Source organism: Amphiura filiformis, chromosome 15, assembly GCF_039555335.1.
Source record: "Amphiura filiformis chromosome 15, Afil_fr2py, whole genome shotgun sequence".
NCBI lineage: Eukaryota > Metazoa > Echinodermata > Ophiuroidea > Amphilepidida > Amphiuridae > Amphiura > Amphiura filiformis.
In genome coordinates, this window is record NC_092642.1 from 37,488,974 (window position 1) to 37,614,210 (window position 125,237).

A 125,237-nucleotide genomic window follows, 5' to 3' on the forward strand; every position below is an offset into this window, starting at 1 on the left:
GATTTCCGGCCCTGTTTAGTGCATGTAAAATCTGGAAATCCATGGAGGGTATAGAGGGTTTTAAAATTGTCAAAAAAAGTTGGAATTTTCAATTGACTTACCAAAAAAATCTGAATTCCATCGCCCTCTATAGAGGGTTTCTAAAAATACTCAAATAAAAAGTTGGAATTTTTCAATTGACTAGCAAAAAAGTCTGGAATTCCTTGGAGGGGTATAGAGGGTTTTTAAAAATTATCAAAAAAAAGTTGGAATTTTCAATTGACTTAACAAAAAAAATCTGGAATTCCATCGCCCTCTATAGAGGGTATCTAAAATTACACAAATAAGTTGGAATTTTCAATTGACTTAACACCAAAAAAAATCTGGAATTCCATCGCCCTCTATAGAGGGTATCTAAAATAACACAAATAAGTTGGAATTTTTCAATTGACTACCAAAAAGTCTGGAATTCCATGTTAGGGTTTTTAGAGTTGTGTTAGGCTTGTATAGGTGTTTATTGTTCTAAAGGTTTCAATATATTTGCTTTATCTGCATTTATTCCAAGTCATCTATGATGTTTTACATGTATAATATAGGCCCACCACCAAGGCGTGTGTTTGGCAGTAACGTACGCAGGTTTTCAAAGTCTGGTTCAGGGCTCGATTCTCTGACTGTTTTAAAATTTAATAACTAATTCCCCAGTTTCCCCCGATTGGGTGCATTATTTCCCCGAACTTTTTGACAAAAAAAGGGGGGAAGGGCACATCCCCCTGTCCCCTTTGCGCATGTCACTGGTGTTGGTATCCTAGGTAACCACTAAAATTAAGCATCTCTTTTGTGAAGGGTTGCTGTTCTCCTTACGGGTTTCAATAACAATATGTGGTATGTAGGCCTACTAGTTTCTATATTAGGCCTAAAAATGTTTGATTAGCGTAACATAATTTTAACATTCTTCTTAAATCGGGTCTTTAGGTCCATGAACTGAACCACACAAAGGGACGCATACTCTGTCGGCAGCACACATTTCGAACTATAAAAGGATTGTATTGTGAAACTCAGTTTCTTGCTTCAGCTCTTTGTAAAAATTCATTAGGGCAAAATTCTTTCTTTATGTCCTTAATTATTCTTTATTTATTCCTGTTCTTTCTTTCTTGAGGCCTAGATCTTTTTTCCCTACTTTACAACTCGAATATTGTTGTATTGTCAATGGATATACCGTAGAACGTTCGCCTAATGGCGCTATGGGCCCCTTTGATATAACTGGTATTTTAGACACAAACTTAAAGTGCCCTCCTACAAAAATCCCACCAGCAAATAAGAGCATGAGCATACCCTTAATTATTGTTGTGATTTTATAGGAGGTAGCTCTCTCTTTGTACATGAAATTTACCGCAAGGCAAAGGAGTCCATGTGCGCCATTAGGCGAACGTTTACGGTACATAAGAATTCAAACTTTCTTACTTTGGTTTGAGCTGAGACTAAAATACCTAAAGCCTCAAATGTTGTTTTTATATTAAATACATACCTGTATTTGAATGAAATAGATATATTTATAATAGGCTACATGGTAAATACATGAAGCCACAGCAAGTAGAATGAGTGCGACCTTGTCGAGTCGCGCCTATGGTGCCTAATTGCTGCAGTACCTTGTACTACGTAGGTGCTCCTTTGTTAAACGGGAATTCCCTGATTGGGGAGTGGACATTAAAGAGCTCATATCTAAATTCGTTGGGGACTGTTACTTTTTAAAGTTTCAACGTCCGTATACATACGACATGTATGAATAAAATACGACATGAATAAAGTAATGATAAAGAGCACATCTTCCAAATCTATACATGTTGCATGGATCGAATGGTGCAATTAATAATACCTTGTCTGTGTCATGTGCTCATTTCTTCGATAAAACAAAACAAATAACCACTCGTATCATACTGATGTCTGAGTGAGGGATTATTATTTGAAAAGAAAATAAGTTCACGACTGCACTTTCAGACCACAAATTGACCCCACTAACCCTAGTAAAAATCAAAATGCAAGTTTAAGAACTTGCAAGTTTTGGATTGGGAAACTTGCATGTTTTTACTGCACTTGACTCACAAATGCTAGTGTTTCGAACGCAATGCAACTTCTCTTCTAAAATTGGCAAGTTTCTTGAGTTTTCTTGAGTAAACACGACCAAGCTGAGTTGTCCACACTTGCGTTTTACTTGACTTTGTTTATGTAAATATATTCAAGGTTTTTATAATTGACACCTGTCTATTTCTTTCCTTGCCCTGTTACATGTATAGCTATTATTATAAGATGAGCTCAAAGTGTATATTTCTACATTTTGAGCTCAAAATATTTAATCAATGATAATAGGGATATCATATGTCTATACTATTTTGTGTGGGGGTGTGGGCTGTGGGAGTGAGTGTGATGCTGTTTTAAACAAATAGGCCTATAAAAACAAAATCTTCGCACAAGCTAGAATGAAGAGTGAAGACCCAAGTCGGGCTGGGGATCACCATTGCAGGGGATGAACCTATAGACCCACACCACTCTTCGTCATACATGAAATTAAAATTAAAAAAAAGGAAATTTAGTTCGGCAGAGGTGGGGCTCGAACCCATGCTGCACCGCTATCATGTATACAGTATCGTATCGGCATATTACCAGCGCCTTTACCATGTTTACCGCTCGGCCAACTGAACTGACTTGTTGGAGCCATCTTGAAAATTTGAACATATAATCACAACTTATTTTGGAATTTTATCTGCTTAAAAACATTAATGTGTAGAGCTACCATTATTAATATTGTTGAATTCTCAGGCGCATACAAACAATACGAGGGGCCTATGATACATACACAATTGATTTCGTGCATGCACATGCTCTGCAAGGTAGGGAGCCTAGTCAGCCTACCATTTTTCTTGTAAGACAGTCTGGATTCGTAGTCCACGTAGGTCCCCAAAGTTCTTTCAGATATTAAAAGATTAAATTCCCATAAAGACGAAACAGTAATCTTTAGTGGGGACCTACGTAAATTTTACATAAAATTTCCGCCATCAATTCCGTGTTAATTTTTATTATTCAGAAAATATTTTGGCGTATATAAAATTGAAATAAAATTCTCTGCTTCCTAAACCACTGAAGCATGATTTGGGTATCACGAATCGTTAAATATGATGTACAGTTAATATTCAAATATTCTTTTACACATATGATGCTTCAGTTTTTACACAATCAAGAATTTGCACTTATTCGACAATAAATAAGTGATATGAGGCTTAATAATGATACATGTGTCTTGACTCTGAAAAACAATATTTTTTAAATTGTTTAAGTTTTTTTATAGTTTTTAAGCCACCTCGGAAGCCACCTACAGGATCTCATTTTGCATTTAGGGTTTTTATTGCGTTGCAAAGTAGCAAAACTTTCTTTATATATGGCCAATTCGTGCCTGGAAAAGGCTATCCCCTCTTACAACCTATCAACAGGTCTGATTTCTATAATGAGGTGTCACCGGGTTTCATGAGATAATAATACCAAATTTAAACACCATGAAATTCAATACATCACGACCAAGCTCACATTGGGCACCCCATTCCTTTTTTAAAGGATTTTTTATTAAGCCACCTACAGGAAACAAATTTGGCTATAAACTACGAAGAGTCTAATAAATAAATAAAATAAATAAAATAAAATGAAAATTGTACATGTATGCAAGATGCCTTATCACTGAAGTAAACAATTTACCCAGCCATTTGCTCTTGCTATAGCTTTTGTCAGGGTCGGGGATATTTGTCTCATAGTCCTGCTTTTATGAACACCAATATTATACAGGTTTATAGGCCTACACATGGGTTATTACAAGAGTCAATAAACATTTGACCAATTAACTATAGATAATGGACTTAAATACAATATTTCATCTTGACAAAACCAATTTGTTTTACTGACCTGACAGTTTCGACCATTTAGGACGATGGTCATCTTCAGAGTGATGTTTTTTTAATGGACTTAGTTTTATGCAATGTAGTTATATTGAATTTTTTCTGAAGTAAGTCGCCTGCTGCATAGTTTTCTATACAGATGATATGTTTACTTTGTGATTAGGCCTGACCATGACCTGCTAGTTTGATTAACCAATCAGTTATGTGTATTGTCAGCATGTGATGGCTATAAGCCAATTGCAAACATATTTATAAAAAAAGGATAAAAAATTCCTACACTGAGCAGACTCTTTGCTGGGTTTAAGGGCTAAATAGTAAGTTGTCATGTTGGGCAAGATTAGATAAAGGCATACAAACTAGGGTATGAGATATTAGGAATTATTTCCTAGCCTCTTAACCACAGGGTTGTGCTATATAGCTATTCAAGACACAGGATATGTAAGGGATAAACTGTGCATATGAGATGTGGGGGCAAATGGCATCATTTCACTGACGTGAAAAAATATTTCATTGAAAACCCTCCCACTCAGCTATTTTAAAAAGGTAATCAGGCTTCCTCAGCATATCACATGTGTTATGGTATTATTTTGCGAATTGCCCCTTGGTACTTTATGGAGGGGAGACTTTTATTTAAATATAAAGGACGAGTGGCCAGTATTCGGTAGGGTCTATTTACAAATTCAGAGTCTTGCAATTATGATTTTAGAGCCAAAGGGGTAACTATATATTATAAAATTATAAAAGGTTAGAAAGTCAGTATTAAAAGCAAGTCAGTAAAATACACCTCTACACTACAGGCTCCATAGTAGGCCCACAGCTAAAAACTACACTGACAGAAAAAAAAAACTTTAAAAAGAGGAGAACTTTTTATTTTTATTTTTTCTACAATGCAAAATTGATCATTAAGAGGAGGAAGCAAATTATATTGCCAATATGTTAACTTTAATTTTCCACTTTTATGCAAGAAATAAAAGAAGAAGATAAAAATTCCCTAAAAGGGGAAGCCAGCTTCAGTGCAGAAGAGGTCTTGTAATTAGTTTGGGTGGAAGGCATTTTTAGGATCACTCTTTTTTATGATCCATCATGCTCCATGACAGCCCACCAATAATGGGATTATTTTGAAAATTTAAAACGCTTGAAATTTCACAAACAAATAGGCCTATATGTTAATAAATAATATAAATACAAGCTAAAACCATGGAGGTATATAAATAAATGGAGAATGATCCAGCCAAGCCTCTTTTGTACTACGTTGGTTATGACCAATTATTGTTGAATAGGCAATTTCAGGTTTATATTGATTATGCTAAGCTGATTACATTGTGAAGTCTGTTTCACTGGCCATTGATTTCAATGGGGTAAAATGAAGTTTATACTTATTGGAAAGTGCTCATGTTTCATAAAATTTTGATAGGCCTATCAAAATCTCATTTTCGCCAAAAATTGAGTGCTTAAATTGGATCAAGAAATCAGTCTTTTTGAAAAAAGAAACATCTTATCTGTTGTCATCTTGTGACTCCCTACATTTTGGTCATGAAAAATTGAATTATGACTTTTTTTTTTTTTTTTTTATGACCCCCCGTATATTTGGAACCCTCCCTCCAAAGAAAATGATAGCCTCCTAATAATATTAATAATCATTTAGGCCTAAATACTGATAATTATTTATTATACAATGAGAAGTTTAATGATGATGATTTAGGCGGCCTATACGATTTCATGACAATACAGAATTAAAAGTTTAAAAACAATAACATGACATATCCGTCATGGCACTCAATCAATTTGACCCGAAGCTTCAACCAAAATCACGGTTATCATACACTAAACTATGAGAAACTGTTTAAACAAAGTATGTATAGGGCCTATACATTCCGTATATCAATTTCTCTCTAGAAAAGATTGTCTGATCATTACTTTTGCTTGAATTCCGAAGTACTTCCGGTAAATTTTGCTCGCTCGTAACTCAAATGGCCCAAATTGGCCCAACATAATTTTTTCACAATCGGAAGGTAAAAACGTTTTGCTTTCATTTGCACTATATTTGAACTCCCTCAGACCCCCTTAAAAGCTTAATATATGAACATGAAAACTAAGTATATTTGTCAAGTTACGGCACAACTAGTGTAGAAAACAGTTTCATAACTAGAGAACAGAACGTCCGAATTTCTTCGGGTTTTCGCACGATCATACATTGAAACTATAAGCTATCAAAACTGGTGACTTTGAACTAGCTGATTGACTAGCTGACGTCATTATACAGTCTCTTTTACAAGGCTTCCGGTACGGGTCAATGTAGGGTCAATTCCTATGAGGAAATTTTGGGAGTGACAATCAATGAACCATGGTAGAGGCTCATAACCATCGTGGAGATCAATAGCTTGGCTGAAGTGGCTGGTCAATTCAAGTTTGGTGACTCATTGAATAGAGGTAACGGGATAATCTCCACTTAGGAGATTAGAATTCTGGCGATCATTCTCCATTTATTTATATACCTCCATGCTAAAACCATGGGGGTTCGATAATGACCGAGTATTTGGAAAATGCCATACGGCCGGGCGGTTTCACAAGCTGCCGGCTCTATCATGCCATTCGCCCCCTGCACCAAACCATAAATGTCCGGCATCAATGATAAGAACATGCACACAGAAAAACCAAACATTAACTCCTATAACTTCCTGTCAACTCTTTAATTAATTACTCCAAATTGTTCTGTCTTTTTGTCTTTTCTGCCTTTAGCTCATTATTAATATAAAGAAATCACACTGCAGTTTTTAGTTAATTGGCTAAAAACTGCCATCTTACTTAACTTGCCTTATACATGCACATTAGTTTTATATCAATTTATATATTAATTCGCAATTTATACATAGCACATTATAAAATGTACAAAGACTGATATTGTTCAATAGGCCTACATGTATATGAATTGTACCCATATCAAAAATAGGCCCTGAAATTACATCTAATTTTTCCTGTTGAAAAGACAAAACTGATGTTTAAGATATCAATTATTTCAAAATGACATTTTAAGTCATTTTATCCATAAAACGATACAGGATATAGGATAGTTTTACTTTGACTTTTACGTCCATAAAGGTTTTAATCATGTTATCAATACACTCACATCTCATGCTGTGCTGATCTCCAGGAGGTCTGCAAATGTAAATCTAAGAATGCCTGATAACAAGGATACTATCATTTTCTTTCGTTGATATGCTGTGGAAACTATTATAGGCCTGGCATATTTTAATGTTATATTTCCTTCAAACCATAACTTTTGAAATTCTCACTCGTTTTCATTCGTTGAAACGGCAAAACATACTTTCTTTTTCTTACAAATCGAATAACAGGTCTTACATTATATTTTCACCATAAAAAGTTCCGCTAAGTAATTCAAACCAATTCTAGTACCCCGTAATCTCTTTAGCAAACAAAGACGATCTCTGAATTAGAAAGCCAGCTCTTAGCTGGCGAAAATCAGAATCCCTCAAAGGGGCAGGGGCAATCAAGTGTTTGTTTGTTGTTGTTGTTTTGGCCAAATAATTATTTTATTGTTTTGATTACGTTCGATAAATTTGGTTTTACGATAGACCACTTATCTTTCCTATTTTGGAGATTGATGATAAAAGAATAATGTATGATTTTGGTAAAATTTTCTTCTTCTTCGGTTTTGTCAAAAATTACTATGATTACATAATATTACTACTACTAGTATTAGTAACACTTTATCTGTCAAGGGGGTCTTCTGATCATTTTAACCTGAGACTAGTAAACCAATAGTCTCAGTTTTAACTAAGCGAAAATAATGTGGTAAAAAGTAAAAAACCGACTTAGCCGCTTAACTGTGGAGCTTTAGGGGATCCCAGTTTTATTATAAAAACTCTAAATTTTACTTTGGCATGGTATTTCAGATAGCATTGGGCAATTACAATCCCCGGGTAACAATCATGTAAGAAGTGCAAATTTGAGCAAAATATGCAGCAAATGATAGCTTTACTGTAATACCAGAAGATGGGAGAAATATCTCTTCTGCTGATCAAGCAGACCCCCCGATCCAAAACAGCCTGGAGTGCCCGGGGGGGCCACTGCAATGATGAAGGGGGGTATCAGGCGCGTCCGTAAATTCACGTAAAAAGGGTATTTTTTCAGACTAGGGTACGTTACGTGCGTAACGTGAATAGGGTATCAAATTCATGTAAAATTGGTGTAAAAGGGTATGTTTTTGGAGCTCTTACGTACTTAGGGTAGTTTTGCCAAGTTTGGGATTTTGTGCTTTCTCCTTCATTCATGAAAAGTGAAAGGAAAGTGTCTTCTTCCTACACCCCAAAAGCAGTTAAAAGCCATCTTTCAGCTGTCATAGATGACAGATCCCTATACTGGCCCAGCTAGCATACTAAACACGAGGTCCCCGGACGAGGTCACAACTTGTTTAGAATATACAACCAATCAGCATGCTTTTTCTTAACTGTGGAGTCAATAAATTATGAGGAAAAATATAAGAGGATTTTCGATTGGCCGAACCTCTTTAAACTCATCAATATTCATAGTCTTGGTGGCTTCCAGCCCAGAAAATTTGGTCGATCAGAACATGGTCTAAAGGAGCAACAAAGCAACCACGAACTTCTAGGTTTGTAAACAAGCTGTGTCAATGAACTTTTGACATGTGTGAAATTTTACCGGGTATTTACAAACACAACGATTGAATAATTTGGAACTATTTTGGCTTTCTTAAAATATAAATCAATGAGTTTCAGGATTTTGGTTGGGTTTACCACTAAATCCAGTATGATAATTAATGCTCTAGCATGTTTTAAATCGAGCCGAAACTAGGAAATAAACCAAGCTAAACTGGCCGTGTTTGCCGTCTTCTTCCAACTTCAATGTCAATGTGTGGTTTGCAATCGCCATGATCGTAATTTACGTTGGACTTGCAGTTCAAAATTCTCTTGGATATGTGGAGAAATGGGTACATCCCAATCCCAAAGAATAAATTCTACAATATTTCAATAAAAAGGGTTGGACCTGTGATCCAAAAAGGGGAAATTATTGGCCCAAAAATCTTGAAAATATTGGACATAGGCCTACTGCATGACCTTTGAGGTAAGCTTTATATTTAGCACCACGTAAACTTGTATGGCTAAAAATTCAGACGGCTTGCCACAAATTGCCAGCCCTATCATGCCACTCGCCGCCTGGGTTCTGTGCGTTTACTTGTTTAGGGTAATAATTGCATCAATTACTTGTTTAGGGTTGGGGAAAGACAACTACTTGTTTAGGGTAGCAAATCGTGCAACTTATACTTGTTTAGGGGGGAAAATTTCAGTCTCGGAAATACTTGTTTAGGGTGCTTTTTGAGAGTCCTCGGACGCGCCTGATACCCCCTCTTGACACTATAGTGGCCCCCCCGGGCTGGAGTGACTGCGAAGACTGCATGTATTATAAACTCAAGTGTGTATAACTTTGTTTGCCAAGTCATGGAACCTTTAATGTGTTTGAAGAGCATAATTATCTTTATCCATGGTTAAACAAACAACCATGAACAAGATCTTGTTCTGTTACATGTTGTAGGCCTACTGCTCTGTGGTTAAAGTTGTGCAAATTACCAGTTTAGTTTGATTTTGTTTACGTTTTTTTAATCTCCATGTTTTATTCAACCTTTTTATGTTCACTCAGCATGCAGGAGAATTTTAGAACATTGTAGGCTTTAATACAAAAGCAAAACTTTAATGATAATTTTAATTAGTTAAATTAAATAAAGCCTAGTAGAAACGAGATGCAAGGTATCTTAATATTTTAATGACATTATCAATCAAAGTTTGTTTCCTCCATCCCCTACACAAAACCCAATGGCATATAAATATTTAAATTCCTCATCAAATTTATAATATGCTAATTAATCAGGGTCGGTACAATTTGTGACCCTACTTCTCATACCCGATTTTTCATACCCCACCTGAACCGACTTATTTTTTAAGTTTTGTGACATATTCGCAACAAATTCAGTAGGTAATTTTAATTTAAAAATATTAAATAGTAGGGTCACAAATTGTACCAACCCCTACGCCACTGCTAGTACATGTTTTGAAAGAAGATGTGAGTGACTTGTTGCATAGGCCTACATTACTACAATGCAACCCACAGGTATTACTATATATACTATACACCTATCCGACTTCGCCATTACTGCGGTGTCCCCGATGTAAAACTGCGGTGTCCCGAGGTCGGGGGTTCCATCCATTATTTATTGTGTGCTATACAGAATTGTACCCGGGAATTGTACACAACATTCAATACACAATCATGAGTATTGAATTACGAATTAAATCTCCCGCTCTGGTACATCTGTGTTGCCGTCAATAGAGGGCCAAATACAGTAAACGCTTCTCGGATTGGTGTATATTGGATAGAACTCATCAACAGAAGTATGAAAATCGGACAAAAACTTTTCGAATTATGAATTTTCAAAGTGTCCCATTCTGACGGTCATTGGAACTGAATAAAATAACAAAGTCCAAAATTACCAATTTAGGAGCAAAATTAACACAAGTAGGCCTACATAGTTACCTTTTTATACATGCATTGTGAAAGTGTCAAATAAAAGGGGTTTCTTATGAAATGGCACTTTATAAGTCAATTATCAATTATTTTTTTCAAACAGAGGCACTGAAATCATGCTTTTAGAATTTGGCAAAAATCATGGCCGACATGGCACAAGATCAACAGTCCAGGTGATTTTTTTTTCACACCCAAGAGTTTAAATGTTATTGGGTTTAATATGCGTCAAATAGTAAAATGAACAAAAAAGTTTTGAGGATTTTTTATTTCTGCAGTCATGGGTCAGAATTCTGAAATTTTAAGGACAAAATCACCAAAATCCATACAAGCTGAAACTTGATCAATAATTTATATTTAGTTCTATAAATATTATTTTGTGTATATGTTCCAGTCTCCATAATATTTTTCACAAGTACCAGCATATAAAATATCCCATAATTTATCATAATTCAAATACCAAGGGTGTAGAATTAAGCAACCTTGTCAGCAAAAATAACCAATTTCTCAAACCAGCAAATTATTGTGACTAAATTCAGTGAATTGATTATGTGCATTGTGCATACACTGCAAAAACAAGTGTTTATATTTAAACACCATATTGTGTTTATCAGAGCAACACTTAATAAACACATAATTCATGTTAATGGTCTAACACTAATGTTCATAAATTAACACTTGGTGTTATATTACAAACACTAATGTTTGTAATATAACACGTTAACATTAGTGTTAGACCATTAACATGAATTGTGTGTTTATTAAGTGTTGCTCTGATAAACACAATATGGTGTTTAAATATAAACACTTGTTTTTGCAGTGTAGTAAGCCTGTGTACATATGCAATCTTAGTGTTAATTAACTAAAATAATTTGGGACCTATATCAATTATCATTTATAGTGACATGACAAATATATATTTGTTGAGTAGGCCTAGTCTTATTTGCATCACTTGAAAGTAAAAATCACTCATCATTCATCATTTATTATTTTAAAAAAAACGATTAAAATAAATTAACATAATTGTACACTCTTAAAAATACTCAACCTTGAGTAAAATCTCTTTTGGATGGTAAAAAGCTAGGGCACAACCCTTCTAGCATGATCAATTTTTGGTCTAAAATGTGATTTTTGGTCAATAATTTGATTTTGGTCAAGAATGTGATGTTTGGTATGGAAAGGGTTTTGGTCAAAATGTGATTTGTTTTTTCTTGTAGGCCTATGTATGTTTTGTTTTCCTTCTAAAATATAACTTGTTTTGAAATTGGGAAACAGATGAATGATGTGATATTTATTTATTTCATATACACTGCCCACCCAAAAAATCCGGACAAGCCTATTTTACATAACATCAGAGAAGATGAGCTCATCTTCACATGTATTTTGATTGCATTTTGTTCCATTCAAAGAATTAGCTAGTATGTTATCAACTCAGAGTCAGACAATCCATAGAGATGAATTCGTCTGACATTTGGTTTGTAATGGAACATTTTCCAAATGCAAAACATGTAAAAAAACTCAATGTCCGGATTTTTTAGGCGAGGAACATCATTTAAATATAAATTATTTTTAATAATAATAATAATATGCACTTCTTGATTTATGGTTTTGGATTTTTAAATGTATATTTAGAGTCCCTCTTTCAAATTTTATATTTATGTGTAATCTCGCTATATCATATGCTGATACTTTGGTCAAAATTTACATGATCAGAAAAAACTATTAAAGTTGTCAAAATTTCTGTTTTTGGTGTCATGTTATTTATTAATCTAAAAGTATTTTGGCGACAAAAAGACTAAAAACCCACTATTATACGGGCGGACCTTTCAACTTCAAGTAGGGTTGGGTGTTTTTGTACTTGTTTTTCCAGAGAGAGCTATCTTGAAATTACACTAAAATATCACTGGTGAATTTTTCACAAACATATTTTCTATGATTTAAGGGAACTGGAATGAGCGTTTTGACAGTATTTTTGTGGGACATGAGAGCACATCAGACATATCGAATTGCAGTCTGAATACGAAGAATGTCTTTCTGATATCAAATAATTTTCATTTTATGAAAATTACGATATAATACAAATTTTATGACAAATTAATAAAATTTGATATTTTTTACATTTTGAGATATAACAGTCCTCGAAGTAAATTTTATAAATTTAATGATATATTCTTAAAGTGTATGTAGCTGGGAGGAAAAGCCGACGATCAGTTGAAAAAGGACCTAATTTTTTTTTGGTGTTTTTCGAAAAAAAAATCCATATCTTCAAATACGAAAGGTCAAAATTTTCAATTGATCGTCGGCTTTTCATCCCACCTACATACACTTCAAATATAAATCATCAGATTTATAAAGTTTATATCAATTTTGAACGATTTGCCATAAAATGTGTATTGCATTGCGAATTTCACAAAATCAAAATTATTTGATATCAGAAGGACATTCTTCGTATTCAAAATGCAATTCGATATGTCTGATGTGCTCTAATGTCCCACAATAAATACTGTCCAAACGTTAATACCCCTTCTCCTAAATAAACGGGGTTTTTTTAATTCAGTCAAAAACACAAATTCCGGGTCGGTTGGGCCCATAGAGAAGGGTTTTTTCGTAGCCTTTGATACTATTTAATAGTTATTTTTTTAATTTATTAATTTTGCAACATTTTATAAAACTTAACTAAATATTAACAAAAACTGATGCTAAACTTAAAATTTGTATCTAAAGTCCATCATTGAAAATCAATCAATCCCTGAAATTAAACCTGTTATTAAAACCCCAAGCAACGATGGGTTGATTTGTCTTTAATACACAGAATAATATTTTCCCTCAGCTACGGTAGCACCCAAATCTGCTATCCTAAAATATTCTAAAAGCACAGAGTAAATTTGTAAACAGATAACACAGGGCTACATTTTGTACTGCATGGATGGAAGCGAGGTTTATGACCAATCCATGTGTGTGTGTGCACTATCTGTGTGTGCAATGTATCATGAACAAACAATTACGTAATAGTATTGACTTTTGTTGAACCTCATCACTCCAACCAGAGAGTTTCTCTGCTCCTGGTAATTACTGTTTATAAGTGGTAATTTTCGCGTACAGTTATTTTCGCGATTTGGAGTTACAGAGACATTTTTGCAATTGTTATTTTTGCGATGCTATGTCTTGCAATACATTATTATATATATACGCGAGGTGTTAATTTCGTGGATGGAACTCCATTTGCGAAATCAGCGAAAATAAAACCCTCGCGAAGTGCGCTTGCTTTCTGTGAACTTGTTTTCATTAAGGTAGTGCACTTGCTTTAAGCTGTTTAAACTTTCATTGAGTAAAGAAACAGCTTATTTTCAGGGCAACCGTTTTTTTGGGGGTGGGGGGGTTGACTTCATTTGAAATCTACACCCCCTGTGTGAGAGAATATAGTAATGTATTCCATACAGGGTGTATGCCTTTCAACTGGAATAGCCTAAAATGTGAATTATCATATCATGACCTGGTATATGGCCGGATTTACCTTTAGATGGTCCTGTGGGCAAGGCAACATGATTGTCACTCGAATGGCTTCAGTGGCGTAGCCAGCACTTTTTCAGTGGGGGAGGGGCAAGACAAATTTTAAGGGGGCACCTTTTGGCGACAAAATCAGTTAATGTTACAAATGCGTGTGAAGCGCGCGAAAACTTTTGGCATATTGAAGCTAAACATGGTTTCCGAGAGTGTGTGGTTCCCAGTAGTTTCTCTCCCTATGAATAATATAGGTACACGGTCTGTAACACAGACTAACTCAACAAGAAAGTTGGTTGTCATGGTCATCACTTGGGCTGTCAATCATGATGATTATAACTAGTACCCACCACCAACTTGTGGGGGATGGGAGACCCCCCAACATACATATGCGTATACATAATGACAAATTGCATTGAACTGGAAGAGAATGGAATTCCTGATTGCACAAAAGGCTGGAAATCCCGACAAATTATCAATAAAACGATCTGGAATTCCAGCACCTCAATGGACAAAAATGTGGAGTATTTTGTTGACCAGAGGCAAAAAAGTCTGGAAATCCAACCAAGGATAAACACAATAAACCTGGAATTCCAAAACCCTCTATGCCTTCAGACTAACAAAATGGTGGAAAAATCTGGAAATTTTGTTGACCAGAGGCAAAAAAGTCTGGAAATCCAACCAAGGATAAACACAATAAACCTGGAATTCCAAAACCCTCTATGCCTTCAGACTAACAAAACGGTGGAAAAATCTGGAAATTTTGCGCCAAGCATAGGCAAAATAGGCTGGAATTTGGAACAGCATAAGTAGAATAGGCTGGAATTCCGAGCCCCAAAGACCACCAAAAAATCTGGATTTCCGTTGCCCTCTATAGGGGGGGTGCATGTTTTATCTGGAATAGCCCAATAGCCAGGAAATATTAAAACATAACATTAAACACTGTTTGCAGTGTTAAATCAATATCAGAAGTCCCAGTTTCAACAAAATTATGTTGTTTATACACTGAAAATGACCAACATAACTATGTCAGCATGGCGGGACACCATAATTTCAAATGCCCATCAGCAACATTTTCTGAGTTCAGTAGACATGATATCATCAATCAAAAGGTACTTATTTCTGATCCAATAAATTGCACTTACTGTGTACGTTTCGATAACCACTCGGTTATCTTTATCAACACTGAATGAAGACTGCTACTGTGAACTGTAGGCCTATACCACACCACTCCACGCCATACATAAATTCTCCCAGTCACATTTCCCCAATATGAAATTTTTAAAAAGTAAATTTTAATTTCACTTTTTTTAAAGTTTGGCAGAGGCGGGGTTCGAACTCACTGCCCAACGCTTTGGCTATCACGTATACCATACGACCAGCGCCTTATACCGCTCGACCACGAAGGACTTGATAGTGTCATCGTGAAAATTTAAACATATAATATTAATAAATCGCAACTTCATTACTACATCATATTTTGGAATTTTATCTGCTTAAAACATTAATGTGTATTTATAATAAAGCTACCATTATTTATATTGTTGAATTCTCAAGCGCATAGAGATAATTAATACGAGGGTCCTATGAATAGGTCTACATACACAATACATAAAATCGATTTTGATATCGGCCACGTGCTCTGCTGTGCATGTGCTTTCCCGTAGTGGCGGAAGTTGTATTACGAAGTGCATCCGAACTCCATTTTGAAGCAAATGCTTTTGACAAGGCATTGGATTGTTCCAGTTTGCATCCTAAATCCACATTAGACCCCTAATTTTATTTACGAAATCAAAAGATTAGATTATCATAACAACAAAACGGTAATCTTTTGTCGGGTCTAATGTGAAAATTACATTAAAAAATACAATTTTTACAAAATTAATTTTCACTTAATTCCAAAAAAAAAATGGCGAATATAAGATTGAAACAATGAGGTAGAAAGGATAGAGTACCCTGCTCGCCGAATCTGTGAAGCAGGTTTGGGTCCCGGTTTGGGTGCTGTATAGATCACAAAGTTGAACAAATCATGTATTAAAACGCATTAAATTTCCCAGTATACCATTGTCTTTATCACAAAATTGCTGAATTATAAAGGCAAACACGCCTGAATCTGGTATTTCATCAGTGTTGCCACGCTAAACAACTCTACCACTTTACGAAATTTCGCCTTCAGTCGCCGTTCCTGTAGCGCTGCATGGCAACGGGCGAATGAACTAGATTTAGGAGCGTGCTTGCCTTTATTATTCAGCAATTTTTTGATAAAAAAATTGTACACAGTAAAGTTGAATATGCTAAAACAAGTAATTTATTTATTTTTATTAATCCATACATGCTAGAGTAAATTCAGTTTCCATTTTAGTTATATTTGATGCTGATTTTGTTAGGTCCCTTCATTTCATAATGGCTTATTCAGTGTGTGATTGTCAATGAAACGGCAACGTACCAGCTCGAGCTCAGCGATCTATGTTTTTCTACGTCATTGGATTGAAATAAATTCTCTACCTTCTATACTAGATCAATTGTGACGCAAGTTGTTATCAAAAATTGTTGTGATAGATGTACAGTTAATATTCATATATTCCATTACCTATCTGATGGTACAGTTTTTACACAGAAAATATTTATTTGAAAAACCTGTCACTCGGCTTTTTCCGGAAAGGTCACAGGGTCGCCGTGACCTGCGCAATAATTACAATTAAAAATTTTCTTATTCTAACAGCAAGCGTTTCTAAAATGCAATATGGCGAAATGTGGTGTAGGCCTATACTGGTCATCCAATCACCTATCGATTTCTTGGTGATTGACTTGTTGACTGTGTTGCCAGTTGATTTTTTCCCTGTTGGATGTTTTGATGGATTTTTCACAGGATGTAGCAGTACATCAAAAATGTGAGAAAGCTGATATTGACCTTCATCTCTGTTCATGGTGGCGCCCCTTCTCTTCCTGATCTCTATAGCCTCCTTGACCCAACGTTTATATCTGTCTTGCTCCGTGCCTATGACCTCTGCCTCCCCCAACCGATATGTGCGGAAGAATTTGTATTGGCTACCGAGTTGGCATGTAAACACCTACATCAGGATGATAGAATCCAACTAAGAGCAAAAGTAGCGAGCACGTTGAAGTCTTCAAAACCCGGCTTCAAAAGTACCAGAGCAAAATGTTACCAAAGAAGAAAGGAAGGTCATAAAAGAACTGAAACAAGCGGAAGATATTATAATCTTGCCGGCGGACAAGGGAAAATCCACTGTCGTGTTAGACAAGGATAAATATGACGAGCAAGTAACATCCATGTTAAGCGATAAGAAAACAAATGAAGAGCTACCAGATGACCCGACGCCAAAATACAAACGCAAACTTGTGTCCATCCTTTCCGATTTGAAGATGGAAGGTAAGATCACAGAAAGAAAATATAAAGATCTTTACCCGACGGCCGAGAATGTGCCTAGGTTGTATTGTACCCCAAAATACATAAGCCTAACACCCCGCTGCGTCCTATTGTGGATTATACGGCGACCATTGGGTACAGCACTTCTAGATGGCTGGCTGATATCTTGGGTGGTTTGGTTGGAAATACACAGCATCATGTTAAAAATTCTAAACATAGAAGAACTGGCTGAGTTGGTCATTGAAGAAGACGAGATACTCAATTCACATGATGTTAAAAAAAGTGGGTAATGGTGAATCCAACGGACGAGGACACAAAACACATCAAGGATCAATAAATGATACAAGAGGATACCTTGAATATAAACAACAGAAAGGAAAACGAGCAAGGTACACCAACTTGATGTGGGGAAACAAGTAAAATACAGACTAGACAATATGCAGTTTAGGGGCAAAACCAGCAAATGTAGTTTTCATAGGAAGTAACAAAGTTCGATGGCTCTGAATTACCAATTCAAGGCTCACAACTTTGCTAAACCTGCAAAAACAACAAGGATCAATGGTAATACAAAACTGCATATGAACATGTGATTTTCATCACTGTTCTATAAGCAGTTTTGTAAACCAAACATCCTTGTTGTTTTTTGCACAAAATAAGCAAAGTTCGATGAGCCTTGAACTGGTAATTCCAGAGCCCACGAACTTGTCAGCTTACTTCATGTACATTTGGGTGATGAAAATCACTATTGTACTAGTCTGTCATTTTACTTGTTTCCCAAACAAACAACGTTGGTTGTACCTTTGCCGTTTTCCTTTCACATGATGTTGTCAGTTTGTTTACAAACACTCCTATATTGATCAGGTCCTAGACATAGTGAAACACAGACTGGAAAAAGAAAGCTTGTTGAGAGTATACAACAAAGAAACAGGTTTCAACTTGACTAGTGAGGATGTGGTGAAACTTCTGGATTTTATTCTGACCACCACCTATTTCACCTTCAGAGGGAAGATTTACCGACAGTTGTTTGGACCGCGATGGGAAGCCCAGTATCACCGATTGCGGCTAATATCTTTATGGAAGCTCTAGAACAACAAGCTATTACTACGGCTCCCCTGGATTGCAAGCCAAAATTGTGGCTAAGATTATGTGGATGACATCCTCGGGGTGGGGTAGAGAAACACGGTACAACAGCTAACAGACCACATCAACAAAACTGATAAATCAGACTCCATAAAGTTCACCTATGAGGAAGAGTCGGAAGGAACCATCCCATTTCTGGATACCCTCATAGTCAGAAAGGAAGACGGTACGGTCAAGCTCGTTTACCGCAAGCCAACCCATAATGACCAGTACCTGAGTTTCCAGTCCCACCACCCACTGCACCAAAACAATGGGTGTCATAAGAACGCATTATAACCGAAGAGGGAGATAAGAGCGCAGAAGAAGAGAAGGTCCAGGAAGCGCTGAAAGTGTGTGGTTATCCTGATTGGACATTTAAACAGGTGAAAGACCAGATGCAGGCAGTCAAACCCAAGAAATCCACCAAGAGTACAGAAGAACAGACAAAGAGCAAATTTAGGGATGGTTGTCCTGCCATATGTCAAAGGCGTCCGTGAAAGAGTGTCGAGAGTTATGAAATCCTACAACATCTCCACTGCTATGCGGCCACACAGCACCCTTAGGAAACAGCTGGTGCATCCGAAGGATAAACGCGATCCGCTTAATACTACTCAAGCCATATACAACATTCCTTGCTTGAACTGCGATCTCTCATAAGGCTCTCATACGTGGGAGAGACGGGAAGGAAATTTGGTACTCGACTAGATGAGCACCGCACGGAAGCAGAAAAAGAACTTGGAAAAACAGTCACCAGAGCAAGCAGGAAAGAATCGCTAATTACAACCATCCATAAAAGCTCATAAATCGGCAATCACAGATCACGTTGCAGAGAGGAATCATGTCATCGGTTGGGGGGAGGCAGAGGTCATAGGCACGGAGCAAGACAGATATAAACGTTGGGTCAAGGAGGCTATAGAGATCAGGAAGAGAAGGGGCGCCACCATGAACAGAGATGAAGATCAATATCAGCTTCGGAATAGCGAGAGGACCCCCGTAAAACGAACATCAATTATTTGCTGATATTCAATACAAAGTTGCCCGACTCGAAATACTGGGATAAAATTGACCAAAAGTGGTAAGGTGCAACTTCCTTCGGTGTAGACCACAATTATTATCCTCATTTTGGTCCATTTTGGCATTTTATTCTATCTAGGCATGATAGGTCAGGGAAGATGACAACAATGTGATGATTGAGAGGAAGATCGAGAGGATGAAATATTGTTGTAGATATCTAGAGCAAGATCATGCTGCTTGCAAAAGCCGTCTATTATTCCCGATGATTGTTATGTAGGATTATGAAAAGATAAAAACGTTATTATCGGTTAAATATTTTCTGTCCTTGTATCACGGTCATGGTTTTAGCAACAATAACTCGAAATGACCATGATGACCAGTGAGTTGTTACTTTACGTTCATTTTACACAACCATAGCCTATTCAATTTTGCATAAAATAGGAACAAAAGTTTGAACGATTTTGTTAAGTTAATTATTAAATAATATTTGCTGAATTACATGTATCAATATCATCCAAACACCGTCATAATAATGACCGATGGCGAGACCGATTGTTTGCTTTCCCATCTTTTATTAAGTTTTAAAAATCGACCTCCAGAACTTTTGTCCGTATTCACTTCTCTGCCCTGTCCTTGTTAATTGTTTCATTGTAATTGGTTTTAGAAACAATAACATAACAAGACAGGTGAGATATTGCCCTGACGCGTTCATTTTAATACACGCATGACCTTAGCCTGTTCAATTTTGTGTTAATGAATATATGCATGGAATTTATAGATTTGGTAGAAATTTTCAACATCCTCCGATATATATATAATATGACACCAAATCTCAAAATGAGTAATTTTAAACCACGGAAAAAGCCTGCTGATACCATGCATTGACTTTTGCGTGGTCAATTCGTAATTTTGTCATTTTTTAAATTTTTAGTCAACGCTCCGAGTCATTACACTTCCCTTAAATAAATCAATAAATTTAAAAAAAACATGCAAACGGAAAATCGCAAGCTACCTGCTATCCATGTCACATATATATAGAGGTCGTTGGTCACAGTCTGCGTGTTCCATGACGTAAACCAGTTTACTTGAATTTGAACATGATCCATTGTTGCTTAATTTGACATAGCACACCGACATCGCCTGGCTAATAATTATTTGGTGCAGCATCAGCAGAGACACTAAAATGAATACACGGGATCGATACCAGAGGTTGTTTAAATGTATGCCCAGAATATATTGCAGCCACTATGACAGCATGTTTGAGAAACACATGGTTATTTTCCGAAAATATCACACTGGGCTCCTGCTGTGCATGGTCAAGGTTGTTATGCAACAAGATAAGCTATATGTGTCTGCATGCATGCATGTGCAAGAAAACTTGGCTGGTTCCATCTTCTTTTCCCAAGCATTTAAAATAGCTAAAATTGTTTTAAAAACACACGACTTTTTAACTTTCTTGGTAGTAATGTATCCACAAACATTACCCGTACCCAATCATCAATTCAAAACATAAAAGTCTCGATGAATATTCCATCAAAACTACTGGTTCTTATTTTGTACATAAATTTGAATGTGAAATGGTGTTGAAATGGCTCCTTTATTACATTGTACATAATAACATACTGCATGCTGGGATTACATTGAATCAACCTCTGGATCGATACACGTGAATTGCTCTGTGCGATTTTGATATCAGACGAAAATCTTCGGATACCGGGTTAGAAAATGATGAATATCTCCCGTAAATGATTTCGTCTCAAGAAACCAGATCTGGTCTCATGACTTGAAAATATGTGTTGAACAGATATGATAGTCGTTAGTTTGCGCTTTGAGAAAAGGCCGTGAGTCTTGAACTCAAAATCTGACCAAAATTCTTATTTTATATTGCGTTGGTCCTGCATATGGACTACAGCGCGCAGGCTATAATCTGCACTCACTACGCCTCACACCGACACCGCCTGGCTAATAATTATTTGGTGCAGAAGGGACACTAAAATGAATACACGGGATCGATACACGTGAATTGCTATGCACGATTTTGATATCAGACGAAAATCTTCTGATACCGGGTTAGAAAATGATGAATATCTCCCGTCATGATTTTTTTCTCAAGAAACCAGATTTGGTCTCATAAACTTGGAAATACGTGTTGAACAGATATGATAGTCGCTAGAATGCGCTTTGAAAATTGGCCGTGCGCTTTGAACTCAAAATTTGACCATTTTATATTGCGTTGGTCCTGTTATGGACTACAGCGTGCAGCGTGTAGTACAGCTGCACTCACTGTAGGCAGTATAAAAGTCGATGACCATTGACCTCAATGGGGTATACAAGCTTAATCACGCACAACCAAGATCGATTACCCGGCTATTGTGAGTAGCCTTAGTTATGTCCCTCGACTAATTATTAGTTTAAAAGAGCTTTAAAGGTTTGAACCAAATGGCTAATCGTGGCTGTGGATTTAACCTACCATGGCGATTCCTGCCATGAAGATATAGGGTCGAAGACACTGTGCGCCTGTGGAGGCAGTATGACCATTGACCGCAATGTCGTATACAAGCTTATTGTCAGTAGCCTTAGTCAGGTCACTTTGCTAATTATATGCGTCGGAATAAAATGACCTTTCGTGGCTGTGGATTCAACCTACCATGGCGATTTCTACCATGGAGATATCGGGGCGATAGTTGGATACACTGTGCATACTCGATTATAGGCCTATATCTTTCAGCGTGTTTATAGTGAATATACCTCGGGTCATACAGACTTACAGTAATATGTACTGAATATCACCATGAAAAACTCTGCCAAGTTGTTACCTCTGGTCATCTGTATTGAGATCATTTCCATTATCTCTATGAAATTACTCTTGTATCGATGTTTACATGATGAGACAAGTCTTCCAGCAATCAACGAACCAGACTACAAATTTGGCCGACCGCTCTTCAGTTGGAAAATGAACAAGAACTATGTGAGTAGGCCTAAACCACAAAAATGCCGTGCCAAGAGAGCTTTACTCAAGAACTCTATAATCCAGGACAAAATGTGTTGGATCACCCAAGGTGTTTTTGAAGCTTTAAATGGTCTCACAGGAACCATGGAATTCACTTATGAATATCATGGTGATTTGTAACGTAGAGCTTAAACCAATACATACTGCAGTTACTGTCCGTTTTCCTATACACAATATATTTATATTATATTTCAGGTATATTTATTAAATGTCATAGCAGTAAAAAAACTGAATTGCGACACAATTTACAATTTATAAACATCAAAATTTACACATTAATTAATACAACATAAATATATATATATATACAGTGAACTTGTAAAGAAGCCGTAACGTCACGCCTAAGCTTTCGGACATAAGCTGTCCTTTTTCAGAGGCATAGAGAAACCACTAACAAAATGAAATGCATATAAAATCAAAATATACATACCACAGTGTCAGACCTAATGAAAGAGCACAGTAAGCAAAAAATGGTGTCAAAAAGACAAAATGCATTGAAAAGAATCTTAGTCAACTGGGGGGATATTCAGACCACTGGGTTGATTACTCCTCAAAACGTTAATCCAAAAGCGTTCTCTGTGTAAACGGCGGAATTTTGATTGGGTGTTAAGAGCTCTTGCACATAATTTTTTAGAAGTGGCTCTATACCTCAAAAAATAGATTTTTCTGATATTTTGTGCAATGATGCATGTTAGGGTGTTGACTACTTGTGTGACTAAAAAAAATTCAAAAATCGGCTCGTTGCCATGGAAACGGCCAAAACCCAGATTCTGTCATTTTGGGCCAAATTGGCAGTGAAATTAGTGAAAAAACATGTTATTTCAAGTGTTCGCTGTATCTAAGCCATATATTGCTGGTACATCACATTCAGATCTTGTGAAAGGTCATCTATTCATCTGATGATCAGCATATTTAGAGGTCAATAAGTTATTCTTAAGGGTACGTGCAGGGCCCATCTGTCAGGTGTATTTTCACTTTTCATAAAATGTCATTTTAGCACCTAAAATATCATCATGAAAATCAACAACCCGGTGTTCCCAGGATTTTGTCCATTCTAGTGTGGGTAGTACAAGCTAGGTACTTTACATTTTAATAAAAATCAGCTTGGGCAAATGTTACTTCTAAATACAGTGTTGCCAGAAAAACCGGTATTTTTGCAAATTGACATTTTGTCAAATTACGCCTTTTGTCACAATTTTGTGCATTTTGACAAATATTTTCCTTCAAGGTGAATCCAAACAACACTTTTTCGTCTTTGTAAATATCTAAACACTGAAAATTCAAAATTAGTGTTGCTAGAATTCTTGATAAAACACCCAATATTAGCATTTTAGTGATTTTGTGTTGATGGTTTGGTTAGGAAATGCTTATTTCTAATTTTCATACATCGAATGTACATAGTATAGATTGTTATATGAATGTTTAAACACCTGAGCACAAAGTAAGTGTTGCCAGAATTCTTGATAAAACACCCAAAATCAAAACTATTAATATCGATATAAATAATAATCAAAAGTATTAACATCAATTTGGTTTACTATCATCAATAATATTAATAATATCAAATATATTAACATCATTATCAACAATCATCAAAAATATTAACATTAACCCTAGAACTACTGAGCCATTTTTTGTAACACGGACTACGAAGGGGGGTTGCAACCCCCTAATTTTCAATTATAAACGTCATATACCGTTATATTTGGAATCAATGTATAGCTATGGGTCTCCTCTACCCCAGTGATACCAATAAATACAAACATTCCTCTCATATAATGTCGCTGTGACGTCATAATGTGAGGGCGCCCATGCAAATTTGGAAAATTTCAGCTATTTACAAAAGTATTGGCAAAATTGATTTTCGGCTAAAATTCTACAAAAATGCAATTTGACCGAATTTTCTCCTCAAACTAACAAGTAAAAAGTCAATAGCTTATAATAATTTTACATGAGCGAAATGAAAATAATTTATTTTACTGTAGAAACCATTGGTGGCCCCACCAACACCCCCTCTATGGTCATCTTTGACAGCCAGTCCTACCCCCAGGTAAGGTGCTGGTAAACATTTTTACACTAAAATGAGCGCAAGGATGGATCTATGATTAGTTTAGGTCGGGGCGTAAATGCGCGCATTTTTTATGACGGATAAGAAATCTTGGGGTGGTACTTCGTAGTTCTAGGGTTAATATCAATAATAATCAAAAATATTCACATCAATATATCAATAATATTTAAAAATATTAATACAAATATCAATAACACTAATAAACAAAACTATCAATATCAATAATAATCAAAAATATTAACATCAATATCAATAACAATCACAAATATTTATATCAATATCAATAATAAGCAAAATATTAATATTAATATCAATAATAAGCAAAATATTAATATCAATAATAATCAAAAATATTAATATCAATATCAACAATATCAAAATCTTAATATTTTAAAATTGATATTAGTATTACTATTGTTGATTATTATTGATATTGATATTAATATTTTTGATTATTATTCATATTCATATTAATATTTTTGATTATTGATATCGATATTAATATTTTTTATTTTTATTGATATTGATGTTAATATATTTGATCATTATTGATTTTGATATTAATATTTCTCATTATTATTGATATAGATATTAATATTTTGATTATTATTGATATGGATATTAATATTTTTGATTATTATTGATATTGATATTAATATTCTTGATTATTATTGATATTATTGATGTCAATGTTTTTGTTTATTTTTGATATTGATGATAATATTTTCGTTTATTATTGATAACGATATATATATATATTTTTTTAATTATTACTGAAATTGATATCATTATTTTTGATTATAATTGATATTGATATTAATATTTATATTTTTTTAATTATTACTGAAATTGATATCAATATTTTTGATTATTATTGATATTGATTTATATTTTTGATAATTATTCATATTAATAGTTTTGATTATCATTCATATTCATATTAATATTTTTGATTATTATTGATATTGATATCGATATTAATAGTTTTGATATTTTTTGATTATTATTGATATTGATATTAATATTCTTGATTATTCTTGAAATTGATATTTATATTTTTGATTATTTTTGATATTAATATTTTTGATTATATTGATATTAATATTAATATTTTTGATAATTATTGATATTGATGTTAATATTTTTGATTATTATTGATATTATTGATGTTAATATTTTTGATATTGATGATAATATTTTTGTTTATTATTGATAACGATATTTATATATTTTTAATTATTGCTGAAATTGATATCAATATTTTTGATTATTATTGATCCAGTCCAGTAAGGTTTGAGTGACCAGTTCAAAATTCAATAGAAAACAAAGAACAAAATTAATACCCATAATTACCCTGACTATAATTTTGTACTAGATAATACTAGAACCGTGGGTTTTTAAAATTTGAATACGCTTTTAGGACAAGCTATTGATGATAGTAAACCAAATTTTGACGTTGTCAACTTTAGCGTGAGAGGACTGGATCATGGCATTATGATTTTGGGTGTTTTATCAAGAATTCTGGCAACACTTACTTTGTGCTCAGGTGTTTAAACATTCATATAACAATCTATACTATGTAAATTCGATGTATGAAAATTAGAAATAAGCATTTCCCAATCAAACCATCAACAACAAATCATACTATCAGTAAAATACTAATATTGGGTGTTTTATCAAGAACTCTGGCAACACTAATTTTGAATTTTCAGTATTTAGATATTTATAAAGACGAAAAAGTGTTGTTTGGATTCACCTTGAAGGAAAATATTTGTCAAAATGCACAAAATTGTGACAAAAAGGCGTAATTTGACAAAATGTCAATTTGCAAAAATACCGGTTTTTCTGGCAACACTGTATTTAGAAGTAACATTTGCCCAAGCTGATTTTTACTAAAATGTAAAGTACCTAGCTTGTACTACCCACACTAGAATGGACAAAATCCTGGCAACACCGGGTTGTTGATTTTCATGATGATATTTTAGGTGCTAAAATGACATTTTATGAAAAAGTGAAAATACACCTGGCAGATGGGCTCTGCACGTACCCTTAAGAATAACTTATTGACCTCTAAATATGCTGATCATCAGATGAATAGATGTCCTTTCACAAGAACTTAATGTAATGTACCAGCATTATATGACTTAGTTGCAGCGAACACTTGAAATAACATGTTTTTTAACTAATTTCACTGCCAATTTGGCCCAAAATGACAGAATCTGGGTTTTGGCCGTTTCCATGGCAACGAGCCGATTTTTGAATTTTTTTTAGTCACACAAGTAGTCAACACCCTAACATGCTTCATTGCACAAAATATCAGAAAAATCTATTTTTTGAGGTATAGAGCCACTTCTAAAAAATTATGTTCAAGAGCTCTTAAGACATTCAATAACAGTTAATTTAAGACTATTGATATGTTGAGAAAAATGCACAGCAACTGGTTTATCAGTATGCTTGTCATGATGTTTGATGGTAGACCTGTGATTTCTCATCCTTTCACGCGCATCGTTACCGGTCTCGCCAACATATTGGATACCACAATAGGCACATTCAATAAGGTAAACCACATTAGTAGATGTACAATCAACAGATTGGCGGATCGAATAGGTCTTTTTTGTGATGTTACTGGTGAATGTTTCAGTGGTCTGAATATCCTTGCAGAGTTTACACCTGGGTCTACCACATGGTTTACACCCAAAATTCTCCTCAATGACAACTCTAGAACCACGCTTCTTGTTAACCTCGGCATGAACCAAAATGTCCTTTAGATTTGGGGGTCTTTTGAAAGACAAAACCGGAGGTTCAGGGAAGATATTTCTAAGTCTATAATGGGATTCAATGATTGACCAATGTTTACGCACGATGGTTTGCAGTGGTGGCAGCTCAGGATGGAAAGTAGTGACAAGAGGGACACGAGAGGATCTCTGGTTCTTCCTGGAATACTTCAAGGCTTCAGAATATCCAGTGAAAAGTATGCAATCACAAAGGTAGAGAGTGCTCAATGTCCGAAAACAGAGCTAATAATATTCCATAACATTACACTACAGTTCTGTTTCGTATGACAGACATTAAAACTCTGCCACACTCATCAGGTGCATTTGTATGACTGGCAAAGGCCCTAGATGAGAGAAACAACGCTTTGGGTTTGTTGACATGATCCAAACAACGCTTTGGGTTTGTTGACATGATCAGCTGATTTCACAGTCTTAATATGAATTAGATTACTCGAACAGGCATTTCTCGTCGATGTATGTACAATTTCAAAGTAATAAGCTGTAATATACTATACATCAAAAAACATATTTAAAAGAAAATAGGATTATAAAAACACAATTTAATTCAAATTCAAAAAAAGTCAAAGAGGTACGAGTAGTGCGCTGGTAGGGAGCTCAATTATTGCACAAAAACATTTTATATTAATTGAAATGATACCTGAATATTGCACACTGATTTGGTGAAAGATTTTCACTGAGCATATACAAGCTAAACTTTAATAAAAGTTAAAAAGACACTGATGAAAATCATGCAAACAGCTAGCACAACAAAATTGAGTGATTAAAGAAGTATAGGAGGGTAGTTCATTTAAAAGACTGGTAAGATAGGGCAGTGGGCTGTTCTTGAATCGGTCAGTTTTGAATCGGTATGGTTTGAATTTTGCTTGTTTCCGGAGTTGCATACTTGATCTGAACTTAGAGCAGGGGAACCACCTTGAGAATCTTTCAGAGCTGCTAGCTTTGATAGCAAATTCCTTGCAGATATGAATTATGCGGTCCACAAGAGATTGAAGGTTGAGGACTTCCAATGCATCAGAGTAGGTTGTATAATCTGATGAAAGGATGCAACGGTATACGCGCTTCTGAATCTTCTCAAGGTGGCTCACCTGCTGCTGAGTGAGGCCAGCATACTCTAGACATGGGCGGACATAACCTTTGTAAACGGTAAGAAGGCTCCTTTCAGTTTTCTGAGCATGAACATTGAACAGCTTTCTGTTGGCCTTACTGTACATTGTATTTGCCTGACCCTCCCACTTCAAATCCTTATCAATGATAACTCCAAGTAGCTTGACCTTATCAACAACCACAAGATTCTGACTAGAAATACAGACTTCCACGTTGGGAGCAGGTCTTCTACCAAAATGGACTTGCATGACCTGACATTTTGAAGGATTGAGCATCATCTGATTATCAACAGTCCATTGGTGCAACGAGTCCAGGCTTTTCTGGATCTTACTAGGTTTCCCATGCATGGCCCCTGGTTTCACCTATGGTCAGGTCGTCGACATATTTCCATACGTGGATGTCCGATTTCTTGTCATTCTCTTGGGCACTGTTGATAATACTTAAAAATATTATTGGGACCAAGATTGTACCTTTTGGAACCCCTCCCAATACACAGTGCTCTCACCATTGACGCGTGACCTCTACAAATAGTGTATGTTAGAAGTATAGGCCATTGCCTAGTTAACGTCACTGTGTGAAAAATAACCGGCCAATATTTAAAGTACTCTTCTGAAATTATAGAAAATATAGTTTTGTAACATGTCCTAAATTTTTAGCTAATTTAGGCGTTTGGAAATATTCGCACTTTGGTGTTTTAGGAAGGATATGCAAACGACAGATAACACCAAAAAAATATGAAGAAATTATTTCCAAACCGTGTTACGGTCTACAACCATTATGTTTCTCATTGTCAAGAATGCTGGTTAACAATATGCACACTATTGTCTCATTTCGTAAACAAAGGCTCGCACAGTATTGCGTTTTTGCTTTATAATCGGTTACCCAACTGAAACTATAATACCAGCTCATCACAACATCGCACAGGTAAAACAGAAACATGTGTAGTGTGGATTTAACCAGAGAAGATCTGATGTAACATAGTTGAGCTGTATTCAATGAGTGTTATCTTGGTTTAATAGCTTTTAATGGGGTTTAAGTCCTGCAAAGGTCATGGTGAATTCTACTGTAAACATGACTGCATCATGACCTATTCCCCAATCCCTCCTTCCTTTCCCCAGTCAACAATGTAGGGTACTTCCACAACATCAGAGGATTAAACATTGATTAAGGGGGAAGGTGTATCAATTACAAAGCACATGCTATAAGTGATCCAACAATTGAATATATGAATACAAAAGCCACCTAAGTCCATACTTTGGCCAAATTGAGTTCAGCATGGGAAAGTGTTGCTATACATAGGCCTGTCATATGTATGAAAGAACAACTCAAATTCATCCTCTGTGTCTATTGAGCATGTGAAAAATAGCATGTATGAAAGAATCAACCCAAGTCCATGATTTGAGTCTTGTAAAACATTGATTGAAATCCAGTATGTATAAAAGTCCAATGTAACATCTTCATTGCTGGAGAGTGAAAAAAAAAAAAAAAATAGGTTTAATCAAGGAAAGTGTGTGGTTTATATTACATGGCAGAATGCTTATCAACGTTATACATAACTGGGTGCTTTATTTTGTATTATCTTACTAGTGGTAATCTCATTCCAACATTATTGTCTTTGTATATGATTCAAAAAACCACCCAAGTCCAGAATTTAAAATGAACCCCACGAAGTCCCTGAAATGCTAATCGTCACACCTAATACAGTTTAACCCACCCATTTGCACGTACAACTTACCATATTGACCAGGTAAATCTAACTGAAGGAATTAAAATGATACACAGGTTTTGTCTCAAAATCACTTCCCATGGACTTGGGTGGGTTTTGGATTCATGTATTCAATTGTGTCCTGGATTGAAGCTTCGAATTTGTGACTCGTCATTGCTCGTTAAGGGATCGGATATCAACGTTTACAGTATTTTTGTGGCACATGAATGAACATCAGACATATCGAATTGCATTCTGAATACGAGGAATATCCTTCTGTTATCAAGTAATTTTGATTTTTTTAATTGGCGATATAAAATCTTTTTATGACAAATTATTAAAAATTTATATATTTTCTTATATACTCGAAGTACAATTTATAAATGTACTGAAAGTGTATGTATAGCTGGGAGGAAATGGCGACGAACAATTGAAAATTTTGACCTTTTGTATTAGGATAAACAAAAAATGTTTATCTTTATACAAAAAAACTATCATCAACTGAAATGTTTGACCTTTCATATTGAATACATTTTCACCCAAAAGACCTATTTTTTGGTGTTTTGGGGAAAAATCCATATCTTCAATACGAAAGGTCAATTTTCAATTGATCGCCGGCTTTTCATCCCAGTTACATACACTAGTACATTATCATTAGATTTATAGTTTACTTGGAGGATTGTTAAATATCAAAAACAAAATTGTAATCATTTGCCATAAAATGTGTATTATATCGCAAAGTAAAAAAATCAAAATGTTTTGATATTAGAAAGACATTCTTGACATTGCCTGATGCGCTCTCATGCCCCACAAAAATACTGTCCAAACGTTTCTACCAGAGCTCTTCAAGTGTTTTTTTTTATTTCCCCCATATGTAGATAACTTGACATGTGACGTCATTGCCCGGCAATGTGCGTGCGAATTAGGACAATTTCCATTGTTCTTTGCCCGGCATTATGCGTACGCATCGTAGTTTGCTCAGGGCACGTGCATTTAAATCGCCCACCACATTTCATACAGTACAAGAAAGCCATTGAGCAATGTAGCGGTTCGTGCAAGCATATCGATAGACGGGCCCCTCGCCTTTGTTGATTAACAATGATGTCAAGTGGTCTATAATATCGGCCGTTCCCCGAAAAAGGTAATTACCGGCGTTGGCAATGATAATAGTTTAAAACACGTCATATTCTAAACAAGAAATGCGCGATTTCGCAAATTACAACAATTCGGCGGCGGTATTTGAATATTTTTCTGTACATCATGCTTTCTATGAAAAATATAAATTGTGATGCCGTATGAATGTTCTGATATTGGTGGGGAGTAAAATGAATGTAGATATTTATACCGCTGTCATTAGAATAAACCGGAACCACGTTTGCAGCCTAAACATGGTGCAGGGTTCATCAGTAACGACTGTGACTACCCCTAACAGCTTCCTATTGCACCTGGGTGGTGTGAGGCAAGCGAAGCAAAGCACCTTGCCCAAGGACGCAACACGGTGGTGGGACGGGACTCGAACCCACGCACGCCGTATATTTGCCGATCATTTGTTTATACAATGCATCAACTTTGACATCTTTTCAGTGAATAATTAATTAAGGCCTGGAGTATGGTAACTTAAAGTAAAGGTAACTGGAGAGGGGAAGCGACGAGTCACTCCAAATCACAGCGGCAGGTAGTGACTGGGCCGCCCGGAGTGCGAATATGTATTTATTTTGGAAGGTTCATGTTTGTTTTAAATTTGTGAAGTTATCGGTGAGCATGGTGAGCAAATTCGAAGCTAGGCTTTTCGAGCAAAATGCTACCCACGAATTCGTTCGACAAAGTCATCCAGCAAACATAGATGGAGAGATGATTCATCTTCATATTTTGTTGCGAAGCAATGTTTTCAAACATGTAAACGAGTATTGCAACACTTTTAGAAAAAAGGATTCTTGGCTTTCCTGTATGTAGAACCCTCAAGAGAAAAGGGTTCTTGAAAATTTAGAGAACCCCAAAATGGCCAGAACTCTTTTAAGGTCTAAAATGGTTCTTTCTAACCTTGCTAGAACCCTTTTCTGTTCTTTGTAGAACCATTCAAGGTTCCACATACATGACATACAGGACAGCTCAAGAATAATTTTAGGTTCTATATACTGTTTTTTCTCAGAGTGAATATTATAGTGTATAATAATTATTATAAAGGTTATCTTGAGTACCCCGGAGTGTGGCCAAATTTCGGCTAAATCAGTGTAAATATTGCCACATTTCGCGGGGAGGGGAAATTTCCCCTGAAACACCCTCCTGTATCGCGTATCTATCCCTTCTCTCACCTACTGTCGGATGTTCTGCCGGTCATATCGGGGGAGAAAGGTGGGCATTGGAGCCGATAAATATCGTAGATATAGACAGGAGAAATTGTATAGTCAGTTGGGGCACAAAGAGTCTGCTTCCCCTCATGAAACCAGGAACTCAGCCAGGAAGGGTGAGAGTGAGGGGATTTCTTGACCGTAGAATGGGGAGGGTAAAACAAATGACCAAGGCTAATTTTGTTTGTCTGTTTGTTTGTTTTTTAAGCCTACAAGTTACAGTATTATCAGTCATCGTCTTGGATATAAGATCAGACAGGCAAATGGAACGTTTTTTCAATGTAACGAGACGGCAAACACTGGGCGCCGACCCGACTATTGGTGTAGACTTTACAGATACTTTGTTCACTACCGAATCAGTAACTTTGAAGATGCGGATATCAAGGTAAGCACACGGGCCGATATGTTGTCAGACCGTTATAGCGAAAGGCTGCGCTGCGTTTCCTCTGAGGAATTTCCGCGGCTTTTTCTTAGCTTCTTTTTCGGGGGACACTCACAAATATGGGTGTGTGGCGCGGAGCGCGGCCGTGCTTTGGGAATTAAGAACTAATTCTAGGGCAAAATAGCAGCTTGAACTGAAATTGCAACATTTTCGGGGTCTAGTGAACTAAATTTGGACCCAATTATATGCTGTGGAGCTAAAACTAATCAAAATTGTCCAAATTTGAGCTAAAAAGCTACAATTATAGTCAAAGTTTGAGGCTCAAAAAACTGGAGTATGATCCAAATGTGGGTGAGGCTCTACCGGAGAGCCTGAAATGGGGACCCTTGACCGCTGCACATAGGCCGGCCCTGCCTGTACCACCTTTAGGGGCGCACCATTTGATACTCAGGGGGTAGGAAGTTGGGGTCGGGGAAGAAATTTTTTCGCCGCCGAAGGCGGCTGAAGTTTTTTTTTTCACCGCCGAAGGCGGAAGGTTTTTTTTTTAATTTCATGCATTATACACAGTTAGGTGGGGAAGGGTTTTTTTTTTTTTAGTGTTGGTGGGGAAATTTTTTTTTTTTGCTCATGTAGTGGGTGAAGTTTTTTTTTTTTGAAAAACTTCCTACCCCCACCCTGAGAATCTAATGGTGCGTCCCTTACATGTGAGTGCCCCTGGTCTCGTACGACCAAGTCTTCTTATGAAGAAATGGTTTCATTGATATGTTAATATGAATCTACCCCCCCAAATTATCAACCTAAAACATTTCCAGAAGTGTTATGTATCTTTAATGTGCCGTTGTGATATTAATTTGTAAGCATTCTGGGATGACCATAAAGGTTATTTTCTTGTTCGTGCATGGTAAGCCAATATCCTATTATATTATACTAGATTTCGCGGTTCTCGGTCGGGCGCTTCTCGTGATAGGCCTATTTCTAATTACCCAAACCCGTTACCCATATACCTGCCCTGACTCTCTAAACTACTATGAACTGCTCCTCTCAATGACCAAGACACAACTTTAATCAACTCTGTTTGTTTTCGCCAGCGCATAGGGCGCTGGTACCTAATCTGAGATGGGGTTTGTGTACACTAAAGATTAGCTAAGATTATAGCCTTCTTCTATTGGTATGAATTATTTTTTTTACTTCTCGTGGTGGAAATGTTTTTGATGTCTGCTAATTCGATTTGCAAGGAAAAGAAAGTATGTTTTGTCGTTTCAACGAACGAAAACGATTGAGTATTACCAAAGTTATGTTTGAATTAATTATGACTTAAAAAGTTATCATAGGTTAGGCCTACACATATAAACATAAACTTGTTCAGCAATCAGCATCTTACTATAATTCACCAGAATCTGTACATCTGTCCGTCTGTTTGTCTGCTTGTCTGTCTGTCCGCCTCTTTTCTCGGAGACTGGGGTTGCGCGTTCCTCAAACTTGGTGGGTGGGTGCAGCTTGGTATGAGGAAGAACGAGTTTATATTGGTTAGTGGGTCAAGGTCACCCAAGGTCATCCAGGGGTCAAATTAGTAAAAACTGTTTTTCTCGGAGACTGGGGGTCGCACGTTCCTCAAACTTGACGGGTGGGTGCATCTTGACCCGGGACAGAACAAGTTTGTATTGGTTAGTGGGTCAAGGTCACCAGAGGTCATCTAGGGGTCAAATTAGTAAAAACTGTCATATGGGCATGAAACTTGGTGGGTAGGTGCATCTTGACCTAGGACAGAACAAGTTTGTATTGATTAGTGGGTCAAGGTCACCCAGGGGTCATCTGAGGTCAAATTAGTAAAAACTGTTTTCCGCCTATTTTCTCGGAGACTAGGGGTCGCACGTTCTTCAAACTTGGTGGATGGGTGCATCTGGACCTCAGACAGAACAAGTTTGTTTCAGTTAGTGGGCCAAGATCACCCAAGGTCATCCAGGGGTCATCTCAGGTCAAATTAGTAAAAACTTCAAATTAGTAAAACTGTTTTCCGCCTATTTTCTCGGAGACTAGGGGTCGCACGTTCTTCAAACTTGGTGGATGGGTGCATCTGGACCTCAGACAGAACAAGTTTGTTTCAGTTAGTGGGCCAAGATCACCCAAGGTCATCCAGGGGTCATCTCAGGTCAAATTAGTAAAAACTGTCATATGGGCATGAAACTTGGTGGGTACAGTCAACTTTTAGAGTCAAATTTTGGACGGTCATTTTGGGGTCATCCGAGTCATCCAGGAGTCATCTGAGGTCAAATTAGTAAAAAATGTCATATGGGCATGAAAGTTGGTGGGTACAGTCAACTTTTAGAGTCAAATTTTTGGACGGTCATTTTGAGGTCATCCAAGGTCAAATTACTAAAAACTGTCGTATGGGCATGAAACGTGGTGGGTACAGTCAACATTTATAGCCAAATTTTGGAAGATCATTTCGAGGTCACAAGGGGTCATCTGAGGTCAAATTAGTAAAAACTGTCCTATGGGCATAAAAGTTGGTGAGTACAGTCACCATCAGCCAGGTAATCGCGACAGCCGAGAACCGCCAAATACGGGTAACCGCCTAGTATCAAAAAAAAATGACATGGTCAAAGCGGGGAATGATCACGAGGTCATATCAGTGGACTACTGATGTTTGGTTGCCTGTGAGTGCATAATTGATATGTTGATAACAGATCTAATAATGTTGTGGAATCAAAATCTTCATTATATGGACCACTTTGAAGTCAAAGTAATTATCTATCCTAGCCTGTATCGTTTTATGGATAAAATTGACTCAAAATGTTATTGATGATATTATTGCTATCTTTAACATCAGTTTTGTCTTTTCAACGGGAAAAATCCGATTGAAAATAAAGTTTTTAGGGGCTAGCTATAATATTGAACAATATATCCCATATTTTGACATGTACTTATAGAAAATAAATAAATTATTGTCTTACTTTATAAATGATAAATACTGTAAAATGACACATAACTAAAGTGAGGCCAATTTCTATCTTTTTATTTGATTCATAAAATTACATTCAACAAAATGATTGAAGACTGAGAAAACACACAATGCAGACTACAGAATGGAGTAGCCATGTCCATAGCTTTGCAGGAGTTTCGGACTAACAATCAACACATTAAAAAATACAGTTTAAAAGTGAAGATTGTAGTGAATGATCAGTCCTTTATCATGTGCTTGCCACTATCTACTTTATAGTAAACTATACATTGGGAAATAATATAAAATTATTTTAAAATAAAATGTGCATGTAAGTTGAGTTAACATAGCGAATTAACTAACAACTGCAGTGTACTTCTTGATTTTATAATAAGCATGGGTAAAAAGCAGTAAAGACAAAAATACAGAACAATTTGGAGTAATGAATTAAAGAGTTGACAGGAGTTATAGGAGTTAATGTGTTTTGCTGTTTCAGTGTGCATGTTCTCACCATTGATGGTTTGGTGAACTGTCATGTAACATGGATGTAAGCGTGATCCTAAAAATGCCTTTCACGGTGACCCAAACTATTTACAAGACCTCTTCTGCATTGACGCTGGCCTTCCCTTTTAAAGGGAATTTTTATATAGGTGTGATGCTTAGTTCGGTAGGCCTACCCATAATCTGGAAACCCATCATCATGATCATTCGCCTCTTCCAAGTAACCCTGTTACCACATTTAGCATGTTTAGAGAAACCGAAATTAGTATCACGTGGATATAGGCCGTTACTAAAGTATAATGAAATCAATCGCGAGAAACGTGAACGCAAAAACGGTTATAGGCCTTACCACAACGGATAATTTTATGTTAACCATTCTGGAGGATTCCGGAAATAGTCATGTTCTGCTGAAATAGGCCTATATGCACGCGTAAGGCCTATAATTATTGGTCCGATGAGATGCACCTGTTAGTCACACTGTAATGCTTTTGATAATTTCATGATTGATGACTAAATTAAGGAGGCTGTGTACTCTCAGACATGCATGTAGTAAAAGTGCAATAACTTTGTAATTATTCGCGCAAGACATATAAAAGTATACATTTTTATGAAGGCAAGACATCAATAAATCTTAATATAAATACAGATTTGGGGTAAAAACAAAAATTATGAAGAAAATCACAAAAAAGTGAGTTTTTGGCAATATTTGTTAGCTACATCATAACAAAAAAACACTCTTTCCAAAATATTTTATTTTGTTTTTAGCTCAATCTTGAGGCTCCATTCCGAAAACAGTTTTTTTTTTATATTGGCCTTTTTTTTGAGATATTGACCATATATGGCATCAAATTGAACTTTTTAAAATTCACAAACGCCTATTTGCACAAAATGATGCCTGAAATCGGAAGTAGACCAAAATATAAAAAAAATGAGAAAACCGTTTCTTGAGTCGATCATGCTTTTTACGATGATCATATTTGCTTACCTATAGATGCTGTTTATTGAGTTATCGTGTACCTAAATCGTCATTTTACCAAGAAAATGAACATTGAAATAATGGCCGTTGAAGTTTAAAGTGGTCACATTTTGCACTTTCATCGAATCTCGCAGGAGAACGCGACAGTTTTATTTTTCTAACTTACATTACATAAACATCAGGTAAATCCACGGCCCCTTGAGAAGTTTGAGCGAAATCCATTCATAACTTGATATTTAAATCGGGAAAGAACTTGAAAAAACCCACATTTTATCAGCTAAAACGGAGCCATTTGACCACTAGGTTTTTGTGCTTCCGTGGTGTTTCCATAAGATGCGCCGCGCATGCAGATAAGCGTCGCGTATGCGTAGCGTATTGTGCGTTAACAAATTGCGCGATACGCAACGCGATGCGTTGTTGCGCGCGTGTACCCTGCTGGTACAACAAAGATTTTCTTTCCTTTTCAATTTCAAACACGAGTGGAATAGTGAAATAAAAGGAGTTTACAAATGGATTTTCATTCCTTGTATTTATAAAAACATAACAAAGTACAAACATATCAAAAAAACCTCAATTTTGCAAAAGAAAGAATGTCTAGAGTACACAGCTGCCTTAAACGAAAAACAAGCAATGGATGTGATGCTATTGTTAAAACGTTATATCTTGTTGGAATGTTGCTGTATTGTGTTGAAAATAAAATAAAAACACCGATTTGCGGTTGATGTTCAAAATGGGACCAAGTATCAATAAAAATTCCCTTTAAAAGGGAAAGCCAGCCTCAATGTAGAAGAGGTCTTGTAATTAGTTTTGGTCAATGTGAAAGGCATTTTTAGGATCACGCTTACATCTACATGACAGTCCACCAAACCATCAACGATGAGAACATGCACACTGAAACAGCAGAAAACATTAATTCCTAATCTCATGTCAACTCTTTTAATTCATTACTCCAAATTGTTCTGGACTGGTTTTTTTGTTTTTTTTGTTTTTTTTTTTTTGTTGTTGTTGTTTTGTTGTTGTTTTTTTGTCTTTTCAGCTTTTTACCCACGATATCTCAATTTCCAATTTTGTAATACCAGAACTTACAAACTCAATATCTTCGCTTAGGAATGTCCGATTTCACTGCTTTCGATATACCACTTCACAAATACACTGCCGGTTTGAGTTAACTTACATGTACATTTTATTTTAAAATAACTTAATTAATTCGCAATGTATAGTTTAAGCCTACTATATTATAATAGATAGTGGCCAGCACATTTATAAAGGACTGGTTACTCACTACAATCTTCACTCTTAAACTGTGTTTTTCTGAATGTGCTGATCATGTTGATTGCTAGTCGGAAACTCCTGCGAAGCTATGGACATGGCATCTTACATACTCCATTCTATAACAGTCTGCCTATAGTGCCTTGTGTGTTTTCTCTTCAATCATTTTGTTGAATGTAATTTTATGAATCAAATAATTATGTGTCATTTTATTTATAATCAAGAAGTTATTAAATTAATAAAGTAAGACAATTTATTTATCTATAAGTGCATGTCAAATGGGGTACATTGTTCAATACTATAGGCCTACATGCATAAATTATGCCCATATTATAGCTAGGCCCTAAAAACTTTATTTTGCATCGGATTTTTCCCGTTGAAAAGACAAAACTGATGTTTATGATAGCAACCATTTCATCAATAACATTTTGAGTCATTTTATCCATAAAACGACACAGGATATGATAGATAACTACTTTCACATCAATATGGTCCATATGATCACAGATTGTTGAGAATCTGTGATATGATCCGGGATATGATGAAGATTTTGATTCTATAGATCTGTTATCAACATGATATCACGCTGTTCAGTGGTCAAGGAGTAAGGACCCCGGTCAAGGACACTGATATGACATCATAGGTGATGTCAGATTTTCTTCTGCTGACCATATGATGCTATATATTAACTAAATTATTGTTACATTTAGGCCTCATACCTAGAACTTTTAAAGTCATAATTAGTTCAAACATAACTTTGGTAATACTCACTCGTTTTCGTTCGTTGAAACGGCAAAACATACTTACTTTTCCTTACAAATCGAATTAAAATATTTTTAAAAAATTCAACCACAAAAGTTTTAAACAAAAGTCATTCCAATACCAATAAAAAATAATCTCGTGAGCAAACTGACCCCATCCCAGAAATAGGTACCAGCCCGATGGGCTGGTGAAAAGGGAGCCGAGGTAAATGCTGAATAGTGTCCATAAGCAAAACACTTTGACAGCTGTTTAATGCAACGAAATAGAAATGACGTAAAATGACGTTGCACGAACTGCTGTCATCCGTCAAAACAGACAATTCATACCGCATCGACATCACTTGACCTTGGAATAGTCAAATATTCATAAAGATGTCAAAACATGTTTTTTAAAACCTGTATGATGAGATATTCACTGAAATACATCAATGACATGAATCGGTATGTTCATATTTGGCAAAAATGGTGCCATTTGCATCATTTAAAGGTGTCAGAACGTGTTTTTAAATGATTTTTAACCTGTACAGTAAAAATGACAGCCATTTTGAATATATCAAGATAATGATAAAGAGGTCAACATATGTTTTTTGAATATTTCAAGGTCAAGTGATAAGACATTGACTTCATTATGCAGCATCCGACAAAAATGATAAAGACAAATGACATCAATCTTCAATACTTAATGTGTTATAGTTTACAGATAACATACCTGGAATATACGAGCACGTGGCACATAAAGCAAACTTGGTATCGCGGGGCGGAAAATACATACCAAAAGGATTCTATTTACCGGGACAGAAAAGGGAGTTCTTGAAATATGTAAGTAATATTTTACTATTTTTTCTCTCATTTAATACTACTATACGAGGGGCAGTCAGTATGTTTTAAGAGTTGACTCGTGACGTCATATGTGGATTGTTTTCATGGCATTTCTCAATGATTACATAAACACTGTACCTTTGTCTTTCAAACAACACATGTAAAAATTATATCATACACATGATTACGTAACAGCATTAGCATAAAATCAATAGACTAGGGACACTGCCAAATCACGCAAAAAGGCGGGCCTTTTAAATTACAGCAAAGACACGCGTTTAAAATGTCAGAGAACAGCAACAGTACAAGGTGCATATGGCTAGTTTTGGGCAGGAATAAACACTAGGTCCTCAGTTTGCATTTGGTAAAATATGAGACTTGCCATTAAACTTTGGTGGAAATGGGACGTCTGGAAACTTCAACAACTTTAGGGCTTGAATGGAAGCAAAATTATTCTGCAAAAGTGGCGAAAATGAAAAAGCAGTTATTACAAATGACATTAATTATCTCCAAAATGAAACAGATTAAAATATAATGACTGGTCACGTGTGAGAGCTGGTAATCAGTGCGGTGATAACTGGTGCAAATAAAACAACTATCTGCGCATGCGTAGGTAGGATGACCGATACAACATGCTGGAAATGCACGAAAATGGCAAAATTCCATGTAAATAGGGCCTAAAATATTACAAAATGCTATGAAAATTAGAATTTAAATATTCATATGAATTTTTATGGATGATCTTAACCTGAAATTAACAGAAAAGTTTTAAAAATAACTTTCTCATTCAAACGATGGCCTCTCTCTCCACTACTTTTGGTATAAATGTAACAATGGTAGAATAACAGTTATATTTTAAACATGGGTTCAAATATTTTCTAGGGAGACTCCCGTTTTAATGTTTGGAGATTAGTCAACAGAACTGGCAAAAAAACTTAAATTTTCACGTTTGCTATTTTTGGCAATATCAAGATTTTTATAGAAAGAAAAGCCTTGTTTTTGTCAAAAATAAGACAAATTTGACCACGCATTTTAAATCAACTAAAACCTTTACAGCCCAATAAACATGGTTTTATGAACTGGTAGTTTGTGTTCTATTACTGTTCCAAAAGGCAGCATTCTCCACACTTTAATTCCCGAGAAAATATTGAAAATACAACAATACCTCATTTCAGCCTCTTATTTCCCTTAACAAAAACGACTCAATTTCACCAGGTAACTCTAGACCATTGATTTTATGCTAATGCTGTTACGTAATCATGTGTGTGATATAATTTTTACATGTGTTGTTTGAAAGACAAAGGTACAGTCAGTGTTTATGTAATCATTGAGAAATGCCATGAAAACAATCCACATAAAGTATGACGTCACGAGTCAACTCTTAAAACATACTGACTGCCCCTCGTACATAGATTAAAGCCGGGGGAACTCCCGCTTGTATTTGAAGTTGTATGTCACCCGCGTCCAAAAAAGTAAAAGGGTCTTCTTTTTCACGGGCCGGGCGCGATGCACGAGAACGTGAAGAAAAAGGTTCTTTAAATCGTGCCTTAAGCATGCGCGTATATTGTGGGATGGGGCTTTTTTTTTTTTTGGGGGGGTTGCTGCAGCAAACATAAAAGGGCGGCAGAAGAACAGGCGGCAAAAAGTATTTAATATTTAAAAAAGGGCGGAAAAATTGTATTTGTGTTTAGGTTGATAACGCCTATTATCCTTTTTTCCCAAAACCATCAAAAATATTGGATCAACATTTTCGGGCTGTTGCAGGGGGCGACAAAATGCACCTTTTATCCATCCCCTGGATACTAAATACTTGCTTAGGGTAGGAAAGCTTTCAAAGCAACCGCATGGTACTTGCTTTGAGTCCATTTTAATACACTTAGCTTTAGTGCGATGGAGTAAAGCCAGATTTTGTCACTTTTTTGTCCTATTTCTAGTTACACTTTACTATTTGTCGCCCCATTTTATCCCTAAATTATTTCGCGGGGGGGGGGGGAGGCGGTTCATCGCTCCAGCTTGCTTTGTGTAAAGCTCTTGAATACAAGTGGCCCAGTCAATTTCTAGACCTTTGATGACAGATGTGCAAATTTGAATTAGGTATCATTTACTCTTTGGGGTTGTGCATTCATTATGAGCCCCGGGGATGGTAAAAACACGCAAGTAGTAAACTAGTCTGTAGGGACGTTTAATCAACAAATCAGAAATCGATCGATAAATCAATAAGGTCATAGGTTACTCCATGTACGAATTTAATATATCTGCATATTAAGGGGACGCGGCAAATAATATATCTGCATATTCATGAAGGGTGCATGACGAATTAACATATGGTCGCATGTCAAAAGGTGATGGGTACTAAAAAATGGTGGAGGGATTTCATTCTTCCGAAAGTTGCCGTAAAACGTTTGATTGACATTTCGCAATCTCTTGACTGGTTGATGCCTAATTTTAAGCCTAATTTTATAACAGTATAAAAAATTGATTTAGTTATTGCCCATGACCCATAGAAAACACCTAAATAGGACAACTTTTTATAACTCAACATGTCACGTGCTAGCAAAATATAGGATTTGGCTTCCCAAGTAAGGCTAGACTGAAGCTGACCAATGGAGTGGCATTCGCGCAATCCGCCTTTCACAATTGGGATATATCACACTGAATTGCATGTAATTAGTTATCCATGATTTTCTTTTACAGTCATCATTGCCAGAGAACAAGGATAAAAGATGGGTTCAAAAAAACTACCTGCACCGCGGAAACAGAGTGAAAGAATTTCACGGTATGTTATGATTATCATTATTGTTGCCCACTGTGCTGAGATACTATAGTCTCAGCCTATGTGATTAAAGGAAAACTCTGGCAATCATTATTGTTGCCCACTGTGCTGAGATAACATAGTCTCAGCCTATGTGATTAAAGGAAAACTCTGGCAATAATAACATTATGCCTTATACAGCCTGTCTAAAAAAAAATGTGCAAGTGAAAAGCGCCCTCTCTGGCAATTAGAAAATACTGTTGTGACATAATGCTTACATCATCGTTGAGGGCGCAGTCTTAGCTCGCCAATGCATTTTGTTCTGTTCAATTTGCTTGTTTTAATCTCGAGATACGTTTAGTTAAAGATGAAAGGGTAAAATCACAATTGTGCCACTTTTACTAGGGAAGAGGGCTTTACATGTAACAGTGATAGCATCAAGTTTATCAAGAGTTCCTTCGTGAAATCAGAAGAATGCATCAATTACATAATACAAATTTTGTTTCACTGTTTTATCATGATGCAGGAATGTTAATTCTCTTTTCCACATAAAAGAGATTAAAAGATAAATAAATATGCTGTAAAATTAATGAACGCTTATTACACATGTTGGGAGAGATATTAGACTAAATAATGCACGCGTGCTGATGTTGATGCGTCTAATGCATGCGCCCCGAAAGGGGAAGTACATTAAACGCATCAACATCAGCTATCTTTGATTGATTTACATGTACAGCTCTCTTACCCTTTCGTTGTTAAATAAACATATCTCGAAATTGGAACAAGCAAATTGAACAGAACAAACGGCATTTGAGAGCTAAGACTGCGCTCGTGACGTTGATATAAGCAATATGTCACAACGGTATTTTCTAATTACCAATGAGGGCGCTTTTCACTTGCACATTTTTTTTGAGACAAGCACGAATCACGTGGTTTTATCTTTTTTAAAAACCTCATATTGGCCATAAAAACGAATAAATACAGCCGTATCTCAGCACGCGATATTCAAAATTCCCAGGCGATTCCACAAGACAATTTCAGCGCGGGAATTTTGAATATCGCGTGTTGAGAGCCGGCTGTTTTTATTCGTTTTTATGGTTAATATGAGTTTGTTTGAAATAAATGTCATGTGATTCATGCTTGATCATTATTTTCTAACATATATTAAGGGATAATGTTGTGATTGCCGGAGACATACTGTAAAGGAGTACTTCGTGATCCTAGCATCCTCTTTTTATGGCATATTTTCAGTAGATATCCACGAAAAAAGCTTATTCCCAAAATTTCAGTTGATTCCGATTTTGCGTTTGTGAGTTATACATGATTATGTGTATTACACTGCTCAATAGACAATGTGTTGTAACATCGTTCTGGTATACCATAACGAAATTCAACTTTCTTTGAGAAATGTGGGGGATCAGGCTGTGGATCACGAAATGCCCTTTTGATAAACCATGTCGCAAATTATCATTGGGCTAGTTTGGCGAGGTAATGTGCTAGATTTATATTTAGGAATAAAATAAAATTTATCAACAACAACAAAGTACGTCAAACAATACGCTAGAATTTAATACATCTTTCTTTAAACGTATTTGTTCATAAAAACATATTCTTTATTATATTTCAGAACTAGATCTACGTCAAAAAAGTATAATTCAGAAATTCATTGGAAATCCGTTTCTTATTGATGGCCACAAATTTAGCATTGGCGTTTATGTAGCATTCACTTCGGCCAGCCCTTTAAGGGCACACGTGCTCGATTCGATTATGAACTTAAGATTTTGTCCTAAAGCATATACTCCGGATAATTTTACCGATTTTCGAAGTTATGTAAGTGATGGAGTAGAATTCGGTAACCAATTCGTCATGCAGGTAAGCAAAGATAGTTTCATTGAACGATTATATATATATACACATATAAATCTGTTGATTAAATTCCCAGAAAATTAAAACGGTTTGTTCCAAAACTCTTATTTAATTTTTTGGGAATTTTTAGGTGTGCAAAATGCCAGTTCATGGCAACATGTGTACCATCTTTGATCTTATAATGATCTTTATTATAAAAAAAAAAGGTATATTGCACTACCTGGCAGGTCCTGGCCTAACTTGTATGACGTGACCAGAGCAGAAGCTGTAATAAGAACAGCTCCAGTGGCGGCGCCATGGGGTTTGTCTCCCCACTTTTGAGTCAAAGCTCCCAAAATTACAATTTTGCGGAAAATTTGTCGATTTTGCCCCACCCCTGAAATTCACTTTGCCCCCCGAAAAAAATTCCTGGTGCCGCCACTGAATAGCTCTATGGTGTACATACATCGTAACTCTAAATAAAGTCTCTATCACATTGTCTATCCAAGGTAAGGTTACCTAGCCCTACTAGTATAGGGCCTTTTGACTGTGGTGATCCAAAACCATGCATGCATAAAACCTGGCTATGTTTAGAGAGCTGCTGCCAGTGACTGCTAATTCCCCAGAAATAAAGGCCCTACGAATCTTGCCAAATCAATACCGACTTTCCAGTATTTGTAATCTAACACCAGTAATGCAGATCAGCCAATGGTAGCAATGCAGCAAATTTGTTTGACAGGCAAGCTGCCCAGATAGAAACATGCCGAGATCATTATGTAATACAATTAGCAATCCCAAACTCCAGACACCCCTAGCAGGTTAATCTGTCATTGGTAATTAACTTGACACACTGCCTCATTTCAAATATTTAGTTTTAGTTTTGGTTTTGGTTTTGGTCACGTGGTTTCCTATTGTCCTGCCTAACCACTTGAATCATAAGATATCGAACTCATTGTTTCTACCTTTTGTTTAAAACCGAACATTTGTGTCAGTCAGTTTCGGTTTTGGTTTCAGTTTCTTATAAGTGGTGTGAATCGTAAAATTATTTGATTTGAAGTTACCTACTCGAAGTATACAAAAGAAATGTTTAAATTTCGCAGTGCAATATTCACGAGGAGAGAAATCGAGCATGGTAATCTACATTGAAAGACGTGGTTTACAAAACTGAATAAGCCTAGGCTAATTCACCTGTGAAAAAATATAGACCATCGAAATATTTGCATTCGACATTACAAAAGGGGCCACTACTGTAACTGTATAGGTGCTATAAACAAAATCGATTCATGTCCTTAATCCCATGTACCAGTATCGATGGAAGGCCATTATATGACCTCTAATAACCTAATGACTTTTACTGAAGCAATTTTTACTGCAAAAAGTAGAAGATAGAGGGGAGAAGAGATTGGGGTGTGTGTGGTGTGTGTGTGTGTGTGTGGGGGGGGGGGGGGTTGGAGGGCAAGGGGGATATGGGCCGGGAGAGAGAGAAACATATGAGAGAGAGCATTGGAAGTGACATAGAAGGGGGCGGAGAGCTCGAGATGACGATATCGAATGTAGGGGAGGAGGAGGGGAAAAGGGGTAATTTAGGGAAGAGGTGGTTATATAGGGAGGGGAGCCCCCTCTTAAAGAGGTATGGGTTGTGCTTCCCGGGGATAATAAACTAATTCATAATCAAATCATCTCCATGCATCGTTTATGTTTCATACAAACAAACAAATTCCCCACCCCACCCCATCCTTCAATATACGCGCATGTATATGATTTCTAGGCCTAGAACTCGTGAGTGTAACATGCCACCTACCTTCGACAGAGAGCATCAACTGTCGTCCGCGGGATAGATTTCCGATATCAATCATGATAATAATTATGTTAGCACAATAGGCAATTGTATACTTCTGGTTATATACCCTATACTGTGTCCTCCCAGCATAATAGTGTTATGATTGCTGATCAGATCAGCTCTACTTTTTAATCCCTTGATTTTTGGTTTCTGAACAAAAGAGAAACCAAAACTATATATTTGAAATGAGGGACTGGTATGTTATCAATGGATGGCACATTTAGAATTAATACTTCATGTTTTAAGAAAGTTTGGAAACCAATTCCAAGGCGATATCTATTTATTACGTTTTAAATGAGGGCTAAAATGTTTTGATATTTAAGATAATTAAATGAAGCAAAAATAATAGGCCTACTTTTATCTCGGGGACAGCGGTTAGTGGGTTGTGAGCTGTCACTGGGTTTTAGCAGTTCTCAGTATATAGCATGGTGTATATAATGTGTCATATAAAAAAAGGCCCTGTGGTAGGGCTAAGGTTACCCTAGTTAACCTTACCCCGGGTGAGACGATCACATGGGTATTTAAATTCGGTGCATATAATTAGGCCTATATATTAGCAAAAGGCCCATTTTATGACCGTGCATGACATGATGTCAAGAGTCGGTTTTTTCCCTGAATATATCAATGTATTTTATCCTGGTTTCAGATGGATTCTTTGAAGAACTATACCTTAAAGCTACAGTATTCAGCTAAGCAATCCCTTGACGCATATTTTCATTTATTAGGTACGTGGGATAAAATATTTACATTTATTTGTTAAATTTCTTAAGTAACTACCGCACAGTGTCGACACCGTGTATTATCAAGATTTTTCCCTGCAACTTAATACTCCGTTGGTGAGCGACGGGCGATTGGTATTTTACTGAACGCAAGAAAAGGAATCCTATCTGATTGGCTAGGAATCGATCACTAGATCGCTTAGTGCTGAAGTACAAACTCAAAATGTAGAGATGTATTCAATTCGATAAAAATTAATATTCTATTATTGACGCAGATAAAGAAAGTTGCATAGTGTGCATTGTATTATATAGACTTGTGATTTAATATTCTATACAACACGTGGATTGAGCTTTATATGATTTAAATTCTCAAACAGTTGAATATATCACAATTTTAACGAGCGATTTCAAAATGTTAATGTATAAAATGCAGTAAACTATATGCGTATAACGACAACGGCAATCGCCTATTAGTGTATTGCATTTCCAGTTAGTGTATTGAAAACAAAACTTGGGTTTTACCTGACAACAAATCGAATTTTCTTGTAATAGCAACATCATATGGAGTACTGATCATGCCCAAATCGTAAAAACATGTAGAATAGAAACTGTGTGGTATCTCATATCGTGTAAATGGTATGCTTATAGCCTGAGTCGCTCGGCCTATCTCGAACAAAATCGCCATGCGTAGCTTTTGAAAAACGAGATGATTCGCCGTACTACCACGGCAATTTTTGACACGAAGATATAGGGATGATGACGCTGTGTACCGCGGATATTTACAGTCACATACAAGATTCCCGCAAGAAATTCCTTCGAAACAATTTTCTACTGGAACAACATTATTACCAGTTAAAGATCGAGCCCGGGGATCGAGCAAGTGCGCCAATGATTAGAGTAGTGTTATCTGTCTGCTATCAGCAACAGACCTTTTCAAATCAAGATGGATAAAGATCGGAAAACCGCAGTATTTATTCAGTAAGCTAGGGGGTCAAATTGGTGCACAATGAATCAAACGGAATCACGTACCCTTTTGAGTGAAAGTACAACGTATTTAGCCAAAATCAACATAAGTCATCACAGAGAAATATTTTCTAAAGGTATTGAACTAACACTTCCACTATTTGGCACTTCACAATGTGACAGTAAAAGAAAGAAAAATGCAAATGTTTGTCGTCTGCGGCACATTTGACTTGGTCTTCGTAATATAAATATCAATATCTTGCACAAGCCATGCCCAACGCTTGACCGTGTCTTTCACGCAGATATGTGTTCAGACGTAATAGTTGCGTTTGCGTTAGCGTCGACGACACGAAATTGTAAACGGGGTCATCCATAACTTTCCAGAGTGAATTTCACTCTTTGCAGAGTGAATTTTACTCTTTCCAGAGTGAATTCCACTCTTTCCTGAGTGAATTTCACTCTTTCCAGAGTGAATTTCATTCTTTCCAGGCGTACTTTGTCGTACTACCGGTTGAATGACCCTTCTGGAAGAACTAGGTGATACTGACAATTATCTTATTTCCGCATGATTGCTCTTGCCAGCGTTATTGGATAACTTTACCACCAAGTGCTTGCCCAAAGATTTGTATCAAAATAATTGGTACCCATGAGTTTTAATGTTTATTAAAAAGCCTGCTTCTCCCAAATGTAACATTGGATCTTCGTTATGTAGTCAATGTACTACTATCCAGAAATAACAGGAGAAGATCTAGAATACGTCAAAGTGCCTCTTCTAAGGAATATTCTTCTATTGACTTGCTGAAGCCTGGTTTATGAAACAACACATCTGTCAATGTATGTGGAAACAGGGGGACTGTATTCGAGGCAGGCTTGCTTTCCATTAGAAATTGTTTGAAAGGTGAAATGAACACCATTTTCAAGATTGTCCCTATGCGAGGATTTTATGCAAAGGATATAAATGACTTTTTTATATATTTTTTTTTATGTCTAAACTATGCAAGGCATTAACAGCTGCTATCGGTATGATAGCGCTGATGGGTTGGCGCCAAGATAGTTGTTAACCTCCCGTTTGAAGCTCAGCCGATTCTGGTTAGAGATAATTGGACCAGGTAGAGCGTTCCAAAGGTGAGCTGAGGATGGAAGGAATGACCTCTGGTGGCTGACCAGGTTGGATCTTGGGATTTTGACAGCTTGGTCGTGGGATCTGACAGAACGCCGCAGACGAGGATCAATAATCATACGATCTGGTAACAGATGTTGAAGGAGTTCTGGAGCTTCGCCATAGAACATCCGATGAAATAGAGTGATGGCTCCCACTGCTCTTAAGTGGACTTTGCTGAACAATGATATTCGCAGGACAAGAAGGCTGCTGGTTAAGAAACATTACTAAAGAGCGTATTTGATTGATCCAGATTGTGTGTATTTATCTTGATTCACAAAATTATTGATAAATCATACTTTACTTTTGATAAAAGATTCAGATATTCTTAACTTAATGAAGCAGTGTGTTTTTTGTGCATGATTCTGAAGTGAATTTGGCAAACGGATGTTTTGGTTTGAGCCATGGGCGACTCGTAACAACATCTTCCCTTCTACCACGCAATGTGAAATCGACAGAATATTGGATAAATGTTCAACTTTAAGACAGGTTGCCAAATTCTTTTTTTTTTGGCGATGATGCAATACTGTAAAGTGTGTTGAGACTTGTGGGTCAACGTCTAGGCGTTGTGCCTGTGCGTAGCGCACTATAAATCACTGCGCTTTTTTGTAGGCCAATGTGTGTTGTTCTCAATGCAATATTTTTATTGAATACAGTTTTCTCATAATTTTTAACCCTGTATAATTTGAACTGAGGAAGTATAAGTATCAGTTTCTATTTTCATTGTTACACTTCTAGGCGTCGACTTATCTACTATCAACACGCAGATTAGAAATGCTATACGAGACGTGTTGGCCACCAAGAATGATCTGATTGGACAAAATGTTGATTCACGGTAATATTCTGTTTTTCCTTTTTTAAGGGGGTACTACACCCCTGCCCAATTTTGTGCCCATTTTTGCATTTTTCTCAAAAAATATAGCGCATTGGGGACAAGTAAGATATGTTTAGGGGCAAGGACTAGGACTACAACTACTACACTGGAAATTTTGTTTCAGGACAGACAACAGTTGTGGAGTTACAGTCAAAAATGAGGGAAAACCAATATTTGATCAATAAGTCAATAACTACTTGCTTTGAGTTGCTGAATTTCTAGTACAGTAGTTGCAGTCCTTGCCCCTATAATATACATATTTTACTTGTCACCAATGTGCTATAATTTTTGAGAAAAATGCAAAAATAGGCACAAAATTGGGCAGGGGGGTAGTACCCCTTAAGTAATATTATTACTTGGAATCCACTGTACAACCAATCGATTGATGGATCAAGGAATCAAACAATTAACTTCAATCGATTGAAACTCGCAATTAACATGATTAATGGCCGTCCCCTTGACAATAAATGTTAACGGAAGTCTACCAGTGTACACATTAACAAATAATGAGTATCAATGGTTTGGCGTTCTGTCGCGATGTCGGCCAAATTGTAAGCGTTTAAATGTATTATTTTACATTACACCCCTGGCCAATTTTGTGCCTATTTTTGCATTTTTATCAAAAATTATAGCGCATTAGTGACAAGTAAGATATGTATATTATAGGGGCAAAGACTACAACTACTGCACTACTGCAGTAGTTGTAGTCCTTGCCCCTATAATATACATATCTTACTTGTCACCAATGCGCTATAATTTTTGAGAAAAATGCAAAAATAGGCACAAATTGGCCAGGTGTAGTACCCCTTAATGTTGTAGTCTGTTATTTGATTTACCATGCATATTAATTGTTTTATCTTATTTGTTTCTTCTTCTGATTATTTTCTATTAGAACTAGGCATTTTCAGTGGACAAGGTGGGACTTCATTTTAGACAGTGATTTGAAAATTCATCTTATTGAGGTAGTGTATCCAGAATTTCTTTTAACGTGGCTAATGTTTTTTTTTTTTTTTACAAATGCAAGCAAAGATTTTATGGATTTTATTTTACTTAGACTACCCCGTAGTTCACTTGCCCATTGTGCATACTCTGGATATTGTATTTAAGCGTAAAACTCTGATTTAATTAATGTGTGCACAATTGATAGATTTTCACATCTGATCTTTTCAGTCTAGTCACCCTACTCCCTCTCTTTGTTAGCTTCCCAAGTAGACTACTGACTTTGCCTTGCGGTTAAGATTTTTAACACGGGACTCTATGGAGAGTTAGGCCAATTTCTGTCCTAACTAAAATTGGCCATGATGTAATGCATCTTTAAATGGATCTGCCTTGTGATTGGTCGCCTATATCTCGCTATGGTTTAAAAATCTTCTGGGCCCGCGCCATTACCATTAACTACACCGTACACAACTGTCTGTGGTATTTGCGGCGCTTTTGTGTTGACGCGAAAGTTAATCTCTCATCAAACATCTAGCGCGTACTTGTGGTTAATGGACTGATAAATAAGTATGCTTACAAAGTAAGTAAAGTTCTGCTTACAATTCAAAGTCCATAGTCGAATTATTCGGGGTTCGCTATCAATAAACTGGTAGATTCCAAAATCAGAATTGTTCAGTATTAAAGTGAGCCATTATAATTATGCAAGTTAATGTTGCATTCAATTACTTTTATTGTCACTAATCATCTGATATTTTTAACTCTTTATGACCATTTTACTATTGAATACTTTAATTTTAATTAACATCAGTATAATTTTGGGTTCAACGAAATGGGTTCATCATGACTAATGATAACATATTTTTAATAAAATTCGACTATGGCATAGTCTATATTTTACTCGTCTCGGACTCGGGTACAAGTGTACTCTCTGTACACCAGGTACCGTGTAAACCCACCAAATCTTAGCCGTATGAAAACCCACCCGCGGGGTCCTAATAATCTGGGGGAGAGGTCTACCAATTTTAATGAGGATGTACCCACTGGACTCTGACATGCTGATTCCTGCCAATTTGATGTCCGGTCTGCTGTTCTGGGTGGTAAATAATTTACTTGGTGGGCAATTTAATTCATTTTTGCCTAATATCGGGGAAATAATTTACTGGGTGGGCACTCACTGGGCAGCGGTAATTGCATTCAGGCGTTTGTATTTTCGGAAATGTAGATCTGTTGTTTAAAAATAATTTGTCTTCAATGTAAAATTGGACTTAACCCTTCCCGTAAATGGACATTTGATGGCCCTGATGAATGGACCTTTTGTGATTTTCGCCAGATTTGGACCATTTGAAGGTAGTTTTTCCTTTTTTTAAGAGTTATAACAGTCCAAAGTACTTGTTCACATTATTATTATTATAAAAGTTGCGACGTTCATATTCAGAACATGTTACGATAAAGCATTCATGGCGGCAACTTTCAAGAAAAATTGTATTATTATATGTCACTTTGGACATTAAAAGATCTTACATTAATAATCACTCATCATTACTCCTAGGTCAGAAAATGTATAAAGATATTCTTGATTGTACTCAATCCAATGTTCTGATAGCTGTTGATTTCTTGTTTTTCACACTCTTTAAAACATGATTTATCAGTTTGTCAGTGGCGTGCCTGACTTGTGCTCCAAGCCAGGCACGCCACCAGGATACCACGAAACAGACCAACATTGATATAAAATTGGATCGATTGAGCCCATATTTATTGGTCGAGCTATGTGTTTTAAAATATTGGACAATACCTAGTCGAGTCCCAATATTTTAAAATTCATAGCGAGACCAATAAATATTGGGTCGTAAAACATCCAATTTTATCATTATTATGTTTTGGGTCCATAATAATGTCAAAATGGTCATATTACACTTGCAACTTAACTTCAGCTAACTGCATGTAATATTATTTAAACATAAAAAACGTTTTCTTTCAAAATGTTTGCACACATAGCCTATTTTATACCTTATCAACATTCAGTAAATAAAATGTTTTAAAACGATTTCCTGATCTATAACCATACATTTCAATGTTATTAAAACGTTTTGACCAATTTTGACTAATATTGAAAAACGTGAGAAGTGCTTATGGTTCACAATAAACAAGAAAAGTTAAGCTAAGCTAGAGCTTGCCAATTTTGACATGGATTGATCAGCGACAAGTGTAAATGACAACAACAACAACAACAACAACAACAACAACAACAACAACAACAATGAAAATAACAATAACAATAACAACAACAACAATGATAATAATAATAATAATAATAATAATAATAATAATAATAATAATAATAATAATAATAATAATAGTGATAATAATAATGATAATAATGATAATAATAATGATGATTATAGTAACAATAATAGTAATAATAACAGTAATAATAACAACAATAATAACCACGCTATTCAAACAATACATTTACATGTAATACCTTGCCTTTGTATATACTTGCAGGTCAATTTTAACCCAGATATGGATTGTATACAACTTGGCAATGACCAACTTGATGGACCATTTTGTAATAATGTAGTATATAATTTGTTCCGTGCATTGGGCATCGCCAGCTTTTATGACTTCCACAAGACAAGGTAAGAACTAGAGCGGTTCTCGGCTTTCGCGGTTCTCGGCATTCGCGGTTCTCGGTAGTGTGGGTTGGTCCGTATGTGACGTTTCTGTTCAGAACCTTGTGTGACCCTTCACCCCCGAAAAAAATCACCCGCCACCACTGGTTATAACAAGGGCCTTGTAAATGCAACTGGTGAGACAGAATGATTGTTCATTATCTAATCTTAAAATATATCATTCTTTAAACTTATTTCTTTTTTTCTGTTTCAGTGAATATCATCCGAAAAGTAGGCCTCTGCACATTATGATTTTCCTTGTTTTATTTAAACTCTTTATTGAGGTACATGCTCCTCTTACCGTTATTGACAAGTCAGCACATGCTGTACGCTGTTTATTTATTTCGCCCTCATTTTCTTTACTTTTGTTTTTAGATCTTTAGTTCTTTATTTTTGTTTCTGTAAATATCATCCGAAAAGTAGGCCTTCTGCACATTATGATTTTTCCTTGCTTTATTTAACTCTTTACTGGGGTGCATGCTCTCTGCTGGTTTTTTTTCATGTTCCTCTTATCATTATTTACAAGATAGCACCTGCTGTACGCTGTTTATTTATTTCGCCCTAAATTATTTCTTTACTTTTGTTTTTAGATTTTGAAGTTGATATCATGATATCACACGCTATGTTTTATACCAACCGCATTGTCTGTTTAAAGACAGTTCTTGTTTTAAATCCTGAATACAATGTCAACATTCAGTTCGTTCACCTCACAATGCGGTGCGATGTTATATAACTGTATATATTACAGGGTTGCCAAACCCGCGATGTAATAGGCCTAGGTCAATAGGATGAGTTTTGAAGATTTTCCTCGCGACAATTTCCTGTCCTATAGACACCAATTGATGGTTAAGAAAAATATTGCATGACTTCTCAACATTGGCTTACGCGGCTTCTGGTAGTTTTTTTATCTCATAGAAACCAACGGTTGATAAAAAAAATATTGGGCGACTTTTCAATGATTTGACCCGCGGTTTGCCCTCATTTGTTTGGCAACCGTGGTCTGTGTTAAGTGAATATATTTCGGTAAGAAAAAATCAATTATCATAGACCATGTAGACAGAACGGACAATAGTCATAGGCGCTCTCCTCCATTTTGAGAAACATACTTTTACACACACACTACATTTATAATTAAAATGATCAGCCTTAAAGTTTCACCTTTTAGTGGGTTAAACCAAACCTAAGTGGATGAAATATAAATCAACACTTCTGGCACTGATTGGTTTCCGTAGTTGTTATATGGAATACGAGCTGTCTGTAGCTACAAAATTGTCTGCAAATCGGCTTTTGCCGGGCCTCTCTTTGTCGGCGATTTTCTCATTAAATTAGGGTCCCGTTCAAATAAAAAATAAACTGGTGTCTAGATGTAATCACAGTTAACACACCAGGAAAATTATAGAATATACAACAACCTAGTTACACCTGTAGACCGCGAACAAACATGCACCTGGCCCGACCTGGCCGTATCACTTAGTGTTCTCCCTACGGATACCCTTAAGGGTCACACAATTAGGCACCGTGTGTAGTTTGGACCTGTAGCGCTATCGATGCCCGATAGGTATAGGTATCAATGGCTCCCTGTGTCATACCCTTGAGCTGTAATACATTGTAGTGAGTGCAATTAAAGGTTATAACTGCGCATCGGTTATTTGGAGGACATTGTGATAAATCTAAATATTTTACCTATGGAACCGATGAATATCCCGAGGGGCGTAGCCCCCGGGGGGCACTCCCTATCTGAAATGGCAGGGATGTGCCTCGGCCATGTTAAAAGTAGGGGGCATGCAGGTCAAATGTACAATTACAAAAATATGGGGTCATTCAGTACACAACCTGAAAAAAATGGGGTCATTCGGTATGAAACTTTGAAAAAAGGATGGTCATTGGGGTAACAAATTGTAAAATGGGAGTCATTGGGTACAGGATTGCCAAAAGAGTATCATTAAGTACACATAAATAAGTGCCAAACTGCGAAAAAACAACTTGGCCACCTTGGAAATTTGAGAAATCTCATTATTTCTGAAGGAGAACACAAATACCACCTAAATTTGGGAATTAAAAAGGGGGGTCATTGGGTAGCAGGAAATAGAAAAACGGGGGTCATTGACTACATGATTTTTTTTAAAGGGGGTCATTGGGTAATAGGAAGGACCATAACACAAAAAGGGGGTCATTGGGTACAAGCCGGTTTGAAAAAGGGGGTCTATCCCGAGGCACATGATGCATATCTGTTAATTGTTATGGAAGTGCCCCCCCCCCCCGGGGGCGTAGCCCCAGAGGGATATTCTGAGGTTCAAAGCAAAATAGACAATAATATGAATCCAATTCTGGACTCACCAACAATTTTTAGTAACGTTGCGACCCGTTCACAGTGTCTTCAGACTGCGCAGAGACTTGACTGATGGTTTGGTCACATGATGGTAATCGGCGAGGAAGTAATCTCACGGTGGGTCCCAGGTGTGCGATAACAGGCTGCTCGGTTGGCTTCTTTCACTCCCCTCTCAAACCACCTCTCCTCCTTATTATGATTATGATGTCGTCAGATTTGAATTATGGCCAGATATACTGCCAACAGCCAGCACTCAATAAGAAGAGGGGCACACCGACATCGCCTGGCTAAGTAATAATTATTTGGTGCAGCAGAGATACTAAAATAAATACCGGGATCGATACACGTGAATTGCTATGCACGATTTTGATATCAGACGAAAATCTTCGGATACCGGTGTAGAAAGGGATGAATATCTCCCGTAAATGATTTCGTCTCAAGAAACCAGATCTGGTCTCATACACTTGAAAGTACGTGTTGAACAGATATGATAGTAGTTAGCTTGCGTCTTGAAAAAAGACCGTGCGTCTTGAACTCAAAATCTGACCAAATTCTAATTTTATATTGCGTTGATCCTGTATGGACTACAGCGCGCAGGCTATAGCTGCACTCACTACTCCAGTGGAGGGAGTATGACCATTGACCGCAATGTCGTATATACAAGCTTACTCACACAGCGAGAAATCAATTACCCCGGCTATTGTCAGTAGCCTTAGAACGTGTTTCTACAGGCGCACCGCTAAGTTACCGCTAAATGGATAACGCTATCTTACCGTTATCTTACCGTTTAACCTGCTGTTTCCACAGACAGGTTTTTGCCGTTGGCGTGTTCATACCGTTTAATCTGAATGACAAACATGTTTTAAAAGTGTATTTTGTCTTACCTTTTACGATAGTATGGCCAAAATCTTGCATCGTAGGCCTAGAATAGTAATGCTAGAATGGATTGTTTAATGGTTGATTATTGCTAAATAATCACTTTTTTTTGTTATATTTTGCAAATCAACAGAAAAGTTTTACATTTTACACAGTTTTTCACTATTTTGTAGCATTTTCAAATTTCCGTGAGCAAACCCCGAATTCCGTCAGTTTTTCTGTTTTTCCGTATCACGGAGAAATTGTGGCTTTACATAATAGTTTTTTTTTCTTTTCTTTTCAAAATTTTTGAAATTCTCAATTCTTCAAGTATATGCACCCACCAATGAAACAAATGAAGAGGATAAAGACAATTTTTATGAGCAACTGCAAGCAATTGTAGATAGCATTCACAAACATGACGTACTTATTGTGATGGGAGACCTTAATGCTAAGGTTGGAGAGGATAATGAAGGCTGTGAAAGCATCATGGGAAAACATGGACTAGGAGTGAGGAATGACAATGGAGAGAGGCTTGTCGACTTTTGTAATCTAAATAACCTTGTGATTACTGGAACAATTTTTCCTCATCGACAGATACACAAGCAAACGTGGGTTTCTCCAGATGGAAGAACTAAGAACCAAATTGATCATGTAATGGTAAGCAGACAGCACAGGACATCTGTACAGGATACAAGGGCCATGCGGGGAGCTGATATATACAGCGATCATCAACTAGTTCGTACCAAACTCAAGATTAAGTTGAAAAGAAAGCAACAACCAAAAGTAACAAGAAGGAAATTTGATACAACCAAACTCCAACAGACTACCATCAGATCAAAATTCAAAATTGAACTTAAAAATAGATTTGATGTACTCCAAGATTATGAGGATGTAGAAGAGAGTGTAGAGAAGAAGTGGCAACATTTTGAGAATGCTTACAAAGAAACTGCACAGAAGGTTCTCGGGTACAAAAAGAAGGGCCAGAAACCATGGATCAGCAAGGAATCATGGGATTTAGTAGAGGAGAGGATAAAGCTGAAGAGTGACATTGAACAGACAAAGTCAAGCAGAATCAAACAGAACTTAAAAGTCGAATACCGGAGCAAAGACAAGGAAGTCAAGAAAAGTATGAGAAGGGACAAGCGGGAATGGGCTGATGATCTCGCAGCTCGGGCAGAACAAGCAGCAGGAAATGGGCGAATGAAGGAATTGTATGACATTACAAAGACTTTAAGCAATGATAAAAGCAGAACAAGCAACGCTGTAAAGGACAAATCTGGGAACATATTAACAGAACAATCAGCAAGGAGAACAAGATGGCGAGAACATTTTGAAGAAGTTTTAAATAGACCACTACCAACCAACCCAGTATCAGAGGAGTTAAATGAACATGAAACGGTAATCGAGGACATAAGTGATCAACACATCTCAAAAGCAGAAATTAGAGCAGCAATTAGAACAATGAAAACGGAAAATCAGGTGGCAAAGATGAAATTACGGCTGAATTGTTGAAAGTAGACATAGACACAACTGTAGACTGGCTCGCAGGCCTTTTTAACACAATCTGGGATAAAGAAGAAGTACCCAAAACATGGAAGCAGGGGCTCATAGTCAAGTTACCAAAGAAAGGGGATCTCACAGAATGCGGAAATTGGCGAGGCATTACGTTGACTTCTGTCCCAAGTAAAGTATTTGGAAGAGTACTTATTGATAGAATTAGAGATGGAGTAGACAACAAGTTGAGAGATGAACAGGCTGGATTTAGAAGTGGAAAAAGTACAGTGGAGCAGATTTTTGTTTTGCGGAATATTATTGAGCAAGTCGTAGAGTGGCAGTCAACCTTATACATTACGTTTGTGGACTTTGAAAAAGCGTTTGACTCCGTACACCGAGAAAGCCTGTGGAAAATTATGGCTAGCTATGGAATTCCATCAAAGATAATAAGAATGGTCCAGATCTTGTATGAAGATAGCGAGTGCGCAGTATTAGATGAAGGGGAGGAGTCAGAATGGTTTAAGGTGAAAACCGGTGTGAAGCAAGGAGATGTAATGTCTGGCTTTATTTTCTTGATTGTGGTTGATTGGATTATGAAACATGCAACAGAGGAAATAACACAGGAATCAGATGGAAATTTATGACTAAATTAGAGGATTTGGACTTTGCGGATGATATAGCTCTTCTATCATCTACCATCCAACACATGCAGGATAAGGCAACAAAGCTATGTGAATTTGCAGCAAGAACTGGTTTAAAAATTAATACCAAGAAAACTGAAGTGCTTAGAATAAACAGCAAATCCAACACCAGGATAGTCTTAGCAGGCCAGCAACTAAACGAGGTAGAAAAGTATACATACCTAGGTGCAAATGTCAGCAACCAAGGTGGAGGGGGAGAAGACATGAGGAACAGAATTTGCAAGGCAATGGGATCATTCATGAAGCTCAAACAAATATGGAATGCAAGCAAACTCACTTTAGGAACCAAACTGAAGCTGTTCAAATCTCTGGTAATGTCAGTATTATTATACGGCTGTGAAACCTGGAAGATCAATGATAGTGATAACAGGAAGTTGGACACTTTTCAATTCAAATGTCTCAGGAGAATACTGAATATTAGATGGCCATATGTCATTTCAAATAATGACTTACTAAAGAAAACCAAAATGAACAGGACAAGTGAAGAAGTAAAAAGAAGGAGGTGGAAATGGATTGGCCATGTGCTAAGGATGGAAGATAATAGCCACTGCATGACAGCACTTTCCTGGGCTCCAGAAGGCAGAAGGAAAGTTGGTCGCCCTAAGACAACATGGAGGCGGACAGTGGAAAAAGAAAGGAAGAAATTAGGGTGGAGGTCATGGAGTGAAGCCAAGCCAGTAGCTAGAGAAAGGGACAGCTGGAGGAGGAGACTTGCAGCCTTATGGGCCACAGGGCCCGAAGAGGATAGGTAAGGTAAGACATAATAGTTTGGACTTGTTATGTTGCCCAGGCTGTTATTAACGTTTTTGTCATGTTGTCTGTCCAGTTAACATGTTGATTAACAGCCATTTTGTTTGATTTTGCTCAATAATCGGCAAGTTACCGCTTAGGTCTGTTTCCACAGAAAATCTACCCGCTTCGTCAACGGCAAAAACCTACTCCAACGAGGTTTCCGTTGGCGATGAAAAGGCGTTGCAAAAAGGCGTTGGAGGCTGTTTCCACAGGAGTGATTAACGGTTCCATACCGTTTCCAAAACGGTATTTGGCTCTGTAGAAACACGCTCTTAGTCAAGTCACTTGGCTAATTATGTCTCTCATAAGGTCGGAATAAAATGGCCATGAGTGGATGTGGATTCAACCTACCATGGCGATTTCTACCATGAAGATATCGGGGCGATGACACTGTGATTGGTCCCCGTTTCCTGTTACCACTGTTACCGGCGCGCCTATGACCCCATCGTGTTACTTCTTCGCCGATTACCATCGCGTGACCAAAGTCTCAGCGCAGTCTGATGAAGACCCGGTTGGTGAGTCCAGAGACGGGGACCCGGCCGGGGGCTACTCATGCATAAATGTTGTAAACATGCGCGTGAATTGACTTCCAAAAATTACCTTAAGCAAGGATGTCAAAAATTTGATGTCAAAGAATTGCCCCTAAACAAGGATAGACATTGCCGGGAGACATTGCGTGCGTCGGTATGAGTGTTATTCAGAATTTTTTTTAATCTGGTTGTAAAATCGCTCGGAAACCACTCTTTTGTGCCAAATAACTTGATGAATATGTCACCACAAATGGCCGGTAATTGGGTCATTTAAAAAATACGTTAAGCGAGGATGATCCTTAAAAGTGTTTTGAGACCCTAATCGCGGATCCGCGCGGATCCCAGTTTTGCTTTTCAAAACCACCCTAAATCCGTGTTTTCTTTACGCGGATACTTACAACTTCTATACACGAGTGCCCCCCCCCCCCGGGGACCGGGTAACGGATCTGGCGCCACCGGGCCGTCGCGTCGCCAGCATCGTCACTGCATCGTCGCCACTCTCCCATTGGCTGGTGCTGTTCAACTAGAATTTCAATTTGACCATATGTACGTGAAGGCAGGGTTCAATCCTGTCAGCTAGTAAATAGGCCTAACACTTATGATTTGGAGCTCGTTTAGTTAGCTCGTGATTTTTCTGTGCTGCACTGTTCGACGATTTTGTTACTTTATGTTTGTAGACATGACTTTCATAATTATAGCGGGAGTGTCTGTACGATAGGTTCATTATTTGATGAATGTATCGTGTAGTTAAGTTTGTGATTATACAGGGTGTCCCAAAAAAGAGGCCCCTCATTGCGCCCTCTTTTTCTCCTATTTTGAAAAGCTGATTAAACATATTTTAGTATGTAAAGAAACCTGAGTTGTTAGCTTTAATAAACCAAAACAATTATATCAATCGGCTCACAACTTTTGAAGATATGCTCTTTTAAAAAAATGTACCCGTTTTGTGCTCTGTCCACGGAGGTTTGGCTACTTCAAAGATTGAAAAGGAGTACACATACGATGCATGAATATCAAACATTCCGCAATGATAACTTTATAAAACTAGAGCGGTTCTCGGCTTTCGCGGTTCTCGGCATTCGCGGTTCTCGGTAGTGTGGGTTGGTCCGTATGTGACGTTTCTGTTCAGAACCTTGTGTGACCCTTCACCCCCCCCCCGAAAAAAATCACCCGCCACCACTGGTTATAACAAGGGCCTTGTAAATGCAACTGGTGAGACAGAATGATTGTTCATTATCTAATCTTAAAATATATCATTCTTTAAACTTATTTCTTTTTCTGTTTCAGTGAATATCATCCGAAAAGTAGGCCTCTGCACATTATGATTTTCCTTGTTTTATTTAAACTCTTTATTGAGGTACATGCTCCTCTTACCGTTATTGACAAGTCAGCACATGCTGTACGCTGTTTATTTATTTCGCCCTCATTTTCTTTACTTTTGTTTTTAGATCTTTAGTTCTTTATTTTTGTTTCTGTAAATATCATCCGAAAAGTAGGCCTTCTGCACATTATGATTTTTCCTTGCTTTATTTAACTCTTTACTGGGGTGCATGCTCTCTGCTGGTTTTTTTTCATGTTCCTCTTATCATTATTTACAAGATAGCACCTGCTGTAGGCCTACGCTGTTTATTTATTTCGCCCTAAATTTTTTCTTTACTTTTGTTTTTAGATTTTGAAGTTGATATCATGATATCACACGCTATGTTTTATACCAACCGCATTGTCTGTTTAAAGACAGTTCTTGTTTTAAATCCTGAATACAATGTCAACATTCAGTTCGTTCACCTCACAATGCGGTGCGATGTTATATAACTGTATATATTACAGGGTTGCCAAACCCGCGATGCAATAGGCCTAGGTCAATAGGATGAGTTTTGAAGATTTTCCTCGCGACAATTTCCTGTCCTATAGACACCAATTGATGGTTAAGAAAAATATTGCATGACTTCTCAACATTGGCTTACGCGGCTTCTGGTAGTTTTTTATCTCATAGAAACCAACGGTTGATAAAAAAAATATTGGGCGACTTTTCAATGATTTGACCCGCGGTTTGCCCTCATTTGTTTGGCAACCGTGGTCTGTGTTAAGTGAATATATTTCGGTAAGAAAAAAACAATTATCATAGACCATGTAGACAGAACGGACAATAGTCATAGGCGCTCTCCTCCATTTTGAGAAACATACTTTTACACACACACTACATTTATAATTAAAATGATCAGCCTTAAAGTTTCACCTTTTAGTGGGTTAAACCAAACCTAAGTGGATGAAATATAAATCAACACTTCTGGCACTGATTGGTTTCCGTAGTTGTTATATGGAATACGAGCTGTCTGTAGCTACAAAATTGTCTGCAAATCGGCTTTTGCCGGGCCTCTCTTTTCGGCGTTTTTCTCATTAAATTAGGGTCCCGTTCAAATAAAAAATAAACCGGTGTCTAGATGTAATCACAGTTAACACACCAGGAAAATTATAGAATATACAACAACCTAGTTACACCTGTAGACCGCGAACAAACATGCACCTGGCCCGACCTGGCCGTATCACTTAGTGTTCTCCCTACGGATACCCTTAAGGGTCACACAATAACTTAATTTATGGAATGAGTTTTACCGGTGGGTTTATGGGCAATGGATTTTGTTAATAGTGTCATTAATTTGTGGGTAAAATGGATGCCGAATGGGACTTCTTTTGCTTTACTTGCAATTACTTATTTTTTCTTGGTTATTTATGCCTTTTTGTATTATTATGTTTCTTACTTTCTTACTTTGTTGTTTCTTGCTTTTTTTAAATTTACAACATAAGTCATTTCTCTTTTTCGGATGAAAAGTAGCCCTAAAAGGCTGCTTGGTTTGTCTTTTGTTCTTCTGAAGTGAGTTTACTGTGCTGCTCTGCCCTCTACCTGGTTGCCTCCTTGGCGAATACATGTTTCAGCCCTGGTCCTCATTGCATCAATTGCGTTGCGTACCATCCTTGTGCGCCGGATGCTTGCGAATGCACTCAGTAAAACGTTTGCAAAGATCTTGGATTTTGCCACAAAGGAAAAAAATCAAGTGGCGTCAGGTCTGGTGACCGTGCAGGCCACTCCACAGCATGAGCCATCCCAACCACTCTGTTTGCTATCCGTGGACAGAGTGAAAAACCGGTACTTTTATTCAAACGAGCATATCTTCAAAAGTTGTGAGCCGATTGAAATAATTGTTTTGGCTTATTAAAGCTAACGATTAAAGGTTTCTTTACATACCAAAATATATTTAATCAACTTTTCAGAAATAGGAGAAAAAGAGGGCGCAATGAGGGGCCTCTTTTCTTTAGGACACCCTGTACTTCCGTTTGCCATTTTGCTCCATGTTTTTTGTGTTACATGTTGTTTATCAGAATAATCCATATACTACACCCTGAATAAATCATTACAGTACGCTCATGAAATAATGAATGACGCGATGCGCGTGATCCAATCATAAAAACGCGAACGCAAATGGAGGTCATCATTATCTCAAATAGCGGTTATGAATGAAATTAAATTTGCACCGGCTGTTGCGTGAAATTGTTGGGGTTTGTGTTGGGCCTCGGTATTTTTCCTATTTGTTTTACCTCGACTCTCTGAGTTCCCGCAATGACCTCAAAACAGATAGCGCGCAGCTATAATTGTCTAATGTGTTATACCTTATCGTTGTTAATTGGATTAAACATTTCTGCTTGTAGGCCTAATAGATAATTGAATATATGAATACAAAAGCCACCCAAGTCCATACTTTGGCAAAATTCAGTTAAGCATGGGAAAGTGTTGCTATACATAGGCCTGTCATATGTATGAAAGAACAACTCAAATTCATCCACTGTGTCTATTGAGCATGTGAAAAATAGCATGTATGAAAGAATCAACCCAAGTCCATGATTTGAGTCTTGTAACACATTGATTGAAATCCAGTATGTATAAAAGTACACTTGTAACACATTCATTGCTGGAGAGTAACTTTTGGGAAAAAAAATGGGTTTAATCAAGGAAAGTGTGTGGTTTATATTACATGGCAGAATGCTTATCAACATTATACATAACTGTGTGCTTTATTTTGTATTATCTTACTAGTGGTAATCTCATTCCAACATTATTGTCTTAGTATATGATTCAAAAAACCACCCAAGTCCAGAATTTAAAACGAACCCCACGAATTCCCTGAAATGCTAATCGTCATACCTAATACAGTTTAACCCACCCATTAGCACGTACAACTTACCATATTGACCAGGTAAATCTAACTGAAGGAATTAAAATGATACACAGGTTTTTTTCCTCAAAATCACTTCCCATGGACTTGGGTGAGTTTTGGATTCATGTATTCAATTGGTTTCATTTAAACATTCTTTATGCTTAATATTTCCAGCATTCCGTATGTTATAAGGGATAGTGATATACACGTAGAAAAAGACATCTGTTATACATCCGTATGCAACTTATGCAAATCAAAGGTAGGTCAAATTAGCATTATTATTGGCAAGCGTAAACTGCGCGTACGCACAAAATACATACTTACACGTATTCCCACACACACACACATGTGCACCCAACCTGCACTGTCACATCCCTATAACCCACTGACCGATACGATATATGAGTAATGGCTGAAGTTAAATGTTAAAGCATTCTTTTTCCAAGTTTTGAATTAAATATTGCTTTTGGTATTTGAGGGGCCAGTGCGGGCAAAGCGCACAAACTTGAGCAATTTACTCTATTTTGGCCCGGGATTTTGGGCCAAAGCTTGCTGCTTTTCGCCCCAAAAGCAGGATACACAGGGCAACTATTGCTTTATTTTATCTCTATTAGGATTTTCAGGGGGGGGACGTCCCTTATGGGGGAGGGGCGCGTCCCTTCCGCCCATCCCCTCTTCCGCCGCCTTTGATTGACATTGGAAAACACCCAATCAACATTGAGTGCATCAACATTCTGTCATTTGATTTCCTTACATAGGAATGTCAGCTTTGCTCTAAATGTTTATCAGACACCGAAAGAGACATCTTGAAGTCAGTGCTTTGGGAGCATTTAAGACGAGGACAAACAAGACTCGTGTATCCTATTACAACAGTAAGTATAATGGAATAGGCCCAATTCTAGATAAAAAGTGGTAAATTATCCGACAACATTGGCAAGCTAACAAAAGTAACATGTTTTACTGTTTGACATTGTTTTAGGAACAACCCACTGAACCTGTTGGAGATTCTCGAACATACAAATCATCAAGAACAGATGACAATGCACTGACGAGGGAGTGGCTACGACTGAAATGTGTGCGAGATATTCAATGGTGTAATAATATCAAGTAGTACGAGAGTTAGAGAATAAACGATAGGAATTTTTATTTTGCCTATCCTCTACCGTGATATGTGATAGACGACAGGCAGGTCCAATATTGTGTGTAGTGGATGCCGGCGCAGCCGCTATCCACTACGATAAAAATATTGGCCCTGCCTGTCGTCTATCATAGATAGAGGATAGGCAAAATAAAAATTCCTATCGTTTATTCTCATTCTTAGTTAGTTAAATATTATTTTAATAACTGTAAATTATTTTTAAAGCAAAAATTAAGTTACCGTCATAAAAACTCCCCTTTTTCTAAAATGAACGAAACTTGTTTACAACTTCACATCTTTTGTTGCGCCTACTGCTAGCGCGTGCGAGTATTCCGCACTGCGTCTACGCATACAACGCAATACATAAGCACCTCTATGAGCGTGTTACGCGTTATCAACACTCATGATGACGTGGGGTCGTCTACAGCCTGATAGACCACATCCAAAATCATGCGATTGGCCAATCAGATTATGTGTCTACTAATAGACCACTCCCACTGACTAAGAGTGAGAATAAACGATAGGAATTTTTATTTTGCCTATCCTCTACCGTGTGATAGACGACAGGCAGGTCCAATATTTTGAGTAGTGGATGCCGGCGCCACTACGATAAAAATATTGGACCTGCCTGTCGTCTATCATAGGTAGAGGATAGGCAAAATAAAAATTCCTATCGTTTATTCTCATTCTTAGTCAGTTAAATATTATTTTAATAACTGTAAACCATTTTTTTAAAGCAAAAACTAAGTTACCGTCATAAAAACTCCCCTCATTATGAAATGAACGAAACTTGTTTACAACTTCACGTATTCTGTTGCGCGTACTGCTAGCGCGTCGCGTATTCCGCACTAGTCTACGCATTACAGCGCAATACATACGCGCACCTCCACAAGCGTGTAAGGCATTATCAAGACGCATGATGACGTGGGGTCGTCTACGGCCTGATAAACGGCACCCGAAATCTTGCGATTGTCCAATCAAAAATGTGTCTACGAACTAGACCACTCCCACTGACTAAGAATGTCGATTGAATAATTCACTTTTCATCTATTCAACCGTCCATTTGTCCATTATATTCCTCTATTAGAATTGCATCGCTTTTAACTTTCCATAAGCACATGATATAAATTTCGTATCAAGAGATTTTCAAGAATGAACCATGATCAATGTTAAGTGATCTTAGATCCGTATAGTGACCGATTGATTATCATAATGATATTTTAAAACCGGATAAAGATGATATTCAGGAAAAAAACTTAAAGAAGATTATTAAATTGGAATCATAACACTAATCAACTGGAATCATTTATCTTGCGATTGTTCGCCCAATCATGGAATATGGTAGTGTCACATGGAATCCCTTAAAGATTACCCTGTCAGCATTTCGCCGCCAGGGTTATCTTGGAGTCCTGGAATCTTAACCACGAGGACCTTCGCCAGAAGTCTGACCTTCCCTTGCTCTCCAAACGCAGGGACTTTGCTACTCTCTGTCATCTGTATAAAATCCTCCATCATCTTTCCTCCTCTCCTAACCCCTACAACCCTCACTCCCGGCCTTCACTACGTAATCTAAACTCCCGTGCCATCGTTCCTGCTCTCTATCGTCTGACCGTGTGCCAATTTAATATCCTTCTATCCTTATGCTCCGACACTCTGGAACTACATTCCTGAGGACATTATCAAAAGTAATTCTCTGCAGTCCTTTAAGTCAGCCCTCCGTACCCATCTTGGCTAGCCAGTTCCTTGTTTTGTTTGGTGTTTGTGTTTCTGTATTTTTGGTTTAAGTTTTCTTTTTCTTTTTGCTGTTTTGATGTTTTGGCCTCCCTTTAATTTATTGCTTCTGCAATATTGGGCTGTGCCGGACCTAACGGACGAATGTTATAAATAAAAAAAGCACTATATATCAAATTACAATATTAGACAAACGGATGGACGTGTATTTATTTTTGAACTCTGCTTGTTTTCAGAACACAGACCATTACTGTACTTGAACGTGGAATTGAATGATCTCTGCTTAGCAATATTGGTATTCGCCAGCGAAGTGGTTACGTAACTCTCTAAATTGGATCACGAACCTTTTGGAATTGATTGTACATGCCGTAGACTTTGTGTTGCGATCATTTCGATCGTGGTGCAGAACTCAAAAGCGTGATCCAGTTGACATAGTGATAATCGGATTACACGTAACACTTCGCTGGCGAATAGAAGCAACTTTCGGGGAGTTTATAACCATTATTCTTACTTTAATTTATTGTCATAATAGAGGATATCCTGGTTGCTCTACAAGCAACATTTAAAAAAGTGTATACTTTTTCTTATCTCGTATTGCTGTGACGAATTCATGATGAACACATAATGCAGTTTCTACAATTTAGTCAATGAATTTAGTTTTCTTAACTGTAACCAAAAGTTACACCTTTGAAAACTGAACCACAAAAACAGGGTATGTTCTAAGAGAATGATGATAACCATATTTGCCGGAAACCATAACCCAAACCCTAAACCTAACCCTAACCCAAACCCGTTCCGGCAAAACGGTAACTTCTCTTCTGCTAAGCTCTGTTAATTATGTCAATGTAACTAATGATTGTTTTCAAAGGGTCCAAATATTATCCTCCAAATAACTGTGTGATTTTTTTAACTTAAAAAAGTTGACCGTAAAATTTAGACTCTTCTTTTGTCTAGATTAGCACCAACCCTCTCATCTCAACTTACGGAAAGTAATACAAATATTGACTTGCTTCAAATTCATTAGTTAGTGACAAAAGGCTAGAATAAAAGATTGGTCACACCTGGGAGGCTAACACTCCAGAATATTAATGGCATATGAAAACGGATACGGATACGGAAACAGAAACTGAAAAGATCAAAAGACCCCATGGCTTATTGCTCTCACCAATATGGTAAAATGTCAGTGTGTACAATACCAATCACCTGTTCGTGGTATTGATTCTTTTGTACTCCATGCATTTGCATGTCTTCAGGAGGACGATTCGAACTATTTTTTACGCCGAGTTCGGAAGCAATGTTTTATTCAATTTTAATGTATACCTTCATACCGGGCCTTTACACAAAGTTGGGTGGGGGATTTTTTGGTGATTGTTTTGCCCTCACCAATATGGCGGCCAAGTGGTTTCACTTTTTCGGTTGCCGCCCGCTATCCATGAGGTCAGTGATCACAGTCTGCGTGTTCCGGAATTCACGTAAACCAATGTCCTTGAACATCCATTACTGGACGATTCTGGCAATTATCAGTCCCAGAACAACGCCAAATATGGATTAAAAGACCTTTGACCTTGGATGTACAACAGCATGTTATGATCTAATGGGAAACTGTGCACATCAACAAACACCATTTCTATCAAAAAGGCAACGTCCGATATAATTTGAAACCACATAAATTACTAGAGTTGGTTCTTCTCTTGGATTTGGACCAAGCTTTAGAATATCGAATGTTGCGTTTTGAAATAAAACAAACCAGAAATTTATCACCCATTGTAAAAGATATGGCACATGTACCGAATACATGTACATGTTGGCTGACCTTGTGGATTTCCTGGCCCAGCCATGCTAACCACATAAGGAGATTATACGATTAAGGTGGCTGTGTACTCTCAGACATGCATGTAGTAAAAGTGCAATAACTTTGTAATTATTCGCGCAAGACATATAAAAGTATACATTTTTAAGAAGGCAAGACATCAATAAATCTTAATATAAATACAGATTTGGGGTAAAAACAACAATTCTGAAGAAAATCACAAAAAAGTGAGTTTTTGGCCAAATTTGTAAGGTACATCATAACAAAAAACACTCTTTCCAAAATATTTTATTTTGTTTTTAGCTCAATCTTGAGGCTCCATTCCAAAAACGGTTTTTTTATTTTTTTGATATTAGCCTTATTTTTTGAGATATTGACCATATAAGGCATCAAATTGAACTTTTAAAATTCACAAACGCCTATTTGCACAAAATGATGCCTAAAATCGGAAATAGACCAAAATATAAAAAATGAGAAAACCGTTTCTTGAGTCGATCATGCTTTTTACGATGATCATATTTGCTTACCTATAGATGCTGTATTTATTGAGTTATCGTGTACCTAAATCGTCATTTTACCGAGAAAATGAACATTGAAATAATGGCCGTTGAAGCTTAAAGTGGTCACATTTTGCACTTTCATCGAATCTCACAGGAGAATGCGGCAGTTTTCGTTTTTGTACTTTATATTACGTGAACATCGGGTAAATCCACAGCCCCATGAGAAGTTTGAGCGAAATCCATTCATAACTTGATATTTAAATCGGGGAAAGAACTTGAAAAACCCCACATTTGATCAGCTAAAACGGAGCCATTTGACCACTAGGGTTTTGTGCTTCCGTGGTGTTTCCATTTGATGCGCCGCGCATGCAGATAAGCGTCGCGTATGCGTAGCGTAATTGTGCGTTAACAAATTGCGCGATACGTAACGCGATGCGTTGTTGCGCGCGTGTACCCTGCTGGTTCAACAAAGATTTTCTTTCCTTTTCAATTTCAAACACGAGTGGCATAGTGAAATAAAATCCTTAAAATATTGCAGTTGGAGTTTACAAATCTGGATTTTCATTCCTTGTATTTATAAAAAACATAACAAAGTACAAACATATCAAAAAAACTCAATTTTGCGAAAGAAACAATGTCTAGAGTACACAGCCGCGTTAACCTAGTGCAGCTATTGTCATAGCAGGGTATTATTATGTAATACTCCTGATCCATATTTGGCGTTCTCGTGGACTGATTATTAATCGATATATACGCTGGCGAAGTTACGTAATAATCGGATTAACTACCATAGCAATAGGTGAAAACAATTTTTGAATATACCGCACTGCACTGATACGTTCAAGCGGTACCTCTTCATTGAACCATATCATGCTGATTCCTTGCACGTGTAAGATTTGTATCTTTGAAAAGACCAGTATTGTATTCAATCTATGATTGCAGACATACACAAGTGATTAGTTCAACCTGCTTGTAGTGCAGCGCGATATGTTCAAAATTGTTTTCACCTATTGCTATGGTAATTAATCCGATTAATTACGTAACTTCGCCAGCGTATAGACAGAGCCGGCTGTTAATTTTCCTACGACTCAAGTATTCCACCAATCATTTTCGCTGAAACTTTAATACAAGCTGACATTACTTAATGTCAATCATTACAGAAAAGCATACGACCGGCGTTTGCTCCCAATTGTAGATATAACCATTTTCGTGATCGTGACAGGCATTCTTCTCATTTTTTAGGCTACTTCGGGCACAATAAACATTCATTTTTCCGCAATAATTCAACTTTTACACGTTACTGTTTGCTTTATACTCATGTTTCAAATCTTATCTATATGGGCTCAATTCGAGAATTTCGCGAGAAATGACCCGTGTATTCCATTTTTTTAGTGTTTTCCAAAAAAACGTATTTGGCGACTTCTTTTCAACTTTAAAAATGATCCGGTAGAAGTTGGGACCATTATTTTGGAAGGTCTCATTATATAGATTTGTAGGTATGGTAATTTTGGATAGTGAATGGATGAATGGTAAATTAATTATACTCTTCACCAAAAAACAAAAAACAGACAGTGTTTCTTAAATTGGCATATTTATTCTTAGTGTATTTACTCAGTGATCCCAGCTGTCCCTCAGCCAATTACAACGATTCGGCGCGGTATTTGAATCTTCTTCTGTACATGCTTGTGGCTTTGCCCAATTCTATAATGAAATACAAATTGTATGCCCTATGACTGCTCTGATGTTTATTGGTGAGGAGTATTATAATCCACAATACACTCCAGATACATAGTAACTTTCCCTATCATTTGTTATAATGCACCAACTGTGACATCTTTTGAGTTATTGTGAATTAGTAAAAGCATCTATTATTGCATCGATGATAAGGAACAAAGAAAAACGGGTGGTATCACTGAACGTTATGCATGATTACAATGTTCAAACACCCCTTACTGTAAATAGATTATCCCATCAAAAGTTTCAAGTCATTATGAATATTCGCCTGGACCCAGATATCTTGCTGTAAATCGGTCAAAATTGAATAAAAGTAGACAAGGAAAAATATTTTTTCATCGCTTTACTAAAAATTTCTGTTAGGTCTGACAGTACAGTGTTTATCGCCAGCCCATCGGGCTGGTACCTGTTTCTGGGATGGGGTCAGTTTGCTCAAGAGATTAATTTTTATTGGTATTGGAATGACTTTTTGTTAAAACTTTTTGTGGTTGAATGTTTTTAAAAATATTTTAATTCGATGTGTAAGGAAAAGTAAGTATGTTTTGCCGTTTCAACGAATGAAAACGAGTGAGTATTACCAAAGTTATGTTTGAATTAATATGACTTTAAAAGTTTTAGGTATAGGCCTAAAATGTAACAATAATAGTTAATATACAGCATCATATGGTCAGCAGAAGAAAAGTATGTCATGATTTCAGTGTCTTTGACCCGGGGTCCTTGACCACTGAACAGCGTGATATCATTTTGATAACAGATCTAAGAATCAAAATCTTCATCATATGGACCATATTGATGTCAAAGTAATTATCTATCCTATCCTGTGTCGTTTTATGGATAAAAATGACTCAAAATGCTATTGATGAAATAGTTGCTATCATGAACATCAGTTTTGCCTTTTCAACGGGAAAAATCCGATGCAAAATAAAGTTTTTAGGGCCTAGCTATAATATGGGCATAATTTATGCATGTAGGCCTATAGTATTGAACAATGTACCAATTTGACATGCACTTATAGATAAATAAATTGTCTTACTTTATTAATTTAATAACTTCTATGTTATAAATAAAATGACACATAACGTAAGTGAAGCTACTTTCTATCTTTTTTATTTGATTCATAAACTTACAGTCAAAACACACAAGAGTGAAGATTGCAGTGAGTAATCAGTCCTTTATAAATGTTCTTGCCACCATCTATCATATAGTAAACTATACATTGCGAATTAATATCAAATTATTTTAAAATAAAAAATGTACATGTAAGGTGAGTTTATATTATGTTATATGGCGAATTTAAGGAGTATTTCGTGATCCTAGCATCCTCTTTTTATGACATTTTTCAGTAGATATCCACAAAAAAGCTTATTCTAAAAATTTCAGTTGATTCCGATTTTGCCTTTACGAGTTATGCATGGTTATGTGTACACAATGTGTTGCAATGTTGTTCTGGTATACCAGAACGAAATTCAAATTTCACGATTACTTTGCTAACGAATTAATCTGCAAGAAATATTTTGTACATAAACATTATGTAGCCAGAGGTTTCCAGTGATATAAAAATCTCAACTTTTTTTGAGAAAAGTTAGGGGATGATGCTGTGGATCACGAAATGCCCTTTTAACTAAAACCTGCAGTCAGTGCAGTGTAGTATTTGTGACGTGGTATATCGAAAGCAGACACTTTTGGGCAGGATCGTAAATGGAGAAATAGCCAAAAATCTACCCGGATGATTTTTTCACGATTTGGGTTTATGATGTTATTAATGTTTAAAATATTGTCTGATCGTTTCAGACCGGAATATAACTGGCATGTTGTATTTTTGAGACATTTTTCAAGGTAATTCCTGCTCTCAACATTGTCAATAATATTTTTAAAGGCAGCTTATCTATTATTAATATTAAAGGCCCATTCAGTGATTTGCTCATCCGGACGATCGTAAAAATCATCAAAATTTTGGTACCGTACCTTTGTTATTACATAGATGTGCTAAGTCTGCGAATGGTTCAGCCAAAAGCCGTGTAGGCCTATTTAAGACAAAATAAGACATTTTACACGAATCTGTATTTTTAGATACTGACAGTATCTAAAATTAGCTACAAGTATTTGAATGGCGGGGCTTGAACTTCGTCAGTAGGCTACTGCTGTTTTCTTCATTTTTGCCAAATTTGGCATTTCAAAAATACCAAATGACAATTTGAATGACTTAGGCCTATCCTTCTCTTTTAAGCAATTTATAAACAATTTTAATTTTTTACTCTTGCACTGGGATCACTGAATGGGTCTTTAAGAAATGTGGCGTATCATGTCAAAAACAGACATCTTTTGGACAGCTTATAAATTTGGAGGCTTTCACATAAAGAGCTATTTTGCTCCACAACGCCGTTTTCCCCAATAAAATCGGACATTCCTAAGCGAAGAAATTGAGTTCGTAAGTTATGGTATTAAAAAATTGGAAATTGAAATATCGTGGGTAAAAGCTGAAAAGACAAATAAAACCAGAACAGAACAATTTAGAGAACAATAATGAATTAATAATAATGAACAATAATGAATTAAAGAGTTGACAGGAGATTAGGAGTTAATGTTTTCTGCAGTTTCAGTGTACATCTTCTCACCGTTGATGGTTTGGTGGACTGTCATGTAACATGGATGTAGTAAGCCGTGATCCTAAAATGCCTTTCACATTGACCAAAACTAATTACAAGACCTCTTCTACATTGAGGCTGGCTTTCCCTTTTAAAGGGAATTTTTATTATGACTTTTGCCAAAGTGAAAACTTTTCGAAATAAATCATAATAAAATTCCCTTTAAAAGGGAAAGCCAGCCTCAATGTAGAAGAGGTCTTGTAATTAGTTTTGGTCAATGTGAAAGGCATTTTTAGGATCACGCTTACATCTACATGACAGTCCACCAAACCATCAACGATGAGAACATGCACACTGAAACAGCAGAAAACATTAATACCTAATCTCATGTCAACTCTTTTAATTCATTACTCCAAATTGTTCTGGTCTGGTTTTTTTTGGTTTTTTTGTTGTTGTTTTTTGTTTTGTTTTTGTCTTTTCAGCTTCTCACCCACGCTATCTCAATTTCCAATTTTGTAATACCAGAACTTACGAACTCAATATCTTCGCTTAGGAATGTCCGATTTCACTGCTTTCGATATATACACTGCCGGTTTGAGTTAACTTACATAAATTTGCAATGTATAGTTTAAGCCTACTATATTATAATAGATAGTGGCCAGCACATTTATAAAGGACTGGTTACTCACTACAATCTACACTCTTAAACTGTGTTTTTCTGAATGTGCTGATCATGTTGATTGCTAGTCGGAAACTCCTGCGAAGCTATGGACATGGCATCTTACATACTCCATTCTATAACAGTATGCCTAGTGCCTTGTGTGTTTTCTCTTCAATCATTTATGTTGAATGTAATTTTATGAATCAAATAGTTATGTGTCATTTTATTTGGTGGTGTGGACTCTACAGGATCCAAAATATTTTGAGTCATTTTTATCCATAAAACGACACAGGATATGATAGATAACTACTTTCACATCAATATGGTCCATATGATCACATATTGTTGAGAATCTGTGATATGATCCGGGGATATGATGAAGATTTTGATTCTATAGATCTGTTATCAACATGATATCACGCTGTTCAGTGGTCAAGGAGTAAGGACCCCCGGTCAAGGACACTGATATGACATCATAGGTGATGTCAGATTTTCTTCTGCTGACCATATGATGCTATATATTAACTATTATTGTTACATTTAGGCCTATACCTAGAACTTTTAAAGTCATAATTAGTTCAAACATAACTTTGGTAATACTCACTCGTTTTCGTTCGTTGAAACGGCAAAACATACTTACTTTTCCTTACAAATCGAATTAAAATATTTAAAAAAAATTCAACCACAAAAAGTTTTAAACAAAAGTCATTCCAATACCAATAAAAATAATCTCTTGAGCATACAAACACCATCCCAGAAACAGGTACCAGCCCGATGGGCTGGCGAAAACCGGGTCTCTAAGTTAATTGGACAGACAGTAGCATATAAACCGTGTTAAAGTCCACAAACTCATTTTTCTGATTTCCCTGTATATTGCAATGCTATAGTTTCAGTTGGATTAAATATTACAAAGCAAACGCATAGTAACAACGTACGCTTCAAACGGGGAAGAACACGTACGAGGCTGAACTTTACCCACACAATTTCTCCTTTTTCAGGAGAAATACGCATAAAAATTGCAACAAGTGTTAACTTGTAATGTAATAATTATTCTCTTCGAATAGAGATAAACTTGATGTGATCTCCCGTATGAATTTGGCGACATTTAGATCGAAACTGACGGAGCTTTTGCGTGGACCCACCCACATACATACCCACAACATTCCCCTATTTATAGTAAGAAGACTAGCGGGACACCCGCGCTTCGCGCGGGTCCCCGCTAGATGAGTAAATGGGAGCGTTCACTATAACAGGAAGAATTACTGAACAGGTAGAATCATTGAAAAGGTACATTTTATTTAACTAAATCTGTCTCTTCTTACATTTTCTTTTTTAGTTTCTTCTGCCTAGCTTGTGATTTTCCGTTTCCATGTTATTTATTTATTTAACCCCGTTCTCATTATTTTCTAAATCTGTTCTTTCTTACATTTCCCTTTTAGCTTCTTTTTTTATTTGCTGCGTGTGATTTCCCGTTTCCATGTTTTTATTAAATTCTGTTCTCATTGTTTTAGCTTCTTTTTTTCTTACATTTCCTGATTAGTTTCTTTCCTTCTTTGTTTCGTGTGCGTTTCATTTAGTTACTTTAACCCGTTGGCCTATTACTCGTACCTTTTTTTGTCCTCATTTTAATTTAATTTTTCTTTATAGTACCGCTTCATGTTGTTTATACAACACACATCTTTTTCCCGTATTTATTACGTCCTCTCATAGCGTGTTGACCTGCGGACGTGTTCACCCGGTATCCCGTGACCCGTCCATGTACCTTTTTGTCCTTTATTTTTCCTTCTTTCCGTATTATCATGTCCACTGGTCTCTGGCTCGCAAGTCGCATGGCTCTGCGCCGTTTACGCGCGCATTGGCGTAGTGCGCATTACGCACGCGGCGCTGACGCGCTGCCGACCAGCTGCAGTGAACAAAACCGGGAAAAACCCCGGTTTTAACCACATTTTCACTGATTTTAAGGCCAATTCTCGCTATTCGCATAGACATACCACCTAGACCTATTACTGCCCATCCTTTACCACAGCGGGAGGTGAAGCCCCGTATCCAAGGTGATATTGACGGATTGACGGGGTTACTAGGCGCGGAGAAATATCGCATACATGTTTGACGCGCTCGTTTGCGTGATTACTGCGCCGTTATCGCCGCGTCAAATGCAACATGTTCCATAGACGCGGACATGTCTGCTTCTTTGCGTCCGGGTATGCGTCCTTGTCAAATTCGTTGCTAAGCAGTGTCGGCTTCACTACGCGAGTCAAAGTCATTGGTCTAGGTTTTCGTTTGTCTGGGGCTATGCGAATAGCGAGAATTCTTGACCGTTTTCAACCAAATAAAGTTTAAACACGTTCCCGTATATTCCCCGATCTCCCGTATGAATTTGGTGACATTTGGATGGATCGAAACTGACGGAGCTTTTACGTGGAACCCGCCACAAACTCACAACATTCCCCTATTTATAGTAAGATAGTGGGTGAAGTTATTTGCTGTCAGCATGTAGAAGGCACGCAGTTTATTGCTATCATGCATAATCCGCCTATTGATCAATCAATCAATCAATATTTTATTAACATTCACCAAACAAACTTAATATTTACAAATACAAATATTTACAATTGAAATTGTAATATTAAAGTTACAAGTACAAATATTTACAATTATAAAAGAAACATAAACCCGACACACAACTGCATATGAATTCGGGAAGTCGGTAGGCCTATTTTTGCATAATAAATTATCTCGTTAAGGCCGACTTACACGAGGCAATTTTCCAAGCAATTGCCTGTTGCACAGACCTTGGAAAAAGATTGCTCTGTGTATTTTGGATTTGCAAGGAATTAATCCCCCAAGCATCAGGCAAATTAATCCCCCCCCGAGCAACAGGCAAAAAGGTAGAGACATGCTCTACTTTCAAGGTTGTTGCATGCAATCTGACCTCCTTCAGCCAATCAGCTGAGTGAACACGAGCTGGTCGCTGCATTCATTTGGGAAATGTAGGGACCAACTTGATTCACCATCCACAACATGATAAATGTGTGCACATGCTACATTATAATACACTTGTAGGCCTATGTTGTTGGTGGTGGTGGTGGTGTTTAGCCCTTTTGATCTTAATTTTCCTTAGCCTTTTCTTTATGGAAAATTGTATAGATATACAGGAGAGGATGACAATCTTTTGCTCTCAGGACAACACATGAGCCATTTTGATATTATTACGAAAATCATTAACCACTACTTATGTTTTGAGTATATCCCAAACCTATGGCCACGCTCAAGGAATTGCAAGGCTGAACATTGCTTCGTCTATTTTGATCAATTGCACAGCTTCATGGTCAGTGAGCACATAATCTCACCCACTAAGTAATGGGCCTTGCAATGGAAATTGCCTCGTGTACGCCCACCTTTACAGTCAACTCACACACGGTAGAGAATGAACATGGCCGGGCTCAGGTTATTGTAGTACTTGTTTGTCTGGGGCGGTGACTGTCCTTGTGCGCATGTATACGCACCAAAGACAATGAGCTTGAACGACAGTGCGCGAATCTCCCCACACATACGCGTAAAACAACGAGCTTGTGCGCGAACGCGCCGCTATTAACAACCATTGCAACTGCTTACAAACACTTCACTCGTGTTTTTACTGCACAAGCTACTGCAAGAGTTTCGTCTCTGTGATTACACAAAATAAGTAGATATTGTGTAAATAAGCACAATTCAGTGAGATGATGAATGACAATAAGAATAATTTAGATGCGGTGGTGGTAGTTGAAGAAGAGGTGAGTACATAATTATTTGGATACAAAATAATTTCAATCTCAGTCTTAAGTCTAAATCCCAGAAGTTGGATGAACAACTTGGGCTGGATCGAGAGACGCTAACAAAATGAGTGAATTGTAGTAATAACATTGCCAGCATGGAGCCGATTTAACGTGTCAATTTCATGACGTGAACTGTGGCCTGTGCATTATTTTTCAATAATTAGGCCTAAATTTTGCAATTTGCAAAATCTTAGTACCAACGAGCTAGGATTTTGGTAGTGTCAATAATTCCACATGTTTTAACATAGTAAAATTAATTAACTGAAGAGATCACAGGATGAAAATGTAACAACCTATAGTTATCAAGTTTCATGAAGTTTTTTGCAGTACAATATTAGTTTCATGCAGGTACAAAAATACTACAAATATGTAAGCTATATGTGCAATCATTAATACATGTAAACATTATTATTTGAAACTTATTTGAAAACTATAGGATACCACATCACTCCTATTTTGCTAATAGCGCGTAACATTCAAGTAATTTTCATCGCATTCATTTTTTTTTTTTTTTTCCAGGAGAGTGTGGAGTCTGCCACACCTGAAAGTAAAAAGAAGAAACGAAGAACTGTCATAAGCTGTTTCAGCTTTCTTTGGCATTTCTTCAAAAGGAATGCCTGTAGAGCAGATAGTGATGAAGACTATTACGACGTCCAGCGTGTTCACGATGGAGTGCAGCCATTCTTGGGTCCTCCAATAACACACAAAGAATTCATCAGAGTCCAGTGCCCGCAGATATTTGACACGTATTTTGACCATATTGAGGGCTTTTAAATGGACATGAGTAGTCTTGCCCTGGACAGTGACGTATGAGGACTGTGAACAGAATGGCACTCTGAGTCATGGTGACATTGATGTCTCTGAAAATACTGAAGAGTGTAGTCCCAGTTCCATAGAGAGGAGAACATTCGTGGTTCCATATTGAAGACATTTGATGACAGGGATCTCCAAGCCATCCCTGCGTTCATCAAGACTGCTTTACATCTTTTCATAATAATTCACAATGTTTTTATGCAATGACAAAATTGAAAGAAGAAATAGTATAAATATAATTAAATTTAAATAATATAAGATCATGAAATAAAATCATGATTCATAAGTTATATCTCCGCCTTTTGTATTTTTTTTTTTGTGTGTGACAGATTACTATAGGGTAATGTAAAACATGACTGTCCAAGATCACTTGTAATTGAAACAAAATAGTACTGTATTTTTCTGGCACTGGGAATGGGTCTACATATCAAAATAAATTGTATTACACACAAAGCATACATGTGCGCATGATTATTAAAAAAAAAGTCGCACCATTCATTCTAACAAATGTGCTTTCAGGTTAAATACCACTAATTATGTATTTCACGGGTTTCAATGGGAAAATGGCTAATTTCGGGTGGAATTTTCTCATATTCATGTGATTTGGTGGTGTGATTTGGTGGTGTGGACTCTACAGGATCCAAAATTTTTCTTAAAAGCCCATTTTACATGATCTTCAGCCTTTCTGAACATATCTTGACCATTAAAAGTGAAATCATTCAAGTTTAAGTATTGATGCCGACTCAAATTAATGCAGCATGTGCATTGCTAACCATGTGCTATCTACTGAAGATAGCAACATTAAGATATGATAATCAGGCAGGGCCTAACGTTTTGCTTCTCAACCTTTAAGATGTTTGTAAATGAGTCACAGAACACATGTTAAAGTTGAAACAAACATATCCAGACCTATTATCGAGTAGGCAAAGCGACAGTTGGACTTACCCATGAAACACAGCTTCCCTTTTTAAAGGCTTTTCTTGTTTGCGGCGATTTTCTTGTAAATAGTCAAAAATGCTTGAGGATTTTTCTGTAACTTGAACATGATCCCAGATGGTCACATACCATGCGCGTATTTTTATTGGGGGGGGGGGCTTTGGGGGCGCCAGCCCGCCGGGGTAAAAGCAGGGGGGGGTCAAAACGAAGGGGCGGCGGAAGAGGAAGGGGTGACAAAAAGAGGGGTGGCAGAAGAAGAAGGGCGGCAAAAAGAATTAGTAAAGAAAGAAGGGCAAAAAAATTTGAAAAAGCATAACATTTTTTGAAAAAAATGGTAGGCCTACTATACATCAAAATGTGTTGCTTTTAGGGCGCTAGCGCTTATATCCTTTTTTTTTTGCTCTTCACTTTTTCAAACCACCGTAAAAATTGGGTCAACCTTTTCGGGCTGTTGATGAAGGAGAGGCCACGGTACGCCACTGCATACATTGTCATATCTGAACAAAAACAAAATTGAAATCAGACAGATTACTGCAACTGCATAGGCCTAGCCGAACTCAGTCATGTCTCAGAGTCAATAACTAGCGCCTAGCCTACTCGACAAAACCCCAATTTTTCAGTTCGGCTTATAGGCCTTATATCTTGTGCAAGAAGAATGGTCTTGACTGGCTGATTAATAATTACATGTACTTTAGCATGGTAAAGTTCCAGTAATGAGACTTTTTCAAGTAAGCTTAAACTTCCAAAATTCAATCTAAAGCAATTTTTGAGCATATTTCCAAATCCCCATATCTAGCCCCGCCCGCCCCCACCCCATGTAATGCAAATTAGCAAAAAACTTACCCCAAAACAGACAAATCTGGTTTATTCCACAATTTGAATTTTATCTTGCTCGCTGATCTAAATATAGCGCATCGCCAGACAGTGTTTCTAGATAAGCACAAAGGTGCTCAATCTCGGGTAAAATGCCATGAATGTAAACAATGACATTTGCAATACATGTTTTAACAAGAAAATTTCTGGAAAACAGCATGACGAGTAAAATATCAATGATTTTCGGACACCCTGTATGATGACTGTTTCGCCGTTTTTGCTTCAACCTAGGACTATATCTGGAGATTCGTTAGCCTGTCCTAGCACGATCAGATCAGATTAAGATTGATTTAGGGTTAGTGTTCCGATATAGGCTTGCTGTTTAGTGTTAGAATTGTTGATTAGGGTCAGGTTCGCATTAGGAATAGGTTTTTTTAAAGGCTAGGCTCATGGATAGGGATAGAGATACGGCTAGGTCCGAGGATTAGATATGGGTTTAAAATAGAGTTATAGATCAAGTTAGGGTTCCGGCTTGAGTTAGGATAGAGTGAGGCCACACAGGATGCTGTAGAGGCCCATAGACAACGTGTACACAAAGACTAGGTTTTATTTTACACGTGACTATAGGCCTTACATGCGCCTTAAAGCTTAAGCAAAATGCATAGCCTAGGCTTATACTGTATTTACACGTATAGGCCTATGTACGTTATTTAGGGCAAGGAAATCACCAACAAAATGTGCATGTGGGTCTAATTAACAAAGTGGCATGTCTATATGATCATCAACATTGATTTTTCATCATCATTAAGCTTTCTATATGTATACGCAGGCAAGCGAAGGTGATTGTTGAATTTAGAAGCCCTGAAATCACAGAAACCAGCCGTAAACCCAATACTAATGCCACAAGTCCCCCCTCAACCCGTTACTACCTCAACGGGTTCTAAAAACATACCTTAGTCTTAGTAGTCGAAGAAGATGCACGTTTTCTTGCCAGGGCAAATACAGTTAAATATTGAGAAATGTAAGCAAAAAATAGCTAGAAAAGTCTCCATGACGAATATCAGATCCATAGAATTCAGTGTTTCTATAGGTTAAATACCACTAATTATGTATTACACGTGTTTCAATGGGAAAATGCCTAATTTCGGGTGGAATTTTCTCATATTCAGGACTCTCACAGTTCAATGCCACCAATATCAGGTGAAACTATATGATTTAGTTGCCAAATGATCAAAAATTCAACATAGGTTGACCTGAGACTTTTCTTGTTTTAACGCACCGAACCGTAAACACCTTAAAATGACAGTGCGCCCTCGAAGCTGAAAGTTACAATATGATAAGGCGTCGACTATTTACTAAAAACCGAAGCCGTGCGTATGAATTTTGGTAGACCTACTATTACATCAAAAATGTCATATAATGAGAGAAAATGTACCATTTTGAAGCATCAAACTCTAAAAAGTACTTTTTGGCTATATAACTTGATCAATTTCAGCGATTTTAATGCAGTCTTTTCAAATGCCATGAAAACAAATAGTTCCTCATCGTATTTCAATGCATCGCCCAGGCCTATTTAGTGGTATTTAACCTAGAGTGTCTGTGTCAGTAGAAAGTAGTTAATTAAGTACATTGCTGTCAGTAGAAGATATATGATGAAGTAGGCATAGTTTGCTGTCAGCAGAAGATAGTTGATGAAGTTATTATAATTATAGATATAGTGGGTGAAGTTATTTGCTGTCAGCATGTAGATGGCACGCAGTTTATTAAGTAATTTGCTATCAGCTAAAGATGCATAAACCCGACACACAACTGCATATGAATTCGGGAAGTCGGTAGGCCTATTTTTGCATAATAAATTATCTCGTTAGGCCTACGGTCAACTCACACACGGTAGAGAATGAACATGGCCTGGCTGAGGTTATTGCAGTACTTGTTTTTTTTGGGCGGTGACTGTCCTTGTGCGCATGTAGGCCTATACGCACCAAAGACAATGAGCTTGAGCGACAGTGCGCGAATCTCCCCACACATACGCGTAAAACAACGAGCTTGTGCGCGAACGCGCCGCTATTAACAACCATTGCAACTGCTTTGTATACAAACACTTCACTCGTGCTTTTACTGCACAATCTACTGCAAGAGTTTCGTCTCTGTGATTACACAAAATAAGTAAATATTGTGTAAATAAGCACAATTCAGTGAGATGATGAATGACAATAAGAATAATTTAGATGCGGTGGTGGTAGTTGAAGAAGAGGTGAGTACATAATTATTTGCATACAAAATAATTTCAATCTCAGTCTTAAGTCTAAATCCCAGACGTTGGATGAGCAACTTGGGCTGGATCGAGAGGCGCTAACAAAATGAGTGAATTGTAGTAATAACATTGCCAGCATGGATCCGATTTAACGTGTCAATTTCATGACGTGAACTGTGGCCTGTGCAATATTTTTCAATAATTAGGCCTACATTTTGCAATTTGCAAAATCTTAGTACCAACGAGCTAGGATTTTGGTAGTGTCAATAATTCCACATGTTTTAACATAGTAAAATTAATTAGCTGAGGAGATCACAGGATGAAAATGTAACAACCTATAGTTATCAAGTTTCATCAAGTTTTTGCAGTACAATAAGTTTCAGGTACAAAAATACTACAAATATGTAAGCTATATGTGCAATCATGAATACATGTAAACATTATTATTTGAAACTTATTTGAAAACTATAGGATACCACATCACTCCTATTTTGCTAATAGCGCGTAACATTCAAGTTATTTTCACTGCATTCAATATCTTTTTTTCATTTCCAGGAGAGTGTGGAGTCTGCCACACCTGAAAGTAAAAAGAAGAAACGAAGCACTGTCATAAGCTGTTTCAACTTTCTTTGGCGATTCGTCAAAAGGAATTCCCGTAGAACAGATAGTGATGAAGACTATTACGACGTCCAGCGTGTTCATGATGGAGTGCAGCCATTCTTGGGTCCTCCAATAACACACAAAGAATTCATCAGAGTCCAGTGCCCGCAGATATTTGACACGTATTTTGACCATATTGAGGGCTTTTAAATGGACATGAGTAGTCTTGCCCTGGACAGTGACGTATGAGGACTGTGAACAGAATGGCACTCTGAGTCATGGTGACATTGATGTCTCTGAAAATACTGAAGAGTGTAGTCCCAGTTCCATAGAGAGGAGAACATTCGTGGTTCCATATTGAAGACATTTGATGACAGGGATCTCCAAGCCATCCCTGCGTTCATCAAGACTGCTTTACATCTTTTCATAATAATTCACAATGTTTTTATGCAATGACAAAATTGAAAGAAGAAATAGTATAAATATAATTAAATTTAAATAATATAAGATCATGAAATAAAATCATGATTCATAAGTTATATCTCCGCCTTTTGTATTTTTTTTTTTTGTGTGTGTGACAGATTACTATAGGGTAATGTAAAACATGACTGTCCAAGATCACTTGTATTAAATTGAAACAAAATAGTACTGTATTTTTCTGGCACTGGGAATGGGTCTACATATCAAAATAAATTGTATTACACACAAAGCATACATGTGCGCATGATTATTTAAAAAAAAGTCGCACCATTGATTCTAACAAATGTGCTTTCAGGTTAAATACCACTAACTATGTATTTCACGGGTTTCAATGGGAAAATGGCTAATTTCGGGTGGAATTTTCTCATATTCATGTGATTTGGTGGTGTGATTTGGTGGTGTGGACTCTACAGGATCCAAAATTTTTCTTAAAAGCCCATTTTACATGATCTTCAGCCTTTCTGAACATATCTTGACCATTAAAAGTGAAATCATTCAAGTTTAAGTATTGATGCCGACTCAAATTAATGCAGCATGTGCATTGCTAACCATGTGCTATCTACTGAAGATAGCAACATTAAGATATGATAATCAGGCAGGGCCTAACGTTTTGCTTCTCAACCTTTCAGATGTTTGTAAATGAGTCACAGAACACATGTTAAAGTTGAAACAAACATTATATCCAGACCTATTATCGAGTAGGCAAAGCGATAGTTGGACTTACCCATGAAACACAGCTTCCCTGTTTAAAGGCTTTTCTTGTTTGCGGCGATTTTCTTGTAAATAGTCAAAAATGCTTGAGGGATTTTTTCTGTAACTTGAACATGATCCCAGATGGTCACATACCATGCGAGTATTTTTATTGGGGGGGGCTTTGGGGCGCCAGGCCCCCGGGGTAAAAGCAGGGGCGGTCAAAACGAAGGGGCGGCGGAAGCAGAAGGGGCGGCAAAAAGAGGGGCGGCAGAAGAAGAAGGGCGGCAAAAAGAATTAGTAAAGAAAGAAGGGCAAAAAAAAAAATTTGAAAAAAGCATAACATTTTTGAAAAAAATGGTAGGCCTACTAAACATCAAAATGTGTTGCTTTTAGGGCGCTAGCGCTTATATCCTTTTTTTTTTTGCTCTTCACTTTTTCAAACCACCGTAAAAATTGGGTCAACCTTTTCGGGCTGTTGATGAAGGGGCAGCAAAATTGATTTTTTTTTCAACCCCCGGGGTAGGAGCGGCCACGGTACGCCACTGCATACATTGTCATATCTGAACAAAACAAAATTGAAATCAGACAGATTACTGCAACTGCATAGGCCTAGCCGAACTCAGTCATGTCTCAGAGTCAATAACTAGCGCCTAGCCTACTCGACAAAACCCCAATTTTTCAGTTCGGCTGATAGGCCTTATATCTTGTGCAAGAAGAATGGTCTTGACTGGCTGATTAATAATTACATGTACTTTAGCATGGTAAAGTTCCAGTAATGAGACTTTTTCAAGTAAGCTTAAACTTCCAAAATTCAATCTAAAGCAATTTTTGAGCATATTTCCAAATCCCCATATCTAGCCCCGCCCGCCCCCACCCCCATGTAATGCAAATTAGCAAAAAACTTACCCCAAAACAGACAAATCTGGTTTATTCCACAATTTGAATTTTATCTTGCTCGCTGATCTAAATATAGCGCATCGCCAGACAGTGTTTCTAGATAAGCACAAAGGTGCTCAATCTCGGGTAAAATGCCATGAATGTAAACAATGACATTTGCAATACATGTTTTAACAAGAAAATTTCTGGAAAACAGCATGACGAGTAAAATATCAATGATTTTCGGACACCCTGTATGATGACTGTTTCGCTGTTTTTGCTTCAACCTAGGACTATATCTGGAGATTCTTTAGCCTGTCCTAGCACGATCAGATCAGATTAAGATTGATTTAGGGTTAGTGTTCCGATATAGGCTTGCTGTTTAGTGTTAGAATTGTTGATTAGGGTCAGGTTCGCATTAGGAATAGGTTTTTTTTTTAAAGGCTAGGCTCATGGATAGGGATAGAGATACGGCTAGGTCCGAGGATTAGATATGGGTTTAAAATAGAGTTATAGATCAAGTTAGGGTTCCGGCTTGAGTTAGGATAGAGTGAGGCCACACAGGATGCTGTAGAGGCCCATAGACAACGTGTACACAAAGACTAGGTTTTATTTTACACGTGACTATAGGCCTTACATGCGCCTTAAAGCTTAAGCAAAATGCCTAGCCTAGGCTTATACTGTATTTACACGTATAGGCCTATGTACGTTATTTAGGGCAAGGAAATCACCAACAAAATGTGCATGTGGGTCTAATTAACAAAGTGGCATGTCTATATGATCATCAACATTGATTTTCATCATCATTAAGCTTTCTATATGTATACGCAGGCAAGCGAAGGTAATTGTTGAATTTAGAAGCCCTGAAATCACAGAAACAAGCCGTAACCCCAATACTAATGCCACAAGTCCCCCCCTCAACCCGTTACTACCTCAACGGGTTCTAAAAACATACCTTAGTCTTAGTAGTCGAAGAAGATGCACGTTTTCTTGCCAGGGCAAATACAGTTAAATATTGAGAAATGTAAGCAAAAATAGCTAGAAAAGTCTCCATGACGAATATCAGATCCATAGAATTCAGTGTTTCTATAGGTTAAATACCACTAATTATGTATTACACGTGTTTCAATGGGAAAATGCCTAATTTCGGGTGGAATTTTCTCATATTCAGGACTCTCACAGTTCAATGCCACCAATATCAGGTGAAACTATATGATTTAGTTGCCAAATGATCAAAAATTCAACATAGGTTGACCTGAGACTTTTCTTGTTTTAACGCACCGAACCGTAAACACCTTAAAATGACAGTGCGCCCTCGAAGCTGAAAGTTACAATATGATAAGGCGACTATTTACTAAAAAACCGAAGCCGTGCGTATGAATTTTGGTAGGCCTACTATTACATCAAAAATGTCATATAATGAGAGAAAATGTACCATTTTGAAGCATCAAACTCTAAAAAGTACTTTTTGGCTATATAACTTGATCAATTTCAGCGATTTTAATGCAGTCTTTTCAAATGCCATGAAAACAAATAGTTCCTCATCGTATTTCAATGTATCGCCCAGGCCTATTTAGTGGTATTTAACCTAGAGTGTCTGTGTCAGTAGAAAGTAGTTAATTAAGTACATTGCTGTCAGTAGAAGATATATGATGAAGTAGGCATAGTTTGCTGTCAGCAGAAGATAGTTGATGAAGTTATTATAATTATAGATATAGTGGGTGAAGTTATTTGCTGTCAGCATGTAGATGGCACGCAGTTTATTAAGTAATTTGCTATCAGCTAAAGATGCATAAACCCGACACACAACTGCATATGAATTCAGGAAGTCGGTAGGCCTATTTTTGCATAATAAATTATCTCGTTAGGCCTACGGTCAACTCACACACGGTAGAGAATGAACATGGCCTGGCTCAGGTTATTGCAGTACTTGTTTTTTGGGGGCGGTGACTGTCCTTGTGCGCATGTAGGCCTATACGCACCAAAGACAATGAGCTTGAGCGACAGTGCGCGAATCTCCCCACACATACGCGTAAAACAACGAGCTTGTGCGCGAACGCGCCGCTATTAACAACCATTGCAACTGCTTTGTATACAAACACTTCACTCGTGCTTTTACTGCACAAGCTACTGCAAGAGTTTCGTCTCTGTGATTACACAAAATAAGTAAATATTGTGTAAATAAGCACAATTCAGTGAGATGATGAATGACAATAAGAATAATTTAGATGCGGTGGTGGTAGTTGAAGAAGAGGTGAGTACATAATTATTTGCATACAAAATAATTTCAATCTCAGTCTTAAGTCTAAATCCCAGACGTTGGATGAGCAACTTGGGCTGGATCGAGAGGCGCTAACAAAATGAGTGAATTGTAGTAATAACATTGCCAGCATGGATCCGATTTAACGTGTCAATTTCATGACGTGAACTGTGGCCTGTGCAATATTTTTCAATAATTAGGCCTACATTTTGCAATTTGCAAAATCTTAGTACCAACGAGCTAGGATTTTGGTAGTGTCAATAATTCCACATGTTTTAACATAGTAAAATTAATTAGCTGAGGAGATCACAGGATGAAAATGTAACAACCTATAGTTATCAAGTTTCATCAAGTTTTTTGCAGTACAATAAGTTTCAGGTACAAAAATACTACAAATATGTAAGCTATATGTGCAATCATGAATACATTTATTTGAAAACTATAGGATACCACATCACTCCTATTTTGCTAATAGCGCGTAACATTCAAGTTATTTTCACTGCATTCAATATCTTTTTTTCATTTCCAGGAGAGTGTGGAGTCTGCCACACCTGAAAGTAAAAAGAAGAAACGAAGCACTGTCATAAGCTGTTTCAACTTTCTTTGGCGATTCGTCAAAAGGAATTCCCGTAGAACAGATAGTGATGAAGACTATTACGACGTCCAGCGTGTTCATGATGGAGTGCAGCCATTCTTGGGTCCTCCAATAACACACAAAGAATTCATCAGAGTCCAGTGCCCGCAGATATTTGACACGTATTTTGACCATATTGAGGGCTTTTAAATGGACATGAGTAGTCTTGCCCTGGACAGTGACGTATGAGGACTGTGAACAGAATGGCACTCTGAGTCATGGTGACATTGATGTCTCTGAAAATACTGAAGAGTGTAGTCCCAGTTCCATAGAGAGGAGAACATTCGTGGTTCCATATTGAAGACATTTGATGACAGGGATCTCAAGCCATCCCTGCGTTCATCAAGACTGCTTTACATCTTTTCATAATAATTCACAATGTTTTTATGCAATGACAAAATTGAAAGAAGAAATAGTATAAATTTAATTAAATTTAAATAATATAAGATCATGAAATAAAATCATGATTCATAAGTTATATCTCCGCCTTTTGTATTTTTTTTTTGTGTGTGACAGATTACTATAGGGTAATGTAAAACATGACTGTCCAAGATCACTTGTAATTGAAACAAAATAGTACTGTATTTTTCTGGCACTGGGAATGGGTCTACATATCAAAATAAATTGTATTACACACAAAGCATACATGTGCGCATGATTATTAAAAAAAAGTCGCACCATTGATTCTAACAAATGTGCTTTCAGGTTAAATACCACTAATTATGTATTTCACGGGTTTCAATGGGAAAATGGCTAATTTCGGGTGGAATTTTCTCATATTCATGTGATTTGGTGGTGTGATTTGGTGGTGTGGACTCTACAGGATCCAAAATTTTTCTTAAAAGCCCATTTTACATGATCTTCAGCCTTTCTGAACACATCTTGACCATTAAAAGTGAAATCATTCAAGTTTAAGTATTGATGCCGACTCAAATTAATGCAGCATGTGCATTGCTAACCATGTGCTATCTACTGAAGATAGCAACATTAAGATATGATAATCAGGCAGGGCCTAACGTTTTGCTTCTCAACCTTTCAGATGTTTGTAAATGAGTCACAGAACACATGTTAAAGTTGAAACAAACACTATCTCCAGACCTATTATCGAGTAGGCAAAGCGATAGTTGGACTTACCCATGAAACACAGCTTCCCTGTTTAAAGGCTTTTCTTGTTTGCGGCGATTTTCTTGTAAATAGTCAAAAATGCTTGAGGATTTTTCTGTAACTTGAACATGATCCCAGATGGTCACATACCATGCGCGTATTTTTATTGGGGGGCTTTGGGGCGCCAGCCCCCGGGGAAAAAGCAGGGGGCGGCAAAAAAGAAGGGGCGGCAAAAACAGGGGCGGCAAAAGAAGAAGGGCGGCAAAAAGAATTAGTAAAGAAAGAAGGGCAAAAAAATTTGAAAAAGCATAACATGTTTTGAAAAAAATGGTAGGCCTACTATACATCAAAATGTGTTGCTTTTAGGGCGCTAGCGCTTATATCCTTTTTTTTTTTTGCTTTTTTTTTTTCAAACCACCGTAAAAAATTGGGTCAACCTTTTCGGGCTGTTGATGAAGGGGCAGCAAAATTGATTTTTTTTCTACCCACGGGGTAGGAGCAGCCACGGTACGCCACTGCATACATTGTCATATCTGAACAAAAACAAAATTGAAATCAGACAGATTACTGCAACTGCATAGGCCTAGCCGAACTCAGTCATGTCTCAGAGTCAATAACTAGCGCCTAGCCTACTCGACAAAACCCCAATTTTTCAGTTCGGCTTATAGGCCTTATATCTTGTGCAAGAAGAATGGTCTTGACTGGCTGATTAATAATTACATGTACTTTAGCATGGTAAAGTTCCAGTAATGAGACTTTTTCAAGTAAGCTTAAACTTCCAAAATTCAATCTAAAGCAATTTTTGAGCATATTTCCAAATCCCCATATCTAGCCCCGCCCGCCCCCACCCCATGTAATGCAAATTAGCAAAAAACTTACCCCAAAACAGACAAATCTGGTTTATTCCACAATTTGAATTTTATCTTGCTCGCTGATCTAAATATAGCGCATCGCCAGACAGTGTTTCTAGATAAGCACAAAGGTGCTTTAATCTCGGGTAAAATGCCATGAATGTAAACAATGACATTTGCAATACCTACATGTTTTAACAAGAAAATTTCTGGAAAACAGCATGACGAGTAAAATATCAATGATTTTCGGACACCCTGTATGATGACTGTTTCGCTGTTTTTGCTTCAACCTAGGACTATATCTGGAGATTCTTTAGCCTGTCCTAGCACGATCAGATCAGATTAAGATTGATTTAGGGTTAGTGTTCCGATATAGGCTTGCTGTTTAGTGTTAGAATTGTTGATTAGGGTCAGGTTCGCATTAGGAATAGGTTTTTTTTAAAGGCTAGGCTCATGGATAGGGATAGAGATACAGCTAGGTCCGAGGATTAGATATGGGTTTAAAATAGAGTTATAGATCAAGTTAGGGTTCCGGCTTGAGTTAGGATAGAGTGAGGCCACACAGGATGCTGTAGAGGCCCATAGACAACGTGTACACAAAGACTAGGTTTTATTTTACACGTGACTATAGGCCTTACATGCGCCTTAAAGCTTAAGCAAAATGCCTAGCCTAAACTTATACTGTATTTACACGTATAGGCCTATGTACGTTATTTAGGGCAAGGAAATCACCAACAAAATGTGCATGTGGGTCTAATTAACAAAGTGGCATGTCTATATGATCATCAACATTGATTTTTCATCATCATTAAGCTTTCTATATGTATACGCAGGCAAGCGAAGGTAATTGTTGAATTTAGAAGCCCTGAAATCACAGAAACAAGCCGTAACCCCAATACTAATGCCACAAGTCCCCCCTCAACCCGTTACTACCTCAACGGGTTCTAAAACATACCTTAGTCTTAGTAGTCGAAGAAGATGCACGTTTTCTTGCCAGGGCAAATACAGTTAAATATTGAGAAATGTAAGCAAAAATAGCTAGAAAAGTCTCCATGACGAATATCAGATCCATAGAATTCAGTGTTTCTATAGGTTAAATACCACTAATTATGTATTACACGTGTTTCAATGGGAAAATGCCTAATTTCGGGTGGAATTTTCTCATATTCAGGACTCTCACAGTTCAATGCCACCAATATCAGGTGAAACTATATGATTTAGTTGCCAAATGATCAAAAATTCAACATAGGTTGACCTGAGACTTTTCTTGTTTTAACGCACCGAACCGTAAACACCTTAAAATGACAGTGCGCCCTCGAAGCTGAAAGTTACAATATGATAAGGCGACTATTTACTAAAAACCGAAGCCGTGCGTATGAATTTTGGTAGGCCTACTATTACATCAAAAATGTCATATAATGAGAGAAAATGTACCATTTTGAAGCATCAAACTCTAAAAAGTACTTGTTTGGCTATATAACTTGATCAATTTCAGCGATTTTAATGCAGTCTTTTCGAAGGCCATGAAAACAAATAGTTCCTCATCGTATTTCAATGTATCCTTGAGGCCTATTTAGTGGTATTTAACCTAGAGTGTCTGTGTCAGTAGAAAGTAGTTAATTAAGTACATTGCTGTCAGTAGAAGATATATGATGAAGTAGGCATAGTTTGCTGTCAGCAGAAGATAGTTGATGAAGTTATTATAATTATAGATATAGTGGGTGAAGTTATTTGCTGTCAGCATGTAGATGGCACGCAGTTTATTAAGTAATTTGCTATCAGCTAAAGATGCATAAACCCGACACACAACTGCATATGAATTCGGGAAGTCGGTAGGCCTATTTTTGCATAATAAATTATCTCGTTAGGCCTACGGTCAACTCACACACAGGTAGAGAATGAACATGGCCTGGCTCAGGTTATTGCAGTACTTGTTTTTTGGGGCGGTGACTGTCCTTGTGCGCATGTAGGCCTATACGCACCAAAGACAATGAGCTTGAGCGACAGTGCGCGAATCTCCCCACACACGCGCGTAAAACAACGAGCTTGTGCGCGAACGCGCCGCTATTAACAACCATTGCAACTGCTTTGTATACAAACACTTCACTCGTGCTTTTACTGCACAAGCTACTGCAAGAGTTTCGTCTCTGTGATTACACAAAATAAGTAAATATTGTGTAAATAAGCACAATTCAGTGAGATGATGAATGACAATAAGAATAATTTAGATGCGGTGGTGGTAGTTGAAGAAGAGGTGAGTACATAATTATTTGCATACAAAATAATTTCAATCTCAGTCTTAAGTCTAAATCCCAGACGTTGGATGAGCAACTTGGGCTGGATCGAGAGGCGCTAACAAAATGAGTGAATTGTAGTAATAACATTGCCAGCATGGATCCGATTTAACGTGTCAATTTCATGACGTGAACTGTGGCCTGTGCAATATTTTTCAATAATTAGGCCTACATTTTGCAATTTGCAAAATCTTAGTACCAACGAGCTAGGATTTTGGTAGTGTCAATAATTCCACATGTTTTAACATAGTAAAATTAATTAGCTGAGGAGATCACAGGATGAAAATGTAACAACCTATAGTTATCAAGTTTCATCAAGTTTTTTGCAGTACAATAAGTTTCAGGTACAAAAATACTACAAATATGTAAGCTATATGTGCAATCATGAATACATTTATTTGAAAACTATAGGATACCACATCACTCCTATTTTGCTAATAGCGCGTAACATTCAAGTTATTTTCACTGCATTCAATATCTTTTTTCATTTCCAGGAGAGTGTGGAGTCTGCCACACCTGAAAGTAAAAAGAAGAAACGAAGCACTGTCATAAGCTGTTTCAACTTTCTTTGGCGATTCGTCAAAAGGAATTCCCGTAGAACAGATAGTGATGAAGACTATTACGACGTCCAGCGTGTTCATGATGGAGTGCAGCCATTCTTGGGTCCTCCAATAACATACAAAGAATTCATCAGAGTCCAGTGCCCGCAGATATTTGACACGTATTTTGACCATATTGAGGGCTTTTAAATGGACATGAGTAGTCTTGCCCTGGACAGTGACGTATGAGGACTGTGAACAGAATGGCACTCTGAGTCATGGTGACATTGATGTCTCTGAAAATACTGAAGAGTGTAGTCCCAGTTCCATAGAGAGAGAACATTCGTGGTTCCATATTGAAGACATTTGATGACAGGGATCTCCAAGCCATCCCTGCGTTCATCAAGACTGCTTTACATCTTTTCATAATAATTCACAATGTTTTTATGCAATGACAAAATTGAAAGAAGAAATAGTATAAATTTAATTAAATTTAAATAATATAAGATCATGAAATAAAATCATGATTCATAAGTTATATCTCCGCCTTTTGTATTTTTTTTTTGTGTGTGACAGATTACTATAGGGTAATGTAAAACATGACTGTCCAAGATCACTTGTAATTGAAACAAAATAGTACTGTATTTTTCTGGCACTGGGAATGGGTCTACATATCAAAATAAATTGTATTACACACAAAGCATACATGTGCGCATGATTATTAAAAAAAAAGTCGCACCATTGATTCTAACAAATGTGCTTTCAGGTTAAATACCACTAATTATGTATTTCACGGGTTTCAATGGGAAAATGGCTAATTTCGGGTGGAATTTTCTCATATTCATGTGATTTGGTGGTGTGATTTGGTGGTGTGGACTCTACAGGATCCAAAATTTTTCTTAAAAGCCCATTTTACATGATCTTCAGCCTTTCTGAACACATCTTGACCATTAAAAGTGAAATCATTCAAGTTTAAGTATTGATGCCGACTCAAATTAATGCAGCATGTGCATTGCTAACCATGTGCTATCTACTGAAGATAGCAACATTAAGATATGATAATCAGGCAGGGCCTAACGTTTTGCTTCTCAACCTTTCAGATGTTTGTAAATGAGTCACAGAACACATGTTAAAGTTGAAACAAACATTATATCCAGACCTATTATCGAGTAGGCAAAGCGATAGTTGGACTTACCCATGAAACACAGCTTCCCTGTTTAAAGGCTTTTCTTGTTTGCGGCGATTTTCTTGTAAATAGTCAAAAATGCTTGAGGGATTTTTCTGTAACTTGAACATGATCCCAGATGGTCACATACCATGCGCGTATTTTTTATTGGGGGGGCTTTGGGGCGCCAGCCCCGGGGTAAAAGCAGGGGCGGTCAAAACGAAGGGCGGCGGAAGAAGAAGGGGTGGCAAAAAGAGGGCGGCAGAAGAAGAAGGGCGGCAAAAAGAATTAGTAAAGAAAGAAGGGCAAAAAAATTTGAAAAAGCATAACATTTTTGAAAAAATGGTAGGCCTACTATACATCAAAATGTGTTGCTTTTAGGGCGCTAGCGCTTATCTTCACTTTGTCAAACCACCAAACAAAAAATTGGGTCAACCTTTTCGGGCTGTTGATGAATGGTTGGCAAAATTGATTTTTTTTTCAACCCCCGGGGTAGGAGCAGCCACGGTACGCCACTGCATACATTGTCATATCTGAACAAAAACAAAATTGAAATCAGACAGATTACTGCAACTGCATAGGCCTAGCCGAACTCAGTCATGTCTCAGAGTCAATAACTAGCGCCTAGCCTACTCGACAAAACCCCAATTTTTCAGTTCGGCTTATAGGCCTTATATCTTGTGCAAGAAGAATGGTCTTGACTGGCTGATTAATAATTACATGTACTTTAGCATGGTAAAGTTCCAGTAATGAGACTTTTTCAAGTAAGCTTAAACTTCCAAAATTCAATCTAAAGCAATTTTTGAGCATATTTCCAAATCCCCATATCTAGCCCCGCCCTGCCCCCACCCCATGTAATGCAAATTAGCAAAAACTTACCCCAAAACAGACAAATCTGGTTTATTCCACAATTTGAATTTTATCTTGCTCGCTGATCTAAATATAGCGCATCGCCAGACAGTGTTTCTAGATAAGCACAAAGGTGCTTTAATCTCAGGTAAAATGCCATGAATGTAAACAATGACATTTGCAATAGGCCTACATGTTTTAACAAGAAAATTTCTGGAAAACAGCATGACGAGTAAAATATCAATGATTTTCGGACACCCTGTATGATGACTGTTTCGCTGTTTTTGCTTCAACCTAGGACTATATCTGGAGATTCTTTAGCCTGTCCTAGCACGATCAGATCAGATTAAGATTGATTTAGGGTTAGTGTTCCGATATAGGCTTGCTGTTTAGTGTTAGAATTGTTGATTAGGGTCAGGTTCGCATTAGGAATAGGTTTTTTTTTAAAGGCTAGGCTCATGGATAGGGATAGAGATACGGCTAGGTCCGAGGATTAGATATGGGTTTAAAATAGAGTTATAGATCAAGTTAGGGTTCCGGCTTGAGTTAGGATAGAGTGAGGCCACACAGGATGCTGTAGAGGCCCATAGACAACGTGTACACAAAGACTAGGTTTTATTTTACACGTGACTATAGGCCTTACATGCGCCTTAAAGCTTAAGCAAAATGCCTAGCCTAGGCTTATACTGTATTTACACGTATAGGCCTATGTACGTTATTTAGGGCAAGGAAATCACCAACAAAATGTGCATGTGGGTCTAATTAACAAAGTGGCATGTCTATATGATCATCAACATTGATTTTTCATCATCATTAAGCTTTCTATATGTATACGCAGGCAAGCGAAGGTAATTGTTGAATTTAGAAGCCCTGAAATCACAGAAACCAGCCGTAAACCCAATACTAATGCCACAAGTCCCCCCTCAACCCGTTACTACCTCAACGGGTTCTAAAAACATACCTTAGTCTTAGTAGTCGAAGAAGATGCACGTTTTCTTGCCAGGGCAAATACAGTTAAATATTGAGAAATGTAAGCAAAAAATAGCTAGAAAAGTCTCCATGACGAATATCAGATCCATAGAATTCAGTGTTTCTATAGGTTAAATACCACTAATTATGTATTACACGTGTTTCAATGGGAAAATGCCTAATTTCGGGTGGAATTTTCTCATATTCAGGACTCTCACAGTTCAATGCCACCAATATCAGGTGAAACTATATGATTTAGTTGCCAAATGATCAAAAATTCAACATAGGTTGACCTGAGACTTTTCTTGTTTTAACGCACCGAACCGTAAACACCTTAAAATGACAGTGCGCCCTCGAAGCTGAAAGTTACAATATGATAAGGCGACTATTTACTAAAATCCGATGCCGTGCGTATGAATTTTGGTAGGCCTACTATTACATCAAAAATGTCATATAATGAGAGAAAATGTACCATTTTGAAGCATCAAACTCTAAAAAGTACTTTTTGGCTATATAACTTGATCAATTTCAGCGATTTTAATGCAGTCTTTTCAAATGCCATGAAAACAAATAGTTCCTCATCGTATTTCAATGCATCGCCCAGGCCTATTTAGTGGTATTTAACCTAGAGTGTCTGTGTCAGTAGAAAGTAGTTAATTAAGTACATTGCTGTCAGTAGAAGATATATGATGAAGTAGGCATAGTTTGCTGTCAGCAGAAGATAGTTGATGAAGTTATTATAATTATAGATATAGTGGGTGAAGTTATTTGCTGTCAGCATGTAGATGGCACGCAGTTTATTAAGTAATTTGCTATCAGCTAAAGATGCATAAACCCGACACACAACTGCATATGAATTCAGGGAAGTCGGTAGGCCTATTTTTGCATAATAAATTATCTCGTTAGGCCTACGGTCAACTCACACACGGTAGAGAATGAACATGGCCTGGCTCAGGTTATTGCAGTACTTGTTTTTTGGGGCGGTGACTGTCCTTGTGCGCATGTAGGCCTATACGCACCAAAGACAATGAGCTTGAGCGACAGTGCGCGAATCTCCCCACACATACGCGTAAAACAACGAGCTTGTGCGCGAACGCGCCGCTATTAACAACCATTGCAACTGCTTTGTATACAAACACTTCACTCGTGCTTTTACTGCACAAGCTACTGCAAGAGTTTCGTCTCTGTGATTACACAAAATAAGTAAATATTGTGTAAATAAGCACAATTCAGTGAGATGATGAATGACAATAAGAATAATTTAGATGCGGTGGTGGTAGTTGAAGAAGAGGTGAGTACATAATTATTTGCATACAAAATAATTTCAATCTCAGTCTTAAGTCTAAATCCCAGACGTTGGATGAGCAACTTGGGCTGGATCGAGAGGCGCTAACAAAATGAGTGAATTGTAGTAATAACATTGCCAGCATGGATCCGATTTAACGTGTCAATTTCATGACGTGAACTGTGGCCTGTGCAATATTTTTCAATAATTAGGCCTACATTTTGCAATTTGCAAAATCTTAGTACCAACGAGCTAGGATTTTGGTAGTGTCAATAATTCCACATGTTTTAACATAGTAAAATTAATTAGCTGAGGAGATCACAGGATGAAAATGTAACAACCTATAGTTATCAAGTTTCATCAAGTTTTTTGCAGTACAATAAGTTTCAGGTACAAAAATACTACAAATATGTAAGCTATATGTGCAATCATGAATACATTTATTTGAAAACTATAGGATACCACATCACTCCTATTTTGCTAATAGCGCGTAACATTCAAGTTATTTTCACTGCATTCAATATCTTTTTTTCATTTCCAGGAGAGTGTGGAGTCTGCCACACCTGAAAGTAAAAAGAAGAAACGAAGCACTGTCATAAGCTGTTTCAACTTTCTTTGGCGATTCGTCAAAAGGAATTCCCGTAGAACAGATAGTGATGAAGACTATTACGACGTCCAGCGTGTTCATGATGGAGTGCAGCCATTCTTGGGTCCTCCAATAACACACAAAGAATTCATCAGAGTCCAGTGCCCGCAGATATTTGACACGTATTTTGACCATATTGAGGGCTTTTAAATGGACATGAGTAGTCTTGCCCTGGACAGTGACGTATGAGGACTGTGAACAGAATGGCACTCTGAGTCATGGTGACATTGATGTCTCTGAAAATACTGAAGAGTGTAGTCCCAGTTCCATAGAGAGGAGAACATTCGTGGTTCCATATTGAAGACATTTGATGACAGGGATCTCCAAGCCATCCCTGCGTTCATCAAGACTGCTTTACATCTTTTCATAATAATTCACAATGTTTTTATGCAATGACAAAATTGAAAGAAGAAATAGTATAAATTTAATTAAATTTAAATAATATAAGATCATGAAATAAAATCATGATTCATAAGTTATATCTCCGCCTTTTGTATTTTTTTTGTGTGTGTGACAGATTACTATAGGGTAATGTAAAACATGACTGTCCAAGATCACTTGTAATTGAAACAAAATAGTACTGTATTTTTCTGGCACTGGGAATGGGTCTACATATCAAAATAAATTGTATTACACACAAAGCATACATGTGCGCATGATTATTAAAAAAAAGTCGCACCATTGATTCTAACAAATGTGCTTTCAGGTTAAATACCACTAATTATGTATTTCACGGGTTTCAATGGGAAAATGGCTAATTTCGGGTGGAATTTTCTCATATTCATGTGATTTGGTGGTGTGATTTGGTGGTGTGGACTCTACAGGATCCAAAATTTTTCTTAAAAGCCCATTTTACATGATCTTCAGCCTTTCTGAACACATCTTGACCATTAAAAGTGAAATCATTCAAGTTTAAGTATTGATGCCGACTCAAATTAAGGGTGGTCTTAACCCTGGAATTATGGAAACTTTCGGGCTTCATAACTGCTAAATTATTAGTCTAAAGAATATAAAAGTATACATTTTTAGACTGGAAATGACTTGCTGAATTCATCTGTGAGGTCCAATTTGGGCCAAAATTCTCATTTTTGGAGAAAATCCCAAAAAACAGGTTTTTTTTCATGCAACGTAACAAAAAAATTGTTTGGCCAAAAAAAATTTTTTATTAATTTTTAAAAACTAGATAAAAATATCTAGGGAGCGTTTTTTTATTTTTTTGAATTTTGACCAACTTTGAGAAATTTGCACCAAAAATGCTTAATTTTCATTAAAAAAAAAACCTGAATTTCGCCCAAATTTCAAATATTTTTTGGTGAAGTTGGTCAAAATTCAAAAAATGAAAAAACGCTCCCTAGATATTTTATCTAGTTTTAAAAATCAATAAAAAATTTTTTTGGCCAAACAATTTTTTTGTTACGTTGCACGAAAAATTTGGGCCAAAAAACCGTTTTTAGGATTTTCTCCAAAAATGAGCATTTTGGCCCAAATTGGGCCTCACAGATGAATTCATCAAGTCATTTCCATTCTAAAATGTATACTTTTATATATTCTTTAGACTTAATTTAGCAGTTATGAGGCCCGAAAGTTTTCATAATTCCAGGGTTCAGACCAACCTTAATGCAGCATGTGCATTGCTAACCATGTGCTATCTACTGAAGATAGCAACATTAAGATATGATAATCAGGCAGGGCCTAACGTTTTGCTTCTCAACCTTTCAGATGTTTGTAAATGAGTCACAGAACACATGTTAAAGTTGAAACAAACATTATATCCAGACCTATTATCGAGTAGGCAAAGCGATAGTTGGACTTACCCATGAAACACAGCTTCCCTGTTTAAAGGCTTTTCTTGTTTGCGGCGATTTTCTTGTAAATAGTCAAAAATGCTTGAGGGATTTTTTCTGTAACTTGAACATGATCCCAGATGGTCACATACCATGCGCGTATTTTTATTGGGGGGGGGGGGGCTTTGGGGGCGCCAGCCCCCCGGGGTAAAAGCAGGGGGCGGTCAAAACGAAGGGGCGGCGGAAGAAGAAGGGGTGGCAAAAAGAGGGGCGGCAGAAGAAGAAGGGCGGCAAAAAGAATTAGTAAAGAAAGAAGGGCAAAAAATTTGAAAAAGCATAACATTTTTGAAAAAAATGGTAGGCCTACTATACATCAAAATGTGTTGCTTTTAGGGCGCTAGCGCTTATATCCTTTTTTTTTTTTGCTCTTCACTTTTTCAAACCACCGTAAAAAATTGGGTCAACCTTTTCGGGCTGTTGATGAAGGGGCGGCAAAATTGATTTTTTTTCAACCCCGGGGTAGGAGCGGCCACGGTACGCCACTGCATACATTGTCATATCTGAACAAAAACAAAATTGAAATCAGACAGATTACTGCAACTGCATAGGCCTAGCCGAACTCAGTCATGTCTCAGAGTCAATAACTAGCGCCTAGCCTACTCGACAAAACCCCAATTTTTCAGTTCGGCTTATAGGCCTTATATCTTGTGCAAGAAGAATGGTCTTGACTGGCTGATTAATAATTACATGTACTTTAGCATGGTAAAGTTCCAGTAATGAGACTTTTTCAAGTAAGCTTAAACTTCCAAAATTCAATCTAAAGCAATTTTTGAGCATATTTCCAAATCCCCATATCTAGCCCCGCCCCGCCCCCACCCCCATGTAATGCAAATTAGCAAAAAACTTACCCCAAAACAGACAAATCTGGTTTATTCCACAATTTGAATTTTATCTTGCTCGCTGATCTAAATATAGCGCATCGCCAGACAGTGTTTCTAGATAAGCACAAAGGTGCTTTAATCTCGGGTAAAATGCCATGAATGTAAACAATGACATTTGCAATAGGCCTACATGTTTTAACAAGAAAATTTCTGGAAAACAGCATGACGAGTAAAATATCAATGATTTTCGGACACCCTGTATGATGACTGTTTCGCTGTTTTTGCTTCAACCTAGGACTATATCTGGAGATTCTTTAGCCTGTCCTAGCACGATCAGATCAGATTAAGATTGATTTAGGGTTAGTGTTCCGATATAGGCTTGCTGTTTAGTGTTAGAATTGTTGATTAGGGTCAGGTTCGCATTAGGAATAGGTTTTTTTTAAAGGCTAGGCTCATGGATAGGGATAGAGATACGGCTAGGTCCGAGGATTAGATATGGGTTTAAAATAGAGTTATAGATCAAGTTAGGGTTCCGGCTTGAGTTAGGATAGAGTGAGGCCACACAGGATGCTGTAGAGGCCCATAGACAACGTGTACACAAAGACTAGGTTTTATTTTACACGTGACTATAGGCCTTACATGCGCCTTAAAGCTTAAGCAAAATGCCTAGCCTAGGCTTATACTGTATTTACACGTATAGGCCTATGTACGTTATTTAGGGCAAGGAAATCACCAACAAAATGTGCATGTGGGTCTAATTAACAAAGTGGCATGTCTATATGATCATCAACATTGATTTTTCATCATCATTAAGCTTTCTATATGTATACGCAGGCAAGCGAAGGTAATTGTTGAATTTAGAAGCCCTGAAATCACAGAAACAAGCCGTAACCCCAATACTAATGCCACAAGTCCCCCCCTCAACCCGTTACTACCTCAACGGGTTCTAAAAACATACCTTAGTCTTAGTAGTCGAAGAAGATGCACGTTTTCTTGCCAGGGCAAATACAGTTAAATATTGAGAAATGTAAGAAAAAATAGCTAGAAAAGTCTCCATGACGAATATCAGATCCATAGAATTCAGTGTTTCTATAGGTTAAATACCACTAATTATGTATTACACGTGTTTCAATGGGAAAATGCCTAATTTCGGGTGGAATTTTCTCATATTCAGGACTCTCACAGTTCAATGCCACCAATATCAGGTGAAACTATATGATTTAGTTGCCAAATGATCAAAAATTCAACATAGGTTGACCTGAGACTTTTCTTGTTTTAACGCACCGAACCGTAAACACCTTAAAATGACAGTGCGCCCTCGAAGCTGAAAGTTACAATATGATAAGGCGACTATTTACTAAAACCGAAGCCGTGCGTATGAATTTTGGTAGGCCTACTATTACATCAAAAATGTCATATAATGAGAGAAAATGTACCATTTTGAAGCATCAAACTCTAAAAAGTACTTTTTTGGCTATATAACTTGATCAATTTCAGCGATTTTAATGCAGTCTTTTCAAATGCCATGAAAACAAATAGTTCCTCATCGTATTTCAATGCATCGCCCAGGCCTATTTAGTGGTATTTAACCTAGAGTGTCTGTGTCAGTAGAAAGTAGTTAATTAAGTACATTGCTGTCAGTAGAAGATATATGATGAAGTAGGCATAGTTTGCTGTCAGCAGAAGATAGTTGATGAAGTTATTATAATTATAGATATAGTGGGTGAAGTTATTTGCTGTCAGCATGTAGATGGCACGCAGTTTATTAAGTAATTTGCTATCAGCTAAAGATGCATAAACCCGACACACAACTGCATATGAATTCGGGAAGTCGGTAGGCCTATTTTTGCATAATAAATTATCTCGTTAGGCCTACGGTCAACTCACACACACAGTAGAGAATGAACATGGCCTGGCTCAGGTTATTGCAGTACTTGTTTTTTTTGGGCGGTGACTGTCCTTGTGCGCATGTAGGCCTATACGCACCAAAGACAATGAGCTTGAGCGACAGTGCGCGAATCTCCCCACACATACGCGTAAAACAACGAGCTTGTGCGCGAACGCGCCGCTATTAACAACCATTGCAACTGCTTTGTATACAAACACTTCACTCGTGCTTTTACTGCACAAGCTACTGCAAGAGTTTCGTCTCTGTGATTACACAAAATAAGTAAATATTGTGTAAATAAGCACAATTCAGTGAGATGATGAATGACAATAAGAATAATTTAGATGCGGTGGTGGTAGTTGAAGAAGAGGTGAGTACATAATTATTTGCATACAAAATAATTTCAATCTCAGTCTTAAGTCTAAATCCCAGACGTTGGATGAGCAACTTGGGCTGGATCGAGAGGCGCTAACAAAATGAGTGAATTGTAGTAATAACATTGCCAGCATGGATCCGATTTAACGTGTCAATTTCATGACGTGAACTGTGGCCTGTGCAATATTTTTCAATAATTAGGCCTACATTTTGCAATTTGCAAAATCTTAGTACCAACGAGCTAGGATTTTGGTAGTGTCAATAATTCCACATGTTTTAACATAGTAAAATTAATTAGCTGAGGAGATCACAGGATGAAAATGTAACAACCTATAGTTATCAAGTTTCATCAAGTTTTTTGCAGTACAATAAGTTTCAGGTACAAAAATACTACAAATATGTAAGCTATATGTGCAATCATGAATACATTTATTTGAAAACTATAGGATACCACATCACTCCTATTTTGCTAATAGCGCGTAACATTCAAGTTATTTTCACTGCATTCAATATCTTTTTTCATTTCCAGGAGAGTGTGGAGTCTGCCACACCTGAAAGTAAAAAGAAGAAACGAAGCACTGTCATAAGCTGTTTCAACTTTCTTTGGCGATTCGTCAAAAGGAATTCCCGTAGAACAGATAGTGATGAAGACTATTACGACGTCCAGCGTGTTCATGATGGAGTGCAGCCATTCTTGGGTCCTCAATAACACACAAAGAATTCATCAGAGTCCAGTGCCCGCAGATATTTGACACGTATTTTGACCATATTGAGGGCTTTTAAATGGACATGAGTAGTCTTGCCCTGGACAGTGACGTATGAGGACTGTGAACAGAATGGCACTCTGAGTCATGGTGACATTGATGTCTCTGAAAATACTGAAGAGTGTAGTCCCAGTTCCATAGAGAGAGAACATTCGTGGTTCCATATTGAAGACATTTGATGACAGGGATCTCCAAGCCATCCCTGCGTTCATCAAGACTGCTTTACATCTTTTCATAATAATTCACAATGTTTTTATGCAATGACAAAATTGAAAGAAGAAATAGTATAAATTTAATTAAATTTAAATAATATAAGATCATGAAATAAAATCATGATTCATAAGTTATATCTCCGCCTTTTGTATTTTTTTTTTTGTGTGTGACAGATTACTATAGGGTAATGTAAAACATGACTGTCCAAGATCACTTGTAATTGAAACAAAATAGTACTGTATTTTTCTGGCACTGGGAATGGGTCTACATATCAAAATAAATTGTATTACACACAAAGCATACATGTGCGCATGATTATTTAAAAAAAAGTCGCACCATTGATTCTAACAAATGTGCTTTCAGGTTAAATACCACTAATTATGTATTTCACGGGTTTCAATGGGAAAATGGCTAATTTCGGGTGGAATTTTCTCATATTCATGTGATTTGGTGGTGTGATTTGGTGGTGTGGACTCTACAGGATCCAAAAATTTTCTTAAAAGCCCATTTTACATGATCTTCAGCCTTTCTGAACATCTCTTGACCATTAAAAGTGAAATCATTCAAGTTTAAGTATTGATGCCGACTCAAATTAATGCAGCATGTGCATTGCTAACCATGTGCTATCTACTGAAGATAGCAACATTAAGATATGATAATCAGGCAGGGCCTAACGTTTTGCTTCTCAACCTTTCAGATGTTTGTAAATGAGTCACAGAACACATGTTAAAGTTGAAACAAACATTATATCCAGACCTATTATCGAGTAGGCAAAGCGATAGTTGGACTTACCCATGAAACACAGCTTCCCTGTTTAAAGGCTTTTCTTGTTTGCGGCGATTTTCTTGTAAATAGTCAAAAATGCTTGAGGATTTTTCTGTAACTTGAACATGATCCCAGATGGTCACATACCATGCGCGTATTTTTATTGGGGGGGGGGGCTTTGGGGGCGCCAGCCCCCGGGGTAAAAGCAGGGGGCGGTCAAAACGAAGGGGCGGCGGAAGAAGAAGGGGTGGCAAAAAGAGGGGCGGCAGAAGAAGAAGGGCGGCAAAAGAAATTAGTAAAGAAAGAAGGGCAAAAAATTTGAAAAAGCATAACATTTTTGAAAAAAAATGGTAGGCCTACTATACATCAAAATGTGTTGCTTTTAGGGCGCTAGCGCTTATATCCTTTTTTTTTTGCTCTTCACTTTTCAAACCACCGTAAAAATTGGGTCAACCTTTTCGGGCTGTTGATGAAGGGGCGGCAAAATTGATTTTTTTTTCAACCCCTGGGGTCGGAGCGGCCACGGTACGCCACTGCATACATTGTCATATCTGAACAAAAACAAAATTGAAATCAGACAGATTACTGCAACTGCATAGGCCTAGCCGAACTCAGTCATGTCTCAGAGTCAATAACTAGCGCCTAGCCTACTCGACAAAACCCCAATTTTTCAGTTCGGCTTATAGGCCTTATATCTTGTGCAAGAAGAATGGTCTTGACTGGCTGATTAATAATTACATGTACTTTAGCATGGTAAAGTTCCAGTAATGAGACTTTTTCAAGTAAGCTTAAACTTCCAAAATTCAATCTAAAGCAATTTTTGAGCATATTTCCAAATCCCCATATCTAGCCCCGCCCGCCCCCACCCCCATGTAATGCAAATTAGCAAAAAAACTTACCCCAAAACAGACAAATCTGGTTTATTCCACAATTTGAATTTTATCTTGCTCGCTGATCTAAATATAGCGCATCGCCAGACAGTGTTTCTAGATAAGCACAAAGGTGCTCCAATCTCGGGTAAAATGCCATGAATGTAAACAATGACATTTGCAATACATGTTTTAACAAGAAAATTTCTGGAAAACAGCATGACGAGTAAAATATCAATGATTTTCGGACACCCTGTATGATGACTGTTTCGCTGTTTTTGCTTCAACCTAGGACTATATCTGGAGATTCTTTAGCCTGTCCTAGCACGATCAGATCAGATTAAGATTGCTTTAGGGTTAGTGTTCCGATATAGGCTTGCTGTTTAGTGTTAGAATTGTTGATTAGGGTCAGGTAGCCAGGCTCACATCACACACTGTAGGTTTATTCGTCCATAGGGAAGTGGAATGTGCCTGTACTGTCCAAAAATGGCTTTACTGTGGGGCTCAATGGAAAAAATTACTAAAAATTAATTTTGACAACCAAAACCTAAGTGATGTTGACTTATGTTGGTACTAGCATAATACTGGCTTCATAAGCTATCACATAGTGTAATCTATGTTCCACCAAGTGGACACTCGTTAAAGCGCAAAAGCAATTTGTGTGTAAATCAAGACCATCCAAACCAGCTTTCTTACAGTAAAGAATAGGAGGTCATCTGGGGTCACATACAGTAGTGTGCATTGTACATGTGCCTGCTGTCACAATCTCACACACAAAATTTTGGGCAATTTGATGACACTATTTTCGTCTGTAACTTCAAAAGTATATGCACTAGAAACATGATTGACCCCTTATTGTTTAGGTAATTTAATTCTCTTTCAAATGAAAGAACTTTCAGCTAAAAATATTGAACTTCAAAATTTTATGATTAGGTCAGGTTCGCATTAGGAATAGGTTTTTTTAAAGGCTAGGCTCATGGATAGGGATAGAGATACGGCTAGGTCCGAGGATTAGATATGGGTTTAAAATAGAGTTATAGATCAAGTTAGGGTTCCGGCTTGAGTTAGGATAGAGTGAGGCCACACAGGATGCTGTAGAGGCCCATAGACAACGTGTACACAAAGACTAGGTTTTATTTTACACGTGACTATAGGCCTTACATGCGCCTTAAAGCTTAAGCAAAATGCCTAGCCTAGGCTTATACTGTATTTACACGTATAGGCCTATGTGTACGTTATTTAGGGCAAGGAAATCACCAACAAAATGTGCATGTGGGTCTAATTAACAAAGTGGCATGTCTATATGATCATCAACATTGATTTTCATCATCATTAAGCTTTCTATATGTATACGCAGGCAAGCGAAGGTAATTGTTGAATTTAGAAGCCCTGAAATCACAGAAACCAGCCGTAAACCCAATACTAATGCCACAAGTCCCCCCCCCCCTCAACCCGTTACTACCTCAACGGGTTCTAAAAACATACCTTAGTCTTAGTAGTCGAAGAAGATGCACGTTTTCTTGCCAGGGCAAATACAGTTAAATATTGAGAAATGTAAGCAAAAAATAGCTAGAAAAGTCTCCATGACGAATATCAGATCCATAGAATTCAGTGTTTCTATAGGTTAAATACCACTAATTATGTATTACACGTGTTTCAATGGGAAAATGCCTAATTTCGGGTGGAATTTTCTCATATTCAGGACTCTCACAGTTCAATGCCACCAATATCAGGTGAAACTATATGATTTAGATGCCAAATGATCAAAAATTCAACATAGGTTGACCTGAGACTTTTCTTGTTTTAACGCACCGAACCGTAAACACCTTAAAATGACAGTGCGCCCTCGAAGCTGAAAGTTACAATATGATAAGGCGACTATTTACTAAAAACCGAAGCCGTGCGTATGAATTTTGGTAGGCCTACTATTACATCAAAAATGTCATATAATGAGAGAAAATGTACCATTTTGAAGCATCAAACTCTAAAAAGTACTTTTTTGGCTATATAACTTGATCAATTTCAGCGATTTTAATGCAGTCTTTTCAAATGCCATGAAAACAAATAGTTCCTCATCGTATTTCAATGCATCGCCCAGGCCTATTTAGTGGTATTTAACCTAGAGTGTCTGTGTCAGTAGAAAGTAGTTAATTAAGTACATTGCTGTCAGTAGAAGATATATGATGAAGTAGGCATAGTTTGCTGTCAGCAGAAGATAGTTGATGAAGTTATTATAATTATAGATATAGTGGGTGAAGTTATTTGCTGTCAGCATGTAGATGGCACGCAGTTTATTAAGTAATTTGCTATCAGCTAAAGATGCATAAACCCGACACACAACTGCATATGAATTCGGGAAGTCGGTAGGCCTATTTTTGCATAATAAATTATCTCGTTAGGCCTACGGTCAACTCACACACGGTAGAGAATGAACATGGCCTGGCTCAGGTTATTGCAGTACTTGTTTTTTTGGGGCGGTGACTGTCCTTGTGCGCATGTAGGCCTATACGCACCAAAGACAATGAGCTTGAGCGACAGTGCGCGAATCTCCCCACACATACGCGTAAAACAACGAGCTTGTGCGCGAACGCGCCGCTATTAACAACCATTGCAACTGCTTTGTATACAAACACTTCACTCGTGCTTTTACTGCACAAGCTACTGCAAGAGTTTCGTCTCTGTGATTACACAAAATAAGTAAATATTGTGTAAATAAGCACAATTCAGTGAGATGATGAATGACAATAAGAATAATTTAGATGCGGTGGTGGTAGTTGAAGAAGAGGTGAGTACATAATTATTTGCATACAAAATAATTTCAATCTCAGTCTTAAGTCTAAATCCCAGACGTTGGATGAGCAACTTGGGCTGGATCGAGAGGCGCTAACAAAATGAGTGAATTGTAGTAATAACATTGCCAGCATGGATCCGATTTAACGTGTCAATTTCATGACGTGAACTGTGGCCTGTGCAATATTTTTCAATAATTAGGCCTACATTTTGCAATTTGCAAAATCTTAGTACCAACGAGCTAGGATTTTGGTAGTGTCAATAATTCCACATGTTTTAACATAGTAAAATTAATTAGCTGAGGAGATCACAGGATGAAAATGTAACAACCTATAGTTATCAAGTTTCATCAAGTTTTTTGCAGTACAATAAGTTTCAGGTACAAAAATACTACAAATATGTAAGCTATATGTGCAATCATGAATACATTTATTTGAAAACTATAGGATACCACATCACTCCTATTTTGCTAATAGCGCGTAACATTCAAGTTATTTTCACTGCATTCAATATCTTTTTTCATTTCCAGGAGAGTGTGGAGTCTGCCACACCTGAAAGTAAAAAGAAGAAACGAAGCACTGTCATAAGCTGTTTCAACTTTCTTTGGCGATTCGTCAAAAGGAATTCCCGTAGAACAGATAGTGATGAAGACTATTACGACGTCCAGCGTGTTCATGATGGAGTGCAGCCATTCTTGGGTCCTCCAATAACACACAAAGAATTCATCAGAGTCCAGTGCCCGCAGATATTTGACACGTATTTTGACCATATTGAGGGCTTTTAAATGGACATGAGTAGTCTTGCCCTGGACAGTGACGTATGAGGACTGTGAACAGAATGGCACTCTGAGTCATGGTGACATTGATGTCTCTGAAAATACTGAAGAGTGTAGTCCCAGTTCCATAGAGAGGAGAACATTCGTGGTTCCATATTGAAGACATTTGATGACAGGGATCTCCAAGCCATCCCTGCGTTCATCAAGACTGCTTTACATCTTTTCATAATAATTCACAATGTTTTTATGCAATGACAAAATTGAAAGAAGAAATAGTATAAATTTAATTAAATTTAAATAATATAAGATCATGAAATAAAATCATGATTCATAAGTTATATCTCCGCCTTTTGTATTTTTTTTTTGTGTGTGACAGATTACTATAGGGTAATGTAAAACATGACTGTCCAAGATCACTTGTAATTGAAACAAAATAGTACTGTATTTTTCTGGCACTGGGAATGGGTCTACATATCAAAATAAATTGTATTACACACAAAGCATACATGTGCGCATGATTATTAAAAAAAAGTCGCACCATTGATTCTAACAAATGTGCTTTCAGGTTAAATACCACTAATTATGTATTTCACGGGTTTCAATGGGAAAATGGCTAATTTCGGGTGGAATTTTCTCATATTCATGTGATTTGGTGGTGTGATTTGGTGGTGTGGACTCTACAGGATCCATAATTTTTCTTAAAAGCCCATTTTACATGATCTTCAGCCTTTCTGAACATCTCTTGACCATTAAAAGTGAAATCATTCAAGTTTAAGTATTGATGCCGACTCAAATTAATGCAGCATGTGCATTGCTAACCATGTGCTATCTACTGAAGATAGCAACATTAAGATATGATAATCAGGCAGGGCCTAACGTTTTGCTTCTCAACCTTTCAGATGTTTGTAAATGAGTCACAGAACACATGTTAAAGTTGAAACAAACATTATATCCAGACCTATTATCGAGTAGGCAAAGCGATAGTTGGACTTACCCATGAAACACAGCTTCCCTGTTTAAAGGCTTTTCTTGTTTGCGGCGATTTTCTTGTAAATAGTCAAAAATGCTTGAGGGATTTTTTCTGTAACTTGAACATGATCCCAGATGGTCACATACCATGCGCGTATTTTTATTGGGGGGGGCTTTGGGGCGCCAGCCCCGGGGTAAAAAGCAGGGGCGGTCAAAACGAAGGGCGGCGGAAGAAGAAGGGGTGGCAAAAAGAGGGGCGGCAGAAGAAGAAGGGCGGCAAAAAGAATTAGTAAAGAAAGAAGGGAAAAAAAATTTGAAAAAGCATAACATTTTTTGAAAAAAATGGTAGGCCTACTATACATCAAAATGTGTTGCTTTTAGGGCGCTAGCGCTTATATCCTTTTTTTTTTTTTTTTTTTCACTTTTTCAAACCACCGTAAAAAATTGGGTCAACCTTTTCGGGCTGTTGATGAAGGGGCGGCAAAATTGATTTTTTTTTCAACCCCCGGGGTAGGAGCGGCCACGGTACGCCACTGCATACATTGTCATATCTGAACAAAAACAAAATTGAAATCAGACAGATTACTGCAACTGCATAGGCCTAGCCGAACTCAGTCATGTCTCAGAGTCAATAACTAGCGCCTAGCCTACTCGACAAAACCCCAATTTTTCAGTTCGGCTTATAGGCCTTATATCTTGTGCAAGAAGAATGGTCTTGACTGGCTGATTAATAATTACATGTACTTTAGCATGGTAAAGTTCCAGTAATGAGACTTTTTCAAGTAAGCTTAAACTTCCAAAATTCAATCTAAAGCAATTTTTGAGCATATTTCCAAATCCCCATATCTAGCCCCGCCCGCCCCCACCCCCATGTAATGCAAATTAGCAAAAAACTTACCCCAAAACAGACAAATCTGGTTTATTCCACAATTTGAATTTTATCTTGCTCGCTGATCTAAATATAGCGCATCGCCAGACAGTGTTTCTAGATAAGCACAAAGGTGCTCAATCTCGGGTAAAATGCCATGAATGTAAACAATGACATTTGCAATACATGTTTTAACAAGAAAATTTCTGGAAAACAGCATGACGAGTAAAATATCAATGATTTTCGGACACCCTGTATGATGACTGTTTCGCTGTTTTTGCTTCAACCTAGGACTATATCTGGAGATTCTTTAGCCTGTCCTAGCACGATCAGATCAGATTAAGATTGCTTTAGGGTTAGTGTTCCGATATAGGCTTGCTGTTTAGTGTTAGAATTGTTGATTAGGGTCAGGTAGCCAGGCTCACATCACACACTGTAGGTGGCGCTATTCGTCCATAGGGAAGTGGAATGTGCCTGTACTGTCCAAAAATGGCTTTACTGTGGGGCTCAATGGAAAAAATTACTAAAAATTAATTTTGACAACCAAAACCTAAGTGATGTTGACTTATGTTGGTACTAGCATAATAATGGATTCATAAGCTATCACATAGTGTAATCTATGTTCCACCAAGTGGACACTCGTTAAAGCGCAAAAGCAATTTGTGTGTAAATCAAGACCATCCAAACCAGCTTTCTTACAGTAAAGAATAGGAGGTCATCTGGGGTCACATACAGTAGTGTGCATTGTACATGTGCCTGCTGTCACAATCTCACACACAAAATTTTGGGCAATTTGGTGACACTATTTTCGTCTGTAACTTCAAAAGTATATGCACTAGAAACATGATTGACCCCTTATTGTTTAGGTAATTTAATTCTCTTTCAAATGAAAGAACTTTCAGCTAAAAATATTGAACTTCAAAATTTTATGAGCATACCTAGGTCAGGTTCGCATTAGGAATAGGTTTTTTTAAAGGCTAGGCTCATGGATAGGGATAGAGATACGGCTAGGTCCGAGGATTAGATATGGGTTTAAAATAGAGTTATAGATCAAGTTAGGGTTCCGGCTTGAGTTAGGATAGAGTGAGGCCACACAGGATGCTGTAGAGGCCCATAGACAACGTGTACACAAAGACTAGGTTTTATTTTACACGTGACTATAGGCCTTACATGCGCCTTAAAGCTTAAGCAAAATGCCTAGCCTAGGCTTATACTGTATTTACACGTATAGGCCTATGTACGTTATTTAGGGCAAGGAAATCACCAACAAAATGTGCATGTGGGTCTAATTAACAAAGTGGCATGTCTATATGATCATCAACATTGATTTTTCATCATCATTAAGCTTTCTATATGTATACGCAGGCAAGCGAAGGTAATTGTTGAATTTAGAAGCCCTGAAATCACAGAAACCAGCCGTAAACCCAATACTAATGCCACAAGTCCCCCCCTCAACCCGTTACTACCTCAACGGGTTCTAAAAACATACCTTAGTCTTAGTAGTCGAAGAAGATGCACGTTTTCTTGCCAGGGCAAATACAGTTAAATATTGAGAAATGTAAGCAAAAAATAGCTAGAAAAGTCTCCATGACGAATATCAGATCCATAGAATTCAGTGTTTCTATAGGTTAAATACCACTAATTATGTATTACACGTGTTTCAATGGGAAAATGCCTAATTTCGGGTGGAATTTTCTCATATTCAGGACTCTCACAGTTCAATGCCACCAATATCAGGTGAAACTATATGATTTAGTTGCCAAATGATCAAAAATTCAACATAGGTTGACCTGAGACTTTTCTTGTTTTAACGCACCGAACCGTAAACACCTTAAAATGACAGTGCGCCCTCGAAGCTGAAAGTTACAATATGATAAGGCGACTATTTACTAAAAACCGAAGCCGTGCGTATGAATTTTGGTAGGCCTACTATTACATCAAAAATGTCATATAATGAGAGAAAATGTACCATTTTGAAGCATCAAACTCTAAAAAGTACTTTTTGGCTATATAACTTGATCAATTTCAGCGATTTTAATGCAGTCTTTTCAAATGCCATGAAAACAAATAGTTCCTCATCGTATTTCAATGCATCGCCCAGGCCTATTTAGTGGTATTTAACCTAGAGTGTCTGTGTCAGTAGAAAGTAGTTAATTAAGTACATTGCTGTCAGTAGAAGATATATGATGAAGTAGGCATAGTTTGCTGTCAGCAGAAGATAGTTGATGAAGTTATTATAATTATAGATATAGTGGGTGAAGTTATTTGCTGTCAGCATGTAGATGGCACGCAGTTTATTAAGTAATTTGCTATCAGCTAAAGATGCATAAACCCGACACACAACTGCATATGAATTCGGGAAGTCGGTAGGCCTATTTTTGCATAATAAATTATCTCGTTAGGCCTACGGTCAACTCACACACGGTAGAGAATGAACATGGCCTGGCTCAGGTTATTGCAGTACTTGTTTTTTGGGGCGGTGACTGTCCTTGTGCGCATGTAGGCCTATACGCACCAAAGACAATGAGCTTGAGCGACAGTGCGCGAATCTCCCCACACATACGCGTAAAACAACGAGCTTGTGCGCGAACGCGCCGCTATTAACAACCATTGCAACTGCTTTGTATACAAACACTTCACTCGTGCTTTTACTGCACAAGCTACTGCAAGAGTTTCGTCTCTGTGATTACACAAAATAAGTAAATATTGTGTAAATAAGCACAATTCAGTGAGATGATGAATGACAATAAGAATAATTTAGATGCGGTGGTGGTAGTTGAAGAAGAGGTGAGTACATAATTATTTGCATACAAAATAATTTCAATCTCAGTCTTAAGTCTAAATCCCAGACGTTGGATGAGCAACTTGGGCTGGATCGAGAGGCGCTAACAAAATGAGTGAATTGTAGTAATAACATTGCCAGCATGGATCCGATTTAACGTGTCAATTTCATGACGTGAACTGTGGCCTGTGCAATATTTTTCAATAATTAGGCCTACATTTTGCAATTTGCAAAATCTTAGTACCAACGAGCTAGGATTTTGGTAGTGTCAATAATTCCACATGTTTTAACATAGTAAAATTAATTAGCTGAGGAGATCACAGGATGAAAATGTAACAACTAAGGCTGGCATTTTCGGTCGGGTAAACGGGTACCCGCCCGAGATTACATTACCCGGGTAGGAAATACCCTCCCCGGGTACCCGAAATTCAAAAAAAAAAAAAAAAAAAAAAAAAAAATTTTTTTTTTTTTTTTTTTTTTTTTTTTTTTTTTTTTTTTTTCGGTTTTCTAGTGTCCCTGGACCTAGACCTAAATGCTTGGATCATTCATGGTTGACCTAAAAAAAAAAAAAAAAAAAAAAAAAATTCAAGATATTGTGTATTTTTAATATGAAAATTGATACTTTGTATGCATGTCATACTCTATTAATGATTTCAAAAGGCATTCAAATTCAATACATTTTGAAATCATTAATAGACTATGACATGAATACAAATTATCAATTTCCATATAAAAATAACAAAATATCTTGAAATTTTTTTTTTTTTTTTTTTTTAGGTCAACCATGAATGATCCTGGCATTTAGGTCTAGGTCCAGAGACACTACAAAACCGAAAAATAAAAACTTAAAAAAAAAAAAAAAAAAAAAAAAAAATTTTTTTTTTTTTTTTTTTTTTTCAGTACCCGGTTACCCGCCCGAAAATTGCGGCGGGTACCCGGGTACAAAATTACCCGAAAATGCCAGGCCTAGTAACAACCTATAGTTATCAAGTTTCATCAAGTTTTTTGCAGTACAATAAGTTTCAGGTACAAAAATACTACAAATATGTAAGCTATATGTGCAATCATGAATACATTTATTTGAAAACTATAGGATACCACATCACTCCTATTTTGCTAATAGCGCGTAACATTCAAGTTATTTTCACTGCATTCAATATCTTTTTTTTCATTTCCAGGAGAGTGTGGAGTCTGCCACACCTGAAAGTAAAAAGAAGAAACGAAGCACTGTCATAAGCTGTTTCAACTTTCTTTGGCGATTCGTCAAAAGGAATTCCCGTAGAACAGATAGTGATGAAGACTATTACGACGTCCAGCGTGTTCATGATGGAGTGCAGCCATTCTTGGGTCCTCCAATAACACACAAAGAATTCATCAGAGTCCAGTGCCCGCAGATATTTGACACGTATTTTGACCATATTGAGGGCTTTTAAATGGACATGAGTAGTCTTGCCCTGGACAGTGACGTATGAGGACTGTGAACAGAATGGCACTCTGAGTCATGGTGACATTGATGTCTCTGAAAATACTGAAGAGTGTAGTCCCAGTTCCATAGAGAGGAGAACATTCGTGGTTCCATATTGAAGACATTTGATGACAGGGATCTCCAAGCCATCCCTGCGTTCATCAAGACTGCTTTACATCTTTTCATAATAATTCACAATGTTTTTATGCAATGACAAAATTGAAAGAAGAAATAGTATAAATTTAATTAAATTTAAATAATATAAGATCATGAAATAAAATCATGATTCATAAGTTATATCTCCGCCTTTTGTATTTTTTTTTTTGTGTGTGACAGATTACTATAGGGTAATGTAAAACATGACTGTCCAAGATCACTTGTAATTGAAACAAAATAGTACTGTATTTTTCTGGCACTGGGAATGGGTCTACATATCAAAATAAATTGTATTACACACAAAGCATACATGTGCGCATGATTATTAAAAAAAAGTCGCACCATTGATTCTAACAAATGTGCTTTCAGGTTAAATACCACTAATTATGTATTTCACGGGTTTCAATGGGAAAATGGCTAATTTCGGGTGGAATTTTCTCATATTCATGTGATTTGGTGGTGTGATTTGGTGGTGTGGACTCTACAGGATCCATAATTTTTCTTAAAAGCCCATTTTACATGATCTTCAGCCTTTCTGAACATCTCTTGACCATTAAAAGTGAAATCATTCAAGTTTAAGTATTGATGCCGACTCAAATTAATGCAGCATGTGCATTGCTAACCATGTGCTATCTACTGAAGATAGCAACATTAAGATATGATAATCAGGCAGGGCCTAACGTTTTGCTTCTCAACCTTTCAGATGTTTGTAAATGAGTCACAGAACACATGTTAAAGTTGAAACAAACATTATATCCAGACCTATTATCGAGTAGGCAAAGCGATAGTTGGACTTACCCATGAAACACAGCTTCCCTGTTTAAAGGCTTTTCTTGTTTGCGGCGATTTTCTTGTAAATAGTCAAAAATGCTTGAGGGATTTTTTCTGTAACTTGAACATGATCCCAGATGGTCACATACCATGCGCGTATTTTTATTGGGGGGCTTTGGGGCGCCAGCCCCGGGGTAAAAGCAGGGGCGGTCAAAACGAAGGGGCGGCGGAAGAAGAAGGGGTGGCAAAAAGAGGGGCAGCAGAAGAAGAAGGGCGGCAAAAAGAATTAGTAAAGAAAGAAGGGCAAAAAAATTTGAAAAAGCATAACATTTTTGAAAAAAATGGTAGGCCTACTATACATCAAAATGTGTTGCTTTTAGGGCGCTAGCGCTTATATCCTTTTTTTTTTTTGCTCTTCACTTTTTCAAACCACCGTAAAAAATTGGGTCAACCTTTTCGGGCTGTTGATGAAGGGGCGGCAAAATTGATTTTTTTTTTTTCAACCCCCGGGGTAGGAGCGGCCACGGTACGCCACTGCATACATTGTCATATCTGAACAAAAACAAAATTGAAATCAGACAGATTACTGCAACTGCATAGGCCTAGCCGAACTCAGTCATGTCTCAGAGTCAATAACTAGCGCCTAGCCTACTCGACAAAACCCCAATTTTTCAGTTCGGCTTATAGGCCTTATATCTTGTGCAAGAAGAATGGTCTTGACTGGCTGATTAATAATTACATGTACTTTAGCATGGTAAAGTTCCAGTAATGAGACTTTTTCAAGTAAGCTTAAACTTCCAAAATTCAATCTAAAGCAATTTTTGAGCATATTTCCAAATCCCCATATCTAGCCCCGCCCCGCCCCCACCCCCATGTAATGCAAATTAAAAAAAAACTTACCCCAAAACAGACAAATCTGGTTTATTCCACAATTTGAATTTTATCTTGCTCGCTGATCTAAATATAGCGCATCGCCAGACAGTGTTTCTAGATAAGCACAAAGGTGCTCAATCTCGGGTAAAATGCCATGAATGTAAACAATGACATTTGCAATACATGTTTTAACAAGAAAATTTCTGGAAAACAGCATGACGAGTAAAATATCAATGATTTTCGGACACCCTGTATGATGACTGTTTCGCTGTTTTTGCTTCAACCTAGGACTATATCTGGAGATTCTTTAGCCTGTCCTAGCACGATCAGATCAGATTAAGATTGCTTTAGGGTTAGTGTTCCGATATGGCTTGCTGTTTAGTGTTAGAATTGTTGATTAGGGTCAGGTAGCCAGGCTCACATCACACACTGTAGGTGGCGCTATTCGTCCATAGGGAAGTGGAATGTGCCTGTACTGTCCAAAAATGGCTTTACTGTGGGGCTCAATGGAAAAAATTACTAAAAATTAATTTTGACAACCAAAACCTAAGTGATGTTGACTTATGTTGGTACTAGCATAATAATGGATTCATAAGCTATCACATAGTGTAATCTATGTTCCACCAAGTGGACACTCGTTAAAGCGCAAAAGCAATTTGTGTGTAAATCAAGACCATCCAAACCAGCTTTCTTACAGTAAAGAATAGGAGGTCATCTGGGGTCACATACAGTAGTGTGCATTGTACATGTGCCTGCTGTCACAATCTCACACACAAAATTTTGGGCAATTTGGTGACACTATTTTCGTCTGTAACTTCAAAAGTATATGCACTAGAAACATGATTGACCCCTTATTGTTTAGGTAATTTAATTCTCTTTCAAATGAAAGAACTTTCAGCTAAAAATATTGAACTTCAAAATTTTATGAGCATACCTAGGTCAGGTTCGCATTAGGAATAGGTTTTTTTTAAAGGCTAGGCTCATGGATAGGGATAGAGATACGGCTAGGTCCGAGGATTAGATATGGGTTTAAAATAGAGTTATAGATCAAGTTAGGGTTCCGGCTTGAGTTAGGATAGAGTGAGGCCACACAGGATGCTGTAGAGGCCCATAGACAACGTGTACACAAAGACTAGGTTTTATTTTACACGTGACTATAGGCCTTACATGCGCCTTAAAGCTTAAGCAAAATGCCTAGCCTAGGCTTATACTGTATTTACACGTATAGGCCTATGTACGTTATTTAGGGCAAGGAAATCACCAACAAAATGTGCATGTGGGTCTAATTAACAAAGTGGCATGTCTATATGATCATCAACATTGATTTTTCATCATCATTAAGCTTTCTATATGTATACGCAGGCAAGCGAAGGTAATTGTTGAATTTAGAAGCCCTGAAATCACAGAAACCAGCCGTAAACCCAATACTAATGCCACAAGTCCCCCCTCAACCCGTTACTACCTCAACGGGTTCTAAAAACATACCTTAGTCTTAGTAGTCGAAGAAGATGCACGTTTTCTTGCCAGGGCAAATACAGTTAAATATTGAGAAATGTAAGCAAAAAATAGCTAGAAAAGTCTCCATGACGAATATCAGATCCATAGAATTCAGTGTTTCTATAGGTTAAATACCACTAATTATGTATTACACGTGTTTCAATGGGAAAATGCCTAATTTCGGGTGGAATTTTCTCATATTCAGGACTCTCACAGTTCAATGCCACCAATATCAGGTGAAACTATATGATTTAGTTGCCAAATGATCAAAAATTCAACATAGGTTGACCTGAGACTTTTCTTGTTTTAACGCACCGAACCGTAAACACCTTAAAATGACAGTGCGCCCTCGAAGCTGAAAGTTACAATATGATAAAGGCGACTATTTACTAAAAACCGAAGCCGTGCGTATGAATTTTGGTAGGCCTACTATTACATCAAAAATGTCATATAATGAGAGAAAATGTACCATTTTGAAACATCAAACTCTAAAAAGTACTTTTTTATGTTATATAACTTGATCAATTTCAGCGATTTTAATGCAGTCTTTTCAAATGCCATGAAAACAAATAGTTCCTCATCGTATTTCAACATGATGCAGTCATGTCTACAGTAGAATTCATCTCGACCTTTGCAGGACTTAACCCCATTAAAAGCTATTAAACCAAGATAACACTCATTGAAACAGCTCAACTGATTAAATCGGATCTTCTCTGGTTGTGCACAAGTGACTGTTTTCATGTGCGATATCGCAATAAAGATGGTATTCATAGCTTCAGTTGGGTAACCGATTATAAAGGAAACGAAAGGAAACAATGTTATGTGTGGCTTTGTTCACGAAATCAGACAATGTCGTGCTTTTTGTAAACCAGCATTCTTGAAAATGAGCAACATAATGATTTTTGACTTAACACGGTTTAGAAATAATTTCTTCATATTTTTGGTGTTATCTGTCTTTTACATATCCTTCCTAAAACACCAAAGTACGAGTATTTCCAAACATCTAAATTTGCTAAAAATTTAGGACATGTTACAAAACTATATTGTCTAGAATTTTAGAAGAGTACTTTTAATATTGGCCGGTTATTTTTCACACAGCGACGTTAACTAGGCAATGTACTATTACCTATAACATTAACTAAAACACCAAAGTACGAATATTTCCAAACATCTAAATTAGCTAAAAATTTAGGACATGTTAAAAACTATATTTTCTAGAACTTTAGAAGAGTACTTTTAATATTGGCCGGTTATTTTTCACACAGCGACGTTAACTAGTCATATCCCCATACTGTTAACGTAGGGCTATTTGTAAAGGTCACGCGTCAATGGGAAAGAGCACTGTGTATTGTGTATAGGAAAACGGACAGTAACTGCAGTATGATGCATCGCCCAGGCCTATTTAGTGGTATTTAACCTAGAGTGTCTGTGTCAGTAGAAAGTAGTTAATTAAGTACATTGCTGTCAGTAGAAGATATATGATGAAGTAGGCATAGTTTGCTGTCAGCAGAAGATAGTTGATGAAGTTATTATAATTATAGATATAGTGGGTGAAGTTATTTGCTGTCAGCATGTAGATGGCACGCAGTTTATGAAGTAATTTGCTATCAGCTAAAGATGCATAAACCCGACACACAACTGCATATGAATTCGGGAAGTCGGTAGGTCTATTTTTGCATAATAAATTATCTCGTTAGGCCTACGGTCAACTCACACACGGTAGAGAATGAACATGGCCTGGCTCAGGTTATTGCAGTACTTGTTTTTGGGGCGGTGACTGTCCTTGTGCGCATGTAGGCCTATACGCACCAAAGACAATGAGCTTGAGCGACAGTGCGCGAATCTCCCCACACATACGCGTAAAACAACGAGCTTGTGCGCGAACGCGCCGCTATTAACAACCATTGCAACTGCTTTGTATACAAACACTTCACTCGTGCTTTTACTGCACAAGCTACTGCAAGAGTTTCGTCTCTGTGATTACACAAAATAAGTAAATATTGTGTAAATAAGCACAATTCAGTGAGATGATGAATGACAATAAGAATAATTTAGATGCGGTGGTGGTAGTTGAAGAAGAGGTGAGTACATAATTATTTGCATACAAAATAATTTCAATCTCAGTCTTAAGTCTAAATCCCAGACGTTGGATGAGCAACTTGGGCTGGATCGAGAGGCGCTAACAAAATGAGTGAATTGTAGTAATAACATTGCCAATTTGGATCCGATTTATTTTGCTAATAGCGCGTAACATTCAAGTTATTTTTCTTTCATTTCCAGGAGAGTGTGGAGTCTGCCACACCTGAAAGTAAAAAGAAGAAACGAAGAACTATCATAAGCTGTTTTAGCTTTCTTTGGCGTATCTTCAAAAGGAATCCACGTAGAGCAGATAGTGATGAAGATTATTACGACGTCCAGCGTGTTCACGATGGAGTGCATCCATTCTTGGGTCCTCCGATAACACATAAAGAATTCATCAGAGTCCAGTGCCCGCAGATTTTTGATACGTATTTTGACCATATTGAGGGCTTTTAAATGGACATGAGTAGTCTTGACCTGGACAGTGACTTATGAGGACTGTGAACAGAATGGCACTCTGAGTCATGGTGACATTGATGTCTCTGAAAATACTGAAGAGTGTAGTCCCAGTTCCATAGAGAGGAGAACATTCGTGGTTCCATATTGAAGACATTTGATGACAGGGATCTCCAAGTCATCCCTGCGTTCATCAAGACTGCTTTACATCTTTTCATAATAATTCACAATGTTTTTATGCAATGACAAAATTGAAAGAAGAAAATATAATTAAATTTAAATAATATAAGATCATGAAATAAAATCATGATTCAAAAGTTGTATCTCCGCCTTTTGTTTCTTTGTTTGTGACAGATTACTATAGGGTAATACGAAAATGTGTAAAACATGACTGTCCAAGATCACTTGAAACAAAATAGTACTGTATTTTTCTCGCACTGGGAATGGACCTGCATATCAAAATAAATTGCATTATACACTACACATACATGTGCGCACATGATTTAAAGGGGCATTTCGTGATCCTCAGCCTCATCCCCCACTTTTCTCAAAAAAGTTGAGATTTTTATATCACTGGAAACCTCTGGCTACATAATGTTTATGTACAAAATATTTCTTGCAGATTAATTCGTTTTGCAAAGATATCGTGAAATTAGAATTTCGTTCTGGTGCACCAGAACGAAATTACAACACATGTCTATGGAGCAGTGTAATACACATAATCATGCATAACTCGCAAACGCAAAATCGGAATCAACTGAAATTTTGGGAATAGGCTTTTTCGTGGATATGTACTGAAAATGTCATAAAAAGAGGATGCTAGGATCACGAAACACTCCTTTAAGGAAAGTCGGACCATTGGTTCTCCCAATGAATCCAATATGAGTATAGGAACTAATCTGAATACCGTATACCCGAGTCCATACTTCCCACCTTTTACCCAAGAAAATGTACAAAACACATATGTGACCCGTTCTGAAATAATGTCCGTTACCTGCATCTCCATCTGTTTTGAAAGGTGTCTCAAAGCCCACTCTTGCAGCCGTGGCAGCAGTAGAGAGTTGATGTAGAGTTATATCAGCAGTAGGCCTACTCCCTAGTTCCAGAAAAATACAGAACTAATTTTTTTGAATAAAAAAAATATTATTCTGTTTTGCCAAATAAAACATAGCTAAATCCTAATCCTTTAGTTAGCAATAAAAGTCAAATTTTAATGTTTAGCCAATTTTTGGAAATAAGGGCCAAAAACATGCATTTTTTAGGGTGTATTTCGTATGCTGTGACAATCAAGCCCAAAGACTTGTATTAAGACTAATTTCAGTTTATGCATTCTAATTTTTGGAAAAGACATTTGTGACTCGATTGTCAGAAAACATGCCGAAAATGCATGTTTTTGGCTCTTTTTTCAAGAAATTAGTAAAATAATGAACTTTTTCTTTAGGATTCAGCTATGTTTCATGTGGCAGAAATAATTTTTAATAGTGCTGTATTTTTCTGGAATGGGGAGTAAATATAGTCTAATGACGTGGTGTTTGCTGTCAGCAACGTTGATGGAGTATATAAAATCTGCTCTCAACAGTAGCTAGTTCATGTAGATACCTATCAGCAGAGGATAATTGATGAAATAGTTTGCTATCAGCAATAGCTAGTTGATGTAGTAACTTGCTATCATAGAGGTTTACTATCAACAGTAGAGAGTTAATGAAGTAGTTTGCTGTCAGCAGAAGATATTTGATGAAGTCTCTACAGTTTGCTGTCAGCAGTAGATAGTTGATGAAATAGTGTGCTATCAGCAGTTGATAGTTGATGAAGTAGTTTGCTGTCAGCAGTAGATAGTTGAAGTACCGTAGTTTGCTGTCAGCAGTAGATAGTTGATGAAGTAGTTTGCTGTCAGCAGTAGATAGTTGATGAAGTAATTTGCTGTCAGCAGTTGATAGTTGATGAAGTAGTTTGCTGTCAGCAGTGGATAGTTAATGAGGTAGTTTGCTGTCAGCAGTAGATAGTTGATGAAGTAGTTTGCTGTCAACAGTAGATAGTTGAAGTAGTTTGCTGTCAACAGTAGATAGTTGATGAAGTAGTTTGCTGTCAGCAGAAGATAGTGGGATGAAGTAGTTTGCTGTCAGCAGAAGATAGTTGATGAAATAGTTTGCTGTCAGCAGTAGATACTTAATAATGAAATAATTTGCTGTTAGCAGAAGATAGTTGATGAAGTAGTTTGCTGTCAGCAGTAGATAGTTAATGAAGTAGTTTGCTGTCAGCAGTAGATAGTTGATGAAGTAATTTTGTTGTTAGCAGAAGATAGCTGATGAAGTATATTTTGCTGTCAGCAGAAGATAGTTGATGAAGTAGTTTGCTGTCAGCAGAAGATAGTTGATGAAGTAGTTTGCTGTCAGCAGAAGATAGTTAATGAAGTAGTTTGCTGTCAGCAGTAGATAGTTGATGAAGTAATTTGCTGTCAGCAGAAGATAGTTAATGAAGTAGTTTGCTGTCAGCAGAAGATAGTTAATGAAGTAATTTGCTGTCAGCAGAAGATAGTTGATGAAGTAGTTTGCTGTCAGCAGAAGATAGTTGATGAAGTAGTTTGCTGTCATCAGAAGATAGTTGATGAAGTAGTTTGCTGTCATCAGAAGATAGTTGATGAAGTAGTTTGCTGTCAGCAGAAGATAGTTATTGAAGTAGTTTGCTGTCAGCAGTAGATAGTTGATGAAGTAATTTGCTGACAGCAGAAGATAGTTGATGAAGTAGTTTGCTGTCAGCAGTAGATAGTTGATGAAGTAGTTTGCTGTCAACAGTAGATAGTTGAAGTAGTTTGCTGTCAACAGTAGATAATTGATGTAGTTTGCTGTCAGCAGAAGATAGCTGATGAAGTACTTTGCTGTCAGCAGTAGATACTTAATAATGAAGTAATTTGCTGTCAGCAGAAGATAGTGGGATGAAGTAGTTTGCTGTTAGCAGTAGATAGTTGATGAAGTAGTTTGCTGTCAGCAGTAGATAGTTGATGAAGTAGTTTGCTGTCAGCAGTAGATAGTTGATGAAGTAATTTTGTTGTTAGCAGAAGATAGCTGATGAAGTATATTTTGCTGTCAGCAGAAGATAGTTGATGAAGTAGTTTGCTGTCAGCAGAAGATAGTTGATGAAGTAGTTTGCTGTCAGCAGTAGATAGTTGATGAAGTAGTTTGCTGTCAGCAGAAGATAGTTGATGAAGGAATTGCTGTCATCAGAAGATAGTTGATGAAGTAATTTGCTGTCAGCAGACGATAGTTGATGAAGTAGTTTGCTATTAGCAGAAGATAGTTGATGAAGTAGTTTGCTGTCAGCAGTAGATAGTTGA

At 37.2% G+C, this 125,237-nt stretch overlaps 1 protein-coding gene across 1 annotated transcript; it reads left to right on the plus strand.

The window, feature by feature from the left end:
- The first annotated feature begins 22,265 nt into the window (after positions 1-22,265).
- LOC140170925 (probable tubulin polyglutamylase ttll-15) lies at positions 22,266-65,962 on the plus strand. Its single transcript, XM_072194123.1, has 12 exons — positions 22,266-22,462; positions 32,733-32,909; positions 40,048-40,173; positions 42,868-42,949; positions 44,553-44,797; positions 47,257-47,335; positions 50,190-50,286; positions 51,218-51,287; positions 53,770-53,903; positions 65,026-65,110; positions 65,610-65,723; positions 65,831-65,962. The coding sequence occupies exons 1-12, from the start codon at positions 22,286-22,288 to the stop codon at positions 65,960-65,962; spliced, it is 1,518 nt and encodes a 505-aa protein (XP_072050224.1). The 5' UTR covers positions 22,266-22,285.
- The last annotated feature ends 59,275 nt before the right edge of the window (positions 65,963-125,237 follow it).

What these genes read in the sequence shown, in the direction of transcription:
- LOC140170925 (XM_072194123.1), top strand. Translation starts at nt 22,286, where the DNA reads ATGAAAAACTCTGCCAAGTTGTTACCTCTGGTCATCTGTATTGAGATC. An exon ending in TTGAAGATGCGGATATCAAG is followed by an intron (nt 32,910 to 40,047) that starts GTAAGCACACGG and finishes AATGTGTTATAG; the next exon opens with TTTACAGATAACATACCTGG. An exon ending in GTAACCAATTCGTCATGCAG is followed by an intron (nt 44,798 to 47,256) that starts GTAAGCAAAGAT and finishes TCCTGGTTTCAG; the next exon opens with ATGGATTCTTTGAAGAACTA.